Raw genomic sequence first — 130544 nt, 5'->3', positions numbered from 1 at the left:
ATGTGAGATTTTTGGACAGCTGGAAAACTCAAATTTACTGACAATCATGTTTTGCTGAATCGTGTTTTATCCAGGTGTTGCCTGTGTTCCCCCTAGCTAAACACTCCCGAACTTGCAGCCTGCACATATCAATGGGGGTGATTCAATTCAACGCGAATTGAATAGCTCCCAGAGCTATTCAATTCAGTGCGCTGTGTGGTCGGAGAATGCCGGTCATTGCGCCTTAACAAGGGTGTGCAAACAGCCGCGCACCCGGCCCGTTGGTCGGACTTCTCTTCACAACCCCAGGGGGGTGTGAAAAGAAATCCTTAGCACGCCCAAACAGCGCGGTGTATTGAATAGCTTCGGGAGTCCCTCCCGTTGCTATTCAATAGGGCATTGAATTGAATCGTCCCCAGTGAGATATGTGAAGTATGCATGTGTGTAGCTACAAAAGTGTAAAAACGAGAAAAAAAAAAGAAAAGAAAACAACCTGTGTGCCCAGCAAGCCCCGCATGTTGGTACTTGTGGAACTAGTGGCCGCTGATCGTGGGTCCTGTCACTGAAAACACATACATATCTTCACTGTCCGTATGGCTAGGTATAATGCATTTATTTTTTATTACTGCCTGGGATACTACTGGACAAGAGGACCGGCTTGCTCCAAGGGGTAGGCGAGTATTTTTATCCAAAAAGCAGGATGCTACTGGAGAAGAGAACAGAACACAAGGTATAGTGTAAGTGTATGTAATAACAGGATTTTGGTACTTACAAATAAATCCCTTTCTACGATTCCACAGGGGACACTGGAGGCTTCATGAAAGGTGGTACAGGTTAAGTCTCCGATATCCAAAATGCTTGGGACCAGGGGTATTTTGGATAACGGAATATTCCGTATTTTGGAAAATTTGCCTATCATAATGAAATATCTTGGGAATGGGACCCAAATATACACACAGAATACATGTATGTGCTATATACACCTTATACACACAGCCTGCAGGTACTTTTAAACAATATTTTCAATAATTTTGTGGCTCAAAGTTTGTGTACATACATGAAATTCATTTATGTTTCATATACACCCTATACACACAGCCTGAATGTAATTTTATACAATATTTGTAATAATTTGTGCCTTAGACAAAGTTTGTGTACATTGAACCATCAAAAATCAAAAGGTTTCATTATCTGTGTCATGCCAAAATAATTCCGTATTTCGGAATATTTGGATATGGGAGACTCAACCTGTATAGATGTGTGCTAACCGGGAGTAAAAAGGTTCTAAAAAAACCCCCAGTAAAACAAAGAAAAACAACCAGTCATAACGTAGAATGACAACCAACCATGGCAGGAAGGAACAGCGCCGGGTGGGCGTCCTGTGGAATCAGAGAAAGGGATTTATCGGTAAGTACCAAAATCCTGTTTTCTCCTTCATCCACCAGAACGCCCATCCTGGGCGGGTGAGCGCCGGGAACCCTGCAAAACAGCACGGCCATATTGCGAGGCAGAGAACGTATCAAAATGATAAAACCGGACAAAGGTATGTCGGCCCGACCAAGTGGCCGCTCGACAAAGTTGATCCATGGAAAGCCAGCGGGCAGCCGCAACCCACCGAGCGCATGTAATGCGCTATGACGGAACCCGGAGGTTCCTTGGAGGAGGCCACATAGGCCTGTCTGATGGTCAGACGGATTTAGCGTGCAATAGTCTGCTTGGAAGCCGGCCAACCAGGACGAGCGACATCATACTGGACAAACAGGTAATGTTTACCGTACAGATGTGGTCCTATCCACTTAGATCCTGATGGTTCCAACGACATCCATAGATCTGGAAGCTGGTGAGTCCTCTGGAAAGACCGGCACCACAATAGGCTGGTTTAAATGGAACGCAGAGACCACTTTAGAAAGGAATGCCATCTGCGTACGGCGTTCAGCCCTATCCGCATAGAATACCAAGTACGGAGGATGACAGGAAACAGCCCCGAGCTCAGACACTCGCCTGGCCGAAGCCAGGGCTAGGAGAAGTAACACCTTCCACGAGAGTTACTTAAACCCAACCGTCTGCAATGTTTCAGACAGCGAAGACTGTGAAGGAGAGGACGAGATCCAAATCCCAAGGAACCGTGGGAGGGACAAAGGGTGGTTGCAAACTGATAACCCCCTGCAAATAGTCTGACAATCCGGGAATAAGGCCAGTTTTTTCCCTGGCCAGTTTCTTCTGGGAAAAAATGGACAGTGCTGAAACCTGAACCTTCAGGGATCTAAGACATAGGCCCCTTGAATGTTGTAGGGGGCGATCCCCGCTGTTCACACCAGATCACATAAGCCTTCCAGATACGGTAGTAGTGCCTGGAAGTAACTTCCATCCGGGCTCGGCGTATGGTAGGGATTACAGTAGATGGGATCCCCTTTCGCCTTAAGATTGCCCTTTCAACAGCCACACCGTCAAATGTAGCCGCCTTAAGTCTGGATAGACAAATCGTCTATCAGCAGTAGACGCAGGTTGGAATACAAAGCTCTGCGGGGCCAATCTAGAACCACTAACAGAACCCTGGCCCTTTCCCTCTTGATGCGTTGCAGAAGCTGAGGCAGAACAGGAATTGGCGAAAACAGACAAATTGGAACCGCCAGGGTGTTGTGAGTGCGTCCACTGCCACAGCCTCCGGGTCTTTTGTCCGAGAGCAGTACAGACGCAGTTGATGATTGTGTCTGGATGTCATGAGGTCGACTTGTGGAAGGTCCTACCTCTGAACGAGCTGTTGAAACACCTGGGGATGGAGCGCCCACTCCCCGGGATGTACGTCCTGACGACTGAGGTAGTTGGCTTCCCAATAGTCCACGCCTGGAACAAATATTGCCACAGCGAATTCCTCAGCCCAGAGAAGAATGCAGCTTACTTCCTTTATTGCTGCCCGACTTCTGGTGCCGCCTTGTTGGTTTATGTACGCCACCGCCGTGGCAATTTCAGACTGGACTCTGATGGCTTGACTCTGATGGCTTGACTCTGATGGCTTGACCCCGCAACAGGTGATGCGTTAGTTGAAGAGCATAAAACACTGCCCGTAATTCCAAGATGTTTATGGGCAGTCTTGCTTCCTGTGGAGTCCAGCGGCCTTGGAATTGGTTCTCCAGAGTCACTGCCTTCCACCCACTCAGACTCGCGTCTGTGGTGAGGAGAATCCAATCCCACACTCCGAACCTGAATTCAGCCCCCGGAGAAGAGATATCTGAGTTCTGGGGGCCAACTTCACTCATTGGTGAAGGAATAAATGGAAACCCAACCACTGGGAGAGGAAGTCCAGTTGAAAAGGCCTGCAGTGGAAGTGGCCACATGGAATGGCTTCGAAGGTCGCCACCATCTTTCCGAGGAGTCGTATGCACAGGTGCACCGATACTTGTCAATGCTGTAAGATCAGCCACACCATTTCCTGAATGGAAGCTGCTTTTTGCTGAGGAAGGATGACCTTGACATACCGTGTCCAGAATCAGCCCCAGAAATGAAAGCCTCTGTGTTGGCTGCAGATGGTACTTGGGAAAGTTCAGGATCCACCCATTTCGTATGAGGAGCCTGTGAGTCACCAGTGTTTTGTAATAATTGGTTCCTGGAAGGAGCTTTCAGGAGGACAATCCAGGTAAGGGACAATCGTGACTCCCTGAGTCTGAAGGAGAGCCATCATCACTGCCATTACCTTGATGAATACCCTGGGAGCAGAAGGGTAAGGCCTGGAATTGAAAATGAGTCCTGAATTGCGAATCGTAGGAAAGCTTGGTGAAGCGGCCAGATGGACATGTGTAGGTAGGCATCTTTTATGTCCTATGTCCAAAAACACCATAAACTCGTTTTTCTCGAGCCCCGCAATGACAGATTGAAGGGACTCCATCTTGAATACTCTCAGATAGGGATTGATATCCTTCAGGTTCAGAATAGGTCTGACTGATCCGACTGGCTTCGGAAACTACGAACAAGCTGGAGTAGAACCTTGTTTTAACTGATGTGTGGGGGGACTTGTACCAACACTCGAGCGTTCAGAAGTTTGTCTACAGCTTCTTGTATCATGACCCGTCTGTTGTTGGAAACTGGCAAACCTGTGGTGAAAAACCAAGGAGGTAGTTGGATCTGGAAATCGAGTTTGAATCCTGTGTGATGAGGTCCCGAACGCAGGCATCTTGACAAGATTGTGCCCACAAATCTCAAAGACGAGCTCCCAGGGAAACCCATCATGCACTAGGTTTGGTGGAGGGCTTATTGTCCTGGTGTGTAGAGGTTGCTGAGGTTCTACTCCTACCTCTGGAACCACGAGAAGTTGTAGGTCCTCCTCTGGAACGGCCACTAAATCTTACTGGTGCACGAAAGGATGGTCTAGAATAAGGCTTATGGGAAGCCGGAGCAGCTGAGGGGCGATAAGTAGATTTACCTCCCGTAGCCTGGGAGATCCACTTTTCCAGTTCGGGTCTGAACAGGATGTCACCAGTGAATGGAAGTGCTTCCACCGCCCTCTTTGATTCTGCATCAGCCTGCCACTGTCGCAGCCAATGAGCTCTGCTGGCCGATATTGCTAGAGCAGAAGACCTAGAAATGAGATTACATACCTCTTTTGAAGCCTCGCCAAGATAAGCAGCCGACTCCCCAATCTGTTCTGCTAAAGGAATAAGATCCTCAGCTGGGAGTCCTGTCCATAATCCTTTGGTTAGTTGTTTAGCCAAGGCTTCAATTGCCTTATTGACCCAGCAACCCACTAGCGCAGGGTGAAGAATCACGCCCGCTACTGTGTAAATAGACTTGAGAGTGTTCTCCAACTTCCTGTCAGAAGTCTCCTTTAAGGAAATGGCCCTTGGTACTGGCAGAACCATCTTTTTCGACAGACGAGGCACTGAGGGATCTACCAAGGGTGGAGTCTCACACAGCTTCCTGCTTTCTGTAGGGAAAGGGTAGGAGGACAAAAGTCGACGGGATACCTGGAAAATTTTTTATCCGAGTGTTTCCAGGCAGTGGTCAGGATAGAATTCAGCTCTTCAGATGCTGGACGGAGGCAACCTGTCTTTGATTTTTACTAAAGATAGACGGCCGAGCAGAACCTTGGTCCTCTTCCTCCATGTTTAATACCTGGCGTATTGCTAAAATCAGAGCTTCTATCTCCTGGGACAAAAGTTCCAGATCTTCCGGGACCTGTTCTTCCCCAGAATCATGAAACTCACCCTCCTCTATTGGGAGCATTTCCTCATCCGCAGAGTCATCTGACAGTAGGACTGAGGGTAACAGCCTCTCCTTGGGACTTGTGGTAAAGTCCCCTTGGAAGGGGCGCGGTTATGGCTTTTGTGAGCCCCTCCACCGACTTAGCTAGGGAATGAGCCCAGGCTGGTTCAGGGGGTGAGAGAGTAGAGATCTGGAAACCTCTCTATCCTTACGAGAGGCCTCCAGCTCTGCAGACAGGTGTGACATAACAGAAGTGAACTGCGCCGCCCAAGATGGCGGTTCCTGCGTCTGAGGTGATCCTTGAGCCTGCTGCTCTGAATCACAATTGTCACACAACAGGGAGCTAGATGATTGTCCCTGTGTAAACTTTTCTGTGCACTTTGTGCAAGAAAGTTTTCTGTAAAGCTTTAGATCCTCTTCCAGCCATGGTATACAACACTGACATACAAACAATACAGTAGTGTAGTGGACAGTGTAAGAGTAGAGCCAGATATATAGTAGGAGAGAAGGTCAGAGAGGGAGGAGAGCCACACCCACCCAAACAGCAAACCGTGCCAAAAGCGCTATGCATAAATCACAGAAGTAATAGAACACTGTGCTCCTATAAAGCCTAACCCCACTGATCACTCAAGAATCCTGGGGAGTCTCAGCACTGTCAAAATTATCAGCGCAGCCCAGCAGCACTGTAATGGGCGAGGGCTGTGATATGGAAGCGCCGGGGCAGCTGGGAGCAGACCCCAGCGTTATGCCCCGCCCGCTATAGTTCCAGTTTTAAATATTGTATATGGCGCCCCCAGACTGCCGCTGCTAGTAAACACCGCCTTTTTTGTGCCTGGCAACCCCACTAATCGGGGAGCCAGGATAATACTCACAGTAACTGCCGAGGCTGCCGATGAGGCTATGGGGGACCGCGAAGTGCGCCACATGCAGCGCGTCCTGATACTACCTTGGAGACAGTGGTCTCTGTAGCAGAGGACCCATGCGCGAGCTGCAACCAGCTGCGATAGGGTCCCCACGACAGCTCCATCGTCGCAGACAGGCTGCCCGTCATGTCCTCAATGCTTGAATTCAGCATCTTCTTTAAATATATATTAAACTAAACTATGCCCTGAGGAGAAGCCCAAAGTATGACCAGCTCCCTTGGTCACAATACTGAGACTGGCTTGTAGGGGGGTATAGAGGGGGAGGAGCTAGTCACACTTTCTAAATTTAAAGTGGCAGCTTCCGGTTAGCACACATCTATACCACACTGTCATGAAGCCTCCAGTGTCCCCTAGTGGATGCAGGAGAAAACTGACTTTCTACAATGTGTGTGTGTGTGTGTGTTTATTATATTTATTTTATAGAGGGCCTAGAGGTACCAGTGGGCCCTTAATGCTCCGCACGCTGGTACTTGTAGTTCCTAAACTACCAGCAAGTGGGGGAGGCTTGCTGGGACCTCAAGTCACTCTGTAAAATACAATATTAGTTTCACAAAGTTAACACTCATGGTATGGGGAATTTGCACCCGCCAAAAGTCGCAGCTAATAAGATTGCGTGGTAAGTACAAATTTGCCAATAAGACCTTTTTTTCACAGAAATTGAATCCCCCCCCCCAAAAGTTTCTAGAAATGCTCTTTACAGACTAGAAATATCCCTCAGCCATATAAACATTGTATCCTAATAAAAGCACCTGTCACCTAAGAGATGTAGATCGCAAATGCAAACATTTCCACTAAGCGCGATTGAGGAAATCCTCAGAACATTGCCTTCAGCAGCCAAATACATATTTATGATGCATGCACAAGTACATCAAACATTCCTGTGTGAATAAAACATTATGACTTTAAAAACATTCCCAGGTTAACAAATGTGAATATGAAGCATCATCGTTAACAGAACAGCGAGAAAGACAAAATAATCATGTGGCATCAGCCTGAATAATTTCATGTACAATGTATTTAATAAAATAAATACAATACACAGTGATGGTAAAGTCTGCATGCCATCTTATGTTACATATATAAGTTAATTGCACCACTCTTTTTTTTTTTTTTTACAGGAATGATCTCTCAAAATAATCTCTGCGCTCATTACCACATCACAGACAATTTGCATGTTTATTTAATCTCCTGTTCTCCATATGCAAAGTTACACAAAACGTTTCCACCTATTGTGTCTTGTAGATCACTTTATTTTCCATCATAAATAAGTGTTACTTGGAATTTAAAGTAGACTTTTCTTCCACCCTTTGTGAGCACATGACATGGAGCTTATAAAAGGTAACAAAAACCACAATTTTGTTAAGGGTAGAATAATAATGGAGTGTAGTAGTTTGTAGAACGACTAAAATTACATTATGTGGGAAACATTGTACTTTTCCAGACAAAAGCTTTAGCTGTAAAACAAACTGCAACTGATAGGGTAACAATGGGGGCGATTCCATTCGGAGCGATGTGAATAGCGCCGGGAAAGAGTTCCTGGGGCTATTCAATTGACTGTTCTGTTAAGTCAGACTACAGGATTCCTGCTTGAACCCCCTTGAGGTGCGAGCAGAAATCAAACTTAAGTGCCGGCCACGCTGTTTTCCAGCTTAGAGCGGCGCTAACAGCATCGCGGCTGGAACATAAATCGGAGAATGCAGATTAAAGCGCAGTAACTGGCATCTCCCGACTAAGTGTAGGGCGCGATGGGGACAATTGAATAGCTCCGGGTACTCCTTCCTGACGCTATTCACATCACGCCGTATTGAATCACCCCCAGTGTTTCCTAATGAGCTCAGCTTGGCCAAGTCCATCAGTGTAACCCAGGAATAAGCAACATCCATCACTCCAACTACTTTTGTACTACATATCCCAGTATGCCCTGCCACACTTGCTATTAGGGCATGCTGTGATGTGTAGTTCCAAAGCAGTGGGCGCGATGCACGTTGCCACCCCCTGGTGTAACCCATCTTAAAACGTAACTGCATAATTTTAACTTGGTAACAATTTTGTAGTCCAAATTTCAGAAAGACTGTATCAATACATCATACCTTAGCTTGTAAGGCTATAGTTTTACAAATATGCACATGTATGATCTCAGTTCCATTTACCATGCAGTAAACGGGACGCACTGGTGTAATGATGATTTATGTGTACATGCTGCTCAAGCCCACACTAAATTATCCACTGTGAGCACCGCCTGCTTGACAAAGGTGTCCATAATTCCTGGAACACACTTCATTGGGAATCCGGTCACAGCATGGTAAATGTTAGTCAGACAGGAGATAAAAGGCTGTGTGCTTGTTACACAGGTGTTTGTGACACTTCTCTTATCAGTACACTCTGCTATTCAGCCCACAGAAATCAAATCAAATGCAAAAACTTAACTGAAATCACCTGACAGCTTCACAATCCGCATAACAGAGTGTGATGTAGGCAGAGGACTTCTGTTACTTTAGCATGTATGGCATCTCCCCTATGCTTTGTGCTCCGGTTTAACAAAACGTCAGTGTGTACAGAATGAGAACCTGTCATAAGGATCAGGGTTCCGAATTTGTTTTCCAGGCTGGATAAATTTACCACTGAAACATAATTACTTGTATGCACGATATAACATTTACCTTTTGTTTAGCTATATAATACACTGATAAACGCTCCCTTCTGTCATTTAACTATTGTACATCTGAATTCTTTAGCCAAAAATTAAGCACATTTACAATAAACTAGATTAGAAACTACATTGCAGAGTAAGGAGATAAAACTTCATTAGGTCTTTATAGACTATAAAAGCAAACAAAACAAATCTATTTATAATGTCGTCTTAACATGACGTTAATACCGTGTCACTCAACTGTATATGAATTTCCATATGTGAAAGCAAAGAAAGTACACATCAGGGAAGATGTTTATTGTGTTTGGGGTAATACATTGGGTGCTCTCTGAGCTACAAAGGGGTAAAAGGAAATTCTTTCAGTACAAACTGACAAAAGGCAAAACAGTTTCCACAACAGCGTGTACCACATAATTGGGAATATTTCTGGGTTTAATACAAATGACTTTTTTCTAGTAATCTACATCTAAACTTTAATAACGTCATACAGATAATGAATTAGGCTAAAATGCACTATAATATTTGGTTTGGAACGGTATCCTTAGTACATCACAAAATACGTTTTGATATCCCAAAGAAGCAAGACTTGCAAGTAGGCATTTTAACATGACTAATCTACAGCTACAAATTTCTACTCGATAGCATTTACCTTTTGGGGCAGTATACCATATAGGATAAAAGCAGAGAGTAGAATCAGTATAACATATACACAGAAGTCCGTATTGTAAAGGCTAGAAAGATTTGTTGCACATTGTACAGATGCCTTGTGCTTGTTTAACGTTGTACAATTTATGTAGCATATCTCTTGGTCCACTGTCTGGCTATCCTGTCATGCTCTGCTCTGTTGGTCAAATACTGAGTGGCTATGCTTCCAACCAGGGGGTCAGCTGCAAAGTCAGAAAGAGAAGGAAATTACTGCAGCAGAAAATGCAACATAGTTCCCAAAATATAGACAATCATGGAAAAAAAACAATTATAGGAAACCCCAATTAATTATTTATCAAATACTGTATGATACAAGAAAATACATAACTAAAGCATTCCTCAAATTTTCAGATGGCGATGCTGTAACTAAAGAGCTTTAACACTGGGCCACGCTATGGCGAATATTCAATTAATAGTGTGCTTTTTGCAGAGAATATTACAGCTGCCATCCCTACCGTTTTTCCATTAACTCGGGTATGCGACCTTCTGATTCATGTACTATCCAATTGAAAAAAAAAAAGGCTGGGGTAAATTTTCTAGGCAAAACCCACATTCTATTACTTACTGTCCCAAAGAAAAATAAATGAGCTTTAAAAATGTTTGATTTTTGCAATTTTGTTTTTAAAAAATGAAAAGAAACTATAAAAAGCAAACTTTTTGTTTGAATACAAACATAAAACAAAAAAGTTCAAAAAAGATGAGAAAAAAAAGTGATTTTGGGGTTATTTGAGGCCAACAAATAAAAAAAAATTGTAAAAAAAAAAATTATAAAAAGCAATTACTTTTCATTTAAATAAACACTTTAAATTTAGGGTGCATAAAAAGAAAGCAAAAAGTTGATCATGGGGTCATTTGAGGCCACTTTTTATTTTACCTCAATAATGACATGTAATTTTTTGCCCAATTAAGCTAATTGAAAAATTCCAATTGGCTAATTAACCATTGGGGGGTTGTCCAAGGGGTTCTGACACAAGTCCTAACAGTTTTACCTTTAAAAAAGGATTTTCCCTGACTTTGGACATGCTCTGAAGCGGTGTGAAAAAAGTAGTGTTAATTCCTATAGAAATTAGCATGGCTCAATGTCTCCCGCCAAAAGTTTAATAGCAAAAACCTTGCGCCTGCAGCAAAATACCTGCAACATCTGATTTTTTTTTTTTTTTTTAAAAAGCACCCATTTCAATAATTCCCATATGCATTAAAATGCCAGGATTGCCACCTGCTGACTATGAAGTGTTATTACGAGTAATTACACATTTAAAGAAGAATATGCCATAAATTCTAAAATTAAAACAAAAAATATTACATCAATTGTCTTTCTTGTAATGTGTACATAATTTTAGATTTAAAAAAATGGCAGGAAAAAAATAAGAATAAAATATTGCTATGACCTCTGATCATCAACGCAGGCAGTCGTTCCAGAGTCCAGAATTGTGATGAAGAAAATGCATGCACTATATTTATAGGATAAATCACCTAAATCAGAATGTTATACACCGCTGCACTCTATGGGTGCATAGTAAAATATCCAGATTGATTTTTACTATGAATCTGCTTTCAACAATGATTAAATGTATGTACGCCAACACAACTATTACTATATTAAAAATCTTTAATTGTCCCTTTTCATTTTTCATTGTGTCCGCCAGCAGAAAAACTGCTTCCTCCACTGCTCTTTGACCCTTGCCAATAAAATCCAAGTTGGGATTTACTATCCGCTTTCACAAAATCATGGAATACAACTCTAACATATGCATGACCACCTGTCCATTATGTATATTTCTTTATCCAGCACTGTTATTTAACTAACAAAGTAAGACACAGTTACAGACAATTAACCATGTACATTGTCTTCCTGAATCTCATATATCATTCCGCCACGCAGTAAGGATTGTGGGCCCTTTGTAGGCCCTTTGTATATAAAGGGTTCATTGTGCAAGTTAATGGTTTTCTCAGAGGAGAATGCATTATTTTCCCCTATACTATGGTAGTGTTATGGCCCCATGGACATAGGTGAGCATTTATTATGAACAATTTATATTTAAATGTTATTAGCTATACCAATACGGTAAATAGCACGACTTTAAAAACACTGCTATAAAACAACTATCTGTATTTTTTTTTTTAATGAACTCCTTTAATTGGTTTTCCAAAACTTGCTTATTAATACCACTTTTATACTGACTTAAAAATCCCAGGTTGATGCACGTGAAAATGCATAAACCCGGGATTTTTGTCAGTGTAAACGGATCAACCTGTGTCTAGTGACCCGGGGATCCGAGCTGGCTAGCTTGCAGGGTAGAGCATGGGTCCTTCCCGTGTCACCCTGCAGTGTAAATGGCGCGACCTGGGTCATGATGACACGGGTTGCGCCGCATGCTAGCCGATTGGCCGGCTTCAGCGGCACTTGGAGATGACATCTCCAAGCGTCCGCTGCAACGCCGGTAGACCCGGGTCACTGCAGGCCTAGGTTCGGTGTGAACGGTGCTGACCCAGACATAATCCGGGTTAGCACTGCAGTGGGAAAGGGCTCTGTCCCGGGTCTAATCCAGGTTGGAAACATGTTCCAAACCCCAGGTCAGACCCAGGACTTTTGGTATGAAAGGGGTATTAGTCAGCTGCCTCACTAGCACCCCCTAGCCCTGCACTTCACACCTGCTCCTTGCTAAGAATGGGCGTAAGCCCAAGACTGACATTAAATGACACCACACAGTAATGCTGTAAATATTATACTTCTGTCTCTCGTTAGCTGTAATATGAGCAGTTGTAACATAAGCCATAGAGATGTCTTCTAAACACTGATCTCTGCACGAAGGTTCCCCAACAAGTATATTACACTGCTGAAAAATCTTATACGCCAAGCACACTTAGTAGTTAGACACATTACTTTAAATGAGAACTTCACCATCTGTTCTGCCATGAAAAACAAATCCAAGAACATAATTGACAACACAAAATTAACCAATTTAAGTCTGCAAGTGTACTCAGTGAAGCAAAGCGGTTTAGAAACTATCACGACTGACTGCATTCTTGCTTTATGTTACATTTTCTACAGACAAATAAGAAATTTATAGTTATTAAATAAAAACATTTGTTACCGATTTTTTATTTCAAAGCTAACTTCATTACAATAAATTTTACCATCAGAAATTGTAATCTCAAAATCCACTACGGCAGCAGACTGGTGCGCAGGAAAATGAGCGATGTTTGACTGCCGTATTAAGCGGTTATGTGTGTTGCCCAACACGCCGGTGGCAGAGCCGCCACTCAAGAAAAATAGATGAAAATCGGGTTAATAATAATAATACCACTACATGTTCTATTTTTTCCCAAGCTCTGTAGTATGTTATGTAGTACATGTTAACAAACTGAAATAAATTGGGTATTTTACTTGTTTTATTTAGCCATTTTTATTATTGCACAATATATTTTGCTTACCAGGGTTGCAGTCTGTCAGGAGAGAACAAATAGATAGCAAAACTTTTGATATAGTCAATGCTGGACTCCAGTTGTCCTTCAGAATATCCAAACAGATTACTCCTTGACTGTTGATATTACAGTGATAGATTCTGGTACGGAACGTGACCTAAAATACAAGCAAACACCAAAAGCTTGTTATGCACCATAACTATAACCATCATTTTGCATGTGTCGGTGGGTTATATGGCAAGCTTCTCACATAACAAGCTCCAAAGCAGAGCAATGGGGTAAACCCAACAGCAAGGGAATTGTTTTTTTTTTTATTTTTTTTAAAAGGAAGAAAATCCATAATTCAGTTAGCGTACATAATTGTATATGGTCCAAAAACAGAATATTCAGTACCCTCTGACCTTTACAGTTATTTAATTCAATGAAAAGCTTTTGTTAAATTATAATTCCAGTTTACAGAATGTTCAGTGCTGTTACTATAGGCATATTTGCAGTTTATTATGAGTTGTAGAATAGTGCTATTATCATTACACATGGTGCTGTGATATCACTGCAAGCTACCCTTCCGCTAGGACTAATGCTGGGTACACACTGACAGATGCATTGGCCGATCAATTGATCGGCTAATATATCTGCTGCACGTCGAACCAATGTGTACCCACGATATGACGGTGAACGTCATCGTTCACCGACATCTCGCATTGGCTGTGCTGCACAGCCGATGGACAGATATGTCTGCAGACATATGGGTCCCGCCCCCAGGGCACAAGCAGATGATGGCCGTCCAGCGTGTATGAACGACCATCATCTGCAGATATATCGGTCAGGTGTGTACCCACCTTAAGTTGTGAAAAGTGACAAAGCCAGAACACTGCTGCAGGGACTCACAGACAATGGGGTCACAATAGCAGTAAGAGATTATGGCCCTCATTCAGAGCCACTCGCTAGCGGCAGTACGCTCGTTCCGAGTGATGTTCGCACATCTGCGCATGCTTACGGTTTTTAGTACGCATGCGCGAACCAGTCAGTGCGCCCGAAAATCGTTTGTACGCAATATAGCGAGTGCCTGCTATTTTGAGTGACAGAATGAGGCGTATGTGGGTGGTAACAGAGGAAGGTGCTTGAAAACGGGGAGTGGAGATCAGAACGCAGGCGTGCTTAAAGGTCAAAACGGGCGTTTTATGGGTGTGCATAATTAATATAGCAGTGTCAATGAACATGTCATTTGTTTTTTTTTAACTCAGAACTGCTCGCAAAATAGCGGTTGAAAAAACCAACCACAAGAATAGCGAGCAGTTCATATCCTGTTCGATGTACTCGATTAATCTAATAAATAGCGGACATGACGTATGGTGCGAGCGGCCAGGGGGCATTTTTAAGAAATAAAAGAGCGTATGTTTTGCTCACTCGTTCAGACTTAGAGGTGTGAACAGACTGCAATGTGCGAACGGATCATTTGAATAGCCACCCCTTGTTTTTGAACGAACAAACGCAAATAGCGAACGGCTCTGAATGAGGGCCTATGTTCCTTCGGGAAATACCAGCTCTATTACAGATAAAAAGGTGGGATTATCCTTTTACATCCAGACTGTACAGAAACAACTGTCATTTAAATACTCCCAAGTAGGAAAAATATCTGTGAATGAGGAACAAGCACTTTTATGCACATTGGGCCTGATTCAGAGCCGCTCGTAAGCGGCAGTACGCTCGTTCCGAGCGATGTTCGCCCATCTGCGCATGCGTACGGTTTTTAGTACGCATGCGCGAACCAGTCAGTGCGGCTGAAAATCGTTTGTTCGCTATATAGCGAGTGCCTGCTATTTTGAGTGACAGGAGGAGGCGTATGTGGGTGGTAACAGGGGAAGGTGCTTGAAAACAGGGAGTGGAGATCAGAACGCAGGCGTGCTTAAAGGTCAAAGCGGGCGTTTTATGGGTGTGCAGAATTAATACAGCCGCATCATTGACCACGTCACTTGGTTGTTTTATAGCCAGAACTGCTCGCAATATTGTGGTAGGAAAAACCAACCACAAGAATAGCGAGCAGTTCATACGCTGTTCGATGTACTCGATTAATCTAATAAATAGCGGACATGACGTATGATGCGAGCGGCCAGGGGGCGTTTTTATCTAATAAACGAGCGTATATTTTGCTCGCTCGTTCAGACATGGAGGCGGCAACAAACCGCAAAGAGCGAACGGTTCATTTGAATAGCCACCCCCTTTTTCTGAACGAGCGAGCGCTAATTGCGAGCGGCTCTGAATCAGGCCCATTGTACCATGTTATTAAACAGGATTGTATGTCTGAATGCTTATTATATCACAAAAAAATGTGTAATCCCTATATCTTGCCTAAGATGTCACATGGACGAAGTAACACATTCCTGCACATTTTAACTTCTATTTAGACTTTATAAAAAGGGTCCAAATTACAAGATGATAATCAAATATACAAGATTTACAATTAAGGCAAAATAAGGTCAAGGAAAAGCTATTTAACATATTTAATATGGACTGGCTGTGGTGCAAACTGGTAGAGATAAAGTGGGTGATTGAGCAAAGGACAGACTCGCAGACAAGCAGCTGTGCACTTCTGTCCTTGTCTAACACCCCCTGCTGCTTTGCGATCCCATTTCTGCGACCAACGTCACAGGCTGTGAAAACCATCGGGACAGGCGCCGGCCAGCTTACGCAGGCTGGCTGGCTGGTGAGACCAGGAAACTGCATCCATGTATTCTGGTCTTTCCAATCCGGGAAACGGGGGGCATCGCGTCCACTTTTCCAGGAAAGCCAACCCCACATTGCCCAGTAAATGCCTCTGCCAGTCAATCACCCAGGACCCATTCTGCCCATGTGCGATAATCGGGAATCTGCGTTCAGCATTGCAATGCTGAATTAGCCCCAATGTGAGATCTTATGTGTCAGTTCTCAGATTTACAGATGTTTTCCGTCTAGTTCATGGCATGAGCTGCATATTATAGACAATAATTCTCCCTCCACCTTTAGCAAGTGGGAATACCTGATATAACAGCTCTTTGATAGTGAATCCTAATACACTGCAGTAATATAATTTGTGTAGAAGTTTTGTATAAATGAATCTAAGGCATACACAGCCAGATAAAATGTCTGTCAGCCCGACAGACATTTTATCTGGCCGGCTGCCAGCCGCAGATTTCGCCGGCATACACTGTGAGAGAAATCTCACAGTGTATAGCCCGACATCTGCGCTCCGCTCCCGGGGGAGGAGACATTTCCCTGTTCCTTCCGTAGGAAGGAACGCAGGAAATGTCTGTCTGTCGGCCGCGCTGGGCATACACTGCCCGATGCGGCCGACAGTTACCGGGTAAATATCGCATCGGACGGGCATGCTGCACAATCCTGCATGCCCAACCGAGCAATATTTAACCCTCGGTCGCCCGCACACACGCTACAATTATCGGGGCAATCCGTCGATATCAGGCGATCGTCCCGATAATTGTAGCGTGTATGGCCAGCATTAGCTTTTAGATGATTCATTTGTTACATCCTATAACAATAATAAAACTGTTTATGAAAATACAACTGCACTTTGACAAATGAACTGTATCAGAAATGCTTTGGTGTGAAGGCTGGAGGTCCTAATCTACTATTCCTGGATTTTGCCAACATCGGGTTATTCGGCTTGCCCTTCCCCTATTTCCCGGGGTATGGAAAAAAAAAACAAAAAAAACCTCATGTTCTGCCTATCTAGCTTCCTACGGGTATTTGATTTTAGGTCACAGCTCAGTGTGGATTTTTTTCGTGTGCTTTTTATACATGTTTTTATAAGTTATGACCAATGTGGTGCAATGATGTTAGCACCTTAATAAATTTGTCTCGTATGGGAGAAGATTATCAGGTTCTGATAAACGCTTGAAAGATACGAAACAACCACTTGGGTGTATGCAAGACTATATTACTTTCTGCAAAACTTCGTTTCATTGATTCATTTGGAAGATTGCCATATGTTTTATCTGTATACGAAGACTATACACCTGTAAAATGAAGTTAAATTGAAGTTAAGTCAATTTTAAAAATAATCTTATATGGGAAAGATATTTCCCTTTCTTCTGTTGAGCGGATATTTAGCACTACGCTGCTGGGCTTTCCTCCTTTTGTTTTCTGTGCAACTCAATTTTAGATTTCATCCTCATTGTTCGTATAATTACATGTCTGTGTAGCACACACTTGCAAGTCAATGGTTGTATATAATGCTTGCAATATCTTATGTTACACAATGCTTCGGTAACACTAAAAGTTTGAAAATAAAGAAATAAAGGCTATAGGTATTAATGCTGGGTACACACGTCAGCGTTGCAGTGGCTGGCCAACCGTCACACAGACCGAGTGACCAATTTGGTACGCATACCAATCGGCTGCTCGATACGTCTGGCCAGACATCACAACCGAGCAGGCTTTTAAATTTACCCTCCCAGTTGTGATTTTTGTGTTGGGGGTCGGTCGGCGGGTCTCCCGTACACAACGATGGATGAGTACGATACATCTGCAAGATATATCACATCTGCCGTGCTGCGCGGCCAACATATATCCGTGAATGACGTCGTTCACAGATATATTGTGTCTCCACATGAGCCGACACACTTAGCGATATATCATTCGTTGGCTGTACAAATGATACATCGAATAGTGTCTACAGTATCCATCATTGCGCTCTGCAAGCTTTCATATTCACTAAACCAGCTCAGCGTGACTATTCCAAAAGGCAACAGGAACGAATATTCATGAACACTAGATGCTAATATTTTTTTCCCAATTGCCAGTTTAGCAATCAATATCATTAATTTTCTTCATGGATGAATTAACTAAGTATTTAAAAGTAAAAAGTAAAGGGATTATCAGTAATTATTATTCACTGTTTTCCCCTGCAATACTCAATGGCATCCACTACAATGGGATGTTTCCCAAACAATAAAATAACATGGTAGTCTAAAAAATAAAACTAAGCCACATATGCTGCAGAATAAAACATGTAAATGGCTCTAAGGTGAATGTCTCCCAAACTGTCAGTATAATATAATATAACCAATGATAATGACTAGAGAAGGTGTGGATAGATATCCAGACTGCTACACTGGAACACACTGTCAACGTAGCATGAGCCCTCTTTGCCCAGTGTTGCCGCTGCTTAAGTTACGTGAGCGCTTAGAGGACTAGAAGATGCTAGAAATTCTATCTTGTAAGCCATTGCAGAAAGACTTCCTCTGTATTGGTTAGTCGAGTGCACAGGTTCTCAAACTCGGACCTCAGGACCCCAAACAGTGCATGTTTTCCAGGTCTCCTCATATAATCAAAAGTGATATAATTATCTCCACCTCTAGACTTTTCAAATGTGTCCGTGAGTAATGAATACATATGTGCACCTGCTGGGTGACCTAGAAAACGTGAACTGTGTGGGGTCCTGAGGACAGAGTTTGAGAACCACTGGTCTAGTGCTTATCGCTCTGAAGAACGCCCAGTCTGAGGTCCCACGCAGCCACAAACAAACTTATAGAAGGTCACCTTCCCTTCATGTCTTAGAATAAAACAAATAATCAGTTTTTCTTAGGTCAATTTAGTCTCCAAGAAAACACTCCAATCTGATACCAGTATTTTAATTGTTTGTTTTTAATTTTATTTAATTGTTTGCATTGTGTGAATCTATCTCCTCCAAAGTTTGCAATATACTATTGAAAAGTTCATCTTCCTTGCCTTCCTAATTCTGATAGTATTTTATCTCTGAGCCGTTCCCATTAATTTCCATTTCATTAAACTTAATTTCATTTGGTTGAAAGACTGAATCCTGAAGCAACAAATCTGGACAAAGAGGAGGTGGCCATGGCTCCTCCAGAAGTATCTCCCAGACTAATGGGAACTACAGACAATGAAGCCAAAACGGAAGGATTGCGATCACTTTTTCAGCATGCATGTCCACTTGAGGAACTGAAATCTTTCCATCAGTAGCTGGCAGACTTCCTGGCATAGTGACAAATGCTCTGGAACTACTTGTCTTAGCTCAAATTATTATTATTCAATTATTATCCTCATGTTCAGAATAGTGTGAAAGGTAGAGAAGAGACATTGAACCCTGACATCGATGTTACTATTGACCATTGATGGCGTGGAAACAACCAACCTCTCACCATCGCCGGATATACATTGGACACAAAACAAATGTGTTTGAGTCCAGCTGTTGCGGCCTTCCCCTTGGAGGCTATTGCCAATCAGAATACAGCAGGAGCCTGGAGGTTTAATACGAACAAACATCGGCACAAAAACATTGACAATGGGGAAACATAGACCTCTCAGCATTGTTTGTTTACCTGGTTTATAGCTTTATGTATCTGCGAATTGCTGATTTGATGAAGAAAAAAATACTCAAATGTTTGCTCCTGTGGCAATTGGTTTGATAACCCTCCAGTTGATTTTTGTACCATGGTTAAGGGCATTAACTAATGCTATGGGGTGGGTAAAAACGGTCACCCAGATGTTGTAAAACTACACATCCCAGCATGCCCTGCCACAGTTTTGCCATTTGACCATGCTAAAACTGTTGCAAGAAACGCTGGGATGTGTTCAATAACAACTGGAGGGCTGCGTATTGCCCATCCTGCTATAGACCTTACTGAAGAACAATGATGTTTAAAGAGATGCACATAGGTATTCTGTACATTTCTTATACTTCTTAAAAGGTAATGTCTATTTACAAACTCCTAGATTTCCAAGTGGCTCTACCATTATCAGAGAGCTCTGGCCACAGAGGCCATAGTAATACCGGATTTCAATGTTGTCTCTAAGAAGACCCCCATATTGAAGATAAATTGGAGTTCTAGCACCAATGCCAGCTATGGCTGATATTTTAGGGACCAAACTTCATTTCTGTAAGTCTTCATTATTAAATGGACACACTTCTAGCACTAGCCTGACATTTTTCGACCTGTACCTTTCAGTAGTGGCTAAACCTTTTACCACCTGATGTTCCAGGAAAAAGACACAGAGGAAGTGAATCCATCAATTATGACAACTGCCACTGAGCAATAAAGGGGAATTTAATTATTATCTCAGGTTTCCAACATGCCACTGGACGGTTAGCTGGAGACACACGCGGCTTGTTCCACTGCCGCACCCGGAATTTACAGGTCACACTGCTGGACATTGATTCATCCTACATATAGGTGAGAGCTTTTTTACATTCATCCAGCACTCACCTCCATTTATTTACAGCCTAAGAATATCAGTGTGCCTGGTCCATCTGCACCTTATTGGGACAATTGCCGTCTTTAGGATAAGCAATATAGGAGACCTCCTGAGGAGGGCAGAACATTTTAATACTCCAGCTTACCCGGATTATACCCACTGGAAACTTCGTTCACTTATATATGTTAGCTCAAGTAGCTATCCCAGCACTGGCATTAATTTAACTTCGTATGCTCCTGCTTTTATCTGCATTGCATTTATAATGTGTATCCTTGTTATACTTAATGCTAATTATTAAAATCATTTTTTACCAATTGATTTGGTGGTACTGAGTCTGCGCTGTGATCACATTATATATGCTTTGTGTGTGCTTTACAATAAAGTACCAAACAAATTAATTATCTTCTAAATATTCTTGTTTTTTTAATTAATGGCATTCAAAATATTACTATATGTATTTGCCACTTATGTGCTTACATACATTTTCTTATATTAGTTAAACCCAATTTGCTGTTCTCTAATATGTTAAAAAGTGAAATGCACCATATTTTTTTGCTGTGCTGAAGTAAACCTAGTTTATCAACTAAAGACTAATCAGGCGTCTACACACAGATCCATTTTAAGCATCTAACGTGTGTTCTACAAGCCTATTAAGCACACTTTGACAAAAGCCAGACAAAAAGTTATGACAGCGAGCAGACCTGTACACACACATTGTCTGACAAGCATCCATGCCAATTTCGAAGTTGCCTGCAGTGCTCAGAAGCATTAATGCTCGGTAAAATACAATGCAGTTCTCTGGAAACGCTCATTAAGTATGTAGGTACACTATGCTGCAAGGAGGCTTGAGAATGCTCTTCTATTGCTCTGTTAAAAGCTCTGTCAATTCTTTTACCCAATGCTTTCAAACGCCTGTGCATAAGAGCTGTAATAAAATAGAGATCTAGCAGGCAAAGCATCATACATTTTGTTAGACAACTTCTAAAGCATTATCAATTCATACTTTTAGAATGAGGCATCTTTCCGAGCCAAACAAAACACACTCCGGACTTAGAATAAGTCATATTTATATGTAATGTTCAAAACATATTGGAAAGCCAGCATAATTTAAAATAACAAACTACTCAGTCTGATGGTTTCTCAAGTTCTGATGTTCTTGAGATAAAGTATTTTGAAAGAAACAATAACAGAATTGTGCGGTTCCCTGCAGTCTCATAGAGGTGATTATCGGAATTAGTTTTTCTGTTGTAAAAGAGCTTATTTTATTTTACAGTTCTATTATACTAATTCCTGGAGATGCCTAACTTACAAGTTATGCTTACTCTATAATCATTTGTTCATTTCATTGAGCAACAGTAGCAGTTGTTGTCTCGAACAGTAAAAAAAACCCAACACAGATGAAAACTACTCAAAGATACTACCTATCAGAGGTTGTTACAAACAAAATAAATCTAACCAAAAAAACCCTGAAATCTCTGACAGCAATGTAGAATAACCTATCCTTTTAAAAGTCTGGACTTCAACTATCATAAAATATTTTAATAAGTACAACGGATAAGCCAATATATGTTGACGACCTGCCTAAAAAACTGTTGCTCTAATATGTGCTGCCAAAACAGATCTGATCCGCCAAAGCGTGAACTTTACAAGGACCTCTGAAGGTATCCTGTGGTTTCTGGTATCAGGACTTCACCCCTAAATCCTTTAACTCTGTCGTGGATCGGACGTGTTGCTCCAAACCATGCCACAGATGCCCAATTGGATTGAGATCTGGTGAATTTGGGGCCCAGGGCAAAACCTTCAACTATTCATCAAGTTTCTCACACCATTCTCAATTTGTGCAGAGTGGCAGGGCGCATTATCCTGCCGAAAGAGGCCACATCCCTCAGATAATTCAGTCGCCATGAAAGTATATACCTGGTCTGCAAAAATGCTCAGTGAGGTGGTGTCAAATTAACATTATGGATGACCAGACCCAGCGTTTCCCAGCTAAACAATGCGCAAAGCAACCTTGTGCTACTTCTTACCTAGGTTAATTATTGACAAATACCCAGCCGTTCACATAATGCAACGAAAAACAGGATTCATCGTACCAGACGTGCTACTTCCATTGATCCAAAATCCAGTTCTTACACTCACATGCCCAATGTGGGTGCTTTCAACAGTGGACAGGGGTTAGCACATGCACTTTGACTGGCCTGCAGATGCACATTCCCTTATGCAGCAAGGTTCGATGCACTGTGTTGTGACATATTTCTCCCATCAACAACATTACAATTTGCGCCACAGTACCCCCCCTCTGATGGTTCGTACCAGGCGAGATAGCCTTCTGTGACCTCTCACATTGAGACTTCACCGTTCAACACCTTGTTGACGGATTGTGTTTTTTTTTCCATTCACAGATCACTGTTAGCTACTCACCACGGCTGACCTTGCTATGTCAGATATGCTCTGACCCAGCCACCCGGCCATATTAATTTAGCGGTCATCAAAGTCACTCAGGTCTATATACCTGCCCATACATTTTGCATTCAACACGTTGACTATGACAATCTACTTTAATGTCAGCTTACCAACCAACATGTACGTGAATTTGACTTACGCAGTTTGTTACGAAATAGCCCATTCTATACACTTCATATGGGAGTGGTCATGTTGTTTTGACTCATGGTTCACACATTAGTGATGTACACCCATGTACTTCCTGGCATTTTATTATATTGTGTGTGTGAGGCATGATTACAAATTATCATTGTGTTGTAATTCAAATTACATATTACTGCATGACACACGTACACCTCTACTTATAATTGTTCCATTTGAAACATAAGGCACATTTTTTTTTCATAGTCTAAACCAGGGATGGGGAAACTTTTTTCTGCCGAAGGCCATTTTGATATGTATAAAATTTTTCGCGGGCCTGGTTCAGGCCATGCCGCCTCTGTGTGACATCACAAGTTCTGGTGATTACAGCAATGCCCGGAGCATCCTAAGGATGTACCGGGGAGCTGTAAGGGCAGCTGTGTGACCGTCTGAAGCGTCCCAAGGATTCTCCAGGCGGCACTGCTGTATAGATTCTGGCTGCAGTTTGCCATTCTAGGCACCCAACTAGCCAGATGATGCTAGCAGAAAAAAGCTCAGCGGGCCAGACCGAATGATTCCGCGAGCCTTATACGGTGCTCGGCCCTGAGGTTCCCCATTCCTGGTCTAAAAATATAGTTTGGGCAAAATTCCTGATCACACCATAATTACAATCAAATTAATAAATTCTGGAATGACAACAATGTCCTTGGTGGTTTCTTTACTACTAACCCACAATCAAAGTAAGGCTATTTTCTTGTCCTCTCTCTCGCTCAAGAGAAATTATGCTGGAAATCCCTCCATGGAAGATTAGAAGGTGGGATGAGCCAGAGTTTTTAATTGTCTTACAGCTTCAAGTAGAACTGTATACTGATCTATGAGATGTGCAGAAGTTCATGGTACTCTAAGGGGGAGATGTATCAAGATGTGTAAAGAGTGGACCAGTTGAGAGGATGCCCATAGCAACTAATCAACTGCTACCTATCATTTTGTAGAATTACTTGATGAGCGCTACCTGGAAACTAACTGGTTGCTATGGACAACTTCGCCACTGGTCCACTCTTTACACGGCTTGATAAATCTCCCCCCCTAAGCCACTTTGCAGTTTTAATTTACAAGTATATTTAGAAAAGCACATCACACGTAATACAAATGTACAGTATTTGGTAGTAGGCTTTACACATAACAATTAATGATAGCACTATACAAGTTTATCACGAGGAGGAGGAAATAAAAGGTCTTCATATCTCAATTAACGGTAAACTTACAATAAGCAAATATGTGACACAATTGGATGCTGAGAAACATTGCCACAGGATCACACAGTTGCAGATCACCTTTTCGAAATGTCGAACTGGACAAAATATGTCGAATATGAAGGAAACTATATTGATTTACCTTTGGTGGCTTGAAAGGATAATCCGATGAAAATGTGATATCCAAAAAAAACACTCCTCCCTCATACACAGAGCCTGGTGGTCCAAGAATAGTCGACCTCCATTCATAAATGTTGTCTCCCTTCGGTCCAGCACTGTAAAGAGACAAGAAATAGAAAATTCCATGTAATTCAATGTTTGTTTATCTCAACAAAAGAAAAAAACACCACCACCCACACAAAAAGTATATTGTTCTATAAACACAGAGCAGGTATAACAGTACGTTACAATACAGAGAATAGCCTTGTACTATCAATGATGATTCTGTATAAAATAAAATGTATTTCATAGTAATATATGTAGGCGATTGCCAATAAACTCAATAAGATCCACAAGTGAGCAGTTGACACTTGCTTCAGTTCAATTTTTATCAGTGAAGCTGTATGAGCCTTCCCAGGCAATAGAGAAACAGGATTCAACAAGGGAATTCAATATAAAAGCACGGCTTTCGTTATACCTCAGTCCCCATACTACAGCTCCTATTTACAGGCAGTCTTACATACATCAGTTATATGGAAAAATATTCACTTTATCATTATTATGAGTACTCTAAGCTCCACGCTCCTTTTTGGCTATGTAGAGTAGAGACAACTGGAGATAGAAATGTATTACTAACACTATGCAGTCAATAAACCATCTGTATTAGAGCCAAATGGAAATCCGTGATCCTAATACATGGTTTGTCAGGTTTAAAAAATGTATTTCACTACATAAAAAGCACACTACTACAATACACCTTTAGGGGAGTATTCAATTATCCGCAGGGTTTACCCCGCTATGAATTGCCGTCCAAAATACCCACAATGAAAAGTATAAACACTCCAGCAACAATAAAACAAGCAAATATGCTCAGATCAGTACATTTTGATAGTTTAACCAAGTACAGCTGTTGTTAAATACCTAGTGCCCGATCTGAGGAAGTGGGTGACCTGTGAAACATGTTGCAAGATTCCAAGTAAGCGAGACTCATTCCGTTTTATTATTTTAGGTTTTGTCTTTTAATTGAGTCATATTTTTAAGGGTTTGTATTTATTATGAGTTTTTAATGCCAGCAGCCTTCCTGCATTAACAGGGTATTATATATCCACATTTAAGGTGTTTAGTGTATATAAATATGACTGCGTAAAGCCAGCGCGCCAGTGTCCGAAGATGCAGGACCGGATCAACATCACCACCAGTCGCGATGTTTGCAGCATCAGCCATCTGAGAAAACCTCAGCGTACTCAGAATGGCCACCTCCTGCCCGCTTGCGAGGCCAGTAAATCTGCATTAGAAGAAAGCAGACACACTGGCCTCTGCGCTTCCGGAAAACGAGGCCGACGTGCCCCAGTTTTATGTAAACGCAGACAGCGCTGCCCTGCCCCCAAATGGCCACACAACCATGCTGTGACTTGTGTGCACTGCGTGCGGAGACACAGGACCTGCTCTAAACATGCATTGAACGGATCATGCGCAGACCTGCCGACACCGGAGATGTACGCAAACCGTCAGGTTTGCGCACATCTCTGAATCAGGCCCAAATTCATATTTTGATAAATGCAACTCAATTTGCACAATAAATATGGCAGTGATTTATATTAGTCATATTATAAAAAAATATATATTTTTTTAAATCCAGAATTAATTCCACTTTAGTTTGTCACAAATAGTAACGGTGTCTGAAATAACTGCCTGCCAATATATCAAAGTATCCATTGCGTTTGTATTTGACTCAGAGTTCATTCCATAATTAAACTTTTACATGCAGAACATGGTTTCATTTAATTGAACTATTTAAAATTGATTAAAATAACCAGTATTTTGTTTACATGAATAAACATTAAAGAATTGGACGTATATATAAACAGGAAATGCCAGCGATGTGTAAATAAATGTTAAGAAGGGATAATAATTGTAATGATACCACATACATGGTAAACAGCAGGGAATGCAATGTAAAAATATTCCATAATAGTAAGCAAAAATCAAGCGTTCATTTAAAGAAACAAAACAAAAAAAAAAAAAAGCACACAATTGTTTTAATACTCATTAATGAAAATACCCATGGCACACAGTGACAAAAAATGCAGTTCAATTCAATACATATATCGACAGGACAGGTTCCAACATTGGACAGCGATACCATGTGCTTTACCTTCTGTCTCTTTCAATTTACAACAGAGGGTTATTGTAATACATACATACATACATACATACATACATACACACATATATATATATATATATATATGTGTATATATATAAAAAACAAGAAGTTGCACAACAGTAACCAGTCTACAACCGTTCCAGAACATATTCAATACATACAATATAGCTCAGTGCAATAACAGTCACACTCAGAAGTATTACTGGGTAGGGTTGAGTAAAGGGAAAAGAAAGCTTATATGTAAGTACTGAAAAGACCAAGGAAAACAAGCAAACATACACTTATTAACAATGTAGCGAGAGCAGAAGTAAACCCTATGTAGCTCCAACTATATATAGTGCTGATGAACTGATGATATCATCTTGCACCATTCTCTGAGTACCATCAGACTGGCGAGTTCATGTTATCCACCAATTAGATGTAATCCAGTCATCTGACGTTGCTTTGCATCGCTATGAAAAAGTGATGGGTCATTGAGACATGGGAAATAGCGACATGAACAGCTTAGATCAACACGGTAGGGACCACCCACCCACCTGGCGGCTTCAGAGAGGAGCAGCCGCTGGGGAAATGTAAATGAACCAGCCCTCAGCCCCCTCCCCCCCCACCCCAGTGTATGCAGCCGTCGGGGGACAGTCACAATGGTCCTATTTATTGCTGACATTTCTTTATAAAATTGTTTAGGATAAATTATAAATCAACGTTCTTGATCTAAGTCAACCATAAAATACCCCAACAATTTCTGAGGTTTTTTTTGCAAAATATATTAGACAGTTAAGTGGTTAAAAGAGATATATACACCAGTGGCTTTTTGGGGCGTTGCGTGCACTTAAGGGGAGTGCCACTGGCAGGTGGTCCAAGTCCCTAATGAAAGTAATTGGGATGGCATCTTTGTAGGTTGGGTTGCACTGCCCGTTGCCTTAGAGATCAGTCATCACAGAGGTTGAACTACTTGGTGTGTGGTTCACTGCCCCCTTCTGCTGTTCATCTGCATCCTCGTCAACCTACATACAGAGCCCTGGCAGACCTCAATGTAACTAGGCTCCCCTCTGCAATCCTCCCCCATACACTCCTGACTCCCCCACCCCATATTTACCTGATCGCCCTGCAACCTTTGTATGTTTACTATTGTCCCGCCCATGCCCCCTAGCTTTTCCGTCGTCTGCGCTCTCTCTTTTCTTCTACTTCTAACTTCTTCCACTGCTATAGGCAAAACCATTGGAGGTGGCTGTCATTCATAAGCTACATGGACAAACAGACGTGCAACCTGCACCATGGCCAACACAACATAAAAATCCTAAAATTACCAGGTAAGCTCAGTTATTGCCGAGTATCTCAACAGAGAACGTTTTGGCCTAGGGGTGTCGTGAAAAAAATAAGGGTGCATCGATAAGAGAAAGTTTGGGAATCACTTAAATACACAACTGTGATGATACAGTCGCACAATAGAGAACAGTTGGATTATTAAAAATGGTGGTGGGGTCTTATAAATAGGAATAGGGGCCTAATGGTCAGGTCATCGAGAAAGAGAATAATAGGAAGACTAAGCTTAAGTTACATTGTAAAAGGGTTATTAAACAGATATAATAACAATGCCTATTTGAATAATTTCTTGCAGAGGAAAATAAGGGTGAATCAAACTATGATTAATGTTTTCATTGTCGTCAGTAAGTGAGAATTAGGCTACGTGACATGACCACCACTGTGTGACACTGTTCTACTGCTGTCTATGGATCAGATTCCATTTCATCTCTGAGGAACAAGCAAGACTACTGCAGTCACTATCACAAGTAAAAGCAATTACCCGGAGAAATACCATCTCTCCACTGAATAGGTTATACAAATAGGTTTCACTGAACAGATACACAAATGTAAAATACAAAAGAAGCAATATCACAGAATGTAGTTTTTATAGTTCTGGCTTGTTTGGCTGAGTGATAAAATTCATATTTATCAAGATGCAAGTCTATTTATACATTCGAGAGCCTTTACACTTGTCTAAGAGACAGTTCTTACACTCCTCAGCTGTGTCTCTTTTTTTGCTCTCCATTATTGATATACTTTTCTTTCCTGACAAGCAATCTTCCCTGGTTTCCGCTCTCTCTTTTCCATAGAATTCTATTTGCCTCTAACTTTCTTGCTTTGCTCAGGTTTCACATTTTCTAAAAGACATCAAATTCCGTATGACAACAAAAGCGTGGCACCACCAAAGGTACTGTGTGTGCCTACATACAGCTGCAATATAATATTCATACACACAGCAGCAATATAATAATACAGGTACCCAACAGAAACAAGGAATAAAAACATTACATACTGGCACTGCATATCTATGATTTTCCCTCTCCGTTTAAATGGAAAAGTCCATTTCAAAACTTTCCCCAGGGTTTCACAGCTAGATTTACAGAATCTGGCAAAACGTATGAAATATGAGACACCTGGTAATGAGCAGGGGGAGGAACCCTCCTGTACAATATTGCATTTTCTTTAATAGTTGTTAAACCAGAAAGATATTTGCTGGTGTTCGCTACACTGAGCCAGAATGTCGTGTCTCTTCCACATTCTAAATCATTCAAAACAAAACTGCACCTATTAGCGGCACTGTACCCTCCCGATTAAATGTACACAGAAACACAGGTATATTCTATGCTTTCTTCCCCATAAATAAAAACCTCTTAATCAACTCAGAAGTATTCCAGATTATAGAACCTATACACATGAAGGGGTGATTGTGAGCAGATTAAGGCGTCTATGTATTAATAATCGCGGCATTGCCACGATTATTAAAACAGTCTGTATTGCAATGGATATTTTAAATTTTGAATGAAAATGTCCCCGCTATGCACGATTTATGACTCTCAGGGACAGCGGTAGCGCTAACAGCCGTCCCTGTGAGTTACATACCCGGCATATTGAAAGACTCTAATATTGCACATGCGTACAGTGTCAGATTTGAGAGCCAGCCGTGGGCTACCGGGAGAGGGATCGCGAGATCCCTCTCCTGCGCATATGCTTCCTTAAGCTTAAAGCGCTTTACGCCATCTGATGATGGCATAAAACTACAGGTCCAAACTCTGAAAAGCTCCGCTTTTTGGAGTTTGGTGCATAGGTGTCAGACCGTAGCTCCCATTAATTATAATAAGGACTGCGGTTTACAGTGCTAATTAGCCTTTCTGTGAATTCCCCTGCATTAAAGTTGTTAGCACACAGCAATAAATCATAAAATGATGCAAAAAACAGCAGGTTCTATATATAATTTTAAGCACAAAAATGCTTGCTAAGTAAGCCCCTAAGTGAGGAGATCTTCAACTTTTATTTACAAACGCATATTCAGTTGTCGGTGTGCCATGATAATGTTAGCCAATAAGATTATGTACAACAGAAAAAGTTATGACTATTAGAGCAAGTGTACACATGTAGTTTAATATAAAATCTCTTAGATGAGGAGAGAGGTGGCAATGCTGGCACACCAGAAGATATGTGTTCTGCTTCTCTAATAAGGATTACTAGTGTGCTCGGGACTCCTGATTAAGTCCACCCATGTGCATGTATGGGGGGGAATCCAATTGTTTTTATCGAGGCTTTACTTAATGGGCACCCGACAAAGCAATTCAGTCGTTGATACGTACGCGCGCAAGAGTTGCTGGCGTACAGACTTCTGCTCGGAGCCTCCTGAGATGGTGAGCAGAAAGGTGTTAAAAGTCCATGGTATGGGCACTGTAACCAAGGCTTTAGACCAGTTTAGCCGCTATACGCAGCTAAACCCAGTGCTATTGGGCCAAACATGCTGAATATCTGGCTACTTCCTCCGGGAATAGCGGGGGAGGGGGCATGTGGTGAAGGAGTACACCTGTTTAGGGTCGGAGTGGTAGGCGAACATGTCAGTGCGGCCTCGGCCCAGCTACGCAACGTTGATATTACTGGCATTGCGCAGGGCCACGAAGATGCGATTCAGCGCAAATTGCGTCATCTGCTCTCCCCAGACGTCCACTTGTATTGTACTAGTGAGCGGCTGCGGGAGAGAGGGGGAGTGGACGGCGGCAGTGTGCGTTTTGCGGATGGGTAACGCCGGTAAGGAGACATGCCCACTCTTCCGGGTGGCCTCCTGGCAGTTACGGGAGAGTAGGCAAGTAGGTTATGGGCACGACAAACTTAATAATTCCGTAATAATTAAATGGGCCCCCAAAACATTTGAATTGCTCCATGGGTCACCCATTAAATATCTCCGCCCAAAAAACAATTAAATCCCCCATGAGCTTTTTTTACCTTGCAAAATCCATTTAAATAACTATTAAAAAAAAAGTAATGATGCAAATTGTTTTAACATTGCTTATCTTAAGTTTGCTTTACATGGAAAATATTAAGAATATTAAACCTTATTTAAACTATAGCAAACAAGTTTTACACGTACAATGGTTGTGAATGAGCTGCAAAGTGACACTGTATTCGCTATTAAGGAATACAGAAATATATTTAAAGAATGGTTTTCATTTAACGTGAAAAGCAAATGCTGGTTTGCAATAGAAATATTTCTACTCAGACATGTTCAAGTATCACAAACCAGTAGCTGTGTGCATTGTTTTTTAGTGATTTTCAAAAACCCATAATGGGTCCCAAGACTACAAAAGATTGTTACAATGAATAGTGACCTATCCATTAGCAGATAAATTGAACGACTGAACGATATATCGTTCAATTTATCTGCTATGGAAAGGCCCTGAACGATGACAGATGCGCACTCCCGCGGCCGATAAATTCAGTCTTTCACCTGTCCAACACGTTGGTCAATTATCGCATATCGCTGCCAGATATTAGCAATATCGTGCAGTTTATATGTGGTAAACGACGAAAGATATTAGCAGCAGCTACAGAGCGCTGCAGAGAAAAAAATCCACTCCCTGAATGATGTCATGCGATATCGTTCATCTTTTGCCAAAATCTGTCATGTACATGACAGATATCTTTCAGCACAGCCACCGGAATTTTCACTAGATATCTTTTGTCTTTCATCTTTCAGAAACACATCTGCTAATGGATAGGCCCCTTAAATCCATGAAACAAAGCAAACCCTTTTTATGTACAAAAAGAAAAGCCTTGTAATAAAGTTTTCATAGACTTGATGACTCATACTAACATGAGGTCACAGCTACGTGCTGACAACACACGACAGGAGTACTCACAATTAGAAGAACACAACTGACACCAAAGCCTGCCTAACAATACGGGATATACAGAACTAATAACAGTACATTATGATAATCCAAGGAACTGTGTAATAGATAATATATGTTCAGAAAAAGGTACACTACATAATAAAGAATAAAACTATTTTATTCTTTAACTAGCGACCCTGCCCGGCTTTGCATGTGAGCAATTTTAAATTTACAGCGATAGTCTTTTCTAACCAAGGTCTAATAAGATTGCCTTGTATATGACATTAGTTGCTTTTCCTCCTGATGTCAACATGAAGAGATTTAGTTGTGACATGACACGCAAAAGGGCCACGTAAAGTTGTCCATGAGCAATTCAGTCTCCAATTAGGTCAACTCCAGCCCGCGTTAAGTGTCTGTCCCTGTGCTTTATTTATTGTCCTGCCAAAGCAGACTCTTACCGGGAATTGGACTAGTTTGAAATTAAAGAATAGTTTTTCACATAAATTAAATGAGAACGGAAAAAAAAGGGAAAACTGAATTTGTGTATCCGTAAACAGGGCTTACATCAATCTTTCTGGAGAAACCTGATAATACATTTCAATCTCTACATGGTATAATATAAAGACCATCAATGTGATATACCTTTACCGGTTTAGGCAGCATAAGCAAAGAAAGCGCTTGGACTTCTGTTTTCATACACCTAAACCTTCCTCGATCAATGCTCTATGAACTAGTGAAAACTGCATCAAAATCTATCCTGTGGTTCGGTTATCATACACCTGAGCAATTGCATAAAACCACTACAACCAAACTACAAAGGTCTTCTGCCTAGAACAACCGCCCTCTTCCCACAGAGAAAGATGCTCTCACCAGTAATGAGATGCCACCAGGTCTTAAACTTAGAATAGTAGAGGTTTATATACAATTAACATAAAATGAAAGCTGCCCAAATCAATTTGGCAATACTCTTCAGGTGCATGAAGGGGAGGGGTCATACTAAACAGAAAAACAGCAAGGGGAGTATCCCCTAGATATCCCCCAGCACCCTTAATTGTATCTGCACCAATACTTGAGAACTATATGGTAATAGAGATTCAGAGATATTTGTTGCATGCATTTGCAAGTACATGGTAAGCTGCCAGGCTACTTTACGGCTTCTCCGATACTGGCACTGCACTGCATGATATCAGTACCCACTCTGGGCCATGTAATTGTCTGTTGTAAATCCTCATGATGATGGCACATACAGAAAAACATCCAAATTGAGAGCCAGATTACCTGGGAGTCACCCCTGGGAGCTCCAACTAGCACTACAAGAACCAGAATGCCCTCCAAATGCTGGTTCATTCATGTACTTGCAAATGCATGCAACAATTATATCTCAAGTTTTGTTGCAGATACAATTTAGTTTTGGAAGTTCTTTGTAGTGGACTAACATAAAACATCATAATGGGGACAATTCAATTGTTTTTGGCACGCCCTTTAGTGATAGGTACCCGACAAAACAATTCAACTGTTGCTCCTCTCGGGCGCAAGAGCTGCGGGCACCCAGATTTCTGCTTACAGCCTCCTGAGGTGGCGAGCAGAAATCTGCGAATAGTCTGGTTGTTTGAGTGCTCTAACCAAAACTTTGGATGAGTTTAGGTGCCTTATGTGGCTAAACCCGGTACATTTGGGCGCTACAAACATGTTGCATAATGGGCACCCACGGCACTTGTCGTCCTAGTGTGTACCCAGCTTTAGGTGCATATTTATCACAATCCACATTTTTAATGTGGATGTACTAAGTATTTTTAGCGTTAATTCAAATAGGGAATATTTTCCTGCAAATTTACTATTTTATCTTTTGCCAGGAGCTCTGATACCAGCCCATCCTGGCGAAGAGCTGAAAACAGTGTGATAGCGTACTGCTATCATACTGGTTCGTGTTCCCAGCAAGACAATGCGCAGCCATTGGCCAGTGCATGTGTCACCGGGGGCCGACAGAGAGGGTCCCATCTTTGAAAGAATTTGTTAAACAGTAGCCACCATTTGTAGATGACGTTCCCTATTTGGGCCAAGCTCTTGTTAAATCCCACTGCATAGCAGCCCCCATAGCAACCTTTATGGGCTGGATCTGCTGTTGGAAATGAAGGGACTCTAGCAGATATCGGAGATATCTACTACTGTCCCTCCATGGTACATCTGGGGGATCCATAGTAATTATGGGAACCCCCTGAAAGCATCTGTTTTTTGGGGATATACCACAAATATTGATTAATAGGCCCCTTAATGTTTTGCACATAACTTTTCTCAAAATCCCTGCTCGCATTTTTGCTTTACTGGTTAATCCATTATTTAATACCTGCAGCTACAAAGCAGGAAGGTAACAATCTGCTGTTAATATTTTGTTACTAACTATTAATTGCAGCTATTTCTTTGCACTGTTGGGGAAAAAAAAAAAAAGTGTAAAAAAATAAATGAAGTGAAAAAATAAACCAACACAACACAAAACTGTTAATAATGGTAAAGACAAATAAATCAATGTTCCACAAAGCCATGCAGGCACCACGGTCAGGCTTATTGATCTGCAACCCCTGCCCGAAGGAATCCATTTTGACATGTCACCGGCTCATTAGCACAGGCTTTATGCTAACCTGTACCACATGCTCCTTTGCTCACTTGTCTTTTATACACGAGCTCGCAGACTCAGATGTCCAATTACACAATGTGGTTTCCTCCCTTCTCGCTCTGTGTGCATGCAGCCAAAATAAATAACCTATGTAATGCAGTGTACAACCAACTACTGCCAACTAGAGTTTAGCTTTTAGTCTCCCTAAGGAAGGCACTATCAAGTGTAATATAAGCAAAAAAAATATATATGTTGATAAAATAGAACAAATAAGCAACAGAAACATTAGGCTAGAAGTATTCTGCATAAATGGAGAATGAGCTTTATAAAGTGGTTTTACAAACACAAATATTTATACTGATTGTACAGTAATGGAGTGCCAAGGACTGTTACAGAATGCTACTTGTGAAATGATTATCTGGCAGGAAACTAAAGAGGCTATCTATTAAAAAGGAACTCCCTCTAGCCTTTAATCTATAAATACCTAATTACCCCGTTTAGCAGAGAAAATAGCGCGTTCCGTATGCAGCAGGAAGTATGCCCAATTTGTAAGAGGAGTCAGACAGGGGAATTCTTTCTGCACAAATATAAACCCATGATGTAGGCTTATCTCATTCTTCTTATTACTATGTTGTAAAATAGCCTCAGCAAGTAATATGCATTTGTAACTACACTTCAGATACCATAGTGGCAGCATGGACTATACTGTAAATGATTAGCATCCGGGGGTGGTTATCATTACTACAATATGATACAGGCCAATATATATATCGCGCCCCTGTCGGCCAGAGTGTACAGACGATATGTCTGTGAACAACGTCGTTCACAGACATATCGCATTGGCTGTGCTGCACAGCCGATGAACAGATATGTCTGCTGACATATCTGTTCATCGGTAAGTGGGTATGGGCGATCAGCCGATCGCCCGTACACAGGGGCACAGAGATGGGGGGTAGGGGGGGGGGGTAGCCATGAGCAGGCACTAATTACCCAGGTCTGGCACCGCTCCCCATCCCTCTTAGGTCACAGCAGCCCAGCACACGCTGCTGTGTGCTGGGCTGCACTGGGAGACTGTCCGAGGCTGCTAAAGCAGCAGCCGAAGAGTCTCCTATGCCAAAGGGGGGGGGAGCGATCACGCTGATGGCGCCCCCCACTGCCTGTGCGCTGGGTTGATGGGCACATAGCGCCCCCCTCCCCAGTGCGCAGCGATGCAAATGGTTTTTCTTTTTTTCTCTCGAAGGGGGTGTGGCCCCAAGTGCTGCAATTTGGCCACGCCCCCTACCTGCCCCCTCAGTGTGTATGAACGACCATAATCTGCAGATATATCGCTATAGTGTGTACCCATCCGCATCAACAATGAAGGGTAAATGCAGTGTTCACCTTCAGTGTCACCTGTAACAATCACTTTCTTTAAATGTTAAGTGTGGTTTTGTATTTCTTTCCACTGCACAACAGACACAGTAAAAACCACGTGAGCAGGGAATGTGCAAATTAGTTGTAACCGAATAGACCAGGTCAGATTCCTGATCCTTTGGCGAGTTCCAGAAATGGGCATTATAGAGACTATGGCCCTGATTCAGACCCACTCGCGAGCGGCTGTCCGCTCGCAAGTGGGTCGATGTTCTGCACTGAGCATGCGCACGACGGAGGGAGCTCCGTCGTGCGCATGCGCCAGACGCGACGAGCGAAGGAAAGTCCTTCGCTCGTTGTGTCTGATCAAAGGGGGCGTGCTGTCGATGTTGATTGACAGCACGCCCCCTTTGGTGGGCGTGCCGGGGGCGTGCCTCCCCGACGGGGGCGTTCCCACGGGAACGCCTCCCGTCAGAAGCCGGCCCACTGACATCACTAGTGATGTCAGTGGGAGTGATTTTGGCTCTGATAGAGCCAAAATCACTCCAGGGCTTGCGGTTGAAAACCTCAACCGCAGGCCCCGGCTCGCAGTTTCGATGGTCGCGATGGTCACGACCATCAAACTGCACGCTCGTATAGGCTGTGGGTGGTGACCCACAGCTATACGAGCGTCCAGGAGGACGCTCCATTTTTATGGAGGGCGGCCCTCATTCAGAGCGTGCGCTCTGCTCAGAGCGTACGGCTCTGAATGAGGGCCTATGTCCTCCTAAAGATCATCTATGCCCAAAATGCTCTAAAGTGGGTATTATGAGATTACTTCTTCATTCATTCTGGGTTATTCGGCTCATGTGCCAACTATGGGAATTCATGTTTGTCAGAGATGGTCATGCTTCTATACCCAGAGGAGTAACAGTCAATAGAGGAGGTCATTGGGCGCAGCACCAAAAGTAGTCATTCTGCGACTTGGTAAAACGAAGCACTACATATATGTACACTTAGCTTGCCAGGGTGAATAATCAGCTGCGATCATGGCTGCTACATGCACTACAGTGGTTGTAGTCTGCAGAACCCTGTCTCCATCAAACAGCCTGTTTTAGACAGGGCGATATTCATTTGTCTGTGCCAGCGTTGGGCGTCCATTGCTTTTTGCACATGTCTAAACTATTGGATGCAACAAGGAAAATATGTGAAAAGTCAGACTTTTCGCACATTTCTGCTAGCCACCTCACTAAAGGGCGAGCAGCAATAATGAGTGGTCGCGGTATTCGTGCCCGCAAAGGAGCAACAATTGAATTGTACTGTCGGGTGCAGGGCACCCAAAAAACAATTGAATTCTCCCCTTAGAGAGTGGAGCCAGTGGTATTAGGTGATTGTCTTGCTGAGGGCAAATAAAATTATGCCAACAAAACTGTCAATTACAGAGGAAGGCTCACACACACACACACACACACACACACACACACACACACACACACACACACACACACACACACACACACACAATGATAAGTCACGTTACCGGTTACTCTTTTCTTGCTCTGATGTTCAAATGCAAACATCATCGATCATTTGTGTGGCGCCACAGGTTCCGTGGCGCCTAAGTTGTAAGTGATCATTTACAGTCTCTGCCCCACTGGAGCTTACAGTCTAAAACTTCCTAAGACGCATGCACACAGCCAGCCAAGAAGAGTCCTCTAAAGAAGACATTTTGTAGCTAAATATAAAAATTCAAAAAAATGCTTACACATTTTACCCTAAAATTACTAATGAATAAACTTAAACTAACATTAAATGAAATACCTAAATATCTAATAAAAAAAATATATATATAAGAGACAATCAGAGCTCAAAGTATACTGGTTCTAAAATTGCACGAGTAAACTGAAATTGCTCCTATTCTGTTCTATTTATACATTTACTTCCTGTATTTGGTTTTGTACAATTTAGAACCTCTGGTTACTAGAATGTTTATTTGCATTTCACACCAGAGCACTGCTTTGTCCTAATTAGGTTATATTATGTTTTCTATTATTTGTTTTCTGAAATGCAGAGAAAGTTGCCACATCACAGCAGGGATTTTCATTGGGAATAATCAGACTCTCGGGGCCTCAAGCAACAGACAATTAAAAAAAAAAAAACCCTCAAAAGAGTCATCAATGTCCACTTTCTGTAGCATTTACGTTACTATTAAGATCGGATGTATAATGTTTAAAAATACCGTAGATAATGTCACGGAGAAAATGGGATTCCTAATGACCTTGACATGGTGCTTCTGTGAAGTGATTAAATAACTCATTAAGATGAATGATACAGACATTACGGAGATTACTGGGCATATTACGATGTAGAAATTAGGCTCACGATGATGAAATAATCCATAAACCATTCAAGATAAAACAAGTTTTTCTTTTTTCTGGTTATTTAAAGCAAGAAGAAACTGAGTTTCTATTACACTAAAACTCACAAAGGATTAGTGATGTTAATGCTTCACTGACTATTTTAAGCAATTTCTAGAAAAAAAAAATATCATTCATTCCCTGCTATTCACTAAGAATTTTACAGCTTTTATATCTCAAATACTCAAAAGTTAATCTCCATTATTATGACAAAGCTGCTATTTTGAGAAACTCGCTAATTAAAATTAACCAGGCAGATGCTTTTAATGGTGCGAGGTTTTTTTTTTGTTTGTTTCTTTTTTTTATGTGGGGATGCATGTATTCAATTAGAAAGCATTTGACCAAGAAAGCAGAGAAACGTAAATGTTGGCCTTGGAAAAAGATGTTCCATAGATACCAAATTAGTGGGAGAAGGGACGTTACAGTGACACTATCAACCAGGTTGTATGTAGCCCGGCTGAGCTCATGAACAAAAGAGCACATCGGATGAGCATTTCTGCATAAGGGACAGATTTCTCTGCAAGTACCTTTCTGCTATTTTTAGATATTGTACATACATAAATAATATATGAATTGGAAACCAGTTATGCAAAATTAAGGTGCAAATAGTAATAGGGCACATGTAGGCTTCATCTTGAGGTCTTTGGGCCTGATTCAGCAGTGTTCGCTAATGCGATCGCAGCTGCAAATTATGCTAATGCTTGCCAAAGCTCAGCCAGCATAAAGACCGCCCAACTACTGCTTTCTCATATCCGTCCAATGTCGCTCCTCTGCGTAAACATCGGTACCATTGACACACATCGACCACTCACCCAGGTCTGACCTGCCGCAGACATTGCACGTCTCTTCGCAAGCAGCTGCGTATGCAATCACAGCGGCTAATTTATGCTCGCCAAGGCAACGACGTTCAAATGGACAGGAGCCTGCATTTTTCTAACCACTACCCGTCACCACCCCCAAATGCTAACAGCCTGTCACTCACTCTATGATGGATTCCTGTGTGTGTAATCGCAGCGCACGTGCAGTGCGGCTAATACGCATGCGCAATGGCTAACAATCACTATCTGCGCACGTAGTTGCATTTGCTATAGCTGCTGAATCAGGCCCTTTGTCATATATAAACAAAGGATTCACCAAGAGTTTCTTCCAATAGTTACTATGAAAAGCTCTGATATACAACTTCATGCGGAGGGGAGCATGCTAGGGGGAGTGTGAGTACACACAGCATTCTTTTTTTTAATTTTTAATTGCTTCATTAGATTTTAGGCATCATACCTCAAAACGTGAAAAAACACTAAGCATTCTGATAACTCATCAGATGCTGTATCTAATTTATAACATGTATATTAGATCGATGATAGCTATCTGCAGCCTCAAGTGTGACAAAAGTAGGACTATAGTGCACCACCAAGGTGGATGACATTAGATAAAAGAGGATAAGGACACAGGAGCACACCTGGGCGTACTGACGATCTGGTCTGGCCAACTCATATAGGGGCCTATTTATCAAATAATAGGCGTGTAATATCTCCTCAAAAACATCCATTCTCATGGGGTACCTGCAAAAGGATGCCCAGGATGAGGACCATCTGCTGCTGTCAATTTCCGACAGCAGCTGCAGCCCCCCTATGGGGGGGCTGCTAGGCGGTTGAATTTACCAAGCTCCGGAATGCAAAGTTTGGCCCCGGCAGCTTCTGCCATCTTCAGATGGCGTTTACTGCGGCAGCCTATGAGCTGCAAAATGCAGATATTACCGGGAGAGGGCTCTGTAGGAACCCCACCAGGCAACTGGCGCCACTCAGTAGAGCTCCGTGGTTCCGATAGAGGAGTGAAGTGATCGCATTCATTCTAACACATCACAGGAACAGGTTCAGTCTTTGCATGTGTATTTTAATACACCCTGGTGAATCTTATTTTTTTTATTGCTGCAAATAGTGACGACAAAAATCATTATCTGGTCTAGAACCCGATAATTTATATATATTTCCATAAAAGTAGGCATGCACTATGTAATTATCACCCCTATCAGCCGATAATCGTCAGATCAGGCTGATAATTGAACAGTGTATTGATGTGACCGATCATTAATTATCGTTTTTGGACATGCTGATAATTAGCCGGCTGCATCTGGCAGTGTATACATTGCCGCAGCGAGTGTCAGGCATATTCCCTGTTCCTTCACAGGGGAGGACCACAGGTATTGCGGTCATACACTGAAGTATCTCAAAGGGTATGGCCACGATAACTGCTGGTTTCAGACTGTCAGATAAAATCTATATCGGCCTGACAGACATTTTACCCGACATTGGGAAGCACAGCAGTAGTGTTGTATATTATGGTAGCTTTCAGTTAGGTCTTACCAGCATTATCTGTAACTTGTAGGCAAATGTTATGTTGTGAGCCTAAATAACTATCGGAATGAGGTCACCTCGTCACTGTAGAAACCAATTTACAATTTCATAAAAATGTGCATTTAGTACCTTTTCTATACTTAAGTATAGTGTAATATTACAGTGTCTAATACAAAAACATTTATTATTATTTATTAACAGTTTCTTATATAGCGCAGCATATTCTGTTTCACTTTACAATTGTAAACATTAATAGAACAAAACTGGGTAATAACAGACAGATATATAGGTAGGAAGGCCCTGCTTACAATGTCATTAGCATGGTGAGAATAAGGGCCACATGGGCCTGGGACAGAACACGATCAAGGGCATATGGTGAGAAGTGGAAAACATGTGACCAGTGCTGTGTGGGCGTGGCCAGTGCCACGTGGGCGTGTCCTCCCCCTTACACTATCAGCCCTGATGTCTCCTTAAATATATAAAAGTAGAAAAATTGCATTATTTTATGAGGAAATTAGAATTACAATTTTAATATTGGCCAGTTGGGTGGATGGACATTATCATGATGATGGACCTATGGAGGCCTGGAGCTGTAGTTCCACCCAATACATTGTTAATCTGGCCCTGGTCTTTAGTACAGCCATGGCCAAAAGTTTTGAGAATGACGCAAGTATTGGTTTTCACAAAGTTTGCAGCTTCAGCCTTTTTATACCTTTTTGTCAGAAGTTATTATGGTATACTGAAGTAAAATTACAAGCATTTCAGGACGAAGACTGTTGGAGGATGGTCTGGTGTCAAAAAGGGCAGCAAAGAAACCACTTCTCTTCAGTAAATTCATCAGGGACAGACTGATTTTCTTCAAAAAGTACAGGAATTGGACTGCTGAGGACAGGAGTAAAGTTATTTTCTCTGATGAATCCCCTTTCAGATTGTTTGGGGCATCTGGAAAAATGCTTGTCCGGAGAAGGAAAGGTGAGCGCTACAATCAGTCCTGTGTCATGTCAACAGTAAAGCATCCTGAGACCATTCATGTGTGGGGTAGCTTTTCTCAGCCAATGGAGTGCGCTCACTCACAATTTTGCCTAAGAACACAGCCATGAATAACGAATTGTACCAAAACATCCTCAAAGAGCAACTTCTCCCAACCATCCAAGAACAGTTTGGTGACAAACAATGCCTTTCCAGCATGATGGAGCACCTTGCCATGGAATCCGTATGATTTACCGCCGGACGCATGCCCGGCGGTTGGAATCCCGACACCAACATCCCGACAGCAGTGGAAATCCCGATCATCCTCAAGTAAGTATTAGCTAACCTAATTCCCTCCCCTAACCCTCCCTTAGGGGTGCCTAACCCTAACCTCCCCACCAGTACCTAACCTTAATCCTCCCTCTAAGTGCCTAACCCCCCCTTCCCCTAGCCTAAACCTAACCTCTCAGGGGGGGTGCCTAACCCTAAGTCCCACCCGGGAACTCTAAACCTAACCCTCCCCCCCCCCGCTGCTATCCGCGCTAAGGCGTCCCTTCGATCGGGATGCCGGGCTCCCGGCGAATGTCTAATGACAGGCGTCTGCATATCGACGCCTGTCTTTAGACCCTTGCTGGGATATGACCGGCTGTCGGGATTAGGTCCGCCGGCCTCCCAACTGCATACCCTTTGCCATAAGGCAAAAGTGATAACTAAGTGGCTCGGGGAACAAAACATTTAAATTTTGGGTCCATGGCCAGGAAACTCCCCAGACCTTAATCCCATTGAGAACTTGTGGTCAATCCTCAAGAGGAGGGTGGACAAACAAAAACCCACAAATTCTGACAAACTTCAAGCATTGATTAGGCAAGAATGGACAGCCATCAGTCAGTATGTGGCCCAGAATTTGATTGACAGCATGCCAGGGCGAATTGCAGAGGACTTGAAAAAGAAGGGTCAACACTGCAAATATTGACTCTTTGCATAAGATTAATTTAATTGTCAATAAAAGCCTTTGACACTTATGAAATGCTTGTAATATAACTTTTATGAAATGCTTGTAATATAATTTCAGTATACCATACATCTGCCAAAAAGGTCTAAAAACACTGAAGTAGCAAGGTTTGTGAAAACCAATACTTGTGTCATTCTCAAAACTTTTGGCCATGGCTGCACATATTTATTGCCTTAACTCAAAAGTGTGCTCCTGTCTTCTGTGTTCTCTCTCTAGATTTATTCTTCTCTTTTTGGGTAAGTTTCACTCAGGCTTCTCTAAACCTGCAGCCTTCTTGTTTCATACAGTTATGAAACTCCTTGGAAACCTCTAATATCCTTTCATTTTACATCAGGGCTTACATTATACAACACCACAACCTATATGCTGACATTCTCCCAATAAGACAGCCTCATCTTCCGCACATTATAAATGGAAAATAAACACTGGAGGACATTAAGAAATGAAGGGTCCCTAAAGGCATAATTTTTCCTCGGTGTATGTCAAGGTCATTGTTTTTGTACGCATCAATGTACTTATGTTTGTTTTCATATATGGGAGACTATTTGCTCTGTATGCCAGTGCTTTGCATGGTGTTGTTTGCCAGTGCTGGGGGACTTAAGATTTGATTCTGACCTATGCAGTCAGATATATCTGTATGTTTTTCCTGCATTCCCTCCCACAGTAAGTTAAACCAACTGATTAAAATGTTTGTGTGTGTGCGCGCACGCGTCTTTCCATGGTAAATAAATAAGATTGTAAGCTTCACTGGAGCTGGAATTCTTATGCTAGAATACACCTCTATAATTGTACAGCTGTATGTATTATGATAAGAAATAAATATTCTAGTGTCACCAGTGTGCCACTATCATCAGCAACAATGTTTGTGTAAATATTTAACTTTACTAGACTAATATTAAAATCTTAAAATGTACCCATATAAAAGGTATTTTTTGACTATGTGTATTTGTAGTGATCTTCTTCTGTAAACCCCTAAAGGGGGGTATCCACTAGACGATAAAGTTGAACGAGAACGATAAAATCGTTCAAACATCGTTCGAACATTGTGCAGTAATTGTTTCTAACGATGTACGATGCGCGCTCCCGCTGGTCGTTTGATCGTCTCCACCATCGACTGAACATGCAGGTCAATTTCACTTGATTGTTTACACATCATTTACACATCGTTCACGCTGAACGATCAAACGATGAACCACTATCTGCCCACTATAGCTGAAAGCTCTCAATCACAGATTGAAACAACATAGTTTATCGTTAGATCTTTTGCAAATAGTTTGCAAATCTTTTACAAATCTTTTGCAAATCTTTTACAAATCTTTTGCAAATTGTTCAGAGTGGAAGATCAAATTTCAAGGGAAACTTCAAGGGAAAATCGTTAAGAGGTTGGACAGGGATAAAATAGTCTAGTGGATGCCCCCCATAAATGTTGGCACTGCAGACTAACATCTGTGCTCATATTAGGGGCAGTGTAATTGTAATTAAGCAAGAAAAAAAACAGAAAATGTGCCATCATTTTGCGAGGACAATCACAACTGCATTTTCTGTTATTAATAAAAGAATGTAATTAAAAGTGTTACATTTCACTGGGAGGAATACTGGTTTCATGTTCTTTGGTAGCATAGTTGCTATTCTAACACAAACGAGAACATAAAAAGGACTGGCAAGTGGTACTTGGTTGTATTCTAGAATCTTTGCAACACTTTCTTTGTAAGGAAACATTTATTTCATGGCTATAAATTTCCATCCAGGTTTGTCCTTGAGAGAAATAAAAAGCAAAACACTCACTCCCTATAAATGTGCATGAAATCTGTGTGCACTAGCATATGTAGCACATTTGAGAAAAAATATATATTACGCTTGAAGCATTTAAGTGGAACTAATGGTCAGATGATTAAGAAACATTTTGTACCTGCAGACAAGATAACAGTCACTGAAGTTATTTCATAATCAATATAAAAAAACTAATTTATGCTTTTTCAAAACCACTTATCTTTAGGAGCAAAACAAACAGATCAAATACTGTTACGGTTATTTTCTGCAGCCAAAAACACAAAAATATTTAAAATAAATCGCAAACCCACTTTTCGAGCTGACATTTTTGTTCAACATAGGACATGTTTTCCCCAAGAAACAACCAAATACACAGGAGGAGAAAGTTATCAAACGTAAGCAACAACATACTTTGTCCTGCAGGGTCAATTTTGATGGTTAATGGATAATACGGAGCAAACTTATGGTGAATATGTATACAAGATACCAAACCTGGTAGCCATTATTTCAATGTAGTCGGATGGTATACTGATCCCTGTAGTGCCATACTGAAGGATCTTGGGGTGTCTCCAGGTGAGTTGGCTTTCAATTTAGTAATACATAAATGTATGAACTAAACTAGGTGCTTTTATAATGTAGCATAGGATCACAAGAGCAGAGACACCTTGCCATGGCTGGTAGCTTACCATATGTCTGCAAATGTAGGAAACTAAGATCTCTCCATTACTATTATCATATAGAATGTAAAAGTCTCTTTTGCTGGTCCATTGTGGTGTGCTGGGGAATCTGTTTTTTTCCTAGTTTAGGTCACCCCCTCCCTTACATGAACAGATAAAGCAGTTCCCAATCCTGGTGGCTATTACACACACCAACACTGAAGGCTAGTGTACTATAAAGAACATAGGGGGAGATGTACAAAGCTTTGGAGGGTGATAAAATAAAAAGAGATAAGTACCAACCAATCAGTACCTGTCAATTTACAGGTTGCGTTTGAAAAAATGGTAGTTAGGAGCTGATTGGTTGGTACTCACTCTCTCTCTCCATGGCTTAGTACATCTCCCCTCTTATCCAGTGCCCAAAACTTGCCTCTCCAGCAGCTCATCCATGGTATGCTGATGAGAGCAGGAATGTTACCCTGTATCTTTAATGCTAACTGATCAAATTTATGTAGTGAACTCCATCTTCCGTCACAGTACAAATACAGGAGAGCGAATCATGGGCTATTAGCTATTACTAATGATAGAGTAAGCTGTTCTTGCACCTGACAACGCAATATTTAATGATTGACGACAAATAAACACATAGAAACACTAGGATCTCAGTATGTGCTATAAGGAAAACACCAGCAAAAAAACCTTTACAATCTTCCTGTGTCATTGCATTCCTTGCAGCCATATACTGTACATATCATCTAAATAACAAACACAACGACTGAATGACCTTCTTCACATTAATCTGGTGTATGCAACAATTTTCTTTTGATATCCCTGCCTAGTCTTGTCTATCGGTAGCAGGTGGCGGTGTTGATTTACATCAGCAAAGAACAGGAAAAAAGAAAATGCAAACCGAAAGCCAATAAATAACATCACTACTTGGATCTAATGGGAGGCTCATCAGTTTTAGTGTATCAAAAGGTAATCAATAACTGTGTCAAGAATCCGTGAAGACAGCTGTGCAAAGCGGACATGTAGTCCAGCATACCATGCTGAGCGGCACATTCCCAGTCCACAGCAGGGATATAAGAGGATCCTTTGGATCCCTCTCCTAGGAAAAATTTGCATAATATCGCCTATAAGCTGCAAAGGCTAATGCAGTGGTTCTAAAACCTCGCTCCTCAGGATCCCAAACAGTTCAGGTTTTCCAGTTCGCCCCTGCCTCTTTAAAATGTGGCAGCTGGTAATACATCTGTACACATGCTAGGTGGTCTGGAATATGTGAACTGGTAGAGGACCTGAGGACCAACACTGGGATAATGCCATCTAAAAGATAGTGTTAGCTATCGAGGCCAAGCTTGGTAACTTGGGGCCGATATTGAAAACTGGTTATCAATATCTGCTGCAGTACCCCTACAGGGGATGCTTAATATATGTGGGTGGACCCCAGAAAGGCTGTTTTCAAAGGATAGTCCCTTAATTTATTTATTGTTTATTTTGTTATAAATATGCACTTTATTGTTCCATAAGGCTACAAACCACATATATTTCCAAACTATTAGGCAACAACTATATTGCCCACATAGCGTTATTCCTATGAAATGATGAGTAGGAGTGGAATCTGCTGATCTAAGATATACATAAACATCCATAGTGCTACCTTAAATAACAGACTTTCAATGTTCTAACACTGTGCAAAAATATAATGAATCAAGCATCAATGTTAACAAATGAAAGAAGGCAGAAACAGAATTGATTACATAGGTTTCCAGTGGTTCCCAAACATGGTCCCCAAGGTACCCTAACTGCGCATGTTTTAAAGGATATCCATGGCTGAGCACATATACTTAAATCAAAATGACCGAGGTGCTAATTAATTCACTTGTGATCATTCAAGGCTATCCTTAAAACATGGACAGTTAGAGTGCCTTGAGGACAGGGTTTGGGAGTCACTGGTTTAACCTAATAAACGTGCTGCTTTTATAGGTTTCAAAATAGTATAATATAAATTCACTTATTTAAAAAAAAAATAAATACAAAAAGAAAAAAAATATGAGATATGGTAAGAACTTACCCTTGTTATCTCTATTTCTACGAAGTCCATAGGGTTCCACAGGATACCTTGGGGTATAGGTGTGACGTCAGTCGCAGGGCACCAAAGAGTTAAGCTTTCAGCCTCCCAGGATGCACTAGGTCCCCCTCCTATACCCCGCCCCCGGGCCAAGGCACCTCAGTTAGTTACCAAGCCATAGGCCGGAGGAGGAGAAGGAAGAGAGAGAACAAAGATCTGGACACATACAAGAATCACATTCTCACCAGAGGGAGACGGAAAACCGGTGACCAGAGCAAAGCCCATCTGCAGCACAGGTGCAACAGGGCGGGAGTCCTGTGGAACCCTATGGACTTCGTAGAAATAGAGATAACAAGGGTAAGTTCTTACCATATCTCATATTTTCTACTTCAGGGTCCATAGGGTATCCACAGGATACCTTGGGGATGTGCCAAAGCAGTATCCTTTAAGGGTGGGGACGCTCCTGTGCAGAAAGGAGAATCCGCCGCCCGAAGGAAGCATCCTGAGAGGCGAAGGTGTCAAACCTGTAATACCGCACGAAGGTATGGACAGAAGACCACGTAGCAGCCTTGCAGATCTGAACTGCCGAGGCACCACGTCGAGCTGCCCACGAAGGACCCACAGACCTAGTGGAATGAGCCTTCACAGAAGGAGGGACCGGTAGGCCTTCATGAAGATAAGCTTCAGAAATAGCCATACGGATCCAGGCTGCCAAAGTTTGCTTTGAAGCAGGCCAACCCTTTTTACAGAAGCCATAGAGGACAACAAAGCGTCCGACTTCCTAAACGAAGAAGTGCGGTCAACATAAGTCCTTAAGGCCCGCACAACATCCAAAGAGGCCTCACCCACGGACAGACCCGGTGAGTTAAAGGCCGGAACAACTATTTCCTCGTTAACATGAAACTGGGAAACAACTTTGGGAAGAAACTCGGGCCGAGTGCGGAGCACTGCCCTGTTCCCATGAAAAACCAAGAAAGGGGGTCTACAAGAAAGAGCCCCTAACTCAGAAACACGTCTGGCCGAAGCAACGGCCAGAAGGAAAACAGTCTTAGCTGTTAGCCATTTAATATCCACTGAGCCCAGTGGTTCAAACGGCGGTCCTTGGAGAGCCCTCAGGACCACAGCCAAATCCCAAGGCGCCACAGGTGGAACAAAGGGCGGCTGAATACGGAGAACACCTTGCATAAAGGTGCGAACATCCGGGATTGTAGCAATCCTACGGTGAAACCAGACAGATAGGGCCGAAACCTGTACCTTCAAAGAAGCAAGGCGAAGCCCATGATCTAGTCCCGCTTGCAGGAAGGCGAGAATCCGAGACAGACGAAACTCCCGCGGTGCATAACCTCTCGGTCGACACCACTGGAAGAACGTATGCCACACGCGATGGTATATCCTCGCGGAAGACGGTTTCCGAGCTCGTAACATGGTACGCACCACAGAGCTGGCAAACCCCCAGGACCTCAGCATGGCCGTCTCAACAGCCACGCCGCCAAAGACAGCCGAGTCAGGTCCGGGTGAAGACAAGGACCCTGAGACAGAATGTCCGGTCGTAGCGGCAACCGCAGAGGACTGTCCACGGACAGACCCTGAAGGTCTGAGAACCAGTGCCGTCTGGGCCACGCGGGAGCTATCAACAGGAGCGTCCCTCCTTCCTGTTTGAATTTCCGGATTACCCGTGGAAGAAGGGAGACCGGAGGGAACAGGTATGCGAACCTGAACGTCCACCGGACAGACAGAGCATCCACCAGAGACGCCCCTTCGTCTCTTGTGCGAGACCCGTACACCGGCAACTTGTTGTTGTGCCGGGACGCCATGAGGTCGATTTCTGGAAGACCCCACCTGTCCACCAGTAGTTGAAAAACGTCCGGGTGCAGGGACCATTCCCCTGGATGAACGTCCTGGCGACTTAGAAAGTCCGCCTCCCAATTTAGCACTCCCGGGATGAAGACCGCTGATATGGCCGGAAGATTGCGCTCCGCCCAAACCAGGATCCGAGAGACCTCTACGAGAGCCGCCCGACTGCGAGTTCCTCCTTGCCTGTTTATGTAGGCCACGGTGGTAGCATTGTCCGACTGGACCTGCACCGGGTGACCCTGGAGAAACCGCTGTGCCTGCAGGAGAGCATTGAAGACCGCACGGAGTTCCAAGATATTTATTGGAAGCTCCGCTTCTGTCGGCGTCCACCTGCCCTAGAACAAGTGTGGACCCGAAACTGCTCCCCAGCCCCGAAGACTGGCGTCCGTTGTCAACAGGACCCAATTTGGAACCCAGAACGGACGTCCCTTGTTGAGGTGGGTCGTCTTTAACCACCACGCAAGGGACAGGCGAACCTCCGGGGTGAGCACAATCGTCTGGAACTTCAGAGACTGAGGCAGCCCGTTCCACTTGGACAGGATCAGGTGCTGCAGAGGTCTGGAGTGAAACAGGGCGTATTCCACCATGTCGAACACCGACACCATGGAGCCCAGTAACCTCATCGCCGAGTGTAAGGACACCCGGCGGCTGTGCAGACAACTGCGCACCCTTGACTGTAAAGCAGAGATCTTGTCCTCCGTCACGAAGATCCTTTGCTGTCCCGAGTCCAATAAGGCTCCAAGATGCAGAATCCTCCGAGACGGGATTAGAGTGGACTTCTGCCAGTTGATTAGCCAGCCGTGCCGTTGCAGCAGTGCAATGGTCAGGTCCAAGTGGTGTAACAGGAGCTCTGGAGATCCTGCCACCAATAACAGGTCGTCCAAGTACGGCAACATGCGGACTCCTTGCAGCCGCAGAGAAGCCGCCATGACCGCCATCACCTTGGTGAAAACACGTGGTGCTGTCGCCAGGCCAAAAGTTAACGCCCGAAACTGGAAGTGGTCGCTGCGGATTGCAAACCGAAGGAACTCTTGATGGCGCAAAAGAATAGGGACATGCAGGTAAGCGTCCTGTATGTCCAATGACACCATGTAGTCCCCAGGTTCCAGCGCCAGAATGATGGACCGTAGGGTCTCCATCCGAAACTTCGGGACCCGCAAAGACTTGTTGAGTCCTTTGAGGTTGAGAATCGGACGATATGACCCATTGGGTTTCTGTACCAAAAATAGATTTGAATAGAAACCCTGGCCCCTCTGGGAGAATGGAACAGGCACTATAACTCCAGCCTGGAGCATAGTGTGCAATACCTTCCGCAGCTCCGTAGCCTTGTTCCGGTCTGATGGTAGACCCGTGGTGAAGAATCGAGCCGGGGGTCTGTGCCGGAAGGAGAGGGCGTACCCGTGGGAGACCACCTCCAGAACCCAAGTGTCTGTCGTAGTGAACGACCAACACCGGGAGAACTGCAGCAGGCGGCCTCCCACCCTGGGATCCCCCAAGGGGAGACCCGGACCGTCAGGCCGCAGGCTTGTCATCTGGCTTGGGGGCCGGACGTCTGGTACTCCATGCCTGTTTCCGGGGCTTGACCGATTTCTTAGGGCCAGCCTGTCGAGGAAACGACTGTGGTTTGGGCCTGCCCTGGGCCCTAGATGACCGAAAGGACGATGGTCCAGAACCAGAAGGAGCAGCGGCCGACGGGAGACAAGCAGATTTGGCTGCCGCCAGCGTGGCCACAATCTTATCCAGATCCGGACCGAAGAGAACTTCTCTGGTAAACGGCAACGCTTCCAGACCTTTCTTGGAATCTGCGTCCGCCTTCCAGGATCGCAGCCACAAAGTGCGACGAGCAGCTACCGCTGCTGAAGAAATTCTAGACACCAGAGTACTAATGTCTAGAGCCGCCTCGTTGATGTAGGTGGCCGAATCACGGAGATTGCCAATCAACTCCGCCTGTTCGGCCGGACAGTCGGATTCAAAAGAAGCCTCTAATGAATCCGCCCAGCGCTCCATCGCTCTGGCAACCCAGCAAATGGCCATAGCCGGCCGTGCTGCCCCCCCTGCAAGGGAATAAGCGGACTTCAGGCAGATTTCTACCTTGCGGTCCGTAGCATCCTTAAGGGAGGACATGGATGGCATCGGCAATGTGGCACTACGGACAAGACGGGTCACGTGAGAATCCACCTGTGGAGGGGATTCCCACTTAGCAAAATAATTATCCGCGAACGGATAAGCCACCGCCAGGCGTCTCTGCGGCTGGTATCTTTTGCCAGGTTGTTTCCACGCCTCCTCTAAATGGTCCACCAACTGACCCGAAAGAGGAAAGACTGTGGCATCGCCCTTCACATCTTTGAAAAAGGCATACTTAGATTTAGCCGCTGGGGGAACTTCGTCCTCAATCACCAAGGCTGTGCGGACCGCCCGAATAAGTCCAGGAATATATACTTTGGACTTAGCATCAGCGTCCTTAGTATGGAGAGGTTCCTGATCGTAAGGATCCAGAATCTCCCCATCATCAGACGTCCCTTCGTCATCCTCATAAGGAGCGGACAGAGACGCCACCGGCCTTTTATGAGGCCGCATCACAGACTCCCCTTGCAACACATCCGACAAGTGCTGTACAGAACTCGTCAGGGAGTTAACCCACGCTGGCTCCTGAGAACCCGGGAGCGGGGAAATAGGGAGACTGTGGGGTACCACCAATTGTCGTGGGAACCCCTGCATGGGTGACGACACCACAGACTGCTGGGACAAACCCATCGGAGTAAACGCGGGCTGCGGAGCTAACTGGCCCACTAAAGCTGTTAACGCCTGAGCGAAACAAGCCCAGGGCGGCTCCTGTACCGGTGCTGTAACCGTAATAGGCCGCGCCATGGACAAACACTGCCGGCAAAGGCCCTCCGCGCTACCCTCCCCCTCCGCTAACGGTACTTTGCACGTGGTACACTGTAGCCGGAGGGGAAAATCACTTTCAGACATGATGGCACCACGTATGTGACCTCTCTCACCAATTAAGTATTAAATAGGCGAGAGACCACCCTGCAGCACCGCACCGCAAGGGCTTTAGCAGAAAGAACAGGGACAGTAATAAAGCTGACAGTTTAGAGAAGAAAAGTTACAGGCAGCGCTAGCACAGTCACATACAATGCAGAGAAATAACAATTCCTGCACTAACAGCGCTGATCACTCAACTACACAGACACAGGGCCTGGTAGGACACAGCGCTGCATACACAGACCTGAGCCACAGCGGAGGAGAGGTATGCGGGGGGACCCAGACCACGATGCTTCCTTCCAGACTTCCAGCAGCGTTCACCATGCGTTGCAGAGAAGATGGCCGCCGAGGAGCAGAGAGAAGCTGGCCTGGGGGAGGAGCGCTGACACAGGACCAGTCAGCACAGTGCAGAGAGGGCTGTGTGCAGCGGGGGAGGCGCCGGCTGTGAGACAGGGAAGGCGCGCTCCCCTGGCATGCATTTAACCCCTGGGACGCCGCAGCGCTACCGCTCTGCTGCGGTCCGCTGTCCCAGGGGGTAGTGGAAGCGCAGGTTGGTCGCCTGGCTCCACGCTGCAGCCAGTCCCCAGGGAGCCCCCTGCCTGGGGACTTAGGACCATGTGATCAGCGGGGACCCACCGCGGGACCCCGCTGCTTACCTCTGTCCCCCTTGAATCCGGCCATGGTCCGGAGCATCTGGGGTCACCGCTAGCTGTGACCCCAGACGCCCACCAGCATCCCCGGATCAGTACCGGCGTTCTGGTACCGGCGGGGTGTAGGGAAGACAGCATGGACGTCAGGACTGACTGTCCATGCTGTTCATCCAGATGTGCAGCCATAGCTGCATGAAGAAAAAGCTTCAGGGGCTCTTCTAGCCCCCACTCCAACAGGTGCACCCGACTCCGGCCGGGCACCAAACTAAACTGAGGTGCCTTGGCCCGGGGGCGGGGTATAGGAGGGGGACCTAGTGCATCCTGGGAGGCTGAAAGCTTAACTCTTTGGTGCCCTGCGACTGACGTCACACCTATACCCCAAGGTATCCTGTGGATACCCTATGGACCCTGAAGTAGAAAAAAAATAGAACCTATACGCACTCGACTGCCATTGCCTCAGACCCCAAGACCACCCCTTATTCAGAGAGAGTAACTGTGTAGAGAGGAGAATCAATGAACGGTAGTCCGTGTAAAACCACCAAAATGCACCCATAGGGCAGGAGGATTATTATAACATAATTATTTTTTATTTACTTCATTGTTTTATCAGATAAGGCGAATTAGATCCTGGGAAGCCTGACGGGCTTAAAACTATGAATACTTCACCTAGCGTAATGTACATGTAGTGAATCCAATAGAAAACTGAACGCCTAATCTCAAACACATTTTCAAGCACCCAAATCTATATAATAATTTGCTAAGAAACAATAAATTAAACCCAGGCGCTAAATAGTAAACCCAGGTAGCGTTTAAATGTATAGTTTTTATGCCCACCACCCTTCCTACATTCTCCGACGGGTTCCTGCTAAATGCACGGACAATCCTAAAAGCAGTGGAAGCAGTTTCTCTCTGGACAAGCAGTCAAGCCAACTCTCTGGGTCTGATTTCATATTTCCATCAGGCAATAACACCCTCAACCACTCCTTCCACTACAAGGAGAGGGCTCACTTATTGGTAATGGCAGCTTCTGGAACCCAACCACAGTGTCATATAGTAGTTTTGGTTACGTTTCACCTGGTGGGTAGAGCTGCAAGTGCTTGCCGTCCGGGAAAACAGTACCCTCTCCCTGATTGCTGGCCATTCTACATCCACAATTAATAACACCTTATAGTCCACTACCCATTACAAGGGGGGAAAAAAAAAAATTGGATTTACTCCTTAGGTACAGAGTAAATTTTTTCTCTTATGGGGCGATTCAATTGTTAGCGCTGGTGGTGGTAAGTGCCAAGCACCCAATGGAGCAATTCAATTGTTGCTCAGTTTGGGCGAGGACAGCAGCTGGCGAGGACAGCAGCTGGCGCCGACACTTTTGCTCGCCCTCTCCTGAGGTGGTGAGCAGAAAAGTGCGAAAATTCCTGGTTTGGGCGCCCTACATGGGCTTTAGATGGGTTTAGCTGCTATATGCGGCTAAACCCTTTCTAATTGGGAGCGAAAAGCGTGATAATTAATGGCCATCCAAAACAATTGAATTGCTACATAGGACGACCATTAATTATCATGGTGGCCAAAAAAAAACGGAATCACCGCCTTAACCCTATAAGTCCATTCTTCTCCGTCTGGACCTTTTCAAATACTGCTATTTATAGATTTATATATGCTCCTGAGAGTATCAAATATTTTCTGCTCATGTAATGTATTGCTGGTTTTTTAAATTATCTTATGTCATTTAAATGTTTGTTATGTTATCAAATAAATTGATTTCTGTTCAATACAATACTTTGTATACTCTGCTATCCAGTGCTGTTCTAGTATTCCCGCTGGGCTGTTTTAGCAGGGTGCCGCGGCCTGCCCCACTGACACAGCCTGTCGGGTGCCGTCCCCACCCACAGGCCGCAGTGTCCTGCAGGTGGGAAAAGTTGCAGTGCAGCGCTCACCGCTGGCAAATAAATGGCGTGCGCATCTTTCCACAGTGAGTGCAGAGCTTGGGGGCAGCCCCGCAAGTCCGTTAGTGTTGGGCAAGCCCCCAAGAGTGTTGAAAAGGGGCGTCTCTTAAGGACACACCCTCTTTAATCGTGGCCATGCCCCCTGTATTGGTGCGCACGTTAGTGCCCTTTTTACGGTCTAGCTCCTGCCCGGCGTGGACCTAGAACGGTTTCTATTTATAATAATTTGCCGCAGTCTGTCCTGAGGGAGCCGGAGTGCGCTCTGTACCTCTAAGGGACAGCACAAGGGAGATGGGACAGACCCTAGCAGGAGAGTAGGACACGCTGGAAGTTGTGTATTTATGCAGTCGTGGAAGGGGGAGTGGTAGGGATGGACATTGGCATACCTTCCATCGATGGTTACCATTGATGGCGATGGTGACACAAGCCATCGATGGTAGGTAACTATTCTGTGTAGTGCCATCAATGGTTTTACCATCGCTGTTTCCTAGCTGATGCTGCAGATTCTGTGAAAGCGCCAGGAGGGGGCGGCGGGGCTGGAGTATGACTGACCCTTAAGCCTGTCGAGGAGGCGGACCATCCCATTCTTGGATCAAAACTGTGTGTAAGAGCCGGGGGCTGCTGGCTGACAGCCTAGCAGCTCCGTGCAGCCCTCTGTAAATGGCTGGAAAAAAAAAACCATTGGGCCCACAGTTACCATTGATAGAAACCATCTGGTTCTCCACCATCAATGATCAAGGAATTCGACATCAACCATAGGACATCGATGGTTTACAATCATCAATGGACATCCTTAGGGAAGGGTGTGGTGGCAGAGATGCGAGCGGGACAGAGTGTGGGGGGCAGATAGTGTGGCAAAGCTTGAAGAAGTGGACGATGTAGAGCGGAGGGTGGGGGGAGGATGGAGGGTGGTGCAGAGCAGAACCATCTGACAGCGTAGCGGGGGGGGCAGGTGGAGAAGCATATAAAGAGAGGGCATGTGGAACAGACAGGGGGGCGGGATAGGGCAGACACTGAGGTGACATGGCTTTTGCTGGATCCCTTTACCAGAATATTAATAAAGAAAAAATATATATTGGTTTTAAAGTTAAACATCTTGCTCACTAGATTACAGTAGTCTCAAAAAATGCATGGAAATACCGACCATATTACTAAAAGAATGACAAATATTCAGTACAATGTCTTCAGTACAAATAGTTAGAAAAATACAGATCACCTATGTAACATGCTTTGAAACAAACATTTATTCTGTACTGCTACTTTTAACAATCACTCCTATTGCTTGGTCTGATTGACAAGCAGGAAGCAATACGTCAATTAGAGAGCTGGTAAGCTGCCAGGGAGAAAGACAGGACCTCTGTGTCACATTGCTAGGAAGTATACATGGCTATTCTACAGCCAAGTCAGAACCTGATAATTGAGCGATTTTAATTTAATAAGAACCTGGCACACATGCAAATCTGTTTTAGAATCTAATAAACTGTAGCCTTTAACAGACAAAAGGCAAAAGATTAAAAGCTGTCAAATTACATTGACGAGTTGCTTATCAAAACACATTGCTGAAATGCCAAGTTTATTACATCTAAATGTTTAATCGACCAGCCGACAGTCAAGACATGTCTGACTATTCAAGGCAGGCCGCTAGTAAAAAGTAACATGACGGTGAAAGTTACAGAGAGCAATTATATATACACAGACAAAATGCATGGCAACTGCACTCAAATACACCATGAACACCCAAAATTGTAAAATCTTGTCAGCGCATACATATAAAAAAGTAAAAGTAAATTATATGAAAAGAATACGGTTTGGAAAAAGAACAGCAGTGTGGGGAATGAACAATGATGTTCATTGTATAGTACTTGCCTCGGGGGGAAGCGGGGCACAGGACATAACTAGTACGTAGCAATTATATCTACCCTGAAAGTGACCATAATAGGCTTGCCATGAAAAATGGCAGACCCTGTGTTCGTCTGCCTGCATTCAGCTGTGATAATAAACTATTTTCTGCCTTAGCATGCTTTATTTTGTGTATTGCAATATAGCGGAAGATCTGTGTAATGCTACTTTAAAATGTCAAAATGATGCTCAAAAGAATACAGATTTTAATTTAATTAGACTTTCAAACCACCAACCGTTCACTTTCTTTTCCCCACTGCCTTGTCATTTATATTTTTACCCAAGGAAACATGATTTTCAAACACTCGTGGCGTGATTTCATGTTTTATGCATTCTTCCAGACATGGTTTGTCCAACTCAGCAATCCACCGTCCAAGTTTTGACATTTAAGATTATTATGGGGGAATTCAATTAGGTGCGATTATCTGGCACCCGCAAGTGCGGTACCTCTTGACTCGCGGATAATTGTTCGATTCTCTATACTGCTGCACACAAAAATGTGCGAGTCTGGTGCGAGCCCAAGCAGCTAGGGGGGTGGGTTCCGATGTCGTTACATAAACACGATTGGAAGCACCGGGTTTAGAACCTGCTGCTCGGTAGATAAACTCCTTAGTACTATTGCTATCATTTATTTGATAGTGCCACTAATTTACTCAGTGCTGTACAGAGAATATATGTCATTCATTTTGGTCCCTGCTCCATTGAGCTTACAGTCTAAAGTCCCTAACAACAAGCTTGGAGTCCCCATGCTACAGTGGAACACAGGCTAGACAAGCTGCCTGCACGATTCCCACTACTAACAGGGAGGTTCTATAGTGTAGGATACCAGCTGGTTTGCAGATGACTAAAGTCTCTAGTTGGGGACACACAACAACATTTTAACAACTTGGGTACCAGTGTAACGAGCAATATTAAGATCTCTGACATGGCCATCTCAATGGTTTCATTAAAGTCTCCAAGACCCCATATATATGCTGGGTCACCTCGGTCCGCTGTCTGGTTAGGGAGTGGTAATTCAACATGATTGTGAAACACCCACATTAGTGACCAGCTTGGTCGCATGCAAGAAGTGGAAAACAATCTCATGGATTGGATATTCAAAGTAACAATGGAACTGCCATGAATATGCCTGATTACTATACATGCAAACTCTTGTGGATTGCAGTCATTTGCTGAGCACATTTTCAGTCCTGCCTGATTAAAAAAATGAATGTTTAAGATTAGAATTTGATCACACATTAAACTGTTGGGCCAAAAACCCAAAGTGTGGACATGACCAGCTATAGCCATAGCACTGATGCAGGCATCAGCCCCTACTTAAGATTTAATTCACAGAACAATCTGCCATAACAATTATGGCAGATGGTCATATTCATGTTCTGTCAAGTGTGAAAGAGTTTGTCATACCCACTTTCAAAATTCAGACCATTAAAAGACAATGTAAGTGGAAAAAAAATTCTAAAACAAATAACCTGATGCATACGGAATCTACTAAACTAAGACAGGAAACAGGCAACACACAAAAAAGGGTTTTTAAGAGATGTCAGCTGCCGTTTTTAGTGCCCAAACTATAAATGAAATTAGCAGTGTTTACATGCTGAGCGAATGATGCAATTCCTCATGGATTTCAGCCTGTAAGAAGCTCAAACCATGCAAACACATCAATGGGATTTCCATGTAACACTTTGTAATATGCCATTATACAATTTATAGCCATTCATACTGCCTTTTGCAAGTGATGTGAAAGTTGAAACATTGTAAATTCTAGTTTCAGACAGATAAAACCACATTTAAAAACCCAGGAATACATTTCTGCATTTATATATTATTTTTTTTTTACAGACTGTAAAAACCTCAATCTACAGTATAGTAAAAATCAATTAAATTTTTTATCAATAATAAAACAGAGGTATTAATTCACATCTAGAAAAAGCAGGATACTGCCATTAGTACATAGGGCCACTAACAGGCTAGTCTAATATGTAAATTTATGTTTTTAAGGTCAGTGGATATACAAAATTTGCATACCGTCGCACAATCAAAATTATTTTACATTGTATATATAATTACTACTTATAGCTGCCCCTTGCAGTGTCATTCTCCCCCCCCCCCACAATTGAGGCATTTTGCTAAATGAATTTGCTAAAATCCTGCATATACAGGAACGGGTAAGTAGTTATTAAGAAAGATTATTTTAATAAATTGCCAGATTATTTAATGACTGCTAAACATTTCACATCTATTACTAGCAACCCATATATTTAAGAAAGGTCTCAAGCTGTTTTTACACAAAGCACAACCGCACGTAACCTGGCGTATCAAGCAGAAGACTGGCTTAAGTCACTACAGCTATTAACTATCAAACCTAGTTGACACAATTGATTTAAGTCTCTAGATTCAATGACTGCTGTGAATATTTTTAAATTAGCATATTGGATGGATCGAGGGGCTCCCTGCTCTCTCACACAAACCCTGGATGCGCCATCTTTCAGCTGATCCCCTTGATCCCCACTGTCCCTGCACTGCATTCCCCACAGAGAGAAGTTAGCAGGATGGACTGACAGGGGACAGGGGTGTGCTTCTCCAGGTCCCACTGTGCATGACAGAGATGTTACAGACTGTAGTAGATTATTATATAGATGTTAGAATGTACAGCCAATTTATAGAAACAACTGACAGCAAAAACCATCCAACAGCAAAAAGAATCATTTCAGTAAATAATACAAGTAGTCCTGCTTTACATGCTTATTTTATGCAACGAGTCAAAAAAGAACCAAAAACTGAATGAGGGTGACATACCTGAGGTTCTCACTCTATAGTAAAAAAAACCCCCATAAAATAAAAAAATAAAAAAGAGCTGATAAAGAATTGTGCCCAAATGTAATAGCCTGCGAAACCCGGGCAGTGCCCATATCTCGACCAATGTAGCCTCTAAATTTAAAACTGCAAGAAACAAACTATACAGTTTTGATTAGTCCATACCACTAACAGTAATTTTATTTAGTGTGCCATGAGTGAGGACAGTTTTTATTTGTATTATTTGAATTAGGGTCTAGGTGTGTACAGCTCATCAATTCCATCACTTCCTAATGTGAGGTACACACTTGGGCAACGTACCGCCGGACCGAGTGACCTACCACTTTTGGCAAAACACTTCCCGATCGGCCGCACGATAGGTCTGGCCACAAGAACCAGCTGTGAAGTCATTGTCGATGGTTCCTGTGGCCAGCAGAAGGGTCGGTAGTGGGCGTGCGCACATACACAAGCAGATATGAACTACATCTCTCAGAAATATTGCATCTGCTGTACAGCACAGCCGATGCCATATACCTGTAAAAGACTTCGTTCGCAGATGTACCGCGTGTACACGCGAATAGATGCACTAAACGATATATCGTTCGTTGGCTGTATGCACGATATATCGCCTAGTAAGTACCCAGCATAAGAACAGCAGGGAGTAAAAATACAAAGTTTGTGAATATCCTAATGGCCACTAATGAGCAAGTGCCTATTTGTTTTTCACTTATCATGCATACCATAAAGATTACTTTCAAATAAGTCATTTGTATTTCATTATATATACAGAATAGGTTTACTATCTTAACATTGCAGTAAAATTATTTACACATGAAAGTCTTAACAAAGTTGCCCGTTTGTATATGATTTTATTTATTTTTTTAGCTATGTAAAAAACACCCCTTATCATACAGTATATTACCTACTGTCACACTTAGCGGATATAGGATACAATCAGACTGAGGTTTAGTGCTGGCGGAGTCGAGGTGCGGAGTCCAATGGACCCTTTCAGCTTCGCTGCCAGGGATCTGCAGGTTACAGCCCTATCACTACACCCACCCCTCCCCAAAAGGTGCCTGTATGGTAGTGCAGGCACATTACAGAATCAGCAGACAGATGATCAGACAAGCTGAGGTCAAGATAACTAGTGAAGGTGCAGAATAAGAGTACAAGCTGATGTCGGGGGTCACAGGCAGATAGTGAAACATAACTAAAGCCCTGTGGTTGAGATAAATTAAAAGTAGATTAAAAAGGAAGTGTTCTTATATTATACATAAAAATACTGTATTACATTTTTTTATGGAGTGTTTTCCCTTAAAGGATGTATCCATTTGAAAAGGTAAACTGTAAAACAGACCCCCTCCACCAAAAAAACAAACAAAAAAAACCAAACAAACACAAACACCACCAACACCATGGTGGATCCTTCCACTAGAACCAGCAATTTTGATAGATTCATATGATCACCTTAAAAAAAACAAAAAACTTTCAGGACAAATTTATATAGCTGTGACCAGAAAAGGACAGGAAAGCTACACAATATATACAATATATCGTTCTGACGCGGATCGGAACAATATATCGACACATCGTATAGTGTGTTCGCCCGTTCCCTCGTTAAAGACGGTCGTTCCCCCGCATTTTCCTTTCCGCTGTTCTGCACAGCAGTTGGGACGATGCAATGAACGACGCGGCACCGTCGGACACCGTAATGTGCAGTGTGTACGCCGTGCGCAATGTATTGTTACATCGCATCGCACAGTTGATGGGTACACACATTATATAGCTTCTATTTAAGAAGGTTCACTAGAAGTCTCTTTGGGACAAAATCATTTATTTAGAATTATTTATTCTGCCAACTGCTAACTACTATCATTATCCAGAGGGTATTTACTAATGTGCTTCAAGGCTCATTACATCAGAGTTCCAAAAGTGAAACTTTGTCTAACATTCTAATATTTTTAGGAGGTATCTACATACATGTAATGCTTTTTTGTAGTGACATATTGGCATTAAGACTTCTGGTAGAATAAGAAAAATAAATGAACGGGAAACAACAAAGTCGAAAAATACACAGTAGGATAAACCAATATAATAATTGATTAGAAAAAAATAAAAAAAAACACACAAAACTCAGAAGCTAAATATTTAGTTTAGGAGCTCGATTAAAAGAAATAAATAGTACTTCTCTTCCATGCTCTCACTAGTTCCCGCAACGGCATTAATCAGTGGGAGATGTAGCACTTTCTAATTAAACAGACAATTATACATGAAATCCAAGTCTCCGTATGATCATCATCATTAATAAAAGAGGTGATAAAAGAAAAATCAACTACATGAGACAACACACCTAGAACAAGAGACAGGAGGTTAGACCATAATTAGCAGCGCTAACATTAATGAGGGGAAAGGAAGCAAACAGACGATAGGGCTGCAGGTAACAAGTGAACGCTGCAGTTAGGAGAGGGAGTAGTTGAGGAATGGGGGGAAGGAAACAGATGTCAGGGGTGGATGGAAAGGAGGAGAAGAAGCAAGAAGAGTATAAAGGAGGGAGCAGCCTAATATGGGACAGGCCTATGGGATAGGCCAGCATGAAATATGAGGTTTAAAAGTACCGCACTGGAGGCAAGTCAGGTCATACGGGGAAGGAAGTTTTTATATAACGGAATAATGAACAACATCAACAAATATATTTAAATTTTAGAAGGGTATAAAATCTGAAGATACTTCAGAAGGTGGTGAGGATAGGGGGAGAAGTATTGTATTATGCACAGAGACATCCTGTCAGTAATTCCACTGAAAGGATAATAGGGGATTATTTGAAAAACTAGTGCCAGGAACACTGTGGCGTTGATCATAGCAAGCAACTGCACTACAAACGTGACAGCTGGGGGTATATTTACTAAAGTGAGAGTTTTTAGAAGTGGAAATGTTGCCCATAGCAACCAGATTCTAGCTATTATCTTCTAAAATGTGCTCGTTAAATGTTAATTAGAATCTGATTGGTTGCTATGGGCAACATCTTCATTTCTTTAATACACCAAGAATGTATTACCCTGAGTGGGAGCCGGCATACTGCGCCTTTAAATCGAGATTAGGCAAAACATTAAAAGGCATAATGACCAGCTTTCCCATATCTCAGGTATGAAATGTACAATAGATAAGAATTTGCACAGGAAAGCTTCTAGTATAAACAAAAGTAAGAAAAGCCAGTGTCTCTAATGGCCCCCAGCATCATAAACATGATAGAACACTGGTTTGTCTTCATCCATCTATAGATTTTTAACACATCATCTCTCAGGTACTTAGCAAGACTATATTATATTTTAAAATAATAAATAAAAAATAAAAATATACTATGACCCTTTATAAGAGGAAGCTGACTATGGTTTTGCTCTTTATAAGTAAACTTAAAACCACCATTTAGCACATTTCATTCCTTTACTAATGAGTTTCATGGTCTACTAAACTAGGAAGTGCTCAATCAGATCCATGTCCTTGTCACAAAGCTAATACAGATCAGGAGAGGGAGTCAGAGGTGCAGGGAGCAGTGCGGCTGTTTGCTTTATCTTCAAACAATTATTTTATAATATATGTGTGTGTATATCAGGGCTCGACAAATCCCAGGGGCCAGGTCGCCATGGCTACCAGATTTTGATGCCTGGTTACTAGATTTTGCAGTGAGCAAGGAAGCAGATCCACATCAGCCCCGGCAGAGATTCTTGCCTATAGTATTGTGGCATTCATTTCATGCACAGGAGTGCATGCGCTGAGTGTCACCTATGGTGACTGCTGTGCCTGTGTCCTTCCCTGGCCTGTGCTGACTCCTCCTCTCCATCCTGGCCTGCTCTGACCCCTGCTGTCTGTCCCAGTCTACGCTGATTCTCCTGTAAGTCCCAGCTGTCTACTGTCTGCTATCTCTGGCTGCACAGAGCTCTCCGATAGTAGGGTCTATGCGTTGCCAGGTATTGCGGAGTGGCTTCGGGGGGATAGTGGTGTGACCACAAGGGGAGGGGGGTTTTGTTGTACTTTCTAGCACCATTGTTTTATATGAAATGTGGTCTGCTATTACTTGGGGGTGGAGCAGGGAAGCTGTGCAGAGCAGTGAGGGGGCTTCCATTTTACTGTATCCATTCAAACTGCAACCATTTTGTGGACTAGAATAGTGTGTATAACAGTTGCACAGCACACACAGCTGTGCTCCTCACTCACAATTTTTTTGGGGGGACGTGGTCTGGCTCCGACACTTACATCCTGGCTCCTAGAGTGTATAAAAATTTGTCAAGCCCGTGTGTGCGTGTGTATGTGTGTGTACATACACAAAGACCAAATGCTCGGCACTCCACAAGGCTGTCAATAGTCACATTCTACCAGGTGCCCTCCAACCCCACTGAGAATACAATAACCACCGAATGCGGCACTCACAGGATATCAATAAAGGGTCACACCGACCGCTCAATCGTTCAACAGTTTCGGATATATTCTGTCATCCAGACCCACCGATGTGGCTGTCTGCCAATGTATTAACAATAGATTCAAAATGGGAGCCATTAGTATCTGACTTAAGGCTCATACACACTAGACTATATGATCCATGAGCAATATCGTCAGTGTTTGCCCTTGAACTGTCGGCCAAACGACATAGTGCATACACACTAAACGATATCGTTCAGTGATGTCATCCTGCCACATCACCAAACAGGCAGTTCCTGACTATATCGTCAGATTGACCAGAATGTTCGGATGACAGCAGACATCCGACATCGTCCCGCGTGTCTAAACACCATGTTTAAGGCGCGAGAATCGGCATTCTCCGACAAAACAGCACACTGAATTGAATAGTCCCCCGGAAGCTACTTCCCGACACTATTCAATTCTCATTGAATCATGCCCAAAGCAATTAAGTAGAAAAAAAAAAAAGGAGGAGTACAGACAAACTGCTACAGTATAAGATTCAAGGGGATGCGGTCATATACCCAACCGCTGGGATTCCGGCGATCAGAATGCCGGCACCTTGACCACCGGAATCCTGAAGGTAAGTAGCGGGGTTATGGAGAGGGTTAGCGTTAAGGTTAGGCACTAAAGGGGTGGGGGTTAGGTTTAGGCACTGGGGAGGAGGTTAGGTTCAGGCTCCAGGGAGGGTTAGGAGAGGGTTGAAATACCTACCTACAGGTGTCGGTATCCTAATCCTGTCAGGATTCCGGCGTCGGGAATCTGACCACTGAAATCCCGTGCTCCGGCATCCCGTACCCAACCCGAACCAAAAAACAGAGGGAAATGTATGATGAGAGCCTCCTCTATGTATCTACATCTGTATAATAAGCGAGAAAGCATGTCTGTTTGTCCTTCATGCATGGCCAGGGTTTTGGACCTAGCTCCACCTTCGCCAGGGCCACACATTCTCAAACAAACCCTAAAAATGGGGACAGTCTTAAATTACACAAGTTTTAGGGCTGGCTCCAGTGGAAACTGGCAGTCTGCCAAAAGCCTGTGAGAAAGCTACAATAGTATCCTCTTAATCTCAGTCTGGGTAAACTTGACTCATGCAAGGTCATAGTAAATCCAGAGCCTCTGTATTTGCATGCAAGGGTGTAACTTGAACTTTGTGGGCCACATAGCAACATATTAAAAAAAAAAAAAAGGAGTCCCAGAGGTAAAAAAAAAAAAACACATACATTTGCCCCCACATAGAGCCCACTCTGGTTCTGCCACACAGTAGTAACCCTTATACACAATATGCCACGCAGTAGTAGTGCCACTTGTACATTATGCCACACAGTAATGCCCTTACACATTATACCGTACAGCAATGACCTTTACAGATTATGGCACATGGTAGTAGTGTCCAATAGAATACATTATTTCACATAATACTAGTGCCCCTTACAAATTATCCCCCCCAGCAACTCACCTCCCCGTGTCCCTCCTGCAGCCTCTCGCCTCCCTGTGTGCCGCCAGCAGGTGTGGGTTTGGGACCAGGTCGCAGCTAATTACAGCTGGTACACCTGCAGGCAGAAGCAGACATGGACAGACTGCGCCAGCACAATTTGAATCAGGTGCCTTTCTGCAAGCTTTGATTGCCATGTGACTGGCAGCACTGTCTCTCCATGACTGCCTGCCAGTGCGCCAGTTATCAGCTGGCGGGCCAGCACCAAATCAACATCAAGGGCACCTGGGCCTCCCTTGACAGCGCTAACTGGACCGGCCCACCATGTGTACCGTGACTGGGTGCAAGGAGAGCGGCGGGCAATAGAGGCAGCTCAGGCACCATAGTAGCCACACCCCTTGCATCCACGATGATTATGCCACGGTTTGCATGCATGTTACAAACAGTGGGGTCCTTTTCAGGATAAATGGAATGGGGTTAAAGGCGAGGATAATGTAAACAAATAAAGGCTGCAGATGTACTTCAGGGTCCAGTCTTCAAACTGGGCAACTCCGAGTATCCAAGCTAGTATTTAATAAATCATGCAGTGTTTAGACCTGTGGGGTAGCAGAGAGCTGCATCACCCACCTCGCGACCACTGCTCCCATCGTTGACTCAATGGACTTGAAGGGGTCAAGATTACTCTGACCCATTTCTAAATTTTTGGTTGGGGTTCGTTTTTAATTAGGCCCAGATTGAGGACAGCGAGAAAGATAGTCTTCATCACCCCCCTGACTCAGGGCGGTATTCAATTGTTTTAGCTCGCCCGATCTTGCGTCTAAAGTGACTGAAGATCTCGAGCTGAAAGCCAGCGCTGGCAGCTGATCACGCCCGATAGGAGCAACAATTGAATAGCTCAGTTGGGTGAGAAGGGGGGTTGAAACAATTGAATACTGCCCTCAGTCTCCATCATCTCCCCGACGAAGACGAAAACCTAGCCGATATGTGTTGGGATACACCAGTACTATCAGTACACTTCTGGCCGCACAAGTAGGTTTTAACACTGACACTTCCAGTACAGCAACGTCTAGCACCTCAAGCATCTGGCAATCCTGGCTGTAGACACAGTACTGGGAAAGCTCCAGCCCAGATGAGGACTGCATATGGGTAGTATTCCCCACACAAGCCAGTCGTCTATCATAGCCTGCAACATGGAGGAGGTACACATCAGCAGACAAGTCTGCACATCCAACAATTAAGTCCAGACAGCGTGGTCGCTATACACTGTGGACTCAAAGTAACAGAGACTGTTTCTCACAGGCTTTGCCATTTATCTTTTACAGTCTAGAAAAGGTCTTAACTGTGACCTTGTTGGACAAATTTTACCCAGAATGCTGGCAAAACAGCCTATAAAACAGACCTGACAAAGCTGGGATAGACATACTCCACAAACATCACAAGGGCTCATGATTATGGAATCAATCATTCCACTTGATCCAAAGCACTTAAAGGAACATTATTATAAGGAGAGTTCTTACTGACCCCCACAACCAAGGATATTTACTCAGAACTGAAAGGAGCACTTAATTTATCGGGTTGGGTATGAAATCCTGGCTGTCGGGATGCTGCTGGTCAGAAACCATACAGCGAGAACCAGACACCCATAGGGAATACAGGTAAGATTCTTCGTAACCCCTACCTTAACCCTCCCTCCCCAGTGCCTAACCTTAACCTCCCCCCCTAGTGCCTAAGCCTAACCTCCCCCTTCCCTGTACCCTAAACCTAACACCCCCTCCCCGGGTGCCTAATAACCTCCCTCCTAGAGCCTAAACCTAACCCTCCCTCCCCAGTGCCTAACCCTGACACTAGTGCCTAACCCTAACCCTTGTGCCTAACTCAAACTTCCCCCTAACACCCCAATACTTACCTTTGGGATGCTGGCGGTTGGGATACTGGTGCTTGCCAGGATCCCGACCTTACGGGATGCTGACTACATCCCCATTTATCCTAGACTTCATTACATACAGGGGAGTCTCATTGCGGGACAATGCGTTATTACTCAACCCCCAAGGTTTACATCACTCTCTGCAGGTTGCACAGCAACCCAATTCTATAAGGGGACGTAAGGTAACGTCAAAATATAAACTATACGTGGAGAAGACTTTCTCTGAAGAATCTCACTCCACAAGGTGAGAAGGCGATTGAAGTCACCTTTATTTCTTGTCCCCCTATGTCAACCCCCATCCAACATATTTAATTTTAGATACACTAGTATTTTACATCATCAGTCTACTATATTTTATTTTTCATTCACCCACAACAGCTAATGCCACCAGCATCTAAGTCAGCTTCCCATTGTATTCTACATATTGTTCCCAGTAAGAGAAGCACTTCTCTTATTGGGTGTGCAGCCATCGATTACCCCTTTAACTATTTCTAGAGAGAGTGCTGTATTTCCTCCCCCCCCCCATACTTACATCTGATAAGGTTTTCAGCAGCTGTACATTACAAGGGCATAATCCCACAGTTGAAATGATCAAGACATGAGCTGTGCTCCTTCAATCATCTACTCATCTTTAATAAAGCTTGGAGAGAAATAAAATTGCGAGTGATAAAGTACCAGCCAATCAGCTCCTATCATTTTTCTAACACAGCCAGTAGAGGGACAGTTAGGAGCAGATTGGTTGGTGTTTTTTCTCTCACAATTTTCTCTCTAAACTTTATTAAATCCCCCCCTTAGATAGCAGACGTGACAGCATTACGCCCCAGTTCCAGGGAGCAGAGTACCCAGACAAGCAGCCTCAGCAGGATCTACAGTACAATCCCAGAGCTGTCCTGTGGGTAAAGTGTTTTTAACAAATTTTACTCCGCGAATAATTTAATGGAAAAAACGCAGGAATTATATTCAACCTATTGTGGAACTATTACCAGCATGCATGGTAGTGCCACAACAAATAACTGTTGAGAAGTGAATGCCAATCACGGTGCCCAAATAACAGGATAATAAAAAGACCCTGAGCAGTGTTAAGGTGCATATCCACTACACGACAAAAATGAGCGATTGAACGATTACAACGTCGTTATCGTTCATTAATCGTGCAGTGAATATGCCGGCAAACGACCAGTGATGTGCGCTCCCGTTGGGCGTTGCCGGCATGTGTCATCGCCTGAACATGCAGGCCAAAATGCCGAACTGGAGGGTGCCTGAACTGAACGACATATCGTTCTGTGGGAACCGGTATGAAATACCGCCGGCCGCAGGCGCTGCCGGTTCGATTCCCGGCAGCGCCTGGTCGACAGATGAGCAGAGCCCGGCAGCGGAAGCCCGACAGCGCTGGAAATCCCGATCGTCCTAAGGTAAGTATATAGTAACCTAACCCTCCTTAGGGGTGCCTAACCCTAACCTCCCCCTCTAAGTGCCTAACCCTAATCCCCCCTCTAAGTGCCTAACCCCCCCCTTCCCCGCTGCCTAAACCTAAGTCCCCCGGGGGGATGCCTAACCCCAAGTCCCCCCCAGGTGCCCTAAACTTAACCCTCCCCCCCCCCGCGGCTGTCCCCTCGCGGCGCCCGGCATCCCTTTGATCGGGATGCCGGGCGCTTATCTCCCGTCGCCGGGGAAATGTCAGGCGTCTACATCTAGACGCCCGGCATTTCACCCTCGCCGGCATATGACAGTCGGGAAGCCAGCTGCCGCTATTAAGGCAGCCGGTTTCCCAATTGTATACCGTTCCGTGTGGGCACATTATCCACTGCACAGGATGATGAACGATTACGATGTTGTAATCGTACAGTTGTTCTACACTCGTGTAATGGATATGCACCTTTAGATTGTGGACTTTGTCAGCATTTCCACCAGTTCGCAACTGGCATCCTGAATCACACTGTGGGGAAATCAATTAAGGGTGATGTGCTCCCGGGCATTGCACAATTATAGTAGCCCTGGCATCCTAAGTTTTCCTGTGCACCTCTATGGTGTGCAAGGCAAAACTCACAATGTAGATGGCACAGTGGTGTCAAACTCAGGCCCTGCAGCTACCGTGGAACTGCACATCGCAGTATGTAGTGCCACAGTTTTGCTATTAGGGCATGCCAAAACTGTGGCATGGCATGCTGGGATATGTAGTTCCACAAAAGCTGAAGGGCCCGAGTTTGACACCACTGAGATGGAAGGATTTGTCCTTCCGTTGAACTGAATTCCCACCACTTAGTCAATGGAGAAAGTTGTGGCTGAGGTCTCCTACATGTAGTGTCGTGTTACATTAGACTTACATATAATCATAAATCAATAAAATTAAGTGAGAAACATTAACCCAACATTCTATTTCTGTAAATCTGCAGTATATTTAAAAGCACAACACACAAATGATTCTCAAAGACCTGTCATACTATCTTACGCTGTAGCTCATCACAAACTCTTATGTGGAAAATAAAAATGCAAATAGAGACTTCAAGTTTAGAGTGGATGAAAATGATGGTTTTATGACAGAAACACGTTTTCCATTAAATGATTTTAGATGTTTAATGACTTGTTTTATGAAAACTCAAATTCAACATCTAAGAATCAGGAGTATGTGAATGTATTTAAGTAACTATAAACCTGCCAAGTTAAAAGTTACAATGAACAAAAAAATAAAATAAGCAATGCAATATATAATTAAGAATTCCTTAGTCTTCAACAAACAGGGGAACACACAATTTGCATTCCCCCCGCAAATTGTGTTGTTTAATACATATATATATACACACATACACACACACACACATATATATATATATATATATACACATACATACGCATCTTTTATTTATATATATATATATATATATATATAAAATAAAAGATGCGTATGTATGTATGTGTGTATATATATATATATATATATATTCTCTTATGTATCCATCTTATATTGACTGGGATGCATTTAGCTCTTACTGCAGTTAACGCTTGGAATGGGGTTTGGAGGATCTGAGTAAGAGTGGGCAAAGTACAGTAAAGGTGTGTTCTATGTTGGAAAGAAGAAAGTAATATTAATCATCATCCTCCTATTTATATGGCGCCACAAGGGTTCCGCAGCGCATTACAAAGTACATAGACAAATAAGTGAACAAGCAACAAGTGACTTACAGTACAATACCATGCAGGACAAGGTTTATATACAGTGCTGCATTACTGATCATAACACTCCAATAAGCATCAGGTGAGGAGTAGATGACAGTATAAGTAAGGAGAAGCACAAGAGGGTAGATGGCCCTGCTCGTGAGAGCTTACATTCTAAAGGGGCAGGGCAGACAGACAGGAGTGACACAGATGGGTTAGACAGGAAGGAAGGAGCAAGTAGCAGTGGGTTAGGATGAGAGCTGGAAGGCCTTGATGAAGTAATGGGTCTTGAGAGTCAGTTTGAAGATTTGTAGAGAGGTGGAGTCTGATGGGGAGAGGGGGAGAGTTCCAGGGTTAGGGAGCAGCACTGGCAAAATCTTGGAGGCGGGGAGGAAGTAAATCAGTTGGCAGGGAGAGGTGACGTGCAGTGCGCCTGCTAGGTAGCAATCACTTGCAGGTGCAAAACACGAAAGGATATATTACTATTGTATTGTGAAGCTGTAGTTCATTCAAATGACACTGATATTTGCAATCCATCCGAAGGAAAAAAAAAAAACGATTCCCATTTGAACTTTTAAAAGTGAAGGCAGTGGGGGTTTATACTTAATTATTACCATCAGAAAGTATTTGTATCTGGTTTTAACCACCTTTTACATAGTAAATGTGACTATATTATTTATTGACATCACTGTCCAGATATAGGCTATATTGTGTCAAGCCACATCTGACAAAACCAGATGAGTAGACTATTCATAATAATAATAATAATAATAATAATAATAATACAGACAAATATGGTAGCCTTCCCAAGCTGTACATACCTTTTCAAACAACCAACTCAGCAAGCTTGCCATTTAGAGGCAACTTTTCTATTACAAGACCGTCTTTACACACCATCATCCTGGCATGTCAGCGGCTCACCTGCAGCTCAAAATCCCTTTAATACAAAGACTGTTTTTACTTTCACAGCAGCAGAGCACAAGCCAGGTAAGCCAGACATCCGCAGAGCTGGGGCCTGACTAGTCTAAAGTGGAACTTTTTGGCCCTAAAGGCAAGCAAGATGCTTGTTAAGCTGGGTACACACTAAACAGATATATCTGCAGATGATGGTTGTTCATACACACTGAACAACAGTCATCCGTGTTCTGTGTCTTGGAGGGGGGCCGGTCCCACTGCCTGGGGGGGTGTCGCGCCCCCCTCTCCCTTCGCTGCAAGTGTAAGGGTGGTTGGCTGACCACCCGTACACACAGCACGATGCCCCAATAGATATGCAGATATATTGGGCATCATCTGTGCAGCACAGCCGACGCGATATGTCTGAACAACGTCGTTCAGAGACATATCGCTGGTAAACTCTGGACGGCAGGCACCCTGATATATTGGCCAATCAATTGATCGGCCAATATGTCTGCCAGTGTGTACCCAGCTTTACACATCCAGCATAGCACACCAGCCAGATAACACCTCTCCCGTCATACACCATTGTGGAGGTATTTGTGTCGGATGCCGAGGATTTGCAATCTTCTCAGAATGAATGGGACAAGAAATAGTGAACATTACAGTTCGAAATCCTTGACATTAAGCGTCTACATTTTTCCAAAGACACCAAACAAACATGGGATGATTTTTCGTCTTTTCCAAGCACAATGAAAGAGAAAATGTATAGTGACTTAAAGTAAAGAAAAATAGTGTCCTTGGGTGGCCACAGTCAGATCACTGACTTCAATATCATTTACAATTTGTGGTAAAAACTTGCTGTTGACATCGGCTTCATAACTAACCAAACCTATTTTGGTCAATTTTAAAAAGGAGGAGAGGGCAAACAATACTCCATCTCAGAGACTAGCTATTGACCAAAAGGGGGAATACTTTGTAATTTATATATTCCAACAATTTTTTATTTTTTTTAATTATATTTGCATCTTTTCTGCTCATTATTCTCTTGCTATGTTGGGGACTCCTGGGGGAAGAGAGGGGATTCAATTGTTTTATAGGGCACTTAAACTAATGGGCACCCGACAGAGCAATTCAATTGTTGCTCCGTTCGGGCGCGGATAGACATTTCTGCTCGCAGCTTCCTGAGGTGGCTAGAAGAAATGTGCGCTAAGTCGGCTGTTTGTGCGCCCAAAGGAGGACTTCATACGGGGATAGCTGCTATATGCGGCTAAACCCTGTGCTTTTGGGCGCGCCAACGGAGCGAAAAATTACTCCGATGGGCGCCCAAAAAAACAATTGAATTGCCCACATAGACAGAGTCAAACCATATTAAACCGCAAGGGATGCAGCTACATCAAATTGTTTTGCATGCAGTGAAAAAGTGGCTGCTTTTACACACACACTAACATATACATATATATATATATATATATATATATATATACACACACACACACACACACACACACACTATATATATATATATATATATATATATATAATGTATTATACTCGGCTGTTTTAGCGGGGTGCCCTGCCTTCAACGCGCTGCGCACCGCTAAGACAGACTGCGGTTGCAGTCTTCACCTGTGGGTCTGCCGCCGGAGCTAGTATGAACACATATACACTAAAATATATATATATATATATATATATATATATATATATATATATATATATCACACACACAGTATATAAAAGAAAATCACATATGGTAGGTGCAGCACTCTATTCAGAATAGTACTTCCAATCAGCGTCAGTGCAGTCAACTTTCAATGTTTAATACATTTTCATCAGGACATCTATGTCCTGATGAAAATGTACTAAACAGTTGACTGCACCGACGCTGATTGGAAGTACTATTCTGTATGGAGTGCCGCACCTACCATATGTGATTGTCGATTCATTGTGAAGGCACACAGCTAAGTCACAAATATATTACTTATGTGATTGTGCCATTGGAAAATATGCTTGGAGGTGCATACATTTTTCTGCACAATATTTGCTTAGCCTCCATATGACGACACTTATTTCAAAGAACCAGCTGCAAAACCAGTTTATCCATGCAATAAAAAAAAGTTGCAGACTCTCTAGGAAAGTCCACTGACATGGGGAAAGTCCACCAGTGATACCAGGTCTAACTCACTGACCTTCACTTAAAAAAACCAAATAAAATATGCGCTAAAAGTTCAGCGCTTGCCTTAAATAATATTAAGACCTCATGCCTATTAAAGTGAGCATAATTTGGTTAAATAGCTACTGGGAAATGGACAGTAAAGTGATTAGAGGGAGACCCACAGGAATAAAGGTTAGCATTATTTTTATTAACATCAAGTATATAATTTGTCTAATGTAACACTCATATCTAGCTGCTTATTGTCTTCACGTATGCATTCTGTAATTGAATACTTGGATCATGTCTATATGGGGGTGATTCAATTCTTACGTGGGAATTTAGGTCTGGGCTAAGTGCCCGGAAACTATTGCTGAGGCTGCATTTATTTTCTGCTCATACCCAACAGAGGTGCAGGGCAGAAATCCGCACCTCTGGTCTCTGGGCTGGGCACATCGTAACTGCTTCGAGCCCCAGCATGAGAGAAGCTGCTTAACGCGGCTAATCCCTCGCATTCTCACGCAAGTGGCTGTATCGGGAATTGAATAGCACTTTGCCTGGGAGCTAAATTCCTGCATAAAAATTAGATGTAAAAAATAAAAACAAATGCGGTGTCCATAAATAGAATTCACTGGATAGTTGGACCAATCTTAAACCATATTTATTAAAAGTATGACAGTAATGTATGTTGCTCTTGGTTCCAGTCTGTTCATATGAATGTACCAGACAGTCATTTATAAGCATTAAGTGGTCTCTGCCTTTTCTTTCCCTAGTAAACAACGCCAACAGAAATCTTTTAATGCGTTATGTAAAGCAAAAGCTGTGGACAGAAACGTGACCGTGGTTGTGACCACGGTCCGTGACCAACCAATCAGTGCCCCGAAACTCATACTTCTGCCTATCCGCCATGCCACTTAGCAAGTTCTAGCTGCCTTTCGATATCATTTCCAAATCTGCCTTAGCGCCTTCATCCCGCCACAACCCTACAAATTGTGCTCTGTGTTATTTGTTGACAACAACATCCACCACTAAAAATAATGTCCAGGCATTTTCGAGTCATTGGAAAACGCATTCCCTTCTACTTGTGCCACCAAATACACTTGAAATCAGTTTTAAGCCGCATGCAATGTTCTGCGACTTCAGTATACGAAGAGGCTTTGTGTACATGAACCCTTCAACTTCTGCACAGTCACTAATTGCATCTCCAATCCAGGGAGGTCCCAGGATAGCACTTAGGCCGGATACACACAAAAATGATTTGTATCCTTGCCGACCCAGCGCCCAATGGAAGGATAAAATCGGACGGCCATACACACAGCACGAACCGGTGTAAGACCACCCGATATATCCTTCCATCCCTCATGTGGTCGTCAGCAACGTCGCCCCATCTGACGTGTCAGATGGGACGACGTCGCTGATGAGCAATTCAGCGTACACCATGGGCTCGATTCAATTAAACGCGAAGTGAATAGCGATGGGAATGAGCTCCCAGAGCTATTCAAATCTCCGCAAATGTTAGGTTGGAGAATGCTCATTCTCGTGCCTTAAACAGGGTGTTTAGGCGCGAGAACGGGCATTCTCCAACTAAACTCCCCGTCCACCGCCGATTGGTTCTCCAGTACGGAGTCTAATATACCAGAAAGGTATGAGGGAAGGTGGTGGAGCAGCGTACGGTGTATAAAAGAGTGGGACTGATGATGCAGGAACCACACTAAACATCACTGAGTGCCACCTTGTAGAGCTAGAGCCAAAGGGTATACCGCCTATATTTTGTAAAGCTCATGAAAGTGAGTGAGAGGTGAATGCTGTACATGGACATTGTTCAAGGAGTATTATGGTAAACACATGAACACTTTACCATCAGCTGAGAGAGATGCCTGGAGATTGCTCCATTCAATCACAACCTCATGACAAATATATATGAGAAATTTAAATCTCAGCCTGTACCCATCTTACTTTGCATTTACTTTGATCAGATGTGAGAGCTGCAGCGGAATCATTACATTCATTTCAAAGCTGTTTAGACACAGGTTTAAAACTATTTATCCTCCAAGCTGAATGAGCCCATCTCCGTGCAGATATACAGTCAGGTGCATAAATATTGGGACATAGACAGAATTTTCATATTTTGGCCTCTACTCACCACCACAATGGCTTTGAAATGAAACAAACAAGATGTGCTTTAACTGCAGACTTTCAGATTTAATTTGAGGGTAATTACATCCAAATCCGGTGAACGGTGTAGGAATTACAACGGTTTCTATATGTGTCTCCCACTTTTTAAGGGGCCAAAAGTAATGGGACAAACTAAACAATCCTAAATCAAACTTTCACTTTTTAATACTTTGTTGCAAATCCTTTGCAGGCAATTACAGCCTGAAGTCTGGAACGCATAGACATCACCAGGCGCTGGGTTTCATCCCTGGTGATGCTCTGCCAGGCCTCTACTGCAAATGTCTTCAGTACCTGCTTGTTCTTGGGGCATTTTCCCTTCAGTTTTGTCTTCATCTAGTGAAATGCATGCTCAATCGGATTCAGGTCAGAGGATTGACTTGGCCATTGCATAACATTCCACCTTTTAGCCTTAAAACACTCTTTGGTTGCTTTTGTAGTATGCTTCGGGTCATTGTCCATCTGCACTGTGAAGCGCCGTCCAATGAGTCCTGAAGCATTTGACTGAATATGAGCATATAATATTGCCCGAAACACTTCAGAGTTCATTCTGCTGCTTTTGTCAGCAGTCACATCATCAATAAATACAAGGGAACCAGTTCCATTGGCAGCCATACATGCCCACGCCATGACACTACCACCACCATGCTTCACTGATGAGGTGGTATGTTTTGGATCATGAGCAGTTCCTTTCCTTCTCTTCTCTTCCCATCACTCTGGTTCAAGTTGATCTTTGTCTCATCTGTCCATAGGATGTTGTTCCAGAACTGTAATGGCTTTTTTAGATGTTGTTTGGCAAACTCTAATCTGGTCTTCCTGTTTTTGAGGCTCACCAATGGTTTACATCTGGTGTTGAACCCTCTATATTCACTCTTGTGAAGTCTTCTCTTCATTGTTGACTTTGACACATATACACCTACCTCCTGGAGAGTGTTCTTGATTTGGCCAACTGTTGTGAAGGGGTTTTTCTTCACCAGGGAAATAATTCTTATGTCATCCACCACAGTTGTTTTCCGTGGTCTTCCGGGTCTGTTGGTGTTGCTGAGCTCTCCGGTGCGTTCTTTCTTTTTAAGAATGTTCCAAACAGTTGATTTGGCCACACCTAATGTTTTTGCTATCTCTCTGATGGGTTTGTTTTGATTTTTCAGCCTAATGATGGCTTGCTTCACTGATAGTGACAGCTCTTTGGATCTCATATTGAGAATCGACAGCAACTGTTTCCAAATGTAAATGTCACACCTAGAATCAACTCCAGACCTTTTACCTGCTTAATTGTTAATGAAATAACGAGAGAGTAGCCCACACCTGTCCATGAAATAGCTTTTGAGTTGATAGTCCCATTACTTTTGGCCCCTTAAAAAGTGGGAGGCACATATAGAAACCATTGTAATTCCTACACCGTTCACCTGATTTGGATGTAATTACCCTAAAATGAAATCTGAAAGTCTGCAGTTAAAGCACATCTTGTTTGTTTCATTTCAAAGCCATTGTGGTGGTGAATAAAGGCCAAAATATGAAAATTCTGTCAATGTCCCAATATTTATGCACCTGACTGTATCTAACAGAGTGGTGATATTGGTGAGGTGTGAGCTTATATGGTGCCATTATGGGATCATGATGATGCCATTAAAAGTCCTGGGCACAATCACAGCTGTAGCAGTACACCAAGCAATGGCTGGGCACTTCTGCAAGTTTTATGTATAATTGTAGCCTTTGCGCTCCACAGTTACCTACGTACATTACCAAATAATTGTTTCCTAATTCTGTATTCTGACTGACTGTTATTTGATCTTTAGTACCTGGTTATTTTGCCCTCTGCCATTATGAACTGGTGAAAGCAGACATTACAAAATGTTTATTGATAGCCATTATCATATTAGGCTATGCTAGACTTGCAATTGTGTGCAATTATTATATTACGTAAGCGACTAGAAATACTGAGACCAGAATGCAAGGAATGCATTGTCATTAATTGTATTAGGAATAGTAGTGTGGATTCTTAAATAAAAAAGACCCTGATCTTCTCCGAGTACAAAGAGGTGACACTATCATTATTTACACACATCTGTTAACATTATTACAAACAGTGTGTAAACAGATCGAGCTCAGCGCCAGCAAATGTGAGTTGCCTACAACAATGGCTTGCAGAGAAAATGGCAAAATAAAATCAATCTTCTGCTTATCTTTACCAGCTGGCTGATAATCACACTAAAATAACCGCATAGTAAATATTATTCAGATACCTTTAAAAACATAATTTTATCCTTTTCAGATAAACTAATGTGAGCAGGTCTAATGAAACTTAAAAAAAGGGTGTTTTCTTCAGTGCTCACTTGTGAAACCGACCAATCACAAAAGCATAAAAAAAAGGGGGCACAAACTTTCCTCTAATAACAGGTAAATGTAGAAGAATAGTAGAACTAAATAGTATACAAAATATACCATGCATAGAGCTCAATACCAGTCACATACACACAGCTATACTTTCCACTGTAAGTTAATGTCACCTGCCTCGCACAATGAAGAAAGTGGTCTCTCTCTCTCTGCAGGTGCAACTGCAGCGACCTTTTAGGTCTTCAAAGCAATTCTAAGAAGAATAAACAGAATCCGATATACAATAATTCACTACTACTTATGTAAGAGACAGTTGCTAATTTTTTAGCTCATTAAGGGGGGGGAGGGGATTCAATTCTACGCAAAGGACGTGATGTGCAATTTTGTAACTACATATCGCGCTCACATAGTAACATTTTCTTTCACACACTATAGAGGTGCGAGGGAAAACTTGCCATGTCGGCACTACCGTAAATCATACTTGCCTAAGCCACTGTAATGTCCAGGAGGCTCCCGGCCACCCTGAAAAGTAGGCAAGTCTCCCACACCCTCCTCCACCAGACTCTCTCTCCAGCCACTTGCACCCCCCCCCCCCACGCGGCCAACTTACTTACAGAGCACTAGCAGGTGGTCTGGGGAGGGGGTTCGATGAAGCAATTCACAGTGAATCAAGTCGTCTAGTGCTGTTCTAGTGTATAGCGCGGGGGAGGGGGAGATCTACGATGGAGTGATCGTGCCGCACAGCCCAATGCGCCACTCACTTTAAAGTCGATAAGTATGCCATACAGTGCCCATATGCATGCAGACATCCCATAACATCGTTTTGAAATGAATTTCCCACCAGATTTAATTAGACACAAGTTGTTACTATATACTTACATACAGCCAATTTTCCTGGTAGTACTACAGACTCCTGGGGCTGATCGATTCCAGCATCCCATCCACTTCCAAGTGAAGTGGGCAGTCTAGGGAGGTAGTTTGTGAATTGTGGGTCCCATAGGGAGGGGGTGGGGACAATATTACATGAATGACGCCTGCCTCCGGAGTGGTCATCTGCATGGAATCAAATCAAGGCAAGAATGTGCTACAGGTTGAGTCTCCCATATCCAAATATTCCCAAATACGGAATATTCCGAATTGCGGAATATTTTTAGTATGACCGAGAAAGTAAAACCTTTGCTTTCTGATGGTTCAATGTACACAAACTTTTTTTTAAAGCACACAATTGTTAAAATACAGTATACAATAACCTTCAGGCTGTGTGTATAAGGTGTATATGAAACATAAATGAATTTCATGTATGTACAAACTTTTTTTGATGCTCAAAATTATTACAAATATTGTATAAAATGACCTGCAGGCTGTGTGTATAAGGTGTATATAACACAAATGCATCATGTGTTTAGATTTGGGTCCCATACCCAAGATATTTAATTATAGTATGCAAATATTCCAAATTACGGAATATTCCGATATCCAAAATACCCCTGGTCCCAAGCATTTTGGATATGGGAGACTCAACCTGTACTGGCAGCTTGTGCTGTGCACATAAGCACTATGATAGGAACATATATCAGCTACAGAAACACATTCCATGAATCCACCAATGGCTTCTCACAGCTAATTTAATGTGCCCCTTAGGGGTGTGATTCAATTCAGCGCAATGTGCTGGGAATGTAGGTTGGCGATGTGATTTTGCAGGTAAAAGTCACCTCCGCACAATCTTGCAACTCAATTTCAAACTCCCGGGCAAGTTTTACAGAAAAATTGCATTTTTTTCCCTGGCACCCCCGAGCTTGGGAAAAGGTGGACAATTTTTTTTTATTTTTTTTTTAAATACCAGGGACACAGTGCAGAACCTCTGGTACACCTATTACAATGAATATTCATGCCCTTTCAGGCATTTAAATAGCACAATATGGCCTAAACGTACATGAGTTTTCAGGTGAATTTCTATTAAATGCTTATAAATGGGGTAAATTATGTGGGACAGGTATAATACTGTCCTGGTAGGTTATTTGGCACTTTTGGGGAGGTTCAGGATGATTTCCTCACTTCTTCCTGGTGGCACATATTAGAATTGATTTTGCCTCAAATTCCCAGGAATGGCCTTTTACAATTGAATTGTGAGAGTTGCGAGAGCGAGCGTCTTGAAAATTAGTTGCAATGTATGCTATATTTAAGTTGCAATTTCGAGCTCCCAAGCTCCCACTGACAAACTCCCACTGAATTGAACTGAATTTCCTCTTAGGCCCGTATTCAATTAGTCGTGAAAAGTCCGTGACTTTTCGCCTGTTGTACTTCCCTCCGCTTTCGCCTGTTTGGGACGTGAAATCGCGCCATGAGAGTCCCCACGACTCGCCCTATTCAATTACAAAACAGGCGCAAACGCAAATAGGCGGAAAGTACTGAATAAAATGGGGGAATTAGTATGTACCCCAAAATAAGACTGACACTGGAAACCATTACAGATGTGTACTAATAGCCCTAATAAACGTACTTTGTGTCCTTAAGTTTTGTTAAAAGCTTTCTAGATGTTTTTATGTAAAAGTGGTGAAGAATGATAGAATACAGTATTTTTGGGTGAAAACAAGTACTCCAGCCAAATTTGGGGTACTCGAAAATGGGTGCTAGCATTTTTTGTGTGTCTCTAAAGTGCATTAAAAAATGTGAAAAATCCACCTGCAATCCTAAAAACACCTGCCCCATCCAAACAGCCCCCCAAGAAACCTATTTTGCAAGTTTTTATCCTTGCCCCCCCGCACTTTTTTCATTTTCGCCCCCAAAATAATTACATGTCTTTTTTGGGGGTGGTGGGGGGACGTCCAAAGGGTTCTGAATCATTTCCCCACATTTGCACCCCAAAATAGAGATTTATTGGAGAAACTTTTCGGCTTATTTCAGTGCATTGAGTTTCCGCTTAGGTGAAAACATCCTGAAATTCAATCTGGAGATAAGAGGCAAATAGGCGAAAAGCGGCAATAGACTAAACTTTTTCGCCGATTACGGCTTTTCACATCTAAATGAATCCGGCCCGTAGTGTAAAGGTGCGTACACACAACGATTTTTTTTTAAAATTCTGAAAATTGGCATGTGCATATGTAATCACCCCCTTCGCTAAGAAGCCCCTCAAAAGTTCTGGTGCAACCAATTAACTTCAGAAGTCACAGAATTAGTGAAATAAAGTCCACCTGTGTGAAATCTAAGTGTCACATGATCTGTCAGTATAAACGCACCTTTTCTGAAAGGCCCCAGCTGCAACACCACTAAGCAAGAGGCATCACACCATGAAGACCAAGGAGCTCTCCAAATAAGTCAGGGACAAAGTTGTTGAGAAGTACAATTCTGGGTTGGGTTATAAAAAAAATAATCCAAATCTTTGATGATCCCCCGGAGCACCATCAAATCCATCGTCATCAAATGGAAAGAACATGGTACCACAACAAACCTGCCAAGAGAGTGCCTCCCACCAAAACTCACAGACTGGGCAAGGAGGGCATTATTCGAGAGGCAGCACAGAGAGGTAACCCTGAAGGAGCTGCAGAGTTCCACAGGAGAGACTGGTGTATCTGTGCACGTGACCACAATAAGCCGTACACTCCATAGAGCTGGGCTTTATGGAAGAGTGGCCAGAAAAAAGCCATTACTTAGTGATAAAAATAAGAAGACACGATTTGAATTTGCCAAAAGGCATGTGGGCGACTCCTCAAATGTATGGAGGAAGGTGCTCTGGTCAGATGAGACTAAAATTTAACTTTTCGGCAACCAAGGAAAACGCTATGTCTGGCGCAAACCCAACACATCCCATCACCCCAAGAACACCGACCCCACAGTGAAACATGGTGGTGGCAGAATCATGCTGTGGGGATGTTTTTCAGCAGCAGGGACTGGGAAACTGATTCGAGTCGAGGGAATAATGGATGGTGCTAAATACAGGGATATTCTTGAGCAAAACCTGTTTCAGTCTGCCTGTGATTGACTGGGATGGAGGTTCACCTTCCAGCAGGACAATCAACCGAAGCATACTGCTAAAGCAACACTCGAGTGGTTTAAGGGGAAACATTTAAATTTGTTGGAATGGCCTAGTCGAAGCTAAGATCTCAATCCAATTGAGAATCTGTGGTCAGACTTGTAGATTGCCGTTTACAAGCAGAAACCATCCAACATGAAGGAGCTGGACCAGTATTGCCTTGAGGAATGGGCAAAAATCCCTGGGGCAAGATGTAGCAAGCTCATAGAGACTTATCCAAAGCGACTTGCAGCTGTAATGCCGCAAAAGATGGCTCGACAAAGTACTGACTTTAGGGGGGGTGAATAGTTATGCACGCTGAAGTTTCTGTTGTTGTCCTAAATGTTGTTTGATTCACAATATAAAAAAAAACACAACTTCACAGTTGTAGTCATGTTCTGTGAATGAAATGATGCACACCTTCACACAATCCATTTTAATTCCAGGTTGTGAGGCAACAAAGAATAAAAAAAAAAATGCAAAAAGGGGGGTGAGTACTTTTGTAAGTGTGTGTGTGTAGGGGGGTGGGGACAGGGCATGTTCTAAGAAGTGATATCTAAATTAAAGTGCTCCTAACTCTAAATCGCCTGGGGCTTTAGGGTTTACAAACAAAATAAGTGCTCAGCAACAATACCCTACAAAATCTTTAGAATAAAGGGGAGCTCTGCAGCAACTTGGAACACTCCAGCTTCTAAAACATTGCTCAACATCCCTATGTTGCTGTGGAAAATACCAATATGTTTAATCGTTATGCTGATGATTTAGGAAATTAATGATTGAAGGTTGCCCAATTCTTCATGCCTAAGAATATAGTATTGGCTTTATAAATGAATTATTTTTGTTAAATTAAAGTTCTAATTTCACACATTATGACACAAACATTTTTATAACAAAGGGGACGATTCAATTGTTTTTTGGGTGGCAATTAAAAGAGCGCCCCGACTCAGCAATTCAATTGTGTTGGGTGCCCATTAATTATCATGCTCAAAAGCACCAGTTTTAGCTGCGCAAAGCCACTACACCTGTCTTAACGACATGATGCGAAAAATGACGCTTGGGCGCCAAAGAGCCAGACTTTTCGCACAGTTCTGCTCACCACTTCAGGAGGCTGCAGGGCAGAGATGTGGGTGTCCGCCGGCATTTGCGTCTGATCAGAGCGACAATTTAATTGCACTTCATTGAGGACCTAATAAAAAATGTGAACTACCAAAAAGAATGCACAATGTCTATTTCACCTTTTCTGATTAAAATGTGCAAACATTTCAGATTGTGTTACCAATACATTTCAGGCATCTACTTCAGATAATATTTCATTTATTGTCACCAAAACATGATTATTTATTCTTTACTGGTAAGGCTAACAACAATGATTTGGTTTTTTTAAAATAGGAATTTTATGTGCATGTCCAGAGTGCTCATATGACAATGGACATAGACGTAGTTTCATAACTGGAAAATAAAAAAAATAGAAATATAAAAAAGAAGACAACGTGTAGGGTTGTCATCTACTTAAACAACCAGGAGACACCCTGTACACTTTTAAAATGTTGAATGGCTCTACTAGAGCGAACTTACCAAATTATTAAAAATAAAATTGTATGAAAATAGTCGACATTTCATTGCACTGTCATGTGCCTTCATCATGTTGAGAACAAATTTACAATTTAATTGAAACAGCATGGGATAATAGAATTAAGAAAACAATAGTTACTTAAAAAGTTGTTAAAAGAGATAATTGGCAAGAGGATACTGTGTAAATAGGAAAACTTCTGCGCAAAAAACATGCCATGAATTTATTACTGTAAGATGCATGTTTTACCAAGATAAACAGGAAAACCTTTGCATATCTGATGTCATCTTGATTTCTCCAGATACAATCCAAATAAATGATATATCAGCTCTACAAATATTAGGCAGCCCTGTACAGAAAATGCAATGTGCCTCATTCCCTGTCCCAGCGGAGCCTGCAGTCTAATTTTCCTATCAAAAACAAAATGAGCTTGTCCATTTTACCAGTAGACAATTTTACCTACCAGTATGTTTTAGGAGTTTAAGAGAAAACCTAAGCAAACATGGGGGAAACAAACTAATGCCACACCCACACAAGTAAAGGTGCTATCCACAAGAAGACAGGCAAAAGACTGCACGATTACGACATTGTAATCGTGCAGTCGTTTGTCAGTCTGATGTGCCTACACTGAATGAGCAGTCGTTCAGTGTAGGCACAATCAATCATCTGCAAAGGTTGACCAGTATGTTTGTACAGTGATAGATGTCTAACAGACCAATTTTTGAAACAATCTGCAAACGATTCTCGAACGATTCTCGTTATCGTTCAATCACTCATTTTAATCGTTTAGAGGATAGGCACCTTTAGGAGCCTGATTGCAATCGAACCCATGACACCAGCGTGTAAAGTAGCAGCGCTGCCCATTTTAGACTAGACCTCAATAACTATCTTTTGGGGAAACTATTTCCCAGAACAAGTAACATTGTAAAATGACAGTATACACAGAATATGACTGCATGAGTGTAAACACTTTCCTACATGCTCAATTCTATGCAACTAAAATAAACAGTGATTGGATTGCATGTCTCCCACACAGTGAAAGATTTATGTTTGATTGAGGTTTTATGACTAAATGATAACATATGTGAGGAAGAGTATCCTCTTACCCACTGCCCTTTTTAATAACTTCTTAAAGCTACACTACATCATAGGAGACAGGTTTCCTAAGTAGGCCCCCTCCCAAATACGAAGACTAGATGCAGCACTTATTCCAAGGGTTCCACTAGTTATAGGATGGAGAGAGAGAGATAGAGATATAGAGATTTCTAATTTGTTAATAGCTCATAGTGATTGTGAGCAAAATAACAAATCATTGGACACAATCAAGTGATTGCAGCTAGCGACTGTTCTATACACTCACCTAGGGCTGGACAAATCCTTTGAGCTATGTAGCTAATGCCCCTAAAATGACAGGTGTGTAAGTTTGTGTACATTTTCGGAGTCACTGCTATTGAGGTTATGGCTCCTTAAAATATACTGCTGACTCCTGATCTTTGCATTATTTTGCCCATTCCTAATGTAAGCATTTTATACCATGACCATTCATGTATTAGCAATGTGGTTTTGTATCAGATACCCAAATACAACACCCTAGCTAAGAACCTCACGGTTAGTGATGTTACAGTACCTATATGATACTATGGGGGGGGGGGGGGTTCATTTTTGTTTGGGCACCTTATGGAGATAATCAATTGTAGCTCCGATCGGACGAGTGCGCCCAGATTTCTGTTCGCACCCTTCTGAGGTGGCGAGCAGAAATCCACGAAAATTCTGTCTTTTGGGCGATCCAACCAGGACTTTAGCCAAATTTAACCGCTTTACGCGCCTAAACCTGGTACATTTGGGCGCGATAAGTAATGGGCACCTGCAGCAATCGCGCCCGTCTGCTAAACAGATGAATAGCTCCGTCGAGCGCCCATTACTTATGGGTGCACAAAAACAATTGAATTCCTCCCTAAGATAACATCAGCAATGGGGGGGGGGAATTCAATTGAATGTGACTGAATAGCGTCGGGAATGAGTGCCTGGAGCTATTCAATTGTCTGCAACGTGCCCGGCACTTAAGCCGGGAGATGCTGGTTACTACACCTAATGCAAGGTGTTTAGTCACAGTAAACAACATTTTCTTACTTAAGTGCCGGGCGCGATGCTGTTCACGTATACGGTTAGCCCATAACTAGCATCGCGGCTCTAGTTTTGTCGAATTTCTGCTCGCACTTCAGGAGGGTGTGAGCAGAAATCCTCTAGGTCGCTGGTTTGCAGTGCAGCCAATTGAATAGCTCCGGGAACTAATTCCTGGTGCGATTCAACATCGCGTTCAACTGAATTCCCCCCAATGTGACAGAAATCAGTATAAGGTAGATGAAAATGCAGTAAGTTCATACCATATCTATTCCACCTTCAATCACACTGAACGATTCATGCATGAACAAAGGCCCTGATTCCGAGCCACTCGCTTTGAATCAGGGCCCTCCTCCATTAAAATGGAGCATCCTCCTGGACGCTCGTATAGCTGTGGGTGACCACCCACAGCACATACGAGCGTCCAAAAAGATGGTCGCGATGGTCTTGACCATCGGACTTGCGACGGAAACCCTGCGGTAGGGTTTCCCAGCCACAAGCCCTGGAGTGAGTTTGGCTCTATCAGAGCCAAAATCACTCCCACTGACATCACTAGTGATGTCAGTGGGGCCGGCTTCAGACGGTAGGCGTTCCCGTGGGAACGCCTCCGTCTGGCCGCCATGCCCCCGGCACGCCCACCAAAGGGGGCGTGCTGTCAGTCACCATCGACAGCACGCCCCCTTTGGTGCGAGACCTGGAGCGACAGCTTGGCTGTCGCAGTCCGGGTCTCGCGCATGCGCACGACGGAGCTCCCTCCGTCGTGCGCATACGCAGTGGGGACCATCGACCCACTTGCGAGCGTACTGCCGCTTGCGAATGGTTCTGAATGACCCCCAAAGTTCTCTACCCACCACATCTAATATTTGCTCCTTCTCTCTCCTGAAAAAGCAAACTAACCACTACAGCTTTATTTTTAAAACAGTTGCTTTTCACTCACAAAGTATACATGTTCACATTGGCAACTTCGCTATACCGGTATTAAAATAAAAGTCAGGCTAGAAACTATAGCCGAAGGGGAATTTCAGAGGAATAAACCAACCAGTCTCCATGAAGAAAAGCGAGTATTGCCCAATATAACCAATGGTACATAACTGGTAAATCTTAAATCGCAATTATATTAATTCTAGTGTTGGGTGGAGTTATCATGTAAGTTGCCAGTGATCAAGTCTTCATACAAAGCAAAACAACAAACATATATACTGCACTAAAAAACATTAAAAGTGTGTTCTCACTTCAGCTTTACGGTGTAAACACACACTGTAGATACAACATGCAGTCACCATGAAAGAAAGTCATAATGCCAACATCACAATGACGAACTGTGGAATGCCGACATGGTTGAAATGTTGATATATGACTGGTCTATGAAGTCATATCATCAACTTTGTTAGCATTCGAGTTAGCGTGACTTGTCTACATTTTAGCAGGTCAATAAGTTACAAGCTGACATTATGCAAGTCAACAGGGAGTACCTGTCGACATTGTACAGTCTAGATTATGACTGTCGCCAAGCCATGCTGAGCCCTGTAGATACAATATTAAAGGCTTGTATGCTACTGAAACGTGGATGAGCCCATGGAAGTTAATTGTGCGATCAGTAGATCCATTTAAAGCATAACAGCTCAGAGATCAGTCAGCAATATCAAAGCAAACTGCATGCAATAATAATAAAACCACACAATATAGTTTGCTATTGCGAGAAAAACAAACAAACAAACATTAGTACTGTTAAAAGACCTTTTGCACCTGAAGCATGTAGACGTTAAACAACAACCTGCAAACATTTTATTCAGTGGAGGGCTCTTGTGGCCCAATGAAACGAGATTAGGTTGCCTAGAGTCCTTTAAACCAATTTCAGTATAACACAATATACACAAAGTCTACTATAAAACGTGTTCAGCTTAAGCAACCCAAATCAGTAATGGAAACCTGAAACGCTGCATTTGCAGGCAATATCAGCAATAAATACAGCACAGAAATAACAATGGTTGCCAGGTACGGTGCAGATAGCAAACAGATGGACAATATTTTATATCCAGTTCAGGCTCATTTTCATTTTAAAATTATGCCTTTTATAGACTATAGAGCCAAGTAATTCAGTCATGCTAAACGCACACCAACATTAATTAGCAAAGAGTAATATACAAATTGTACAATGCAAAAGTACAAGATCACTCTAAAATTATATTACATTATATGCCTAATTAAGCTTAGTTGTAGTACAGAAATACTTTGGAGTTGAAAAAAGATCACAAGTGTTAATGAAACATGCAAAATCTAAACCATATGAAGTTTCAAAATAGTCAATATCAAATCAGACAATGTCAATATAGTTAAGCTTGGCACAAGGCAAGTTCCAGCTCCAGTTTGCATTAAGATATTAATCTTCTACAATGTAATAAATCAACTTTTACATCAACTTATTTGAAACCAAACGTATGCACCTATTAAAATCCAAACACAGCTTAAATGCATTATAGACAGAATATCCTGATAATGTCCTATTAAAGATTAACAACCTGTAGTGAGAATTCAATTATCAAAAAACTTAGAACTAAAAAAAATTATCACTTCCAATCCATTCATAAAATCATAATCAAATATACTTTGCATAAGTGTTTTAGTTAACCGTTCAGATACAATTATGAAAATAAAGTTTTATATACATATATTACACACACATATCACACAAACAAATGTTCAAAACCACTTTTAGCATACTGTGACTAATAGTTCAATCATTCCTGCATTTCTACGCCACACATTCCTAATGAGACAAACAAACTGCAAATTATGTAACTGAATGCCTTTAGACAATCTTATAGTTACTCCTTATCTGAAAGAGCCTTAACATGCTAACCTGAGAAAGCTATACTACTGTATAAATAAAAAGAGTTTGCTTTACATAAAAATTAGATGATAGACCTTGCAAAAGGAACTACACAATTGATAAAACATGCTCTAAATAAAAAAAAAAGCAGTGTGAACCACTCATAGAACACAAATTAATGCTAAATACACAAATAGCAAATCATCTGTTGAAAACTAAACGACACTGCAATCATGAACAGACGTTAATTCATTACTTACAATTCACGAAATAGAACAGCAAAAAAGACATGAGCAATGCGAGAACACAATAACGCATGCCTGTCATGATTTGTAGAGGCGGTTCTTAGAAATTCCTTTGCATATCAAAACTTGCTTCTATATAGTTTTAATAAAGCCAAAACATATTTACTGCTGAACAGAAAGTCTATACGACACCCAATTTCCTCTGGACACAATTCAATGACAAAATTGGAACGGTTACATACCTGCAGTTTGGTGGAGGATCAAGGGTTATTTCAGCTAACTCCTTCTGAATTCTGTAAGTGAAATGAGAAGGTTTCAAAAACACTCTGCAGAATGAATCGGGGAATTACACTGCCCTCTACCATGATGTTATTAAATGCGAGATTGGCTTTGCCTTCAGTAACACTAACATGGCTGCTTCCTCTTTGTTCTCAGGCATAACCCAAATCCTATAACAGGAGAACTTAGCAGCTGTATTCAAAGGACGCCACGGCACAAATGCCAGCTGCAGACGCTGAAGTATGAAAGGGCACTTTCACATGATCGGAAAAGTGATTTCGTTTTTTTATTACAAACACTTTTTACCGGAGAGAATTGCTTTTCAAGCTAATATGCAAATGAGACAGAAAGGGAGGGGGGTGAACTCCAGCATTCTGACAATGACTTTATACCAGCGTAACAGTGCTCTTAGGGAACCACAATTAACACAATAAAAGAAGGAAAGAAAGGTTTATCTGGGCATCATTATGCATGCTACAATTTAACCTTACAAAAAAAACAAAAAAAAACAAAACATAAATATATCATAACACGTAGCCTACTAACACTAAGAATTATACATACGGTGTTAATACGGAGATTTACAAATCAGCTTTAAAGATCCACAACTATTTCAACCAACTCGTATGTTTTTCCAGAATATGGGATTAATAGGCGTCACTTGACTGCACAAAAAAATAACGATATTTCAATGAAGCTAGACATTTATTAAGATCATTATATAATTACTTAACTGCCACATGTTTTGATTTAAGCAGTAATGAATAAGAGTCCCTTATTCACAAGTACAGCATTTATAATCATTAATATAATAGCAACATCAATGCTACAGGACTTAATGAATCTGGCTCTAAGCATCATAGGCAGACAAACATTACTTACAGCAAACTTTAATCAGTTCATGTTATTAGCAATAAAGGAATGCTTCCTGACCTCACATAACATCTCCCTGATCGAGCTACAGAACACTGAAGACATGGCCATCATTAAGCATGATACATCTTACAGAGCTATAGATTAAATAACACCAAGAAACGTTGCTAATAATGACGAAACGATGAGCAAACATGTCAAGTTTTCAAGGAGATCGTGAAGTTATGCAAAAAGCTCTTATTGGCCATTTTTAGAAAAACAAAGCGATAAAAGTAACATTCACAGAAAGGGAAAGAGAAGTGTAAAAAAGTAAAAGCACTTCAACTTATACAAAGCAGCATAAATGTTAATAAAATGTTACAAACTGTACTTTATAGTGAAGAAAAACCTCTAAAAGCCTCCACATACGGTACGATTTGCAAACGATCCAATCTCGTTTGCGATTTCCCTTGAACTCCTGAACACTCCGGACAAACGATATTGTGCCTACGCATGGAACGATTGTACAAACGACCAAACGATACAGATGGATTGTTAACGACTGCAAATCGTTGACGATATATCATTTGGCAACAAACAACCTCACGATGCATCTGCTGGAACATTTAGAAATAGTGGAGGGGAGTGGCTAGGATCAGTGACGACAAATCGTTCATCGTCCATCGCATTGTTCACCGTGCACAAACACGAAACCATGTGTGCCAAATCGTGAAAGATAGGTCGATATCCTTCTGCAGTGTGATCAGCGACCACCACCAGCGGGAGTGCGCGTCGGCATCGTTATCATGGCCAAACACGCCACTTTTTAAAGGATATGTCATTCCAAGCAGTCAAAAGCGGCCAAATCGTTTAAAAAAAATCGTACCGTGTGCGGGCCTTAAAACAGACAGGTATTCAAAGTGGGAAATTCAATTACAGGTAACGTCAGCGAAGTAGCAATCGGACATTCATAACGCCAATACCCAGTGATGTTGGGCTACCATAACCCTCACAAATTAAATTCCCCCCTTCATTTCAAATAGCACAATCGTCCAATACAAAACAAATACTACAATCGTCCCTATAAAAAAACAAAACATGATTCCATAACAAGCTTAAACTACTTCTGGGGTGTGCAATCCAGACTATTTTTTTTTATTAAACATTGCCTGTTACTGTCTAGCAATGATAATACAGGAGGACAACAAGACTTTAGTGCTGCACAGCTGATATAAGTTTCTCTAGCGCTAACACAAGCCCCATTGTGTGGTATTGCTTACTTATTGTTATTACCATCAATAATGTGATCAATAGTCCATTTCTATAACTATATTATATCAGGAAAATTACATAGTTATAAAAAAAAAAAAAAAATTGTGGCTGTAGATTTTAGTAGATAAAAATGACAAATCCATCAAAGATTATTTATTAATATAGATAATATAAATTCAAAAGCCAACACCAACTCTACAACATATGCGTGTGAGAACGAGGATCCCAAGACCAATTTCACTCGGAATAAAATAGAGTCTTAGGGCACGACTCTATTCAACGTGAAGTGAATAGCGCCGGGAATCAGCACCCGGAGCTATTCAATTAATATGCGCTGTTAAGCCCGACTAGGATTTCTTCTCGCATCCCTCCCGGGGATGCGAGCAGAAATCAGACAAAAGTCCAGGCGCGATGCTGTTTTCTGCCCTTAGCGCTCGGAAAACAGCATCGCGCCAGGAAGTTTGGTCGGAGAATGCCCGTTCTCGCGCCTGAACACCCCCCGTTTAAGGCGCGAGAACAAGCCTTCCCCGACCTAACTTCTCGCAGAATTGAATAGCTCTGGGAGCTGAATCCCGACGCTAGTCACTTCGCGTTGAATAGAATCGTGCCTTTAGAAATGGTTATTGAATGATGCACAGAGCAACACATCTGCCATAACTTGGCTAGAATTACCAAGAAAGGAAAATCTTTGCACAACAGGTAAATAACTCTAAGCGATGACAGCTGTCTAAGTATCCATATAAGAATTGGTCCCGTTAGAACATGTGTTATTGAAGTATAAATCAGAACTAAAGGACATCGTAATGACTCTTGAACCAAGTATGTACTGAGCCTTGACGATAAAGTGGAAAGAGATAAAGTACCAACCAATCAGCTCCTGTAATTTTTTTCAAACACAGCCTGTAAAGTGAAATAGGAGCGGATTGGTTGATACTTAGGGGTCTATTTACTAAGCAGTGTTAGGAGACAGAGTGAAAAGTGATAAGGTGCCAGCCAATCAGCTCCTAACTGCCATCTCACAGGCTGTGTTTGAAAAATGACAGTTGGGAGCTGATTGGCTGGCACCTTATCACTTTTCACTCTGTCTCCTAACACTGCTTAGTAAATAGACCCCTTAATCTCTCTCCAAGGCTTAGTACATCTCCCCCAGTCTCTCTTTGTATATGGGAGGAATAAAAACATTACTGAAACCTAAATCTAATGAGTGGATACGTAAGACGGTAGTTTCACAGACCAAGCTAGCAAGGCGTTACTATTGTAATGAGATCTATTTACTCTGTGTCCTTTGGGACCTCACAACTCTCTACTGTGGATTCAAGCCTGGTTACTTCTCCACATCTGGTGTCGCTTCATCTTTTTTATTCTGAATATTACCTTTTAGCACTAGTAGATAGCTTTGCAGTGGTTTTACTGGATAATTTGGTATTTTTCTTCTGTTGAACCGCTGATGGTTTCCTCTCCTCTTGCTCTTCTGGTTCTGGGGCTGGCGGGTCTCTCTGATCAGCATCCGAACTTCCACTGCTGGTACTAGGACTTTCATCGTCTGACCTCTGTCGATCACTGGACATCTTGGTATATTTCACTTATTCCTGATACTGTATATATATCACCTAATGAGGTAAGAAACGTGATTTCAGTTTCAGCTGAGGAGCACAGCGGCATTGATATAAAAAAAAAAAGTCACCATAAAAACAATAAAAAAATCTGAAGCAAACACATTAGGGCCACTTAAGTAGACTCTGTTTTTATAAGTTCCTTGTGTAACTTTCTACGATTACCATGTCAAAACACTCGCAGGCTATTAAAACCTCCCCAGAGTGACACCATTTGCTCTACATCAAAGAGCACACTAAGTACTAAGTCAACGCAAAAAAATGGTGAAAACTGGCCTAATATCTCTGACATTTGCTTTCAGACAAAAAGCAACTCTTTTAAAATGGATCTGAATTCCTGTCTAAAGACCCTAAGGACAGCGGGGCGGCAGTCTTGGGGGCGCGCAGGGACGGCGGGGGGGGGGCAGTCTTGGGGGCGCGCAGGGACGGCGGGGGGGGCAGTCTTGGGGGCGCGCAGGGACGGCAGTCTTGGGGGCGCGCAGGGACGGCAGGGGGCAGTCTTGGGGGTGAGTCTTGGGCACAGGGATAAGGGGGTGGGCGAGTCTTGGGCACAGGGACGGGGGATGGGGGGGCAGTCTTGGGCACAGGGATAAGGGGGTGGGCGAGTCTTGGGCACAAATGGACGGGGGGGGTCTTGGGCACAGGGACGGGAGGATGGGGGGGCAGTCTTGGGCACAGGGATAAGGGGGTGGGCCAGTCTTGGGCACAGGGATAAGGTGGTGGGCGAGTCTTGGGCACAGGGATAAGGGGGGGGGCCAGTCTTGGGCACAGGGATAAGGGGGGGGGGGCAGTCTTGGGCACAGGGATAAGGGGGGGGCAGTCTTGGGCACAGTGATAAGGGGGGGGGGCAGTCTTGGGCACAGTGATAAGGGGGGGGGCAGTCTTGGGCACAGTGATAAGGGGGGGGGCCAGTCTTGGGCACAGTGATAAGGGGGGGGGGCCAGTCTTGGGCACAGTGATAAGGGGGGGGGGGCAGTCTTGGGCACAGTGATAAGGGGGGGGGCCAGTCTTGGGCACAGTGATAAGGGGGGGGGGCAGTCTTGGGCACAGTGATAAGGGGGGGGGCAGTCTTGGGCACAGTGATAAGGGGGGGGGGCAGTCTTGGGCACAGTGATAAGGGGGGGGGCAGTCTTGGGCACAGTGATAAGGGGGGGGGGGGCAGTCTTGGGCACAGTGATAAGGGGGGGAGGGGCCAGTCTTGGGCACAGGGATGGGGGGGGGAGGGGCCAGTCTTGGGCACAGGGATGGGGGGGGGACAGTCTTGGGCACAGGGATGGGGGGGGGACAGTCTTGGGCACAGGGATGGGGGGGGGACAGTCTTGGGCACAGGGATGGGGGGGGACAGTCTTGGGCACAGGGATGGGGGCGGACAGTCTTGGGCACAGGGATGGGGGCGGACAGTCTTGGGCACAGGGATGGGGGCGGACAGTCTTGGGCACAGGGATGGGGGGGACAGTCTTGGGCACAGGGATGGGGGGGACAGTCTTGGGCACAGGGATGGGGGGGGGACAGTCTTGGGCACAGGGATGGGGGGGGACAGTCTTGGGCACAGGGATGGGGGGGACAGTCTTGGGCACAGGGATGGGGGGGACAGTCTTGGGCACAGGGATGGGGGGGACAGTCTTGGGCACAGGGATGGGGGGGACAGTCTTGGGCACAGGGATGGGGGGGGACAGTCTTGGGCACAGGGATGGGGGGGACAGTCTTGGGCACAGGGATGGGGGGGACAGTCTTGGGCACAGGGATGGGGGGGACAGTCTTGGGCACAGGGATGGGGGGGACAGTCTTGGGCACAGGGATGGGGGGGACAGTCTTGGGCACAGGGATGGGGGGGACAGTCTTGGGCACAGGGATGGGGGGGACAGTCTTGGGCACAGGGATGGGGGGGACAGTCTTGGGCACAGGGATGGGGGGGACAGTCTTGGGCACAGGGATGGGGGGGGGCAGTCTTGGGCACAGGGATGGGGGGGACAGTCTTGGGCACAGGGATGGGAGGGGGGGCAGACGGTGTGTTATGGTAGGAGGCACTCCAGTATCAGCATGGTGTACCAAGTGATGCGTGAAGTCAGTTCCAGCCCGCTCCCCCCTCCTCCGCCTCTTGCTCACTCGCTTTCTCCTGGGCTAAAAACAAGAACAAAGCTCGCTCTCTGCCCGGATCCCTCCCCCGCTTCTCGTTTACCTCAGGAGCACTGCCCGTCCCTGCTCTCACGCCGCTGGATGCTGCTGCTGTGGCGGGGAGGGGGATCCTGGAGACACCGAGCCGGGGGGGAAACGAGCAGGCTCCGGCCGGCTGCCGAACATTGAGAGTCGGAAGAAAGAGGGAGGGAGGAGGAGGGGAGACGAGGGAGCGGGGAGCTGCTGCTGCTGGCTGTAGTGCGCTTCTGGCGCGGCTGCTGGTGGCGCTGACGAGCCGCGGTGGGCGGGGACATGAGGGGGAGGCGGGGAGAGGGGCAGGGGTCGTAGTGCACGAGCTAGCTGAGAGGCTCGTGCTCGGGCGCCAGACACCCACACCGCTGCAGGGTTTCCGGGAGAACTCTAGGCACGCCCACCAGCGTTTTTTCGGTCGACCCCCCACCCCCTTAGAAGTCCCGCCTCCTTTGCCTTTCCCTCGGTGACGATAGCTCCGCCCCGTTACCCGGAGTAAAACGGTGACGTCAGCGGCCCTCTGCCCGGCGCGAGCTTGGGCATGTGAGCGCGCGGCGCCCCCTCGCTCACTCTCTGATTAGTGATTCAGCCCCCAGCCCTGGCGCGCGCTCGCCGGACACAGAGTTGTGACTTGTAATTATAGTACATACATTACTAGCTCATGTGTTTATTCTCCAACAACACCCACAGTTGAACATATTCAGTATACCCTGTGTACCGTGCTATATCCCAGTTACCTGTTACTTCACAGCATAATGCTATTTGTACTCTCTATTCAGTGCCAGATGTGTGTTTATCACCTCCAGGCAATGGGCCTCATTCATTACGGATCGCGACTGCGAATGCAATAGCGATAACGCGCGCAGTCTGACTGCGATGGTATGCTAAACCACTGCGATAGCTATGCCACAGCACAACATTAGGACGCCCACTTTACCTTACACACATCCGTAATACTTATACCCCTTTCAGACATACTGAGATTCCCGGGATTTTGGCCTGCCTCGGCCAAAATTCCCGGGTCTCATGTCTGTGTGAAAGGTACCTACCCGGGAACGTGTTCCCGGGTAGCCGCCCCTGCAATCGACCAGGGTTTTTCCCGAGTCTTAAGTCCCGGGAAATTACCCTGCTTCTGTCTGAATGGTGCTACCCGGGAATTTACTACCGGGCAGCACCAAGCAGCTTTGACATGTAGCAGACAGCGCAGAGCGTCCTGCTTTGAGCTGACAGAGCAGAGCGTCCTATAGGACGCTCAGCGCTGCTGCTTTGAGCTGACAGCGCAGAGCGTCCTGTAGGACGCTCAGCGCTGCTGCTCACCAGCACCGGCCGGCTGTGCCACAGCGGCCCACCCGCACTCCCGCTGGACCACCAGGGAATTAAAATAAATGTTAAAAAATTGTAATTAAAAAAAAAAAACTGCATTACGATTGGCCGGCTTTTGGCTGGGAGGAGCAGACGGCAGAGAAGAGGCAGGTAAGCAGAAAAACCCTGCTCTTGTCTGAAAGGGGTCTACCTGGGAATTTCCCGGGTAGACACTGTAGTGTGAAAGGGGGGTCTCGACCAAATACCCAGGAATTTGCACAGGAGAAATTCCCGGGTCTGAGCAGGAAATTTCCCGGGTTGTATGTCTGAAAGGGGTATTAGCAAGACTTCGAAACCATCGGTAACATCGAGTACCATCGCACCCTCGCGCACACTTGCGCAACCCCTGACCTTACTCAGGAATTGCTAACCTCGTCGCACACAGGGCCTGATTCATACCCACTGAGCGCTCGCAAGCGGGTCGATGTTGGGCCAGTCCGCATGCGCACGACGGACCCGTCTCCGTCGTGCGCATGCGCGAGACCCGGATAGCGACGAGCAAGTCGTCGCTATGGGACTCGCTACATAGGGGGCGTGCTGTTGATGGTGAGTGACAGCATGCCCCCTTTGGTGGGCGTGGCTGCCCAGACGGAGGCGTTCCCATGGGAACGCCTACGATGTCTGATTCAGAGCGAGCGCTCTGAAAGAGTGCCCGGCTCTGAATCAGGCCCACTGTTAGTACTCAGGCTGCAGTGAATAATTTATGCATGCCCATGCAGCGGCGTTCGAACGCACTGGCACGCCTGCATTTCCCCGACCACCCACAAACGGTACTTCCTGTCAATCACTCTGCGATGGGTCTGCGTAGTCACTGCTGGTTCGCGCACTGTGATGCTTGCGCAGAACGCAACAATCGGCCGATTAGGTGCGTAATTGCAGTTGCGATCGGTAATGAATCAGACCCAAAGTTCCATACCTAATCCACTTTCGACAGGTTAATAGCTGCTGTTATACTCAAACACAAGGTTCACTAATAGACATATCGGGCTTGATCAAGTCGCACGGGTGTCAGTATACAGCGCATGCATCAAAGAAAGAAAGGGTTTTCCGCGTGCCCCTGCCCGTGAGGCCATGCCCCTTTGCGGCATCCCTCCCCGCACCAGGTTACACCGTGGGGAGGGACGCCACTGCTAGTACAGTACGTTCATATTTATCTGCCTGTCAACGGAGCACACTATCCGTGAAATGGGGGCAGTGACCATGTGATTGCACGGAACTCTTCTACCTGGTGGGAGTGTAACGGGCGTGTACGCCATCTTCCGCGCCCAGTCGTAGCACGCAGACAGAAATCGCTTGCCCATTTCAGGAGCTTCTGATTGGCTGCCGGTCCGCGACCTCAGATTGCCTCGCGGTCGGTGCCATTCTGCTGCCACCCGGGCAGAAAGGGGGCCCGGGACTTTAGGCCCGGCAGCCCCCCCTGATGGCCACCCTGGTGGGTGGGATGGCTTCCACATGCAGACGCATGCATTTTAAGTATACACGAGCGGATTCTCGCTTTATCATAAGGAGGTAATTTGGCTGCCACGGCTGAACTCAGCCTCAGGCCAATTATATCCAATCCAAATATGAATATCTATATTATTCTCCCATTCATTGATTAATATGAGTATTCTGCACATCTTAATATCAGTGTTTTCCCACCCTGGTCATCTATGTTTTCCCCTTGTCCACAACGTCACATCTACATCATTGTTTCTTTTGCCTAGTGCTTGGGGCAGCCTAATGTGTGACTCCTGACAGCCACTCTGTGTACATGGCCTGCTGGCAGCGAGAGTACTGCAGCTTTGCAAGCTGTCAGCACTAAATACATGTAAAACAATAATCGCTGCAAATGGCAGCAGGACTGGAGTTTGCAACTAAAGCAGATCTTATGTAACTTTAATACTGGGATAATAAAACATAGGGCCTGATTCAGAGCCGGACGCTATTTGCGGTAGTTCGTCCAGAAAATAGGGTGGCTATTCAAATGAACCGTTCGCTCTTTGCGGTCTGTTCCCGCCTCTATGTCTGAACGAGCGAACAAAACTTGCGGTAGTTTTTTTAAAAAATATGCCCCCTGGCCGCTCGCATCCTACGTCATGTCCGCTATTTATTAGATTAATCGAGTACATCGACCAGCGTATGAACTGCTCGCTATTCTTGTGGTTGGTTTTTGCTACCACAATCTTGCGAGCAGTTCTGGCTATAAAATAACCCAGTGACGTGGTCAATGACGCTGCTGTATTAATTATGCACACCCTTAATTTAAGCACGCCTGCGTTTGGATTTCCACTCCCCGTTTTCAAGCACCTTCCCCTGTTACCACCCACATACGCCTCATTCTGTCACTCAAAATAGCAGGCATTCGCTATTTAGCGAACAAACGATTTTCGGCCGCACTGACTGGTTCGCGCATGCGTATTACGATCCGTAGGCATGCGCAATTGGGCAAACATCTCTCAGAGCGAACAAGCGGCCGCTTACGAGCGGCTCTGAATCAGGCCCATAGACCTGAGTTTATGGGATTTAAACAGAATACTGCCTACAGAGCAGCCATTTCAGCAAAGGGTATCTGTGTGTTGGTTTCCATCAATCTGGTCAATTTATCATATATCTGACTCTGGTCACTCATATACAGTAGTCAGACTCAGCTACTTAGTGTATATATATATATATATATATATATATATATATATATATATGGGTTGGGTATGAAATCCCGGCTATCGGAATCCTGACACCCATAGGAACAAACAGTAAGTGTTTTACTACCCTAACCCTCCCTCCCTGGTGCCTAACCTCCCTCTCCCCGCACCCTAAACCTAACAACCCCTCCCCGGTGCCTAAACCTAACCTCCCCCTCCCTGCACCCTAATCCTAACACTCCCTCCCTGGTGCCTAACCCTAACCCCTGGTGCCAGGATCCAGACCTGTCGGCATTTCGGCGCCGGTATGTACACTGCACGATGGGATGCCGATTACATACCCATATAGATATATATCTTGACATTAATTTTTTTCATAGATTTGAAATTGGCTGGCTAAAGGTTGCTCTGGGACTGTAATACCTCTTTCTGGTTTTTGCCAGGGCAAGCGGCACGACCTGAGTCTCGGCTTATATGTGAACAGAAACAACTTGGGTCCATGTCCTGAGTCCTGACCCTGTTTGGTAGCAGGACCTATCCTGGCCTCCTTTAGTGTGACCAGCATGACCCTGGTCTTGATGACCCACGTCACGCCTAAAAGAAGTTTACTGGTGGGCACAGTAGCGCTTGACATGACATCATCTCCAAGCGTCCACTGTTAGCCAGAAAACCCTTGTCCGATGTGAAGGGCGACGACCCGGGAATAACCCAGGTCCATCACCCAGGTGTGAAAGGGGGTAAGTACTGAAACCCCGGCTTCAACCCATGTTCAGTGTCCAGGGTCCAAGCTGGGTTAAATCTGGGGTTTATGTGCGAAAGGGGTATTACTGACCTGATTTCAATTGGTATACTTGTAACAGTATTGACTAGTTATTCCCCTTTCAGATCAAAATGCCGGGTCGCACACAAATGCATTCCAGTTCTATTTTTTATTTAACGTTTTATTTTATTTTTTTAATCTATTTTAGAAATAAAAAAAGCACCAAGGATGCTGGGATAAATTACCTGTGCATGGGTCCTGAGCATTACTGATTTTATACAATCTTTCTGCTTAAACCACTAAAGATTGTCTTTCATTTTCATATGGCAATAAATAAAAAAAATAAAAAAAAATTGTGTGATAATGGGATTGTACAATAGATGAACTGCCACTTATTGCCAGTTTTGATATGTCCAAGCAGCTCTAGAAATTGTAATGGGACCTGAGTTTTAATCACATAAATCAAAATGGTCTTCAACAACACTGAAGAAGAATCATCTGTCACCTGTGTTAAAGCATTAAGGGGCCTATTCATGATGAAAAAAATGTGATAATTATGGATTGAACTCGCTGCGAGTTCAATGTACAGTAAGTATCAGAGACAATCATCATGCCTTCTTTAATTAATTACCACTTCCGAAAAGCTGCTTGGCTGGGAGCGAAGGCAGAGTTATTGCTGCAGACGCGGATGCCCCCTCCTGCCAGTGATTGCTGCAGACGTGGAGCTCCCCCATCGGGTCTGCCCGGCTGTCAGGTGGCTGCTGTCCTTCTGCTTGGCTGGGAGGGAAGGCAGTGTTATTGCTGCAGCCCGGAGCCCCCCCCCCTCCCCTCCCACCAGGGATTGCAGCTGCTTTGCTACTAGGGAAGGCAACCATAGACCCCCCACCCCGGGTCTGCCCAGCTAGAAAGACCACCAAAGAGATGTGAGACCCCTGTCATGAAGATGGAGGCATGCAGAGGCGCAGAGAGGTCAGACCCCCAGAGTGAATATTCCTCATGCAGGTGCTGTGTGTAGCGGGTAGGAGGGACAGAGGTGGAGCTGGGAGCCGCAGGCAGGGAGGAAACAGCAGGGAGGGATCTTCTAATTCACAAGCTGCCGAGTAAAAGGCAGCTTGTGAACACGTTCAGGGGCTGTACGCCATCTGAGAATGGCGTAGAGTTACACTACCAAATAAAAAAAAATATGCTTTTTCGGAACGTGATGGATTACACAATTTCTACATCCCCATACTAAAGTATGGTGACTGTGGAAATTATCGGGGGACGATTGTAACCAGGAGAAATCAATGATATCTCTTGTGTTACAGGAATGATGAATGGGTCTGTAACTTCATTTCTACAAAAGTTGGTAAAAATTTTAATTTTCACCTACTACTGTAGAAATGAAGGGAAGATGAATAGACCTCACACTGGCTTCACCACAATTTTCATGTAACTTTTGCCAAATAAGCTACTTTATCTTTATAACTTCCTTACGTGCTTTTTAGAAAATCGTTTCTATCATTTATACCCCTTTTACACCAGAGCAAAAACCTGGGTTTTTTCCTGGGTCTACCCAGGTCGAAGCTCAGTGTAAATGGGTCCCTGAAAAATAACCTGGGTCAAGTGACCCTGTAATCCAACCCAGGTAGCTACCAGGGTTGGACCCAGGATGGACCCGGGTAATGGGGCAGTGTAAACGGTGCAACCCGGGTTATCTGACCTGGATCATGCCTAAAATGAGCTGATTGGTGGCTGTGGAGCAGTCACCTCCCACTTTTAATGACCTCACAGGTTTAGCAGGGCAGACCTGAGTTCAGTGTGAACAGGGCTGACCTGGGAGTAACTCAGATGAAAGGTGCAGTGTAAATGGGTCTGACCTGGGTCTGACCAGGGTTGGAACCATGTCCAAAAACCCAGGTCGGACCTGGGTTTTTGGTGGAAAAGAGGTATTAGACAGAGTTGTTTACAGTGTTATCCAATGCACAGAGAAGTTACCGTGTTGATAAAATGTTGCTTTGCAAAAGTCTCAGCAGACCATATACAAAGTAATAATGTCATCTGAAGGTGCAATACCCCTTTAACACTTTTTGGGCACAGTTACAACTCTGCTGAATAAAATAAAAAATTGAAGAGTGCAGAATAATTCCATAGTTTGCTTTACAAAAAAGTGTGAAGTTGGCAACAGGTACCAATGTGCTTTAGTTTTGACAGTGGTGTGCAAATTAATTGTAACATACATTTTGGTGGTTTCAAATGTAGGGGCTAGAAAGCACACATCAATGGCTGTTATATTGCTAACTCCGTTATATTGCTAACTCTATTATAGTCAGTAAATCTAGTGTTTCAAGACTGGTTAACACTCAGGCACATTCAGCAAGGATCGCTGTTGCAATTACGCTTGCAATTGGGTGATTGTCGCAATGCGTGTGCGCAAACCCACCACTGCGATCGCAGTGACTACGCAGACCCATCGCGCGGTGATTGACAGGAAGTACCATGGCATTGCGATTGCAGTCATTAGCATATTTTCGCAGTGAAACTTTGGCCCTCATTCAGACCCGCTCGCTGCCGGAGGCAGCTCGCAGGGTCTGATGGGCGTGTTTTTTTTTTTTTTCTCTCTGGCCGCTCACTAAGCTGTGGGAGACCTCCCACAGCTTGTGCGAGCGGCCGGGAGGCTGTCGCGATTATCGCGACCATCGGCCTTGCGACGAGTCCCTGTGGTAGGGTCTCGGCTACCGCAAGGCCAAGTGGACTTCCTGCTCTAATAGAGCAGGAAGTCCACTACTGACATCAGTAATGATGTCAGTAGGGTCTCTCACAAATGCCAGGCGTTCCTAAGGCCCTTTGTGCATTATGCTTGAAGACACAGCAACGCCTGAAGAGTCGGGTCACTGCAGACCTGGCTCTAGTGTGAACGGCGCCGAATAGGGAATATCCTGGGTCGGCGCCGGGGAAGTTTCGGGTCTGATCTGGATTGGAACCCTGGACCTCATTCAGACCCGCTCACTCGATGCGTACGCAAATTTGGTTAGGCAGGCAATCGCACGGCAAAAGGCATTAGCATGCCCACTAAGCCATGGTGTGCGATCGCATTGTGTATGCAGACGCCCACCAGCCAGTCTTAAGACACTTGCACACATCTCCAGGAAGTGTATGCAACCATTGGTACATCGGGTACCATTGATGCGATCGCAGCGCTTGTGGTTGACCATACCCTACCGCAAGCACTACGAGCACTTCAGTGTAAAATCCAGTCAGGTGATGTGTACTATGACGCTGCCTCCGAAACGGCGTTGAGATGCTCAGGCACGATTGCGTTCTCATCTCCACTCCCCCGTTTTTAATGGCGAGCCCCTGTCACCACCCACAAACAGCTTCTCCTGTCACTCACTCTGCTGGGCAGTCTATACGCAGCGTGCGAACGTTTCCCGATCTCTCGCACTGGTTCACATCCACGCACTGCAATGCGTACGCATGCACAGAATGCAAAAATGGGATGGCTACGAGCGAACGCATACTAGCGAGCGGGTCTGAATCAGGTCCCCTGTTCCAACCTCCGGGTCAGACCTGGAACTTAGGTATAAAAGCCGTATTATTTTGTAAGCGTTTGCTAGGCTGCTGTGCATTCTAGCTTAAGCAACTGAACAATTAGCATACAGTAGCTAAGCACAGAAATACACCGTAATAATATTCCTGCGTCACAGTGTTAAACCATTACCTGATTTTACAACATCTAAATAAATTCATGGCATGTGATTGCTTTGCAATTCTGCAGTATCTACAATTAGAATCAGGCTTAGTCACACAGCTATAAATTCATTAACTTAGAAAAAGTGTACACCTAGCAATAAATTGTGCATTCCAATTGCCCAATATAATGTTTTCAGTTTTTATTTCTGCAAAAAATGTAATTGCACACAACAGGTACAGTTTTCATATCCAGGAACCTGCAATTTATTTGAATTTTTTTTTTGTGCTTGCATAGCACTTTTTTTTTTTTACTTTATATTACAATATTTTTTCTTTATTGATAGTGTTTCTATGATTAATACACCATTTTATTCCTGTTAGCTACAGTAGTGTAACTATTGCTGGCCATACACCTGCACGATTTCGGGCCGATCGCCTGATTTTCGACGGGTCATAAGATGGATCTTGTGAAAATCGTGTATTATTTTAGTAAGATACGATCCTGAGCGCGCTCCCGCAGCTCCTATAATCGGATCTTATGATCAGCACAGATGTGCACAGATGTGCAGATGCACAGATGCACAGCACAGATGCACAGATGTGCAGCACATCTTGTCCATCATATTGTGCGCAGATCGTGCTGTTTATTTTGTTCATGCGATCCATCGTGCAGCAATTCAACTCATTTCAATGACTGTTTCCCTTATGAGTCTGTTAGACACAGGATCGATCTTACGGCAGATCCTGTGCTAAGAAAAACAACAAACATGCTGCCGGGACTGCCAGGGAGCTCCGGGGAGTCGGAGGGAAATCGTATGATGAATCGGATCTTACGCTGGTCGTGTAGGTGTAGGGCCAGCTTAAGGTGTGATAAAATAAATTTGTGCATGTCTGAGAGTATAAAAATCACTTTGTACAAATTTCAGATTTAATTAATTCAATTTAATTAATTTGGAAGCAAAATATTGAGTGGTTATGGTGCATCTAAACTGGAATTAAGGGCCTGATTCTCTATGGATCGTTATTGCGACTGCAACAGCGATTACGTATGCAGTCTCACTGCGAAAATATACTAATGATTGCTATCGCAATGCTGTCGCAGCCTAACATAAGGAGGCCCACTTCACCTTACGTCCGTAATACTTAGCACGTCTGCAAAGCCATCGGTAACATCGTTAGGCCCCGCCCCCTCGTGCTGTAATGCCTCAATTTGCGTGTAATATGGGGGCGGGGCTTGTCATATTGGCTCCACCCCCACTCCACCCGCTGAGCCTCATGGACAATTGCACAATGTCAGACCTTACTCAGATATTGCTAACTTCATCGCACGCAGTGAAAGACCAAGCTGCGTATGCCATGCGCAGAACGCAACAATCGGCCCTCTGCGTGCGTAATCGCAGTTGCAATCAGTAAGAAATAAGTCTAATAGGCATCTGTTTACATACGAAAGAGACAAATATATGCCTAATTGTATCAGTTCTATATTTTCACCTTTAAGAAACTGTTAAAATGATCTCTCTGTGTATTGGTAATTTAAAAGTAAAATAGGAAAAACCACATATAAAAGGCAGCTCATTTATTGAATGTGGGCCATACATCTATTGGCTGACTCCCCGTTCTGCAGTCCCTTGATCCTATCCGCCGACTGGTGGTTAAACATGCAGATCGGCTGACATCGATGACCGGTGTTCTGTCTGGAATTCTACAACATACAGCATGTTAAAAATCCCCAAATCACCGATTCCGGTTGGAATCAGCAAATTAGCATTGTTCAACATGTTGGATTTCACCAATGCCCTGACCCAGGCATTGGCAGAACGGGGAATTGCCCCTATAGCTAGTCTGATATATGGGCCCCATTGGAGTGTCACTTGATATTTCACAGGAGTGTACGGTTACTGCAAGTGCTCTCTGCATGGGACATAAGGAAAATAAGGAATAAGAAGCAAAAAAAAGAAGGAAGCCGACAAACAATACATGTTGTCCTGACCGTCAGCCGGTGTGTACACATGATATATCTGAGAACCACGTGGTGAGTGGTCATCACTCTGCCCCATCTGTAGACCATTATCCCATGTGGTACACAGCACTTTACACTAGGTACTTACCTCATTCTTAGTAAATTCAAAAAAGTAGACTCTATCACAGTACTCACTGGATACATATCAGCAGTAATCAGAAGTAGGTGGTCTTGTGTGCAAGAGGGACTGTTTATGCTACAGGGCACACAGAGGGCCTGATTCAGAGCTCTGAATCAGGGCGGACGCTTGTTTTTTAAGTTGCGGCCTCCTGGCCGCTCACATAGCTGTGGGTGACCACTCACAGCTTATGCGAGCGGCCAGGTGATGGTCGCGATGGTCAAGTCCATCGCGACCATCAGGCTTGCGACGAGACCCTTACGGTAGGGTCTCGTGGCCATAAGCCCCAGTGGACTTCCTGCTCTAATAGAGCAGGAAGTCCACTACTGACATCACAAGTGATGTCAGTAGGGCCGCCCACAAACTGCAGGCGTTCCTGCAGGAACACCTCCGTTTGCCCAGCCACCGCCCCTCCCCGCCTCCCAAACGGGGCGAGCTGTTGATCAACATGGACAGCTGCCCCTTTTGGATGTGAGAGCCGGAGCGAGTGCTTTTTGCGTTCGCTCCAGGGCTCGCACGCCGCGCGTGCGCACTGGCCGACCATCGACCCGCTTGCGAGCGCTGAATCAGGCCCAGAATCCAATGTCTGGCCTGAGAAAAAAAAAAAAGACAATATGTGTACCACCCCACAGAGCCGAAAGCACTCCCACTGACATCACTTGTGATGTCAGTGGGGCCGGTTCCAGATGGTAGGCGTTCTCATGGGAATGCCTCCGTTTGGGCAGCCACTCCCCCGCCCCGCCCACCAAAGGGGGCGTGCTGTCACTCAACATCGAAAGCACGCCCCCTTTGGTATGAGACCCGGAGCGACAGTTTGCCCGTCGCTATCCGTGTCTCGCGCATGCACACGACGGAGCCGGCTCCGTCGTGCGCATGCGCACTGGGTCACCATCGACCCGCTTGCGAGCGGGTCTGAATCAGGCCCTCAGTCCAGTATACAATAGTTTGCTTCAGATAGTTAACTCAACATTGATACAAGTATCCGTGTGTTTAAAATGAAATGCATCTACTTATTCCAAAGGTTGTTAATTCCACCTCAGGCTGTATCAAATCCTGTGGACAGTTTAGATCGTTGAAAAATAATTCCCATATCAGAAGCTCAAACCGCTGTAGATGAATATAAATAATTCCTATGCAGAGTCCCCGCTCGGCAAGGCTGATATTTAAAAGTCACATATGGAGCATATCTCCAATTAATCAGACTGTAGTCATCTATTTGTGCAATTTGTACTCACGGGTACGTTTTTTGAACACATTTTGCTATATTTTGCTGCTAAGTCGCACTGTGATACTTGATCCACGCTGCATCTAAGGCCAAATTCCGGCTTCCGCTAAATGGTAAACCTCATTTGCAGTACCTGACTCGGCATCATAAGTATCCCGTCTGAACACACGGGATTCCGGACTTCAGTGAAGAGGGGGCCCCCACACTGCTATATCCACACCCAGTGAGTACAAATTGCACAAATAGATGACTACAGTCTGAGTAACTGGAGATATGCTCCATATGTGACTTTTAAATATCAGCCTTGCCGAGCGGGGACTCTGCATAGGAATTTTTTATATTCATCTACAGTTTGAGCTCCTGATATGGGAATCATTTTTCAACGATCTAAACCGTCCACAGGATTTGATACAGCCTGAGGTGGTGGAATTAACAACCTTTGGAATAAGTAGGTGCATGTGATTTTAAACATATGGATACTTGTATCAATGTTTAGCTAAATATCTGAAGCAAACTATTGTATACTGGACTGATTCAGAGGCGCACACTATTTGCGTGCTTTCGCTCTGAATCAGGGCATCCCTTTTTGTAAAATTCCGGCCACCACCCACATCTTGTGCGAGCGGCCCGGCGATGGTCACGATTATCTCGACCATCGGCATTGCGAGGAGACCCTTGTGGTAGGGTCTCAGCACTCGCAATGCCAAGTGGACTACCAGCTCTAACAGAGCAGGAAGTCCACTACTGACATCACGAGTGATGTCAGTAGGGCCGCCCACAAACGGCAGGTGTTCCTTTGGGAACGCCTCCGTTTGTACAGCCACCCCCCCCTCCCCGCCTACAAAGAGGGGCGAGCTGTTGATCAACATCGACAGCCGCCCCGTTTTGTTGCGAGCCCCGGAGTGAGTGATTTCTCACTCGCTACAGGGCTTGCGCATGCCGCGTGTGCGCATTGGCCCACCATCGACCCGCTTGCGAGCGCAATGCACTCGCGAGCGGGTCTGAATCAGGCCCTGAGTCTTTGACTACTGCCATTTCATCGCTTACACAATACAATCATACGTATTCCACCTTTAGTAATCGGTCTAAATATATGTTTGCTCGACATGTGATCAGTGACATTTACACAGAAGCTATAAGCTCTGGACTGGTCACATATACTGAATACCACATGTATCCATTTTAATGTACCTAAGTGACTAGCAACACTTTTATTTTTATATGATACTGTGCAATATTGCAAATTACTTGTTTTATTGTTTTATTTTTGTTTCATGGCAACATGGGTCTATTTTAGTGGTTAATAAACACTTGTACATTTTATTTATATTTTTATGTCTTTCACATTATTATAACTTTTTAACTTTATAATTATATTGTCTGACAATATAGAGGTAGCGCTAACTATTTATTTTTCTTTCATTGTTTCTGCACTACAAATTTACACAGAGTTTGTTTTAGTCTGCTGCAACCCTATATTACATTTAAACTAGATTATGGTCAATGGGCACGGGCACCAAATTAGTTTTTACTATTTATTTATGGAGTCCACACTTGCCTACCGTCCCAGCCAAAATCGGGTGGCGCTCCCAGCCTCCCGGAAATGTGGCCAAGTCTCTCGGAAGCTGGAAACAACCGGCCACGACTGACCGTTTCCCGTATGAAGTGGGCGGTACAGACGACCTTTGACGCAATTTTGAATTGTCATGTGGCTCCGCCCCCTGCTTCACAATGCTGGTAATCACAGCATTGTCTAGTGGCGGGGCGATGATGACGCGATCCCAGACCAGCCCATCTACATTGCGCTATGCCCCCTGCAGTGCCAACCAGATCGGCAAATATAATTGGAGTTGAGAAAAGATCAAGGTTGTTCAAGCGAGTTTCTGTGGGTAAATACGCCTAGTTTATTACTCCACTATCTGCTACCTGTGTGTCTGAGGGTATGCAGTCGGGATGCCGACGGTCTAAATGCCGACCGTCGGCATCCCGACTGTCTAATCCCAGCAAGGGTCTAATGACAGGCATCGAAATCCTGACACCTCATTTTACCTACGCCGGGAGCCCAATGCCCGACATTCCAATCGAAGGTAAGCCGGGCGCAGGGGGGGGAGAGTTAGGTTAGGGGCTCCCGGGGGGATTTAGGGTTAGGCACCCCCTGAGGAAGACTTAGGTTTAGGCTGCGGGGAAGGGGGGGTTAGGTTTAGGCACTTACAGGGGGGGATTAGGGTTAGGCACTTGGGGAGGAGGTTAGGATTAGGCACCCCTAAGGGAGGGTTAGGGTTAGGGGGGGTTAGGTTAGTAAGTACTAAAATACTTACCTGTCGGGATTAGAACTGCCGGTCCTCCAGCGTCGGGATTAGAACGCATTTCATACCGATCCCTGTTATACAAAACACACACCATGCCAGATTAAACCCTGTGGAGGCCCCTGGGAAGTCAAAATCTCTGTGTGTGTCGTCGTCCCCCCCCCTCCCCCCCGCAAATTATCTCCTAATACGTTTTTCATTTTACCAACCAACAATTTTAATAAACAGTACGTTGGTTGCACCGACATTTATTTACAAACTGGAAGCTGACAGGAGATGAGCTTTTAAGAGACAAACTGTATTGTGAATCTGATGTCTATAGTTTATGTACTTTAAGCTGTTAATGGGTACAGTACATTGATACAGTATTCTCTCTATAGAGTCTTTAAAGTAAAGTTTTCATTTCTTTGAGTTGATTCATTTTTTCTATCTTTTGGAAAAATGTAGGAAAGCTTGATTCTAATTTTCTTCCAAGATCAAATCAATACTATTTTGATCCTTTGTCACGGGGTCCCTAAAAGGCTGGGGGTCCATGGGCTGGTTCCTACTCTGCCTATTTGGTAATCCGTCACTGACACACACACATTAGTGCCGAGTTCAGAATTGTTCCTTTTTTGTTACTGCATTAACAGCTGAGATGTTACAAGATTTACGTTACTTGGCTAATGTACTGGCACATTTATGGAAAAGTATTAACTTTTAAACATAAGTCACAACATAAGTCTGAGTGAGCTGCTAAGATGAAAACCAGACAGACTGTGAAATAAGACTGAAACAGATCAATGTGGAAACCTCGCCAGTCTCACAAGAGCAGGGGAGTTGCAGAAGGTGACGGGGAGAACTGAGTGAGTGATTCCAGCCTCCTGAAATGATGAGTAATCTGCTTCCATAAAGACAAACCATTATTTTAATACTGATATATTAGACAGCGTTATTCATCATGGAAACAAACACGGACTGAAAATGAATGGCGAATTGCAGAATTCATAAACACAAGTTTACCAATGAGCAGATGCAAAACATACTGCAAAGCTATTTCTGCAACACCATTCTACTATAAAGAAAAATCACTGATGATACTATAACCTCATTTGACCCCTGCAAAATGCGCGGAGTACAATCTCTGGCAACATTTCTGCAATAAAATATGCAGGAATGTGTTTATTTATATATTGTCACAAGTGTTTAATGGTGCTTTTCAAGAAATTGAACAGGACATGTGCTAGGGACGGCTTTGATCATCCCCACATTTCGGGCCACGGTACTTGAGTTCCGATTACAAGAGTGCAAATATGCTCTATAAATATAAATATTATCTGCCTGCACATCATATGCTGGGTACACACTGGCCGATATATTGGCCGATCAATTGATCGGCCAATATATTGTGCCTCCATCGGCCAGTGTGTACAGACGATGATATGTCTGTGAACAACGTCGTTCACAGACATATCGCATTGGCTGTGCTGCACAGTCAATGAACATTGGCTGTGCGCCGGGCTGAGGGGCACACAGCGCCCCCTCCCCAGCATGCAGTGCTGCATCGTAGATGTGTTTTTTTTTCAAAGGGGGCGTGGCCACACCTTCTGCGATTAGGTCACGCCCCCTACCCGCCCCCAGTCCGGCCCGAGCTGCTGCAGCATGCAGATGATGGTCGTTCAGTGTGTATGAATGACCATCATCTGCAGATATATCTGCAGATCACTTGATCTGCAGATATATCTGTCAGGTGTGTACCCACCCAGTGGCATCACAAGGGGGGTTCGGGGGGTGTGGGCACATCCGGGTGTCACCCGCCAAGGGGTGACACCAAGGTGCAGTCTTCCCCTCAGTGACAGGAGCCGGGTGCTGGGCCGGGTACCGGGTTCGGGCCACGAGGCCACGCCCCTTACCTGAGGCCATGCCCCTTACTAGAGGAACACCCCCTTACCAGAGGCCACGCCCCCTTTTCATGGAGCGCGCGCCTTCGCCGCGCACAAGGCATCCCTCCCCGCACCAGGTGTCACTGCAGGGAGGAACGCCACTGTACCCACCTTTAGTCTCTAAAAAAGTTTCTGTTTTCCTGCTTATATTAGATAGCTTTAATGCTGAGCTACTGTCACACAAGCAGTAATATGCTTTGGGGATGCTGCCTGCAGTGTTTGTACAGTATTTTAATGCTCACAGGGTCGGATTAAGGGCCATGTGGGCCTGGGGCTAAAAAATTATCAAGGGCTTATTGTGAGAAATGGAGGAGATGTGACCAGTGCTGTGTGGGTGTGACAGGTGTCATGTGGGTGAGACCAATAATGTGTGGGTGTGTAAGGTGCAATGTGGGCGTGTACACACCTTACACCAGGGGCAGTCATATTTTTGGAGTCTGTGATCTAGTCTAAAGTAGAAAAATCCTTTGCGATCTACCAAGTATAACATTTGCGCGTGCCTCACAGCAAGAGGAATGAATACTGTTCTGACAAAATCGGGATGGTTGGGTGGTATGCATGGAATGAGTGTGGAAATGGTTGCCAGCCACCCAGGAGGGAATGGTTGCCAGCTACTCTGCCAGTGAATAATTGCCAACTACCTAGCCAGGGAATGGGTTCCTGCCCCCCAGCCAGGGCAGAAAGGGAAGAAGCCAGATATAGACAACTATATTAAGATGCACTATAAGGAGTAAATTTACTAAAAATCATGTCTGGTTGAGAATGAACACGCTGGGCATCGCTGGGACACGTGCAAGTTGTTCTCGATCAAACACATAGGGCCTGATTCAGACCCGTTTGCAAGCAGCCGCTTGCTCGTTCCTGGCCAGTGTTATGCAATTGCGCACGTGTATGCATTGCAGTGCGCATGTGTGAACTAGTCCAAGCGATCAGGAAGCAATTGCTCGCCTAGCAGAGACAGCCCAGCTGAATGAGTGACAGGTCAAGCCGTGTGTGGGTGGTAACAGGGGCAGGCCACTGGAAACGAGGGAATGGAGGTGCGAACGCAGGCGTGCTTGAGCATCTTAACGCCATTTCAGAGGTGCGCATAATTATCAGGCAGCCTCATAGTACACGTCACCTTGTTGAATTATACACTGAAGTGCTCGCAGTGCTTGCGGTAGGGTACAGTCATCCGCAAGCGCTGCGGTCAGTTCCGATGGAACCCGATGTACCGATGGTTGTATATACTTCCTCGAGATGACGTTCGCTAGTGGGCGGCTAAAGACAGGCTGGTGGGCATCTGCATACACAAAGTGATCGCACGCCAAGACATAGTGGGCGTGCTTATGCCTTGCCGTGCGATCGCCTGTCTTGACGTCACTTATCTGAATTTGCGTACGTATTTCCCTGAATTGTGTTTTTCAATGGTCTATGCAATCGTGTTTGATCATGTGTGAGCAGAGTGTTCTGCCGAAGCACTGCACAGATCAGTGTGATCAGTACTGTATGTTTTTGGTAAAAGAAAGGCTTAAAAATGATGAATAAAAAACAGTGTGGGGTCCCCCTCAAAAGCATAACCAGCCCTGGATCTCTGAGCACATTCTAGTACAAGAAAATCTGTCGAAAAACCGGTGTGGTTTCTTGGGCCCCAAACATTGCATTTCCCCAGTGGACCATTCCTGCCCCTATCCAACACTGCTCTTAATGCTTTTTTCCTTTCATTTGAACCTACTGCCACATTCTGGCCACACCCCGTCTCTGTGTGCACTTCATTACCCGGGTGGGGCATCATAGCATGTACTTGCTTTGAGCGCCATGGCTCCACGTTATGCCTCTGTTCAGGGGCCTCAAAAACCAGTTTCCCCATTCACTCCATGCAAGAAGGTTCATGGTGAAAAGTAGGGGGTTCTCTGCCATGACTTTGGACACCCAATTACAAAAAAAAACAAAAAAAAAAAACAATTAACAAAGTTAAAAAGAAGTCTCTGTAACAAAAACATTGGGGAAGTTGTCAAGGGGAGATATATATGTCCCAGGTTACTAGCATCTGTCTAGAAAGTTATTTAATTAGCAGCCTTGATTAACAGATCACCTGCAAGAGGCTGATAATTGGTGGGTCAGTTTCAGTAATGTGCCTCTTACTGCCTGCCAACAGAGAGTCTACTGCTTGTGATTGTATGTGCTGTGCTGTTTTGTGAGTTGGACACTGGATCCTTCCACACTGAGAGAGGGTATTGTATTATTAGAGTTGGAAAGGCTAGGATTTATTTTTATGTTTTGTTCCTCAGGACACTCCGGCCAGTGCTCTACTTCACGGAGCATGTAGCCCCGCCCCTAAATTTCATGTCATGACATCACAGCACTAGGGGATGGGTGCGACACAGGGGGGCATAGAGCCCTTTTATGGCACTGCTCTCCTTGCCCCCAAAATTTGTATCAAACTTGCATCGATTCATGAATTCAAAATCTGTAAAACATTTTTTCTACCTCAGAAGACTGGCATAACTCAGCATACACTTGGTCCCCTGCAGGTTGCTTGGCTCACTTAGATTGACACGGAGACAGTAAAGGAGGCCGACTAGGCGTCCGACTTTCTCCATGCCACACCTTCTGAGTCACACACCTAGAACCCTTCTTCTTTATTCCCTCCTTTTAAAGTCCACAGTATTCATCTGTTATTTCTATTCCACCTTCATGTTGCGGTCAACTATTGCTCCTCACCATGTCCAGTTTCCTAATTCCTAGACAAGTTTTGCTCCCTGGCTCACTTACTCCTATCATTTGTCCTACCTACTCTCATACTAGGTGATTTCAAAATTCCCATTGACAGCCCCCACTTTCTCTGCCCTCTTTGCCCGTTACTTCTTCCTTTGGTCTCTCCTAGTGGATGGGTTCTCCTGATTCTTGTCCATCTCTAATTTATCCAACTTGGACTTCCTGCATTCCAACCACAATCTCTAGCAATGCAAGTTTACTTCTTGAGTTAATGAAATAGCTGTGAATAAAATGTGACACCAGGGACTTATTTACGTTTGTAATCAACTTCAGCTAAGAGATAACCTTGTCACCTATGGGGGAATAGTCCAGCTTTGAAGAGACCCTGCTGTGAGCCAATTCCTGTCACCGGAGAATTGTTTGACATCTAACAAGACAACAGGCTCCATCCAAGAGTTCAGTCCACACACTAAGGAAACATGTGACTAAAACCTACACAGGAAAACCTAACTCTTTGTATAAACAAATGCATCCTGTAGTCAATATTGGTAGTGACCAAGCACACAGTCACAAAGAGGAAGCGGTAGTGGACTTCATACAATGAATAAAGCTGCCTGTCACCCAAATAGGAGAAAATGAGTCTTCACTCAACTAATAAACTTTACATAGCCCTGTCAGATATCTATACATTGACACATTTATATGTGGATGATTAATTACAGTATAAAACTGGATTATACGACACACACAATACTGTCACAACCAGGGTTTCTCAGCGTGGAGGTTGCGATCCTTACCGGTGGGGGCGCTGTGGCGCGGTTCTTCCAGTGAGGGAGCTGGCGCGTGGAGACTGGCATTGTGTGTGTGCGGGAGTCTGCCAGCGTTGGGCCATCCTGGCAAGAGTGTCTCAGCGTCACAGGTACATGGGAGCGGCCATCTTGCCTCAGGTCATGTGACATAGTGGTCCTATCCTGATGCATCAGGTGATCTCTCCAGCTACCCACGCTCTGCTGCTGGGTACTTAAGGGGGTTTGGAGCTCCCTGTAGTTGCCAGTGCAACCGTGTGTTTCAGTATCAGCTATGAGAGAGTGCCTGCGCTCCTGACCTTAGTCTTGTGCTCCGGTGCTTGCCCTCGCTCCTTCTTGGTCCCTGGCTTCCTGCAAACCTGCACCATGCTACCCTGCCTTGCTTCCTGCTGTGGATCATGTCCTCCTCCTTCTACCTACCCACTCCTCCCTGAACCTGAAGTTCCCCAAACCTACCCATTCTGTACTGAACCTGTAGTTCCCAATTACCTACTCCAGCCTGCACCTGAGTTTTCAGCAACTATTACAGCATTTCCGGATTACCCTGTTTGGCCATCATCTCAGCATTACCTGCTTTCCCTTTCAGCAACTAATACAGTATTTCTGGATACTCCTGTTCAACCATCGTCTCAGCATTACCTGATTTCCCTTTCAGCTGTTATCACAGTGTTCCCGGATTCCCTACCCTGCTATTACCACAGATACTGGACTTTTCCTCAGCTCCACAGCTACCTCAGTTAATCAAGACTTTATTTTGGTTCTGTCACTGATCTGGACATTCTTTCATTGCATCACTATTGGTGCATCACTTCGGTCACAGATGTTAATCAGTATTATTATTGTTCGTGTCTACCAACAGTCACATTAAACAACCCACCTTTCAGTTTAAATCTGTTCCGGTGTCTGCTCCTGTTTCTACCCCGGGTCCACAACAAACACAGGGTCTGATTCAGACCCACTCGCGAGCGCTAGGCGCTCGCAAGCGGGTCGATGGTGGGCCAGTGCGCATGCGCACGACAGAGCCGGCTCCGTCGTGCGCATGCGCGAGACCCGGATAGCGACAGGCAAACCGTCACTCCGATATGATAGACAAGGGGAGGTGCGAGCGCTCTGAGTTTAGAAATGTGGGTAAATTCGTTGTGGATGATGACACAAATCTGACTCATGGGTATATATAGGAATGTATATAGGAAAAAGGGGGGGTTGGGGGGGATGGGGAAAGTAGTATATAAGTCCTGGTGTAAACCACCGTACGAACTGTGGGTAGGGTGTTCACTTGAGGACAGTTCAGTTACTATGTAATATTACGAAACTGGGTCGGCAATAACTTGTGGCAGTAAGTTCTTATAAGGTCGTCACTGGTTCTTTTAATAACAGACTCCTCTTTTTACATATGGGACACGTTTGAGGATGAGAGCCGGGATACCGAATAATATACCAGTGGACAAAGGGAGATCCTCCTTTTTTTGCACCATATACTGTTATTAAAAGAACCAGCTGACGACCTTATAAGAACTTACTGCCACAAGTTATTGCCGACCCAGTTTCGCAATATTACATAGTAACTGAACTGTCCTCAAGTGAACACCCTACCCACAGTTCGTGCGGTGGTTTACACCAGGACTTATATACTACTTTCCCCATCCACCCCAACCCCCCCCTTTTTCCTATATACATTCCTATATATACCCATGAGTCAGATTTGTGTCATCATCCACAACTAATTTACCCACATTCTAAACTCAGAGCGCTCGCACCTCCCCTTGTCTATCATATTGCTTACGAGGTTGGGATACCTCATTGATTGTGTGTAGCAGCTAGATTTAGGAAAATTATTCCTGTAGCGCGGACCATTATTTAGCTTATTAAACCGTCACTCCGGGTCTCGTACCAAAGGGGGCGTGCTGTCGATGTTGAGTGACAGCACGCCCCCTTTGGTGGGCGGGCCGGGGGAGTGGCTGCCCAAACGGAGGCGTTCCCATGTGAACGTCTCCTTTTGGGGGTGGCCCCACTGACATCACGAGTGGATGTCAGTGGGAGAGATTTCGGCTCTGTGAGAGCCGAAATCTCTCTGGGGCTTGCGGCAACGAGATCCTACCACAAGGGTCTCGTTGCAAGCCCGATGGTCGCGATGGTCTTGACCATCGCGACCATCTTCCTGGCCGCTCGCTATAGCTGTGGGTGGTCAGGGCCTGAGTTCCAAGTTGACCAGTCACAGACATCTCAAATATCTATTGTCAGTCTTTGGGAAAACAATCCATTTGTAAGATGCCCATCTCCCCACACCAGTCACAGTTATACTGTCTATAATATCTCATTTTAGTTTAATAATTTGTTTGCTGTAATTTATCAACTTTATTGATTTTTTATTTTCTTTGAGTATTGCAGATCTTTTGTATATTAAATACTCATTTATTATTGACCTTATTGCTTTAAATAAATCCAGCCTCTTTAGAAGAGATAGATTGCTGGCTGTGTTAATCCTCTAAATGTAAATGTGGGATGTGTAAACTCTATTAGCTATCAACAAGTATTCTGTGCGAAATGGGTAGAGGGCGGCAGCTGCAAGTTTGGGCGAAAGTTAGTAACTGTGTTGGGTCGGGAGCCAGTTACATCTGTAGACTCTGGTATGGGCAAGTGCAAGACTGAGTGCTGAAATCCTCTGTGACCCCTTCTAGTGTCTTCCAAGTGTGCTAGGTGCAGTTTGTTACACATTATTATTTAAGTTAGTGATGTACGATCTCCTGACCACATTGAGGCGATTTTCTGTTAGAGATTCCTGACAAACACTATTCAATAATACAACTCCTCATTCCAGACCCCACACACTCAAACTTAATTTTCCCCATGGGAAAGTCTCTGTACTGCACTCTTCTAATCATCCCTATTTCCATCCATCTTCTCCACTACCTCTCCCCCACTGGCTGCCTATAGCTCCCCTATAAACTATAGTTCACGTCTTCAAGCTATTTTCCCATTATTATATTCCCATCCTCCTTTATATATGCACTCATGCCCCCGATTTTAAAGAAGCCGTCTCTTAACCCAACCTCATTATTACTTCATGGATTCAAATATCTTCATTTCATATAAGCTACTGATATTGCTTACATTTATATTTGCGTACATAGGCCCTGATTCAGAGCCGGACGCTCTGACCAGAGCGCTCGCTCTGAATCAGGGCCCACCTCCATTAAAATGGAGCATCCTCCTGGACGCTCGTATAGCTGTGGGTCACCACCCACAGCATATACGAGCGTCCAACAAGATGGTCACGATGGACTTGACCATCGCGACCATCGGACTTGCGAGTGAAACCCTGTGGTCGGGTTTCTCAACCGCAAGGCCAGGAGTGATTTTGGCTCTATCAGAGCCAAAATCACTCCCACTGACATCACTAGTGATGTCAGTGGGGCCGGCTTCAGTCGGTAGGCGTTCCCATAGGAACGCCTCCGGCTGGCAGGCATGCCCCCGGCACGCCCACCAAAGGGGGCGTGCTGTCAATCAACATCGACAGCACGCCCCCTTTGGTGCGAGACCCGGAGCGATGGAAAGTCCTTTGCTCGCCGGGTCTCGCGCATGCGCACGACGGAGCTCCCTCCGTCGTGCGCATGCGCAGTGGGGAACATCGACCCACTTGCGAGCGTACTGCTGCTCGCGAGTGGGTCTGAATGACCCCCATAATTAGTACCTCTTTTATTTGAGCATCTTGTACATTAAGCTTAGTGGTTCTATAAAAACTCATTGGTCTGATTCAGAGCTAAGAGCAAAATACCAAGCGATTTGCACCTTGGTAAAACATAGAATAGCTTCATATTGGCCCCAATGGGTACAATTTGCTGCATTATACTCCCCGTCCTGGCCATTTCAATAGGAAATAGGTGGGATGCGGGTGGGTCTTCTACTCTTCCAGGAGCCCAGGAAAGTCCACAAAACTTCGAGAGATTCCCGGGCATAGTGGCAGAGTAGGTAAATTGTCCCAATGCTGGATAAGGGTTGGCAAATAGACTAATGCTGGGTATACACTGTCTGACACACAAGCAGTTAAATTGAACGGCCTATATATCGCGGGCACGTTGGCGGTTGAGTACCAGCAATATGTCTGTGAACGACGTCGTTCACAGACATATCGCATCGGGTGTGCAGCACAGCCGATGCCCAATGGTGCATCATGCTGTGTGTATGGGCGGTCAGCTGACTGCCCATACGGCTTGTGATAGGACGGCAGATCGGCCGGGTGGTGTCACAAGCCGTGGCAGCGGCTTGTTTCCCACCGGCTCGGGACCTACACTGACTCAGAATCCGGTTCCGCTGATTACCAAGCACCGGGGATGCTGCAGAGAGTGACTCATACTCCATATGCTACTGATTGGCTGCTCCTCCTATTTGTAGCTTCCAGATTCATTCCCCCTCGCCGGTTATAGATTTTCCTCCTACAGCTCGGTCTGGTTGTTCCAGCTATCCTCCGTGATTGTCTACACTTCAGCCGCTGCTTCTATTTACCACTCTCCATCTCCCTCCACGCTGCCTTCCAGGCTTCAGCAGGTAGCTCAATTATTCAAGACTGTTGTTCACCTCTTCTCTGATTGCTGTTAGCTTGCTGTCTGTTTTCACCATCCACATGCTGCGCTCAGTGTATGCAGGCCCAAGCCTTTGGGTCCGTGCTTCCTCTGTATAATCAGCAGCTACAGCTTTCTCAGCTCTACTGTGTGTAATCAAACTGTACATTTACACCTGAACTATTCACCATCCACATGCTGTGCTCACGGACCCAGGCCTTTGGGTCCATGCTTCCTCTGTATAACCAGCAGCTACAGTGTTCTCAGCCCTACTGTGTGTAATCAAACTGTACATTTACACCTGAACTATTTTCAGCCTGTGTTATCCTGCCCTCATGGCAGGCAACTCATCTAGCCAAGAAATCCTGCCCTCCTGGCAGGCAACTCATCTAGCCAAGAAATCCTGCCCTCCTGGCAGGCAACTCATCTAGCCAAGAAATCCTACCCTCCTGGCAGGCAACTCATCTAGCCAAGAAATCCTACCCTCCTGGCAGGCAACTCATCTAGCCAAGAAATCCTACCCTCCTGGCAGGCTACTCTACAAACCAAGTTTTCCTGCCTTATCTGGTGAGACACTTTTCCATAACAGGTGGCCAGTCCATCGTCCTAGTGTGTACCGAGCTTTAAGTACATTTTACTGGTGACTTCTCTTTGACATTTCAAAATAAGTCAGTTAGAGACAGGTCCACATAAATTCCAGGATATATTGCAGGAGTATTTCAAATAATGTTGAATTAACTTTCTCTCATGCAGTTTAACAATACATGAGTAATAAGTGATATATTGTGGTCATTGGGCCTGATTCAGACCCACTCGCGAGCGGCTGTCCGCTCGCAAGTGGGTCGATGTTATGGACTGAGCATGCGCACGACGGAGGGAGCTCCATCGTGCGCATGCGCCAGACGCGACGAGCGAAGGAAAGTCCTTCGCTCGTTGTGTCCGATCAAAGGGGGCGTGCTGTCAATGTTGATTGACAGCACGCCCCCTTTGGTGGGCGTGCCGGGGGCGTGCCTCCCTGACGGGGACGTTCCTAAGGGAACGCCTCCCGTCAGAAGCCGGCCCACTGACATCACTAGTGATGTCAGTGGGAGTGATTTTGGCTCTGATAGAGCCAAAATCACTCCGGAGCTTGCGGTTGAAAACCTCAACCGCAGGCTCCGGCTCGCAAATTCGATGGTCGCGATGGTCTCGACCATCGCGACCATCACAATGCACGCTCGTATAGCCTGTGGGTGGTGACCCACAGCTATACGAGCGTCCAGGAGGACGCTCCATGAAAATGGAGCCCGGCCCTCATTCAGAGCGTGCGCTCTGCTCAGAGCGTACGGCTCTGAATGAGGGCCATTGTTTTTTTGGTCAGATTAGAGCAGTGGTTCTCAAACTCAGCCCTCAGGACCCCAAACAGGTCACATTTTCCAGGTCACCCAGCAGGTGCACAGGTGAACTCCTAATTCACTGACACATTTTAAAATATCCACAGGTGGAGCTAATTATTACACATGTGATTCTGTAAGGAAACCTATACTGTTTGGGGTCCTAAGGACTGAGTTTTAGAACCTATAGATTATATGATTTTTTTACTGTAACTGTCCGGAACTTGGAGTAACGTTGGATCCATCTGTATCCCCAGAGTCTGTAAAACAAAGTCAGGAAATCTATGAATAAGATGGAGATATGAGTTCTAAAACTTACATGATACACACATGGTTAATTTTGTAAGATATTAGAAAGAATATTTTATGACATGTAAAAAGAAACTTATTGGTGTTTTTTGCATTAATGTCATTTTAGTATATGTTATTTTGTGATCTTGTTTTTTGGAAGTTTGCCATGCAGGGGCATATTAAGAGAGGAGGTGGCCCGTGTGCATTCCCCATCCGGGGCCCCCTTCTCTCTCCCTGGCGGCCGGCAACAGACTGACGCGCTGTTCGGCGACCGCAGCATTAGTAGACTCTGGGCACTAGTCTACTGTGCATGCGCAGGTCGCCAGGAGAATTTCGCGGCCGCCATTTTCCCAGGTAAAATCCTCACTGCAAATGCGCAAAACACCGGAAAAATGGCCGCGACGGCCATTTTCCAGTGTTTTGTGCAGGGTTGAGACACCCGACGCGGGACCTCGGGGAAGTAAGCATTAGATAATATGGGTGCAGGGTGAGCAGTGCGGTCCCCCGGACCCACCCCCTGCACCCATTATAGATACGCCCCTGTTCCATGCATTTGTTAGCCATTAGCAAAATAGCGCCACCAAGTGGCAAAATCATCAGCTGTCCTCGTTCACACATGTACTCTGGGAGAATGGTGTCTCTCATGTTGACATGACCTGGGACTTCACTTATTTTGACACATTGCAATTTGACTCTAGATTATGAGCAGATTTACAAGATGAAACTTGTAAGTATGTAAAAAATCAATTTGATTTAGCAAATAATCTATTAGCAGATTAGATAGTTATATTTGGAATCAGAGAATTAGCTACTGTAGCATGGGGTTATCATCTTGTGTGTGAGAAGAGCACTGTGGTATTCCCTGAGGCAGTGTAAGGGTTAACACATTTTGGGTACGTTTATGGCAATTATATACTTACAGCTACTAATTAAAAGTACTTTAGCGCTTTCATTATGCCATGGTAGTAAGTCATCTTAATTATTTCAAAAACATCAACTAACTATTGATGACAGATCAATTAATCCCTTCGTGCTCGGGGACATAGCAGCTGATTGTGTGCAGTTCTGGAAGGAAGTAATTTCCCTACACTGAAGAGTCAATGAGTTCTAATAGAACATTTCTGCTTTGATATTCCTTCTCCCACAAAACCCGTCGCATGCTGAATATTGTGCATACTCCAACCTTACCACTTTTTTTTATGCACTTAGGTTAGTTCTACTTAATCAGCCAGGTATTCTTATTCATGCCGTAGTTGTTAAGGGAAAAAAAGCAATTTTCAACATTTGCAAATGGACAATCTTTTTAGCTAAAGGCAGAAATAAAGAGCAAAATCGTTTTTTTTTATGGTGAATGTCAATGACATTTGCAAATAGAATACCGGTAACCAGGGAGCAAGCTATTCATTTTGATGATTGAAAACGTGGATATGTGATGCATTTAAAGTAAAATTAGGTAAAAATATTTGAAAGTCGGGTTCCCATTTTAATACAGAGTTATATTTCTATAAAATATTAATTATACTTAGAGGAAGATAACATAGGGTCCGATTCACTACCGTTCGCAACTGCCATTACGCACGCAATCGGTGATTGTTGCGTTCTGCCCATGTGTATGCATTGCAGTGCGCGAACTGGCCACTGCGGTCTGGGCTGGGATCCCAGTGACTACGCAGACCCATCGCAGAGTGATTGACAGGAAGTGCCATTTGTGGGAGGTGACAAGGGGGTGGCCGGTGAAACGCAGGCGTGCCAGGGCGTTTGAATGCCGTTGCAGGGGCGTGCATAAATTATCCACTGCGATGTCATACGCAGCTCGGGGCCTCATAGCGAGCGATGAAATTAGCAATTTCTGAGTAAGGTCAGAGGTTGTGCAAGTGTGCGCGAGGTTTCCATGGTACCGATGGTTTTGCAGTCTTGCTAAACATTACAGATGTGTGTAAGGTAATGTGGGCGTCCTTGTGCAGTGCTGCGGTGGCATAGCGATCACAAAGGATTAGCATACTATCGCAGTGAGACTGCGTGCGTAATTGCTATTGCACTTGCAGTTGCGATTCTTACTGAATCAGGCCTTTTTTTTCGCGCCTAGAGCAATGTAAGTGCTACTGACGGGACATGTTACTATTGATGTGAATTACAAGATATTTTGCTTCTTTCTAGTTTCTGGCGTATCGCCAATAGAGGTACGTTCTGACTTTTCACGGACCACCAGTGGTCATTGTCATTTCTTTGCAGTCTGCATATTGGTCATGACCACTTTTGGAGTAGTGCTAATCAGTGGCAAACGCAGGATTTCCAGAGGGGGGTTTCCAAATGCTTAATTTTAGAGCGAGTGTGGCCTGTCAATGAAGAGGGCAGAATTAGTACTTAACGAGCTTTAATAAGCGTCATACAAAGTCTATTGTGTGTCATAATTCCAGCATATAGAGGCCCAGTGATCACAGTAGGCCATTAAATGCGCCAGTAGGCCCATCCTGCCTGAGCTGAACGTATTTATTTTAGATGTAGGCACAATTCCAGAGTATTGGAGCAAGTCCGGGAGCCTGGAGGAGCAGCAGAAGAACCTAGTACTGCCCTGGACATATTGTATATGTACATATTGGGCTCTATAGCAGCACATCCCTAACAGTGCATGTTTTCCAGATCTCCTAGTTGGTGCACAGGTTATTTATTACTGGCAGATACATGTTAAAAGATCCACAGGGGGTGCTAATTATTTCATTTGTGATACTGAGAAGAACATGCAGCACTAGTAACAATCTATTATATTACTATTTCTATTGTGGTCATGGTGTGTGCTGGGGAGGGGGGTTTCCAGGCAGACAGAAACCCCCCCTGCGTTTGCCTATGGTACTAATAAATAACTGAAAAAGGACAACAGGATCATTTTTCCTACACTGAAGTGTGCTTTCTATTTATCTCCTGACCAGTTGATACTCTGAACCATATTGTTACAATCTACAAACATTACTGTGCCTCCACATGAAATATATGAGCCTCTGACAACAGAGAAATCTGATTAAAACCTATGGGAATTGGTGGATTACCTGATGAAAGTTTAGATCTATATATTTATATCTTGTTGGTTCTATGCACCTATGCTGAGAATTAGGACCTCATTCAGAGTTGGTCGAAGCGGCCGCATGGTCGTATGGGAAAAGGGGTCGGATATGCAAATGATTCCCTCGCAAGTTGCGTCCCTAAGTTCGGATCGGTAGCTGGCCGACCAAGGGGAGGAAGCGGTCGGAATTCAGAAAAATACGCCCCCTTCTCGTACGCATTGCACGTCATCTCCGGGCATATAAGGATTAATCGAGACCATCGGAACTGGTCGTAGAGCTTAAGGTTGACCATACCCTCTCTTAAGCTCTACGATCATGTCAGTGTAAAAACCTCCCATGTCACATGTGCCACGATGCTACTTTGTTAATTATGCACTCCCATAAACCGTATGCACTCCCATAAAACGCTGTTCGCATAATTAGGCACGCGTGCGTTCGGATCTCCACTCCCCAGTTTTCAAGCACCTTCCCCTGTTACCACCCACAAACGCCTCAATCTGTCACTCAAACTACCGACCTGGCTGTGTTCAAGGAGAGAGAAATTTCTGATCGTAGCGGCTAGTTTGCGCACGCGCATTGCGGACTTTACGCATGTTCAGTATAGCGAACATCGGTGGCGTATGACCGTGTGGCCGCAACGACTGACTCTGAATGAGGTCCTTAGTTATTAACATATTGATTGTATTTTGTGTCCATATTACACTGGTCTCTTGCTTATACATGAGATAAATTTATGTCCGTGTTATAAATAAATGTTTTTATTTGATTCATCTAACTAATTCTGGTCAAGCGCTGCACCTTTCTTTCTTTTTATTGTGGATTTCATGCCTCGATTCGTCAGATGGTTAGAGCTGTGTTGGCGGCAACGAGAGGAACCTACACAATCTAGGCAGGTGTTTTAATGTTATAATATTGCTACAGTGCTGAATCGGGAGGGGACAGGAGCTTGGGGAGTGCTTAGGAGGGACGCAATGTGTGTGTGTGTTGTGTGTGTACGTGTGTAATGAATGCCACTTTAAAACATTGGGCAGACTCACCATAATCTCGCTGATGCCCGCATTTCCCTCTAACTGTTATGCCCTAAAATGAGCCCAATGCCTGGTTATAATATCACATAGGGGTCTAGTTACTAAGCAGTGTTAGGAGACAGAGTGAAAAGTGATAAGAAAGTGATAAGGTGCCAGCCAATCAGCTCCCAACTGTAATTTTTCAAACACAGCCTGTGAGATGACAGTTAGGAGCTGATTGGCTGGCACCTTATCACTTTCTTATCACTTTTCACTCTGTCTCCTAACACTGCTTAGTAACTAGACCCCTTAGTTCATTATTGGGTTTGTTAGTAAATATGATGGGAAGATCACCACTATCAGTGAGAAGCAATTTGGAAGCCGACTGCCTAAATACCGGCAGCCGGCTTCCTGACTGTCATATCCCGGCAAGGTTGAAATGCCGGGCGTCTAGATGTAGACGCCCGCATTTCCCGGACGCCGGGAGACCGGCGCCAGGCATCCCGATTGTAGTGATGCCGGGCGCCACGAGCGGACAGCCGTGGGGGGGAGGGTTAGGTTTAGGGCTCCCGGGGGGACTTAGGGTTAGGCACCCCCCCGGGAGGGTGAGGGTTAGGCTAGGGGGAGGGAGGCTTAGGGTTAGGCACCCCCCCGGGGGACTTAGGTTTAGGCAGCGGGGAAGGGGGTGGTTAGGGTTAGGCACTTAGAGGGGGGATTAGGGTTAGCCATGCGCCCGGCGGTATTTCATACCCATTCCCTATCAGTTATGTGGCCATCTCCCCCCCACATCTACAGGCACCAGTGGTGGTGAAAGTTATCTGGCCACTGAAGCAGCTGGATCATGTCCAATCTGGCCACCCACGTCCAAATTAGGCATTGATCCATAGTTACCTACCCTCCCGCATCCTGTGGTAGACTCACGATTCCCTGTGGAATCTCCCGCTCCTCCAGATTCCCCACTCCCCGTTGAGAAACCGGACTGTACATGCGCAAGTCTGAATGTTATGGGGGGGGGGCTGGGTATGAGGATATCAACAGGAGCAGGGTGACTGGTGTCAGTACAGGGAGGAGGAGCCGGGGAGGTGTCCGTGTGCACAGCCCCATACCAGGGGGAGAAGCGGCTACATATCATATGGCCGGAGAGGGAGAGAAGAGATTGACTGAGGCTGAGCTGCCAGAGCACATTGAGCAGCAGCAGGACCTGCCCCAGTCACACACTGACAGTATGGGACTCGGCAAGCAGGTAAGAGCTGGAGCAGGAGGGAGGCAGAGACATATGGAGAGTGGGGGCTCAGGGGTTGAAGAGACTTTTATGGGGGAGGGGAGAGACCTGTAGAGTGGGGGCTAATGGGGGGAAAGTACACTGCAGGATGCACCCCTGAGTGGCAATATATACACCCATAGGTGGAGCTAGACACACCCTTTGGGCGGAGCATGACATGCCCTCTCAACGGCAGGCACGGCGCATTCTATTAATGAATATAATCTCCCTAAAACTAGTTTTCAAAAGTAGGCAAGTATGCATTGATCCTGAGTGACATCTGTATGTGGACATCTTTAGTGATAGATGAACTGTAACTCTAAGGATCTTTAAACAAACACTGGCTAGTAAAGAGTGGAATCTTTTGGCAGCTGTGCATTGCAATCCTTTTTTTCTGTTTAACAATGAGGGTCCATTCAGATCATTAGAACTCTGTTTAAGCTGATGGTAACAAAAAGTCTTACCCTGAAGCTATAGAGAAAACATAAGGAATCACTTATGTGTAGGAAAGAAAGTGAAGTCAGTCTGCTATCCATGTGCATCTGTATGGCACCGAGAGAATGTGTAAAGTCTACTGGCTCCTGATTTTACTGCAAATTATTTGTTCCAATAACACAAGAAAAATAAATCTTACTAAAGTCAGTTCTTAGAAAAAGTGCTGAGAGCGTCTATGGTTTAATCACAGTATTTTCAAAAAGGAAAAATAGCAAAAGCTCTTCGCTTGGTCAGTTTTTGAATACCCCACAATTATATTAGCCTAAATGTAATAGGGTGTAATCTGGAATGCGTAGGACTTGGGGTACTTTGCTTGAGAGATTTTTTGTAAGCTGGAGTTTAAAATATACTAAATGGCATTTTAAAAATGACCCGTTCTTGACATGGGATCGGTATTAAATACCGCCAGACGCATGTCCGGCGGTTCGAATCCCGACACTGGAAGACCAGCAGTGAAGATCCTGACAGGTAATTATTTTCTATATTAACTAACCTAACCCCCACCCCTCTAACCCTAACCCTCCCTTAGGGATGCCTAACCCTAACCTCCCCCCTAAGTGCCTAACCTTAACCCACCCCTGTAAGTGCCTAAACCTAACCCCCCCTTCCCCGCAGCCTAAACCTAAGTCTCCCGGGGGGGTGCCTAAACTTAACCCCCCCTTCCCCTAGTCTAACCCTAACCCTCCCAGGGGGGTGCCTATCCCTAAGTCCCCCCTGGGGTCCCTTAACCTAACCCTCAACCCCCCGCGGCTGTCCGCGCCCGCCGCCTAGTTTACCTTTGATTGGTATGGTGGGCATCGGGCTCCCGGCGTAGGTGAAATGACAGGCGTCTGGATTTCGTCGCTTGTCATTAGACAGTCATGAAGCCGGCGGTCGGCATTTCAACCGTCGGCTTCCTGACTGCATCTCCTTTACACACGGTCCCTGGCATGCCTGTATGTATAGGCGGTCATACACTGTGCAATTATCTGTCCAATCAGCCGATAACTGGGGAGATAATTCCACAATGTATGGCCACAAAACGGCAGCAATTATAGCTGTTGGGCATAAGAAATTTTTCAGCCAAACAGGTGCTATAATTGATGCTTTGATTTGATGGGTTCCAATCAATAAATCTACAATAAAAATGACGACAGTGTCTAGGTAGACACCTACTGGTAAATTTACTAAAGTGAGAGTTTTTAGAAGTCAGTTTTAGAAGAGATGTTGCCCATAGCAACCAATCAGATTCTAGCTATTATCTTCTAGAATGTGCTAGTTAAATGTTAAGTAGAATCTGATTGGTTGCTATGGGCAACATCTCTTCTAAAACTGACTTCTAAAAACTCTCACTTTAGTAATGGTAGACAGGCAATAGGTCCACAGGTACAAAAGGTTGATGCACAAAAGCTCATACTGTACATACAGATGCACATGGATAGCAGATTGACTTGTCTTTATTTCCTACACAGCAGCAATTATTACCATAACTTCTATATACTTGAGCAGCAACAAATGCCTTTATTGGATACTAGGGAAAACCAAATACTTTTCCGCCATGTGGAGCTACATAACGTATAAAAATTATTATATTATCATTCTTTTTGCTGTATGTAAATTATTTGGAAGGGGAGGACTAAAACTGTATTACAAGTTCCTTATATTAGTTAACGAGCTGTTTGGCATTGTATTTACATCTGCTATGAAGCTGACTGCTAAGTATTGTCATTTCCTATAGATTGTATGCTTGTGAGCAGGGCCTTCCTACCTATACATCTGTCTGTTATTACCCAGTTTTGTTCTATTAATATTTACAATTGTAAAGCGCAACGGAATATGCTGCGCTATATAAGAAACTGTTAATAAATAAATAAATTAATTAATTTCTGCAAAAGTGGCTAAAAGTGAACGGCTCTAGTTTATGACAATGAGATTACTGGCGGTAAGTATGCAATATGTATGAATATAGGCGGATGGCAGTCGGGATGCCGATGGTCCAAATGCCGACTGCCGGCATCCCGACTGTCTAATCCCGGCAGGGGTCTAATGACAGGCATTGAGATCCTGACGCCTGTCATTTTACCTACATCGGGATCCCGATGCCCGGCATACCGATCGAAGGTAAGCCGGGTGTCGGGCGCGGACAGCAGCGGGGGGGAGGGTTAGTATAGGGGCTCCCAGGGGGGAACTTAGGGTTAGGCACCCCCCTGGGAGGGTTAGCCTAGGGGAAGGGGGGGTTAGCGTTAGCCACCCCTGGGGGGGGAAAGGTTAGGGTCAAGCACCCTCCCCGGAAGGGTTAGGTGTAGGCAGCGGGGAAGGGGGGGATAGGTTAAGACATGCGTCCGGCGGTATTCCATACCGATCCCATATAGCCCCCCCCCCCCAGAATAATAGCTTTACCTCACATATCTTCACTAACTGTTAAACTATTGAAACTTTTAGATGTTTATTTGCAGGTGGTATTAGTAACTATCTTATATTAAGGAACTCATTGTTACTGGTTTTGCCATTTAAATGATTGACACTCTAAAACATCAGGTACACATGCCGGGATCTCGCTGATGCCTGCAAGTCACAGGCTAATACATTTCCATCTACTTTTTTTTTTCATAGCCTATACTCACCTATCTGCAGATGCATGCTATAATCACCGATGTAATCACGGGGAAAATCGCAACATCTTCCCGGAGAGTTCTGCGCATGTGCCGGAGTCTACTCAGAGCATGCACCAGTTGAGAAGTTTGGGGCGCACAGATACTACACACCGGCCCGCTTCTCTCTTAAAATCACCCCTTATAGAGAGAGATCTTCAGATGGAGAAGAGCTTGGCCAGGTTAGCCTCTTTCCGGGTGCTCTGTCCCAAGCAAGCAAAGTATGATAAATTGCTCAGGTAAATCTGTATTTATCTGGTAAAAAAAATCAGTAATAAATAGGGTCCTTAATCTGCCGAAGCAACTTACCTGCTAATTCCTGCCCATTCTGTTGCTATGTGTCTCTGAGCCTCTAACTGATAATACCTCTTTTAACAACATATTGCTTACAGCCCTGAATGCTGGTTACCAGGGCCAGCAAGAATTAGCAATGGAATCACCAGCTGGCCATGTCGGCAAAATGAGGGGGTAGATTTACTAAGAATCGAGATTGGTCAAGTTTTTATTTTCTTTAAACTCTCTTTGCTTCACCGAAACTCGGGTGAGTTTACCGTTTAACAACTCGCAAATTTACTAAGAAGTGAGTTTAGCTGAAAGTGAGTTTTCTGATGGCGAGTTTAGATGAGATTACTCACCCGAGATTGCAGTGTTTTCTCTCTGCCAAACTCTCCCGGACAAGCAGCCTGCACATATCAGTGAGATATGTGTAAGCTTCTTGTGTGTTGTACCTGTAAAAAACAGGTTAAAATATATTAAACAAATGACGTAGGGTCCCCCTCCAAAAGCCTAACCAGCCCCGGACTTGTCAGCCAGTCCTGGTACCTAAAATTATGGGGAGTAAAATGAGTAGGGTTCCACCGTATACTTACCATTAGCGATGTATGTGTGTGACCACATACACCACTAACCGGTTCCCGACTGTTCAGTGAGAACTGTCAGGAGCTGCAAGCCAATCAGCAGACGCTGTATAGTTCTGCGTCTGCTGATTGGCTCCGGCTCCTGACAGTTCCCACATGGGCTGGTCAGTGGGGCTAGAGCCGAAAGCCAATCAGCAGCTGTTAACTGTAGAGCGGCCGCTGATTGGCTCCGGAGCCAATCAGCGGCCGCACTATAGTTAGCGGGCGCTGATTGCATGGAGGCTCCTGACAGTTCTCACTGAACAGCGGGGTATGTGGTCACAAAGTATATGGATCGGGTACTCGGTTTGCTTTTTTTGCAAAGACCCCCCTGGATGCTATCGAGACCAGCGCGAGGATGGAGGTGTGTATAGGATGTTTTTTGCAGGTCATTCCTCATGGATTTCTTCATAGGAACATCTGACAGCAGGTAAGTATGTGTGAGTAAGTTATGTGTGTATTAAACTTTTACTGTATACGGTGTGTGTACTGTCTTTATTTAACTTTTTATTTTACAGTGGAGGTACGGGTGCCGGCCGCCTGCTGGCACTTGTAGTTCCACAAGTGCCAAAGGGATGGCATACTAGCACCTGTAGTTCCACTGTAAAATACAATAGTTTACTTTGATTTTCCACTTTATTACCCCCGTACCCACAGCCCAGGGGTGTGGGGAAGAGGCCCTGGCTTCAGACCAAGCCTGGAGTTTCGGGAGAGAGGTCCCCACCTCCCCTGAGATCCCCAGCTTGGGCTGAGCGACTTGGGGTGAGAATGCTTTAGCCTTTGACACCCGGTAATAGGGTCTCCGGGCTGTGGCATTACACCCCAGTCGTTTTGAGTCTGGTGCTGGTTTTAATTATAGGGGGACCCCTACGCTTTTTTTCCCCTATAATTAAAACCAGAAATGGCCCTGCAGCCTGGTGCTGGTACTTAAATTATGGTGGAACTCTAGTCATTTTGTTCCCCGTAATTTTAGGAACCAGGACTGGCTGGCAAGTCCGCGGCTGGTTAGGCTTTTTGGGGGGACCCTTATGTCATTTTTTTTTTAATAAATCACTTTATATTAGGTATACAGGCAGAAACATACACAAATCACACTGATCTGTGTATGTTTCTGCCAAACTCGCAGCTCAGAAGGTGGTCTATTTGAAACTTAAATTTTACAGTGAGTTTGCTACAATCTCACACGAGATTGGACATTCGATCCTAAAGCTGCATACACACGTAAAGATTTTCTGTCCAACCTTCCAACTAGTTGATTGGTTGGAATAAAATCCTGGTAAGGGATGAAAG

General features: G+C 44.3%; 1 protein-coding gene across 2 annotated transcripts; it reads right to left on the bottom strand.

Moving 5' to 3' along the window:
- Positions 1-9030: 9030 nt before the first annotated feature.
- Positions 9031-94472, bottom strand: UBE2E3 (ubiquitin conjugating enzyme E2 E3). 2 transcript variants are annotated; one of them, XM_088476354.1, is made up of 6 exons: positions 94206-94468; positions 91788-92023; positions 88253-88303; positions 24067-24199; positions 12889-13036; positions 9031-9635 (listed from the first exon to the last, which is right to left on the bottom strand). In XM_088476354.1, the coding sequence occupies exons 2-6, from the start codon at positions 91979-91981 to the stop codon at positions 9538-9540; spliced, it is 624 nt and encodes a 207-aa protein (XP_088332480.1). In that variant the 5' UTR covers positions 91982-92023; positions 94206-94468; the 3' UTR covers positions 9031-9537. The 2 variants fall into 2 exon arrangements, with proteins under 2 accessions (XP_088332480.1, XP_088332481.1); XM_088476355.1 differs by lacking the exon at positions 88253-88303 and having other exon boundaries at positions 94206-94472.
- Positions 94473-130544: the final 36072 nt, after the last annotated feature.

The sequence above is a fragment of the Taudactylus pleione genome, unplaced genomic scaffold (genome assembly GCF_031769625.1).
Source record: "Taudactylus pleione unplaced genomic scaffold, aTauple2 ptg000188l, whole genome shotgun sequence".
NCBI classification, from domain to species: domain Eukaryota; kingdom Metazoa; phylum Chordata; class Amphibia; order Anura; family Myobatrachidae; genus Taudactylus; species Taudactylus pleione.
Note: the sequence above shows the minus strand (reverse complement) of the source record. Positions and strands in the feature narration are given on the sequence as shown.

Bases quoted from the DNA above. Each gene is read 5' to 3' on its own strand.
- UBE2E3 (XM_088476354.1), bottom strand. From the start codon at position 91,981: ATGTCCAGTGATCGACAGAGGTCAGACGATGAAAGTCCTAGTACCAGC. The intron at 24,200-88,252 runs GTATGTAACCGT...GTCTCTTTACAG, and splicing joins GATCCTCCACCAAACTGCAG to TGCTGGACCGAAGGGAGACA. The intron at 13,037-24,066 runs GTAAATCAATAT...CTTGTATTTTAG, and splicing joins ATCCTTTCAAGCCACCAAAG to GTCACGTTCCGTACCAGAAT.